The 144,179-nt window shown below is 44.0% G+C and overlaps 1 protein-coding gene and 1 pseudogene across 5 annotated transcripts; both read right to left on the reverse strand.

Annotated features, from left to right (window-relative positions):
* Nucleotides 1–2,317: 2,317 nt before the first annotated feature.
* Nucleotides 2,318–116,971, reverse strand: LOC112642937 (T-cell surface glycoprotein CD1a-like). Of its 5 annotated transcripts, none has more exons than XM_025420687.3 (6): nt 116,806–116,971; nt 4,844–5,110; nt 3,882–4,160; nt 3,409–3,687; nt 3,010–3,100; nt 2,318–2,866 (listed from the first exon to the last, which is right to left on the reverse strand). In XM_025420687.3, the coding sequence occupies exons 1-6, from the start codon at nt 116,864–116,866 to the stop codon at nt 2,770–2,772; spliced, it is 1,074 nt and encodes a 357-aa protein (XP_025276472.1). In that variant the 5' UTR covers nt 116,867–116,971; the 3' UTR covers nt 2,318–2,769. The 5 variants fall into 5 exon arrangements, with proteins under 5 accessions (XP_025276472.1, XP_048962910.1, XP_025276474.1 ...); XM_049106953.1 differs by lacking the exons at nt 3,409–3,687; nt 3,882–4,160; nt 4,844–5,110; nt 116,806–116,971 and adding exons at nt 59,235–59,513; nt 59,681–59,959; nt 60,625–60,891; nt 61,481–61,760; XM_025420689.3 differs by lacking the exon at nt 116,806–116,971 and adding an exon at nt 5,694–5,929.
* LOC125754560 (T-cell surface glycoprotein CD1a-like) lies at nt 100,982–103,983 on the reverse strand (annotated as a pseudogene).
* Nucleotides 116,972–144,179: the final 27,208 nt, after the last annotated feature.

A 144,179-nucleotide genomic window follows, 5' to 3' on the forward strand; every position in this document is an offset into this window, starting at 1 on the left:
ACGTGTCCCTCTGGGAGTTCTCCTACCCTGGCCTCCTCTCTCAGCCCCTAAACAAATTAGAACTAAGTCTCTGTCTCCTAGTTCAATGCAAATAAGTCGCTGACTAACAAACTGGTTTAGAAACAACAATGAAAACCATAATGAGATCAGGAAAAGCAAAAATTTCAAGCTCAGAAACAGGGAAGACCTTTTCCTCCCCACGACTTGACACTCAGAATATCCCCGCTGCCTGGCCAGGACTTGAGAATGGTTTGTTGAGTTAATTAATGAAACCTAAAGTAACTGAAGGCAGGCTGTGGATGTCTCCACTTGCACTGCCGTGGGGTCACCAGTCACAAAGGGTCCATCTTCATTATTCATGGACTCTGTGCTGATGGACCTACCTGCTGACGTTGATTTGTAGCCCCAGACATGCACTCGGCGCCATTCACAGATACCTAGAGGAGCCTAACAGGTGTCCCCCACCTTGGGTGATCCCAGCTGAGGCAGGACCAGGCACCCCTCTGCCTTCCCGTGCTAATTCCTACACTGTTAACACATGTCCTAGTCATGGTCCATTTGGTGCCACAGTTTCTGCATTGATGAGCTCTTTCTAGGTGATTTCACAGTTTAAAACCGTTCTGAAGCCCAGAGCCGCAGGGCTAACGGGTGTTCCTAAGTGTAAGAAGGGGGGAATGTGCCTCGCAGACACAAACCCTGTAAGTGAGTAAGGCTCACTGAGGTCCCGATGCAGACTCGTGGGTCATGAGGTACCATGGTAATGAGTAATGAGTAATGACTCACCAATGCCGTAAATCCAGGAAAAGGAATAGACATTCACAACGACTATGTGGAGCCACTACAGAAAGTGCTGAAGTATCATCTGGGACGCTATGGTGACCCCAAGGGAAAAGGGGGGAAAGGGGTTATGCTCATGGATCCATGAGACGGTGACCGTTTCTTGTTTGTTTTTTTTTTTCTAAAACCATCCTGGGTAGCACGGTTGTGGGGCTGCAAGACGCTGGTGGTCACAGTACCCAAGCCGAGAAATGTTAGACACTTCTGAGCTGGAATTTCAATATATAGTTTACAAGTATATATGTATTAAAGACGCTGTCTTTATTTGTTAAAAAGATTTTTTATTTATTTAAGTGGCAGAGCACAAACAGGGGAAGGAGCAGAGGGAGAGGGACAATCGGATCTCCTGCTCAGCAGGAACCTGGATTATTATTATTATTATTCCATCCCAGGACCCCTGAGATTATCACCTGAGCCAAAGGCAGCCGCTCAACCGCTCAAACGAGGTGCCCCCAAGAGGCTGTCTTCATACAGGCACACCTGAAACCAAGCTGCGTAGTCAGCAGGTGGCAGGTGCTGTGAGCAGAGGTCCCAGGACCCGAACCCTGCATTGCCCCAGGAGCACTGGCTCAGTGCCGCTGACTCCAGGTCCTCAGCGGCTGTGACACAGCGCCCAGGAATGCGAGAAGGCGCTGTGTGCTTTCACCTTGCTGGGTCCCCTCTCATCCCTGACCACAGCATTCCTGTTCTCTTTCCTGGAGCATCTCCTTTCCCTTCAGGACATACTTGCCCTGCTCCTTCTCAGGCATCATCATGTTTATGCACCTGCGAATCAACTGCTGATTTTGCTAAAATGCAAATTGTCATTCAGGAAGTCAGCTGACCTTTTATTTTTAAAATACCCAGAGTGGTAGGTCTTCTGGTGCCTTGAGCCCAACAAACATTAAAAACCTGAATCCTCATTTTCCCCACTCATTTTCTCTCAGGATTCAGGTTTTTGATGTTTTTTGGGAAATATCAGAGAGGGAGGCCGAACATGAGAGACTCCTAACTCTGGGAAAGGAACAAGGGGTGGTGGAAGGGGCAGAAGGTGGGGGGGGATGGGGTGACTGGGTGACGGGCACCAAGGGGGGCACTGGACGAGATGAGCACTGGGTGTTATGTTATATGTAGGCAAATCGAACTCCAATAAAAAAAAATCATACAAAAAATAAAATAAATAAATAAAATGGTTAAAAGAAAAAAAAAAGAACCTGAATCCTACCGTTCTACTTGATTCAGAATACTTGGAAAAACAATCCATCCAAAAGGTTTATGTAGTTAAATAATACAAATCTTAATAGAAAAATTGTTTCTACATAGAGACCTGGAGGTGTCAACAGGAACAGGGAAAGTGTGAGTCCCCTGGCCAGGTGACAAGACTTCTAACAAGAAGAGGATCAAACCACCCCCCCCCCCAAAAAAAGAAGAGGATCAAACATCTCAGTTACTACAAACATGGTAGGAAGAAAAAGAATAAGAAAAATCTAAGAATTTAACATGAATTTAACGCAGGTTTTTATTACTGAGGACATTTTCCCTGTAGCTGAGGCTCCTTGCCAAGGATGCAAATATTAAAAAGACATGGACTTTGCTCTCAAGAATCCTAAGAATTAGAAGGGAAAAGGGCCTGATGGGGGCAACAAGTGATGGGGGTCAGGAATAGAATTGTCAAAGTGAGGGAAAAGGTGGTGGCAATTGTCGCCAGGCAGACACGGCCTCACTTCTGACTCAGGGATGGCTCACTGGTGGAAAGGATGACTCACTGGAGGATATGATGTCTGTGACCCATGAGGTTGCTGGGGCAACAGGTTATGCTGAGTTAAATTTTGAAATTTAAGTTCCAGAACCAAGTCAGAACAATAAATCCCCCTGAATCATGCTGAGCTGACACTGAGAACCGGTCAATAGGGAGGACTAAGGAAGAGTTGGCCACAGGGAGTTGCCAGGACGTCAGTGCTGAGCTGGGTTTAGGTAAGTGCTGGAGGCTGGGCTGCTGGGTTCCTGCTCCGAAGGGAAGTCCGTACACTGAGGTCTCCAGTGGGCTTTCCTGGAGGAACAAGGAGGAGGCCCCCTGCAGCAGGTGGAGGGGAGGCTGCAGGGGGGAGGGCACGGGCGGCAGGAGGGCTGAGGACACACGGAAAAGTGGGGAGACACTTGGGAAAGAGCAGGAAGGGGGCTCCAGGGACTCACCAGCGCTTCCAGAGCCACCACGCCAGGCCTGCCAGGAGCACCAGGGGCACGATCACCACCAGGAAGACCAAGCCCATGGAGTGGGGCTGCTCTGTGGGGTTGGGCACAGAGGGTGAACTGCACCTCCCACGACCTTTCTGCCCCTGTCACCCTCTTCCTGACTGACCGCCCTTCCTCCTTTCACTTCTCCCATCCCTCCTCAGAGATGGACACTCCACCTAACCCTCCGCATCCTCCCACATTTGCAGGACCCTCATCCTCAGCTCTTCCATTTCTTGGGATACAGATATTTTAATTTTGGGGACTAGAATCACTAGCAACCTAAATTTTTCATCAGGCTCCCCAACTCTGCTGAAAGACCCCGTGCCCCTTTCCCAGCCGGACCCAACTCTTCCTCACCCCAGTGGAGGACCATGTCCTGTCCTCCTAGACTGCTGTGTCTCACACGGCAGGACAGGCCAGCTGCCTCCTTGGATTTCACATCCAAGGACACCTGAAGGTACCACGTCCCATCGGTATTGGGCAAAATATCGCTATACAATGTGCCCTGCTGCTCCTGCTCGCCCCGCATCCACGACACCCACACAGGCTTGGGGTAGAAGCCGGAGACGTGGCACACCAGCCGCAGATGGCCAGGCCCGGGGCTGGAGCCAGCAGACAGCCAGGCCTCGGGCCTCACTGCGGAAACAGGACAGGGATTCACAGACTGAGGGGAGGTGCTCACATCACCTTACAGACACAACTTTCCGCCTCTTGAAGCCCATCACCATCACCCCTCTCCCTCCTGACTCCATCTCACTCTGAATTTGAGAGACTGGTACAAATTTCTGAGTGCAGGATGCAGAATCTTGGAGGGAGGGTGAAGGACTGACCTTTACGCTGGAGATATGCTTTCCCTGCATCGAGAAGACCCAACAGGAACCGGGGGCAGGAGTCAAAGAGGAGCTTGTGGACTATTTCACTGAAAACATGGTATTCAATGAAAAGACTGCAGATCTTCTGAGCCCTACTTCCTCCCTCTGGAGATGGCCTCCATGACGTGTTCTGGAAGCTCAGGAGATCAGATCCCTGATAAGCCAACTGCAGGAAGCCTGCTGATGCTTCTCCAAAGTGGGAATCACAACCTAATACCAGCTGAATCTGAAAGGGATCTGGGGAAGACAGATGTGAGTGATACGACAGCGGGAGTGAAAGAGATGACATGAGACGAGTGGAAGCCATGGATGGTGGAAGCAGAGGGAAAGTTCAGGGGATTGAAAGGAATGGAGCACAGTTTGGTTTGAGGGGAGCCTCACACCAAGGGGAAGTGGTGGTCACCAGAAGCAGAGGAAGAGCTGATTGATAGAGGAAGGAGCAAAAGTTGGAGGAGAAACATGAAGGATGTGGGCATAAAAAAAGGAAGGGCTCGGCGGGAGAACTGGGCTAGAAACAACCGAGGGTGAAGGGAGCACAGGGGGTGACAGGGTCGCATAGACAGACATCGCTGCTGGGATAGGATGGGGAGAAAAGCACACAGATCAAGGAGTCAGTCACAGAGCGAGGACCAGAGCTGCCTGGTTGGAGGCCAGGGAAAGGGGTGGTCGTGGGAGAACTAGTGGGACGGGAGAGCCCAGCCTGTGGCCAATGAGAGGAGCGAGATGGAGCAGAAGATGTGGATCTTTTCAACAATCGGGGTCTGGCTCCATCCTCTGCCCAGATGAGTGTGAACCTTTATACGGCAGAGAAACAAGAGGTTCAGAGTCCGGTGGAGCTCATTTCCTAGAGGAAGAAGGAACTCAGGGAGACACACACGCACCTGCCACCTGCCACCCAAGCCCGAGGGAACAGAACTCACATTCAAGGTGCCAGTCACGGATGTGGTTATGAAATGTGGAAGGGGATCGGATGGTGTATGTGTAGAATAAGTTCTGCACTTCCAGGAGCTCCTCGTTGCTGAAGTTGCCCTTGGACCAAGACTGCAGGTAACGGAAAGCTCCTGTCTTGTTGTTCCAGCCGTGAGTCTGCAGCTCATCCAGCCAAGCTGAGCCTTGATTCTGCGTCGAGGAACTGCTGTAAAAGGATGTGGTCAGGATGATCCGGAAGGAGATCGGCTCCTGGGAATCTGTGGGGAAGGACATAAGCTTTGAGAGTGCAAGGCCTGGAGAAGGAAAGGGAGTGGAGACTAAGGTGCCGGGGACGGGACCCTAAATCTGCAGGACAGAGAAACCGTAGTCGACTCAGGAGACACGTGCTGCCCCTGAGCCCGAGCCTCGCACCCATCCTTCAGGAGAGCACAGGGCTCTGGGGCCGGGGATGCTTGGGAAGGACCCAGCTGACTCTCTGCCTGCCCAGGTCTGTGCCGGGAACCCACACCACCCGAGCACACACACAGAGACAATTGCACACACACAACCACACAGGGATCACACATGCGCACCCACATATGCACATCTACACTAGAGACACCCAGACACTTACCCACACATGTGCACGGACACCAGACAGGCACCGGTACACACGTACATATACACGTACTCGAATGCACACAAGCACATGGACACACATCACAGACACACAGACTTACAGACACACAGACTGAGGGAAATGCACAGAGACACACAGGAACAGGTAGACTCAAAAGCACATGTACACACACACACACACACACACGTGCGCCCTCTGGGCAGGACCCGAGCTCTCACCACCTTCGCTGTCACCCCCCAGTAAGAGAACCGCCAACAGCACAAGTTGCAGGAAGAGCATCGTGTTTGCAGATGTTCTTTCTCTTGCAAAGTCGCTCTTTGACGTCTGTCCTCATACACAGACCCCCTCCCAGCCCCTCTCCTCTGACTTCCTCTTCACACACAACCCTTCCCTGAGTCTCTGCCACAATGCAAATGTGCTCCTCCCTCAGCCCTGGACACCTACTCAGTCTCACTTCCCCTCCTGCTCTGCCTCCCCTCTGGCCTCCAGCTTCTCCCTGTCACCAGCGTCCATCCTGCCCCTGCCCCCGCCCCCTGATTCAGATGCTACAGAACAAGTCCTGTGTGGCCTGGAATAGTGGCCCCACCTCTCAGGCCCTTTCTTCTCACCCAGACAGTAACCCAGGAAAACACCCAGCTCCCAGCACCAGCCCTGGACCTGCTGTCCCTCTGTCCCTCCTGCCCTGTGACACTACCCCCCCCAGGTATTTCTGTCCCCGTCCCACCCCCACCCAGCTCCTTCACATCTCTGACTTCTCACTGCTTGTGCCAAAAAACCAACCAAAGAATTCAATTCAGAGATCCACCTGGTTTTATTAAGTGATTCAAGAATGGGGCAGCCTCCCACCTGGCAGGTAAGGGGAGCTCTGAGCTGTGGTGCAAATGGAGGGTTTTCATAGGAAGGAAGTTGGTGAAAGAAGAGAAAGGAGTGTTCCAGGGAAGGTCCCTTACCCTTAACGGGGAGAGCAGGGGGTCTAACCACGCGGATGACCTCCCCTCCGTGGGGATGGAGAGAGCCCATGTGACAGAGAACCTCCCTGGGCCAAACCAGAGAGTCCCTCACTGATGGTGAAGACTTCCCTCTCTGGGGGAGGTGGGAACTGCAGTTGGTTAGGGATTAAACCAGATCTGGGGACTTGGTCCGGACCAAGGTGCCATTTGGGCCCAAGGGAAGGGTCTTCTTTTCAACAGATGCTCTATTTGCTTGTCCAGATTCCCCATGATTGTAGCAGCCTCAGCAACCTCCAGTCCTTAAAACATCAGAAGAATACCCCCTCCGTTTGACCTGCATTAATATATATTCTCTTGCCACCAGTCACTTAGCACCTGCCTGGACCCAAGCACTCTGCCGTCCTCATGAAAGTACAGTGTGCGCAGGGCAGGCACGGTATTCAAGGAGCATTGAGTCTACCTGGGAAGAAAAACGCATAAACTAAGAATATACATTTTAGAATGCTGGGTTAGGTTTTCTTTGTTTGGTTATTTTTTTAATTCCACTCTAGTTAACAATGTTATTTGAGTTTCCGGTGTAGAATAGAGTGATTGAGCAATTCTATACCTTATCAGTGCTCATCAATGTTAATGGAATCCTAACCCCCTTCACCTGTTTCCCCCACCTTCTCCACTCACCTCCCTTTGGGAACCAGCAGTGCGTTCTCTGTAGATAAGAGTCTGTTTTTGTCACTTGTTTCTTTGTTCTTTTGTTTTGTTCTTTAAATTCCACATGTGAATGAGACCATTTGGTATTTGTCTTGATCTCATGGACTTACATCACTTCCCATCATGTTCTCTAGCTCGATTCATGTGGCTAGTGGAGAGATCAGTTATTTTTATGTCTGAGTGATATTCCATTGTGTGTACATACCACACCTTTTCTTTTTATTCATCTATCTATGGATGCTTGGGTTGCTTCCGTATGTTGCCCACTTAGTACATAAGGCTGCAGTATACATCAGGAGGCATGATTCTTTTCAATGAACTGTTTTCACATTCTTTGGGTAAATATTCAATAACACACAAAAAAATCCAGTAGTAAAATTGCCGTATCTAATAGTAATTCTGTTTTTAATTTTTTTGAGGAGCCTCCGTAGTGCTTTCCATGGTGGACATACTAGTTTACACTCCTCCCAACAGTGGGCAAGTGTTCTTCTTTCTCGACAGACTCATCAACATTTGTTTCTTTCATGGTTTTTGTCTTGTTTGCTTTTAATTTATCCAGTGTGACAGGTGTGAGATGACATCTCATTGTGGTTTTCAATTTCTATATCTCTGATGATGAGTGACGCTGAGCATTTTTTCATCTGTGTGTTGGACATCTGCATGTTTTCTTTGGAGAAATGGCTATTCATGTACTCTGTCCATTTCTAATTGGATTATTTGCTCTCTTAGGTGTTGAGATGTACAAGTTCATTATATATTTTGCATCCTATTCACTTACCACATATGTTATTAAAATGCCTACTCATATTCAGGAGATTGTCTTTTAGTTTTGTTGATTATTTCCATTGCTGTACAGAAGCTTTTTATTTGGATGTGCTCCCAACAGTTTTGTGTTTGTCTATTTTGTTTTCTATTTTAATTTTGTTTCCTTATCCTGAGGAGACATATCTAGAAAAATGCTTCTACTGCTAATGACAAAGACCTTATTGCTTCTGCTGCATTCTAAGATTTTTATGATTTCAGGTCTCACACTTAGGTCCTTAATCTACTTTGACTTTACTTTTCTATGGCGTAAAAAAGAGGTCCAATTTCCTTCCTTTACATGTAGCTGCCTGGTTTTCCCAACACCATTTGTTGAAGAGACTTTCTTTTTTTTAAAATTTGTTTTTATTGGACTTTGATTTGCCAACAGATGCTATAACACCCAGTGCTCATACAATCAAGTGCCTTCCGCAGCACCCATCACCAGTTACCCCAACCCCACCACCACCTACCTCCCTTTCTGCAACCCTTTCTTCATTTCCCAGAGTTAGGAGTCTCCCAAGGTTTGTCTCCCTCTCTAATTTTTACCCACTCGGTTCTCCTCCTTTCCTCTTTAATCCCCTTCACTATTTCTTATATTCCCTGTATGAGTGAAACCATATAATTGTTGTCCTCCTCCAATTGACTTACTTCACTCAGCATAATACCCTCCAGTTCCATCCATGTCAAAGCAAATGGTGGGTATTTGTCATTTCTAGTGGCTGAGGAATATTCCACTGTATACATAGACCACATCTTCTCTATCCATCATCTTTCGATGGACAACGAGGCTCCCACCACAGTTTGCCTATCGTAGACATTGCTGCTATAAACGTCGGGGTGCAGGGGTCCCGGCGTTTCACTGCATCTGTATCTTTGGGTAAATCCCCAGCAGTGCAATTGCTGGATTGTAAGGCAGATCCATTTTTAACTCTTTGAGGACCCTCCACACAGTTTTCCAGAGTGGCTGCACCAGGTCACATTCCCACCAACAGTGCAGAGGGTTCTCCATTCTCCACATCCTCTCCAACATGTGTTGTCACCTGTCTTATTAATTTTCCCCATTCTCACTGGTGTGAGGTGGGATCTCATTGTGGTTTTGATTTGTATTTCCCTGGTGGCCAGTGATGCGGAGCATTTTCTCATGTGCTTGTTGGCCATGTGCATGTCTTCTTCGGTGAGATGTCTGTTCATGTCTTCTGCCCATCTCATGATTAGATTTTTCCTGCTTTGCTGTTGAGTCAAATAAGTTCTTTATAGATCTTGGATACTAGCCGTTTATCTGATACATCATTTGCAAATATCTTCTCCCATTCTGTAGGTTGTCTTGTAGTTTTGTTGACTGTTTCTTTTGCTGTGCAAAAGCTTCTTATCTTGATGAAGTCCCAATAGTTCGTTCTTGCTTTTGTTTTTCTTGCCTTCGTGGATGTATCTTGCAAGAAGTTGCTGTGGCCAAGTTCAGAAAGGGTGTTGCCTGTGTTCTCCTCTAGGATTTTGATGGATTCTTGTCTCACATTTAGATCTTTTATTCATTTGAGTTTATCTTTGTGTATGGTGTAAGAGAATGGTCTAGTTTCATTCTTCTGCATGTGAATGTCCAATTTTCCCAGCACCATTTATTGAAGAGACTGCCTTTTTTCCAATGGATGGTCTTTCCTGCTTTGTTGAATATTAGTTGACCATAGAGTTGAGGGTCCACTTCCTGATTCTCTATTCTGTTCCATTGATCTGTGTCTGTTTTTGTGCCAGGACCACGCTGTCTCGATGACCACAGCTTTGTAGTAGAACTTGAAATCCAGCATTTTGATGCCCCCAGCTCTGATTTGTTTTTTCAATATTCCCCTGGCTATTCGGGGAATATTCTGATTCCACACAAATCTTAAGATGATTTGTTCCAATTCTCTGAAGAAAGTCCATGGTATTTTGGTAGCGATTCCATTTAACGTGTACATTGCCCTGGGTAGCATTGACATTTTCACAATATTAATTCTGCCAATCCATGAGCATGGAATGTTTTTCCCTCTCTTTGCATCTTCCTCAATTTCTTGCAGAAGTGTTCTGTAGGGCTTAGGGTATAGATCCTTTACCTCTTTGGTTAGGTTTATTCCTAGGTATCTTATGCTTGCGGTGCAATTGTAAATGGGATTGACTCCTTCCTTTCTCTTTCTTCAGTCTCATTGTTAGTGTATAGAAATGCCACTGATTTCTGGGCATTGATTTTGTATCCTGCCACACTGCCGAATTGCTGTATGAGTTCCAGCAATCTTAGGGTGGAGTCTTTTGGGTTTTCTATGTACAGTATCATGTCATCTGAGAAGAAGGAGAGTTTGACGTCTTCTTTGCCAATTTGAATGCCTTTTATTTCTTTTGGTTGCCTGACTGCTGAGGCTAGGACTTCTAGTACTATGTTGAATAGCAGTGGTGAGAGTGGACATCCCTGTCTTGTTCCTGATCTTAGGGGAAAGGCTCCCAGTATTTCCCCATTGAGAAGGATATTTTCTGTGGGCTTTTTGTAGATGGTTTTTAAGATTCTGAGGAATGTTCCCTCTATCCCTACACTCTGAGGAGTTTTGATCAGGAATGGATGCTGTATTTTGTCAAATGCTTTCTCTGCATCTATTGAAAGGATACTATGCTTCTTGTTTTTTCTCTTGCTGATGTGATCTATTACATTGATTGTTTTACTAGTGTTGAACCAGCCTTGCATCCCAGGGGTAAATCCCACTTGGTTATCCTGAATAATCTTAATATACTGTTGAATCCTATTGGCTAGTATCTTGTTGAGAATTTTTGCATCTGTGTTTGTCAGGGATATTAGTCTATAATTTTCCTTTTTGGTGGGGTCGTTGTCTGATTTTGGAATTAAGGTGATGCTGGCCTCATAAAACGAGTTTGGAAGTATTCCATCTCTTTCTAACCTTCAGAACAGCTTTAGTAGAATAGGTATGTTTTCCTTTTTTTGTATTATTTCCTCCTTAAATGTTTGATAGAATCCCCCTGGGAAGCCATCGGGACCTGGACTTTTGTTTCTTGGGAAGTTTTTGATGACTGTTTCAGTCTCCTCGGTGGTAATTGGCTTGATCTGCTTTTTATTTCTCCCTATTCCAGTTTTGGTAATTTGTGGTTTTCCAGATATGCACTCATTTCTTTTAGATTGCCTAATTTTTTGACATAGAGCTGCTCATAATACATTTTTAAAAACGTTTGTACTTCCTTGGTATTGGTTGTGATCTCTCCTCTTTCATGATTTATTAATTTGAGTCTTTTTTCTTTTCTTTTTAAGAAGGCTGGCTAGAGATGTAGCTATGTTATTAATTCTTTCAAAGAACCGACTCCTGGTTTTGTTGATCTGTTCTACAGCTCTTCTGGTCTCTATTTCATTGAGTTCTTCTCGAATCTTTATTATGTCTCTTCTTCTGCTTGGTGTAAGTTTTACTTCCTGTTCTTTCTCCAATTCCTTTAGGTACGAGTTTAGCTTGTGTATTTGAGTTTTTTCCAATTTTTTGAGGGAAGCTTGTATTGCAATGTACTTCCCTTTTAGAACTGCTTTTGCTGTATCTCAAAGATTTTGAATGGTTGTATCTTCATTTCATTAGTTTCCATGAATCTTTTTAAGTCTTCTCTAATTTCCCAGGGGTTTTTCTAAAGATTTTATTTATTTATTAATGAAAGACATAGAGAGAGAGGCAGAGACACAGGATGAGAGAGAAGTAGACTCCCTGCAAGAAGCCTGATGTGGGACTCGATCCTGAACCCCAGGATCATGCCCTGAGCCAAGGGCAGATGTTCTATCACTGAGTCACACAGGCATCCCTCTAATATTCTGGTTGACCCTTTCATCTTTCAGTAGGATGCTCTTTAACCTCCTTGTGTTTGAGTTTCTTCCAAATTTATTCTGGTGATTGAGTTCTAGTTTCAAAAAATTGTGGTCTGAAAATATACAGAGGACAATCCTAATCTTTTGGTATCGGTTGAGACCTGATTTGTGACCCAGTATGTGGCCTATTCTGGAGAAAGTTCCATGCGCACTTGAGAAGAATATGTATTCAGTTGTGTTTGGATGGAAAGTTCTGTAAAAATCTGTGAAATCCATCTGGTCCAGTGTATCATTTAAGGCCCTTATTTCTTTGGTGATGTTCTGCTTAGAAAATCTATCATTCGCTGAAAGTGCCATGTTCAAGTCTCCTACTATTAGTGTATTGTTATCTAAGTGTCTCTTTACTTTAGTTATTAATTGATTGATATACTTGGCAGCTCCCACATTAGGGGCATAAATATTCATGATTGTTAGGTCTTCCTGATGGATAGACCCTTTAAGTATGACATAGTGTCCCTCTTCATCTTTTACTATAGTCTTTGGGATAAACTTTAATGTACCTGATATGAGGATTGCTACCCCTGCTTTCTTTGGATGACCATTTGAGAGGTAAATGGTTCTCTACCTCTTCATTTTCAGGATGGAGGTGTCCTTAATTCTAAAATGAGTCTCTTGTAGATGGTATATAGATGGGTCTTGCTTTTTTTATTCAGTTCAAAACCCTGCATCTTTTGATGAGCTCATTTAGCCCATTCACATTCAGAGTTACTATTGAAAGAAATGAATTTAGTGTCATTGTTCCTATTCAGTCCCTGTTTTTGTGGATTATTTCTTTGAGCTGCCTCTTTCTTTTACAGGGTCCCCCTCAATATGTCTTACAGAGCTGGTTTAGTGGTCACATATTTTTTCAGTTTCTGCCTATCTTGGAAGCTCTTGATCTCTCCTTCTATTCTGAATGAGACCCTTGCTGGGTAACGTATTCTTGGCTGCATGTTCTTCTCATTTAGGACCCTGAATATATCCTACCAGCCCTTTCTGGCCTGCCAGGTCTCTGTGGAGAGGTCTGCTGATAATCTACTATTTCTCCTCAAATAAGTTAAGGATTGCTTGTCTCTTGCTGCTTTAATGATTTTCTCTTTATCTTTGGAATTTGCAAGTTTCACTATTACATGTTGGGGTGTTGAACAGTTTTTTTTTTTTTTATTTTGGGGGTCATCCTATCTCCTGGATCTGAATGCCTGTTTCCTTCACCAGATTAGGGAAGTTCTCAGCTATGATTTGTTCCAATATACTTTGTGGTGCTCTTTCTCTCAGCCTCTTCTGGAATCCCAATTATATGTATATTCCTCCTTCTCAAACTATCATTTTTTCCCCAAGCCTTTCCTCATGGGCTCTTAATTGTTTTTCTCTTTTTTCCTCAATTTTTTTCCTTAGCATCATGTTGTCTTCTATTTCACTCACTCTCTCTTCCACCTCACTAACCCTAGCAGTTAGGACCTCCAGTTTGGATTGCATCTCTTTTAATTGATTTTTTATTTCAGCCTGATTAGATCTCAATTCTGCAGTAATAAAGTCTCTAGAGTCCTTCATGCTTTTTTCCAGAGCCACCAGTAGCTTTATAATTGTGCTTCTGAATTGACTTTATGACATTGTATTGAAATCCAAATTCTGTAACTCTGTGGCAGAAAGTACTGTTTCTGATTCTTTCTTTTGAGGTGACCTCTTACTTCTACTCATTTTGTCCAGTGCAGAGTGGCTGTATGAGCAGGCTGAGTCAAGAATATCAAACACAACCTAAGTAAAATACACCCTAGATGATTCTGAAGAGGTCAGAGACGAGAAAATAAAAGAAAAGGAACAGAACAAAATAAAACAAAAGAACCACTAAAGTGAAAAACAAAATTTAAAACAAAGCAGTAAAAATACAAGGCCAAAAATCACAAAGGAGGAGAAAAAAGAAAAAGGTAAAGAAAAGAGGAAAAAAGTGGGGGTGGAGGATGGTGGTGGTGAGGAAGTGGTAGTGGAGAGAAAACCTAGTCTACGTGAGGGGTCCTAGAGAGTGATACTCTTGGCTCTGAGTATATTTTGTTCTGTATGTTAGAAGATGCTCAATCCCAAATTTACATAAATCAGCAATACTTATATAAAGCCCAAATATTTACCACAAAAACATAAACAAGATAAAAGAAAGGGGCAGAATGGGGAGGAAGAAAGAATATAATCTCACAGAATAAACCAGAAAGCATTCCACTTGGTTCTGGGTGCATGCTGGTCATGTTTTAGAAGGCACTAACTTCCACTATTGTAGAACAAAACAAGGCAGAAAAAAACAAAAAACAAAAACCTATATTTCATATATCTACCAAGATTAAATTGAATACGTTGAAGGGAATCCAGAAGTGAAAAATATATCTAAGACGTGTAATTGTAGAGATATGAAAGTCAAAAGGAAAAAAAAACTTTAAAATGAAGAACTGGTAAAATACTCTAGCCAATGTGGGAAAGGAAAAAATATTGGAAATTTTTAGTCTGATATAAAAATGAGTCATAATGGGAAAGGGGAGGGGAAGAAAAAGAAAAGGGGACCCTCTAGTTCTACATACTATTTTCCTTTGGTCCTGGAGCTTTCCAGCACTGCCTAGTCAATAAACTTGCTCTTCCCTTGTTCTTCCAGCTGATCTTCTGGGAGAGAGTCCACTGTGTGGATTCTCAGGTGTCTGTGCTGGTGAGAGCTGCCCCGCCCCCTGCCAGGTGCCAGCTCAGTGTGAGCGCTTTCTCCTGTGAGGCCTGTGTTCCCTGGAGGCCCCGCCTCTCCCAGACACAAGGTGAAACAAGGAAGAAAAACAACAATGGTGGCGGCCAGAATTCCAGCTCTGGAGGCAGCTCCCTGTGAGTAACTAACCGCAGTCTCCCCATCCACGCTGGCCTAGATGCTCCCGGGGCAAGGGCAGGTGCACTGATCTGGACAGCTTGCAGGGTGCCCAGGGGCAGAGAGTTCTCACTGTCCTGTGCCCTCCCTGCTTCTGCCAGTCCCAGGGGAATGCAGGATCGCTGGCTTTGTCTGCTTTGGCACACTGGGATCCAGGGCCCTGTGCCACTAGACTAGCGCTCCTGGGGACCACCTCTCCCAAAGGGAATGGAGGACAGCCACCTCCACCCAGAGGTGGTCCGCCTAACCAACTGGCTTCTTCCAAATGCCCCAGAGAGTTTGTGGCCCTCCAGCCTTTTACCAATAATGGACCGCAGTTTTCTGTGATATTTCCCCAGGGCACCCCTCCTCTTATAGTGACTCCTGGAATCTTGAGGCTTCACTACCCCTCCTGAGATTTTCCCTGATTTCCCTACTAAGCACTTTTCCATCAGGGAAAACTCTGGTGAGGATTTTTAAAGTTCCCGCTTCGCAGTGGTTGAGCTTTCCTGCCCAGGACGCTTTCACTGCTCTGCTTTAGCCTGGCTACTCAGTTACCCTCCCCCACTTTTTTTTTCATCTTCCTGACTTGTTAAAAGCAGAAACTTTTCTCTCTGTAGCATTTCACCTGTTCTCTCTTTAAATCTCAGGTCGAATTCATAGGTGTTCAGGATGTTTTGAAGGTTATCTAGGTAAGTTTGTGGGACCAGGTGAGTGAGGACCCTATTCCTCCACCCTCTTGCCCCCTTCCAGATACTTTCTTTAAAAAAGAAGAAAATAAAGAAAGAAAACCAACAAGGAAACACTGGGTTTGAGTGATACACTGGGCCAGATGAACTTAATAGATATATTCAGAACATTTCATCCTAAAGCAATAGAATACACATTCTTCTCAAATGCAGATGGGACATTCTCCAGAGTAGATAATGTACCTGATCAAAATGAGCCCTCAACAAGTACAAAAGGATTGAGATCATATGATGCATATTTTCAGACCACAACACTATGAAACTTGAAGTCAACCACAAGAAAAAATTTGGAAAGACCACAAATATATAGAGGTTAAAGGGCATCCTATTAAGTAATGAATGGGTTAAGCAGGAAATAGAGAGCAAATAAAAAATTTCATGGAAGCAAATGAAAATGGAAACTGGTAACCAAACCTTTGGGATGCAACAAAGACAGTTCTAAGAGGGAATATATTCTACTACAGGCCTACCTCAAGAAGCAAGAAAAGCCTCAAAGACACAACCTAAATTTATGCCTAAAAGAGCTACAAAAGGGACAGTAATGATAGGCTAGTGAAAGCAGAAGAAGGGAAATAATAACGATTATGGCAGAAATAAATGACATAGAAAAAAAAGAAAGGAAAGCAAAACATTAGAGCCTATCAACAAAACTAAAGACTGGTCCTTCAAAAGAATTAATAACATTGATAAACCCCCTTAGAGAGACTTAGCAAAAAAAAAAAAAAAAAGGAGAAACGATCCAAATAGATAAAGTTACAAATGAAAGATGAGAGATCACAAATAATAGCTCAGAAATACAATTACAATAGAAAACTATGAAAAGCTGCACTCCAGCAAACTGCAAAATCTGGAAGAAATGGACAAATTCCTAGAAACTTGCAAACTACTAAAAGTGAAAAAATAAGAAATAGAAAATTTGAAAAGACCTACAACAAGCAAAAAAATTGAAACAGTAATCAAAAAATTTGCAATGAACAAAATACTGGGCCTGTTGACTTCCAAAGGGAATTCTACCAAACATTTAAAAAAGAGTCAATACCTATTCTTTCCAAACTGTTCCAAAAAGTAGAAATGGAAGGAAAACTTCCAGACTCATTCTATGAAGCTAGCATTGCCTTGATTCCTAAACCAAACAAATACCCTACTTAAAAAAAATTGCATGCAAATATTCCTGGTGTACATGGATGCAAAAATTTTCATTATCATTTTCACCAGTACATTAAAAGAATTATTCACCATGATCAACTGAGATTTATTCCTGGGCTGCAAGAGTGGTTCAATGTCTACAAATTAATCAGTAGGATACACCATGTTAATAAAAGAAAGGATATGAATGATACGATCCTCTCAATAGCTGCAGAAAACGCATTTGATAAAGCACAGCATCCATTCTTGATAAAAATTCTCAACAGGGCACCTGGGTGGCGCTCAGTGGTTGAGCACCTGCCTTTGGTTCAGAGTGTGATTCCAGGGGCCCGGGATCGAGTCCCACATCAGACTCTCTGCAGGGAGTATGCTTCTCCCTCTGCCTATGTCTCTGCCTCTGTGTGTGTGTGTGTCTCAAATAAATAAATAAATAAATAAATAAATAAATAAATAAAATATTTTTTAAAACACTCTCAAGAAAGTAGGGATGGATGGAACATAGTTCAACATCATAGGGGCCACATATGAAAGACAAATAGTTAATATCATCATCAGTGTGGAAAAACAGAGATCCTTTCCCCTAAGGTCAGGAACAAGACAGAAATGTCCACCCTCACCATTCCTATTTAACACAATACTGGAAATCTTAGCCTCAGCAATCAGACAACAAAAATAATTAAAAGGCATTCAAATTGACCAGGAAGAAGTCAAACTATCACTATTTGGAGGTGACATGATACTCTGTGTAGAAAACCTAAAAGATTCCACCAAAAAAAAAAAAAATGATAACTGATAGAAGAATTCAGCAAAGTTGCAGGATATATAATCAACATGCAGAAATCTGTTGCATTTCTAGGAGGGAAGATGATGGAAGAGTAGAGGACCTCATTTCATCTGGTCCCTTGAATTCAGCTAGCTAGCTATCAAATCACTCTAAACACCTGTCAATTCGACCTGAGATCTAAGAAAAGGGTTGCGGCAATTCTACAAATAGAAAAGTGACCACTTTGTGCAAGGTGGAAGGTGCAGATACGTGAAGGTGAGTGGATATATCAGAAGGTAAACTGCGGGGGGTGGCGGAGGAGGGAGACTGTTAAGGCAGCTAGGGGAGGTGATATAGCAGCGAGTGCAAAATTAGAACTTTCAGAAGTCTGCTCTGTGGAGGGACAGCACTCTGCCTGAAAGGTGCTCAGGTGGAAAAGCAGGGCAAAATCCTAAGTGGGACAATGTAGTCTCAGGATCCCTGGGGTCACAGAAAGAGCAGGGATGCCTGAGTGCAGCACAGTTCCTAAGCATTGGAGCAGAGAAGCTGGCTACCATCAATGAGCCAGGGGAGGGCTCTCAGCTTTCTGTTGCCATAAACCACAAACTGTGGCACCATCAGGCAACTGCTGTCCAAGCAGGGGCCCAGCAAGTGATAGAAATGCAGCAAGACCCTCCTGTCCCCAGAAGAAACAGCAGGGCTGTGTGCATGATGCAGTGATCATTCTAAGAACAGGGGCCCAGAAAGTGGTAGAACCACAATGAGACCCATCTCCCAAAGAGGACTGGTGTGGCTGTGCAATCTAGGAGTCTGCAGTTTGGCACACACAAAAGTGATTGCCTGCTTATCCCTGAGGGTGCAGTGGAGAGCGGAGGCCACGATCTTTCAACTCCAGGCTGGAGATTGGGGTGCCACCATTGTTATTTTAATTTTTTCTTCGTCCAAGGCAGCTTGGAAAGCCTTCAGGGAATGAAAGCCACATAGAGCAACCCAAAGCACGTTACCCTGCCCCAGCCCCCTGGCAAGAGGTGGTGCAACTTTGCCCAGGCAGACACCTGAGAATCAGTGCAAGAGGCCCCTCCCCAGGAGACCAACAGGAACATCAGGCTAATACCAAATTTACAGATCACCCAGAACTGAAAAACTCTTGTACTAGGAGAAAATAGTATATAGAATTCGAGATTTTTTCTTACGATTCTTTAGTCTTTCGGTTTGAATTTTTTTCTCTTTTCCTTTTTATCTTTATCAACTAGTTTCTTGTTTCATCAACTCTTTTAAAGCCATTTTTAAATTTTCATTTTTATTTACATTTTCTAGGAATATTCTTCATTTTTGGCTTCCTTTCACTATATTCGAATTTATTTTTGTATAAATATAAGTTTTTTCTTTCCTTACAATTTTGGGACTAGTGTCTTCTAACAAACAGACCAAAATATACCCAAGACCAAGTGTATCACCCTATTTTTCCACATATTAGATTATATTCTTTTTTCCCCTCTTTTTGGTTTCTGATTTCTTCAGATTTGTCTAATGTATATTTTGCTGAGGAAGCGGTTGATATTTTTTATTTTTTACTCCCATTCATCTATTCTTCTCTGGACAAAATGACTAGAAGGAGAAATTCACAACAGAAGAAAGAACCAGAGGTAATACTCTGTCATAGATTTAATCTATGGATATAATTAAGATGTCAGACCTGGAATTCAGAATAACAATTATAAAGATACTAGCTGGGCTTTAGAAAGCATAAAAGACACTAGAGAATTCCTTAGTGCAGAAATAAAAGAACTAAAATTTAATCAGGCTGAAATTAAAAATACTTTAACTGAGATGCAATATAAAATGGATGCTCTAATGGCTTGCGTAAATGAGGCAGAAAAAGAGTCAGTGACATAGAAAACAAAATGATGGAAAGTAAGGAAGTTGAGGAAAAGAGAGAAAAGTAACTACTGGATCATAAAGGAATGCTTCAAGAAATCAGTGGTACCATAAAGCAAAACTATTAGAATAATTGGGGTCCCAGAGGAATAAGAAAGAGAGAAAGAGGGACAGAAGATACATTTGAGCAAATTATAGCTTAGAACTTCACTAATCTGGGGAAGGAAACAGGTATTCAAGTCCAAAAGGCACAGAGAACTCCCTTCAATATCAATAAAAATATGTCAACACCTTGCCATATAGTAGTGAAGCTGGCAAATTTCAGAGATAAAGAGAAATCCTGAAAGCAGCTTGAGACAAGAGGTCCTTAACCTATATGGGAAGAAACATTAGACTGGAAGCAGATTTATCGACAGAAACCTGCATGGCAAGAGAGGACTGGGGTGATATATTTAAGATACTAAATGAGAAAAACATGCAGCCAAAAATACTTTATCTACAAGGCTGTCAATCAGCATGGAAGGAGAGATGAAGAGTTCCAGGAAAAACAGAAACTAAAACTAATTTGTGATCATTAAACCAGCCCTGCAACAAACATTAAAGGGGATCCTGTAAGCAAAGAGAGAGCCCAAAAGTAACATAGACCAGAAAGAAACAGAGACAATTTACAGAAATAGTGACTTTACAGGGAATACAATGGCACTAAAATCATATATTTTAATAGTTACTCTGAATGTAAATGGACTACATGCTACACTCAAAAGACACAGGGTATCAGATTGGGTTTAAAAAGCAAGATCCATCTGTATGCTGTCCACAAGAGATTCATTTTAGACCCAAAGACACCTCCAGATTTGTATGCTAATGGACAACAAAAGAAAGCTGGAGTAACAATCCTTATATCAGGCAAACTAGATTCTAAACCAACAACTATAAAAAGAGATGAAGAGGAACACTATATCATAATTAAAAGGTCTAACAAGAAGATCTAACAATTATAAATATTCATGCTCCTAACTTGGGAGCAACTAATTATATAAACCAATTAATAACAAAATTAAAGAAACACATTGATCCTAATATAATAGTACAGGGACTTTAATTTCCTGAATGATTACTATGTGCCAGGGCCTGGCTATGTACTTTAGATGTGTTTTCTTTTTTTAAGATTTTATTTATTTATCCATGAGAGACAGAGAGAGAGAGAGAGAGAGAGAGAGAGAGAGAGAGAGAGAGGCAGAGACACAGGAAGAGGGAGAAGCAGGGATCCCTGGGTGGCGCAGCGGTTTGGCGCCTGCCTTTGGCCCAGGGCGCGATCCTGGAGACCCGGGATCGAATCCCACATCAGGCTCCCAGTGCATGGAGCCTGCTTCTCTCTCTGCCTGTGTCTCTGCCTCTCTCTCTCTCTCTCTCTCTCTCTGTATGACTATCATAAATAAATAAAAATTAAAAAAAAAAAAAGAAGAGGGAGAAGCAGGCTCCATACAGGGAGCCCGACATGGAATTTGATCCCGGGTCTCCAGGATCAGGCCGTCAGCTGAAGGCAGCGCTAAACCACTGAGCCACTGGGCTGCCATAGTAGAGGGACTTTAACATCCCACTCACAGCAATGGACGGAACATCTAAGCAGATCAACAAGGAAACAAGGGCTTTGAATGACACACTGGACCAGATAGACTTCACAGATATAGTCAGAGCATTTCATCCTAAAACAACAGAATACACATTCTTCTCAAGTGCACATGGAACATTCTCCAGACTAGATCACATACTGGGTCACAAATCAGGTCTCAACTAGTACCAAAGGACTGGGGTCATTCCCTACATATTTTCATACAACAATACTTTGAAACAATATATGAAAAGCCCACAGCAAATATCATTCTCAGTGGAGAAAAACTGAGACCTTTTCCCCTAAGATCAGGAACAAGACAGGGATGTCCACTCTCACCATCGCTATTCAACATAGTACTAGAAGTCCTAGCCTCAGCAATCGGGCAACAAAAGAAATAAAAGGCATTCAAATTGTCAAAAAAGACGTCAAACTCTCCCTCTTCACAGATGACATGATACTGTACATAGAAAACCCCAAAGCCTCCACCCTAAGATTGCTGGAACTCATGCAGCAATTCGGCAGTGTGGCAGGATACAAAATCAATGCCCAGAAGTCAGTGGCATTTCTATACACTAACAATGAGACAGAAGAAAGAGAAATTAAGGACTGGATCCCATTTATAGTTGTGCCAAAAACCATAAGATACCTAGAAATCAACCTAACCAAAGAGATAAAGGATCTATACTCTAAAAACTACAGGACATTTCTGAAAGCAATTGAGGAAGACACAAAGAGATAGAAAAACATTCATGCTCATGGATTGGAAGAACAAATATTGCTAAAATGTCTATGCTACCCAGAGCAATTTACACACCCAGTGCAATCCCTATCAAAATCCCATTGACATTTTTCACAGAGCTAGAACAAATAATCCTAAAATTTGTATGAAACAAGAAAATGCCCCAAATAGCCAGAGGAATGTTGAAAAAGAAAACCAAAGCGGGGGCATCACAATGCCAGACTTCAAGCGCTATTACAAAGCTGTGATCATCAAGACAGTAGGTGTTGTTACAAAAACCAACACATAGATCAATAGAACAGAATAGAGAACACAGAAATGTACGCTCAACTCTATGGTCGACCAATATTTGACAAGGGAGGAAAGACTATCCAATGGAAAAAGACAATCTCTTCAATAAATGGTGTTGGGAAAATTGGGCAGCCACATGTAGAAACATGAAACTGGACCATTTTCTTATACCATACACAGATAAACTCAAAATGGTGAAAGACCTCAATGTGAGAGAGGAATCCATCAAAATCCTAGAGGACAACATATGCAACAATGTCTTTGACCTCAGGAACAGCAACTTCTTGCTAGACACATCTCCAAAGGCAAGGAAAACAAAATCAAAAATGAACTTTTGGGAATCATCAAGATTAAAATTTTTGCACAACAAAGGAAATAGTCAACAAAACTAAGAGGCAACCTATTTAACAGGAGAAAATATCTGCAAATGACATCATATAAAGGGCTAGTATCCAAGGTCGACAAAGAACATATCAAATTCAACACCCCCAAAACAAATAATTCAGTTAAGAAATAGGCAGAAGATATGAACAGACAATTCTTCAAGAAGACCTAAAAATGGTCAACAGACACCTGAAAAAATGTTCCACATTCCTTGGTATCAGGGAAACTCAAATCAAAACCACAATGAGATATCACCTCACACTGGTCAGAATGGCTAGAATTAACAAATCAGGAAATACCAGGTAGTGGTGAGGGTGTGGAGAATGGGGAACCTTCTTACATTGTTGGTGGGAATGCAAGTTGGTGCATCCACTCTGGAAAACAATATAGAGGCCCATCAAGAAGCTAAAAATAGAGCTACACTATGACCCAGCAATTGCACTACGGTGTATTTACTCCAAAGATACAAGTGGAGTGATCTGAAGGGGCACCTTCAGATGTTCACAGCAGTAATGTCCACAATAGCCAAACTGCGGAAGAAGCCATGATGTCCTTTGACAGATGATGTGGTGTATATACAATGGAATATTACTCAGCCATCAGAAAGGATGAAATCTTACCATTTACATCAACATGGATGGAACTGGAGGATATTATGCTGAGTGGAGTAAGTCAATCCCAGAAAGAAAATTATCATTCAGTTTCACCCATATAAGGAATATAAGAAACAGTGCAGAGGATCATACAGGACGGGAGGGACAAACAGAATGGGAAGAAATCAGAGAGGTAAAGAAACAATGACAGACTCTTAAACTATAGGAAAGAAACTGATGGTTTCTGGAGGGGTGTGGGTGAACGGATAGGGTAACTGGATTATGGACATTAAGGAGAGCATGTGATGTGTCGGGCACTGGGTGTTAAATGTGATTGAAGAATTGCTGAACTCTACTGGGTCTGAAATTAATGATGCTCTATGTGTTCATTAATTGAATTTAAATATAAAAAAGAAACCTTTTGCATTCCTATACAGCAATAATGAAGCAGCAGAAAAAGAAATCATGGAGTAAATCCCATTTACAATTGTACCAAAAGCATAAGATATACCTAGGAATAAACATAACTGAAGGAGTAGAGGATCTGTACTCTGACAACTACAGATCACTTCCGAATGAAATTAAAGAGAGCACAAAGAAATAGAAAAACATTGCATGCTCATGGATTGGAATAACAAAAATTATTAAAATGTCTACACCACCCAAAGTAATCTTCACATTTAATGCAATCCCTTTCTAAATACCACCAGCATTTTTCATAAAGCAAAAACAAATATTTTTGAAATCACAAAAGACAAAATTTTTGAAATCACAAAAGACTTAAAATAGCCAAAGTAATCCTGAAAAAGAAATAACAAAAATGGAGACATCTCAATTCCAGATTTCAAGCTTTATTACAATGCTATAGTGATCAAGACAGTATGGTACTGGCACAAAAACAGACACATGGGTCAAAGGAACAGAACCAGGAACCCAGAAATGGAACCACAGTTATGTGGTCAACTAATATTTGACAAAGGAGGAAAGAATATCCAATGGGAAAATAGTCTCTTTAACAAATGATGCTGGGAAAATCGGACAGCCACATGCAGAACTGTCCATCTAGGTGACTTTCTTATGCATAGATGACAATAAATTTAAAATGGATGAAATAACTGAATGTAGATCAGAAATCATCAAAATCTTAGAGGATAACACAGGTGGCAATCTCGGTGATCTGGACCACAGCAACTTCTTACTACACACATCACTGAAGGCAAAAGAAAACTGAAAATGAACTACTGGGATTTCATAAAGATAAAAAGCTTCTGCACAGTGAAGGAAACCACAAAACTACAAGACAACCCTCAGAATGGAATATATTTGCAAATGACATATCTAATTAAGGGTCACTATCCAAAATCTATAAAAAAAATCTACAAGTACCTACCATTTGCTTCGACGTGGATAGAACTGGAGGGTATGATGCTGAGTGAAGTAAGTCAATCGGAAAAGGACAAGCATTGTATGGTTTCATTCATTTGGGGAATATAAAAATTAGTGAGAAGGAATAAAGGGAAAGGAGAGAAAATGAGTGAAAATATCAGTGAGGGTGACAAAACATGAGAGACACCTAACTCTGGGAAATGAACAAGGGGTGATGGAAAGGGAGGTGGGCAGGGGGTTGGGGTGACTGGGTGACGGGCACTGAGGGGGGCACTGGATGGGATGAGCACTGGGTGTTATGCTAAATGTTGGCAAATTGAACTCCAATAAATAAATAAATAAATAAATCTATAAAGAACTTATTAATGCAACATCCAAAAAAAACTAATAATCCAGTTATGGAACAGGTGAAAGACCTAAGTAGACACTTTTCCAAAGAAGAACCCCAGATGGCTAACAGACACATAGAAAGATGCTCAACGTCAGGGAAATACACATCAAAACCATGATGAGAACCACCTTGCACCTGTCAGAATGGCTAAAGTCAACAACACAAGGAACCCTGCTTTTGGTAAGGATGTGGAGAAAGGGGAGCCCTCCAGCCCTGTTGGTGTGAATGCAAACTAGTAGGGACGCTCTGGAGATCGCTCACGAAGTTCAAAATAGAGCTGCCCTGTGATCCAGCAGTTTCACTACGAGGTACTTACCCAAAGGGTGCAAAAACACAGAATCAAAGGAGTACAGGCACCCCAAAGCTTACTGCAGCATTACCAACTCTGGAGAGAGCCCAGATGTCCATCAATGATCAATGGATAAAGAAGATGTGCTGTAGATACCAGGGACTTTACTCAGCCATCAAAATAATGGAATCTTGCCATTTGCAGCAAGGTAGATGGAGCTGGAGGGTGTCATACTAAGTGGAACAAGTCCATCAGAGAAAGACAAACACCATATGATCTCGGTCAGGCGTGAAATTTAAGAGACAAAACAGATGAACATATGATAAGGGGGGAAATGAAGGGAAAGAGGAAAACAGACCATCAGAGACTGGAATGTGGATGGTGGGGCAAGCTGGCGCAGGAGCAGGGTCCTCACCACACCTGGCCCCCAGCTCACCTGGATGACTTTCACACCATCCTGAGCACCTGCAAATCCGACCTAAGATGTAGAGAGAACAGACAGATGCTACAGAGAGAAGGGTTTTCGCTTCTAACAAGGTGGGAAGGTGGAAAAGAATAAGACAAAAAAGAATCAAGTGAGGGTGGGGCATGAAGAACCGGGCCGAGGGGGCGGGGCCTCGGGGACAGGAGAGCCCCGCCCCGGAGAGGTGGGAACTTTAACTTTGCACTGGATTCTTCCGGGAGGGAAAGGTTCTCATCAGAGAACTCGGGCGGGACTGCAGGGGGGGCGGGGTCACCTCCAGTCCCCAGGGTACCTGTTAGAGGAGGGGCGCCCAGAGGGAGCGCACCCACACACCGCAGCTGGTCTGGGTAAGGGCTGGAGCGCACACCAGGGGGGCCTCGGGGAGAAGCTGCGGCGGCGGGGGGGGGGGGGGGGGGGGTCCGGGGGAAGAGGCTGCGCCCTGCTGCCTTCGGGAGCATGATTCCAGCAGTACAGGTCCCGGATCCCAGGGCGCCGGGGGACACAGCCCAGGATCCTGCCCTCCCACCGGGTTGGGGGACCCTCCTGCCACCAGGTGCCCCCAGGGGATGGGGGAGGGCACAGGACAGTGAGGATGCTCCTGCCCCCAGGCACCCCCCATTTGTGCAGGTCAGCGCCCCCCGCCACCCCGGGAGCATCCAGGCCAGTGTCCACTGGGAGCTGAGGGAGTTACTGCGGGAGCTGACTCTAGGGCTGGAGAGCTGGCCGCCCAGCTGGAGAGCTGGCCAACCACCGTGTGGTTGTTCATCCTGGTGTCACCCTGTGCCTGGGAGGGGGCGGCCCCAGGGAACAGAAGTCTCCCGGGATACACAGCTCTCACTGAGCCCGGCACCTGGCAGGGGGGGCGGGCAGCTCACCCAGGTGCACGCACCTGAGAATCAGACAGCAGCCCATCCCACAGAAGACCAGCTGGAAGGACAGAGGAAGAGCAAGTTCTTGACCAAACAGCCCTGGGAAGCTCCAGAAGTCCAGCGATTTACAGCATATAGAACCAGAGGGTGCCCTTCCGACTTTTTCCCCTTTTTCCAGTACAACTCGTTTTTATATCAGACTATAAATTTCCAATTTTTTTCTCTTTTCCCACCTTAACTACAATATTTTACCACCTCTTCATTTTTAAGTTTCTTCCTTTTTGACTTTCACATATCTACAATTACGGGTCCTAGATATATTTTCCACTTCTAGATTGCCTTCAACATACTCAATTCAGTTTTGGAGATACACAAGATATACTTTTTTGTTTTGTATTTTTTGTTCTCTGTGTCTCATTTTGTTCTCCAATGGCAGAAGGTAATACCTTCTAAAACATGACCAGCATGCACCCAGACCAAGTACAACACTGTGCTGGTTCATTCTGTGAGATTATATTCTCTCTTCATTCCCATACTGCTCCCCTCTTTTATCTCATTTATGTTTTTGTGGTCAATGTTGGGGCTCTCTACAAGTATTTCTGGTTTATATAAATTTGAGCATATTCTAACATACAGAGCTTAATAAACTCAGAACCAAGAGGATCACCCTCTAGGACCCCTCAGGTAGACTACATTCTTCCTCCACTACAAATTCTTCACCACCACCATCTCCCAGCCCCCCCCCCCCACTTTTTCTACTCTTTCTTTTTTCTTTTTTCTTCTTAACTTTTGCTTTTTCTCTCTTCTTGTATCTTTTTTTCTTTTTTTTATTCTTCTTTGGGATTCGTGGCCTTTTATTACTACTTTGTTTTAAAATGTGTTTTTCAGTTTAGTGGTACTTTTGTTTTATTTCATTCTGATCTTTGTTTTCAATTTCAGGTCTCTGACCTAGTCAGAATCATCTAGGGTAAAATTTACTTAGGTCGTGGTTGATATTCTTGACTCAGCTCGGTCATACAACCACTCTGCACTGAGCAAAATGAGTAGAAAGAAGAACTCACCACAAAAGAAAGAAGCAGAAACAGTACTCTCTGCCACAGAGTTACAGAATATGGATTTCAATTTGATGTCAGAAAGCCAATTCAGAAGCACAATTATAAAGCTACTGGTGGCTCTGGAAAAAAAGCATAAAGGAATCAAGAGATATCATGACTGCAGAATTTAGATCTAATCAGGCAAAAATTAAAAATCAATTAAATGAGATGCAATCCAAATTGGAGGTCCTAATGGTGAGGGTTAATGAGGTGGAAGAAAGAGTGACATAGAAGACAAGTTGATGGCAAGGAAGGAAGCTGAGGAAAAAAAAAGAAAATTTATTAAAAGACCATGAGGAAAGATAGAGGGAAGTAAATGATAGCCTCAAAAGGAAAAATCTACGTATAATTCGGGTTCCAGAAAGCTCCAACAGGGACAGAGGACCAGAAAGTGTATTTGAACAAATCATAGCTGAGAACTTCCTTAATTTGGGGAGGTAAATTCAGATCCAGGCAATCAGATCCAGGAGATAGAGAATATGACCCCCCAAATCAATAAAAACCGTTCAACACCTCAACATATAATAGTGAATCTTGCAAATTCCAAAGATAAAGAGAAAATCATTAAAGCAGCAAGAGACAAGCGATCCCTAACTTATATGGGAAGAAATATTAGATTAACAGAAGACCTCTTCACAGAGACCTGGCAGGCCAGAAAGGGCTGGCAGGATATAGTCAGGGTCCTAAACGAGAAGAACATGCAGCCAAGAATACGTTACCCAGCAAGGCTCTCATTCAGAATAGAAGGAGAGATCAAGACCTTCCAAGATAGGCAGAAACTGAAATAATATGTGACCACCAAACAAGCTCTGCAAGACATATTAAGGGGGACCCTGTAAAAGAAAGAGGCAGCCCAAAGAAATAATCCACAAAAACAGGGACTGAATAGGTATTACGAGGACACTAAATTCATTTCTTTCAATAGTTACTCTGAACATGAATGGGCTTAATGATCCCATCAAAAGGCACAGGGTTTCAGACTAGATAAAAAAGCAAGACCCATCTATTTGCTGTCTACAAGAGGCTCATTTTAGACCTAAGGACACCTCCAGCCTGAAAATGAAAGGTTGGAAAACCATTTACCTCTCAAATGGTCCTCCAAAGAAAGCAAGGGTAGCCATCCTCATATCAGATAAATTAAGATTTATCCCAAAGACTATAGTAAAAGATGAAGAGGGACACTATATCATACTTAAAGTGTCTATCCAAAAATATGACCCAACAATCATGAATATTTATGCCCCTAATGTGGGAGCTGCCAAGTATATCAATCAATTAACCAAAGTAAAGACATACTTAGATAATAATACACTAATAGTAGGAGACTCTAACAGAGCTCTTTCTGAAAATGACAGATCTTCTAAGCACAACATCACCAGAGAAACAAGAGCTTTAAATGATACACTGGACCAGATGGATTTCACAGACATTTACAGAACTTTACGTCCAAACGCAACTGAATACACATTCTTCTCAAGTGCACACGGAACTTTCTCCAGAATAGACCACATACTGGGTCACAAATCAGGTCTCAACCAACCAAAAGATTTGGATCATCCTCTGCATATTTTCCGACCACAATGCCTTGAAACTAGAACTAAACCACAAGAAGAAATTTGGAAGAAACCTCTAGTGGAAGTTAAAGAGAATCCTACTATAAGATGAAAGGGTCAACCAGGAAATTAGAGAAGAGTTAAAAAGATTCATGGAAACTAATGAAAATGAAGATACAACTGTTCAAAATCTTTGGGATACAGCAAAAGCAGTCCTACGAGGGAAATATATCACAATACAAGCCTCCCTCAAACAACTGGAAAAAATTCAAATACACAAGCTAATCTTACACCTAAAGGACTGGAGAAAGAACACCAAATAAAACCTACACCCAGCAGAAGAAGAAGAGAGTTAATAAAGATTTTAGCAGAACTCAATGAAATAGAGACCAAAAGAACTGTAGAACAGATCAACAAAACCAGGAGTTGGTTCTTTGAAAGAATTAATAAGATAGATAAACCATTAGCAGTCTTATTAAAAAGAAAAAAGACTCAAATTAATAAAATCATGAATGAAAGAGGAGAGATCACAACCAAGGAAGTACAAATAATTTTAAAAACGTATTATGAGCAGCTATAGGCAATTAATTAGGCAGTCTAGAGGAAATGGATGCATTTTTGGAAAACCACAAATTACCAAAACTGGAACAGGAAGAAATAGAAAACATGAACAGGCCAATAACCAGGGAGGAAATTGAAGCAGTCATCAAACACCTCCCAAGACACAAAAGTCCAGGTCCAGATGGCTTCCCAGGGGGATTCTATCAAATGTTTAAAGAAATAATACATATTCTACTAAAGCTGTTCCAAAGTATAGAAAGGGACGGAATACTTCCAAACTCGTTCTATGAGGCCAGCATCACCTTGATTCCAAAACCAGACAAAGACCCCACCAAAAAGGAGAATTATAGACCAACATCCCTGATGGACACAGATGCAAAAATTCTCAACAAGATACTATCCAATAGGATCCAACAATACATTAAGAAGATTATTCACCATGATCAAGTGGGATTTATCCCCGGGATGCATGGCTCCTTCAACAGTCATAAAACAATCAACATGATAGATCACATCAACAAGAGAAAAAACAAGAACCATATGATCCCCTCAATAGATGCAGAGAAAGCATTTGACAAAATACAGCATCCATTCCTGATCACAACTCTTCAGAGTGTAGGGATAGAGGGAACATTCCTCAGAATCTTAAAAACCATCTATGAAAAGCCCATAGCAAATATCCTTCTCAATGGGGAAACACTGGGAGCCTTTCCCCTAAGATCAGGAACAAGACAGGGATGTCCACTCTCCCCACTGCTATTCACCATAATACTAGAAGTCCAAGCCTCAGCAATCAGACAACAAAAAGAAATAAAAGGCATTCAAATTGGCAAAAAAGAAGTCAAACCCTCCGTCTTCACAGATGACATGAAAACATAGAAAACCCAAAGACTCCACCCCAAGACCACTAGAAGTCATCCAGCAATTCAGCAGTGTGGCAGGATACAAAATCAATGCCCAGAAGTCAGTGGCATTTCTATACACTAACAATGAGACTGAAGAAAGAGAAATTAAAGAGTCAATCCCATTTACAATTGCACCCAAAAGCATAAGATAACTAGGAATAAGCCTAACCAAAAAGGTAAAGGATCTATACCCTAAAAATCACAGAACACTTCTGCAAGAAATTGAGGAAGACACAAAGAGAGGGAAAAATATTCCATGCTCATGGATTGGAAGAATTAATATTGTGAAAATGTCAATGCTACTCAGGGCAATGTACACATTCAATGCAATCCATATCAAAATACCATGGAGGGCAGCCAGGTGGCTCAGCAGTTTAGCGCTACCTTTGGCCTGGAGCATGATCCTGGAGATCTGGGACCGAGTCCCACATCAAGCTCCCTGCATGGAGCCTGCTTCTCCCTCTGCCTGTGTCTCTGCCTCTCTCTCTCTCTCTCTCTCTGTCTCTGTGTCTCTCATGAATAAATAAATAAAATCTTTTAAAAAATACCATGGACTTTCTTCAGAGAGTTGTAACAAATGATCTTAAGATTTGTGTGGAGTCAGAAAAGACCCCGAATAGCCAGCGGAATATTGAAAAAGAAAACCAGAGCCGAGGACATCACAATGCCGGATTTCAAGTTGTACTACAAAGGTGTTCTCATGAAGACAGTGTGGTACTGGCACAAAAACAGACACATAGATCAATGGAACAGAATAGAGAATCCAGATATGGGCCCTCATCTCTATGGTCAACTAATATTTAACAAAGCAGGAAAGACTATCTACTGGAAAAAGGACAGTCTCTTCAATAAAGGGTGCTGGGAAAATTGGACATCCACATGCAGAAGAATGAAAGTGGACCATTCTCTTACACCAGACACAAAGATAAACTCAAATGGATGAAAGATCTAAATGTGAGACAAGAATCCATTAAAATCCTAGAGGAGAACATGGGCAACACCCTTTTTGTACTTGGCCACAGTGACTTCTTGCAAGATACATCCATGAAGGGGAGGGAAACAAAAGCAAAAATGAACTATTGGGACTTCACCAAGATAAAATCTTCTGCACAGCAAAAGAAACAGTCAACAAAACTACAAGACACCTACAGAATGGGAGAGGATATTTGCAGTGATGTATCAGATAAAAGGCTAGTATCCAAGATCTATAAAGAACTTCTCAAACTCAACAGTAAAGAAAGGAAAAATCCAATCATGAAATGGGCAAAAGACATGAACAGAAATCTCACCAAGGAAGACATAGACATGGCCAACACACACATGAGAAAATGCTCCGCATCACTGGCCATCAGGGAAATACAAATCAAAACCACAATGAGATCCCACCTCATACCAGTGAGAATGGCACTTCAGGGGGCACTTGATGGGATGAGCACTGGGTGTTATATTATGTTGGCAAATCGAACTGCAACAAAAAAGTATACCAAAAAAAAAGAGGCTCTAATGTTGGAGAGCACCTGAGAGTTAATGAAGGCAGTGGTTGGGGGATGGGCTAGGTGGGGGGGATGGGTATTAAAGCAGGCATTTGTCATGAGCACTGCGTGTTGTATCTAAGTGATAAATCACTGCATTCTATGCCTGAAACCAATAGTACAGTATGTGCTAAATAAAATTCAAATAAAAATTTAATAATAGCTAAGTATATATTTAGTAGAATTCCTATGGGAAGCCATCTGAGCCCAGACTTTTTTTGTTGGGAGATTTTTTATTAGTGATTCAATTACTTTGCTGGTTTTCCATATGTTCAAGTTTTGTATTTCTTCCTGTTTCAGATTTGGTGATTTATATGTTTCTAGAATTAGTAGTAGTAGTAGTAGTAGTAGTAGTAGTAGTTTCAAGAGTAGTAGTCTGTGGTTCATCAGTTACATACAACACCCAGTTCCCACTATAACAAGCGCCCTCCTTAATACCCACCGCCCATTTAACCCATCCCCGCGCACCTCCCCTCCAGCAACCTTCAGTTTAACTGCTGTAGTGAAAAGCGTCCTTTATGACCGCCTTCTGTTTCTTTCTTTTCCCCACTATGTTCACCTGTTTCATTCTTAAATTCCACATATGAGTGAAGTCCTATGGTATTTGTCTTTCCCTGACTGACTTACTTAGCTTAGCACAATACCCTCTAGCTCCACTCCCAACATGACAAATGCCAAGATTTCATTCGTTCTTATGCCGGAGTAAATCTTCCCTTGTGTGAATACACCATATCTTCCGTACCCTTTATGTGTAAGATCCATTGCATATTTGAGATTTTTCTTGCTTCTTGAGGTGGGCCTGTATTGCAACATATTTTCCTCTTATGACTACTTTGCTGCATCCCAAAAGTTTGGGATTGTCATGTTTTCGTTTCCAATTGCTTCCTTTTTAAAGATTTCTTCCTTGTTTGACCCACTCATTCTTTACTAGGATGTTCTTTAACCTCCATGTATTTGTGGTCTTTCCATTTTTTTTCTTGTGATTGTCATCAACTTTCCCAGCATTGTGATTGAAAAATATGCATCATATGATCTCAACCTTCTTGTACTTCTCAAGGCCTGATTTGTGACCTGGTTTATGATCTATTCTGGAGGTTGTCCCGTGTGCAGCCCAAAGGAATGTGTCTTCCACTGCTTTAGGATGAAATTTTCTGAATATATATGTTAAGTCCATCTTGGCCAGTGTGTCAATCAAAGCCATTATTTCCTTCTTGATTTCTGCTTAGATGATCTGTCCATTGCTGTAAGTGAGGTGTTGAAGCCCCCTACTATTATTGTATTATTATAAATCTGTTCCTGTAATTTTGTTATTAATTCTTTTGCATATTTTGTGCTCCCAATTTGGGGGCATAAATATTTACAATTGTTAGATCTTCTTGTTAGATAGACCCCTTTGCTATGTTATAGTGCCCTTCTTCATCTCTTGTTATAGGCCTTGTTTTAAATTTTAGTTTAGACGGGCACTGAGGGGGGCACTTGATGGGATGAGCACTGGGTGTTATTCTATATGTTGGCAAATTGAACACCAATAAAAAATAAATTAAAAAAATAAAATAAAATAAATATTAGTTTATCTGATAAACTGATATATGGCTACTCCTGCTCTCTTTTGATGTTCATTAGTATAATAGATGGTTCTCCATCCCCTCCCTGTCAATCTGCAGGTGTATTTAGGTCTAAAATGAATCTCTCTTTCTCAGCATATAGATAGGTCCTGTTTTTTCATCCATTCCGACACCCTATGTCTTTTGATTGAAGCATTTAGTCCATTTACATTCAGAGAGATTGTTAATAGATATGAATCTAGTGCCATTTTATTACTAGTTTTGTCATTGTTTCTGGAGATTTTCTCTGCTTCTTTCTAGTATTTGTCACTTTTGGTCTTTCTTTCTCAGTCAAGGAGTTCCCTTTAATATTTCTTGCAGGGCTGCCTTTGTGGTCACAGATTCCTTTACTTTTTGTTTGTCTGGGAAACATTTTTTAACATATTTATCAATACAATTTATTATAAAACATTGGCTCAAATCTCACTATCAAACAGTTTACTGCCTAAATGTGAAAAGGCTGTATTCAGGCAAGTTGGTGGATTTCACAACTAAATGACAAGTACCCATCCACGTTTAAGTTTGGAATCCAATATAAAACTATACCATTATGGTCAAATATTTGAAGAATTTTCCCATCCTTTTTTTTTTATTGGAGTTCAATTTGCCAACATATAGCATAACACCCAGTGCTCATCCCATCAAGTGCCCCCCTCAGTGCCCATCACCCAGTCATCCCACCCCCCACCAACCTCCCCTTCCACTATCCCTTGTTCATTTCCCAGAGTTAGGAGTCTCTCATGTTCTGTCTCCCTCTCTGATATTTCCCATTCATTTTCTCTCCTTTCTGTCTGGGAAACTCTTCATCTCTCCTTCTATTCTGAAGGACAGCCTTGCTGGATCGAGTATTCTTGGCTGCAGATTTTTCCCATTCAGGATGTTGAATATTTAATGCCACCCTCTTCCAGTGTGCTATGTTTCCATGGAAAGATCTGTTGCTAACCTTATTTGTCTTCCCTCGTAAGTTAGGGACTTCTTTTTCTTGTTGCTGTTAGGATTTTTTCTTTACCTCTATGTTTTTCAAATTTAACTATGATATATCTTGGTGTTATCCTGCTTTGGGTGATTTTGATGGGGGTTCCCTGTGCCTCCTGGATTTGGATATCTGTCTCCTTCCCCAGATTAGGGAAATTTTCAGCTTTAATTTGCTCAAATAAATCTTCTGCCCCCCCCCTTTCCCTCTCTTTTTCTGGGACTGCTATGATGTGAATGTTACTGTGCTTTAAGGAGCCACTGAGTTCCCTAAGTTTATGTTTCTGAACCATTGTTTTTCTTTCCCTTTGTTTTTCAGCTTCAATATTTTCCATAACTTTATCTTCTTTATCACTTTGTCATCCCTCTGCTTCTTCCATCCCTGTGATCATTACATCCAGTCAGGTTTAAATCTCAGTTATAGCATTTTTATTTCAGCCCAACCAGTTTTCAAGTCTTTTATCTCTAATGTAAGAGACTTCCTGGTGTCTTCTGTGTTTTTCTCAAGCCCACCTAGTATCCTTAAGATTGTTACTTTAAATTCTGGATCAGACATATTATTTATCTGTTTCAGTTATTCCCTAGCTGTGACTTTTTTGTTGTTGTTCTTCTTTTTGGGATGAATTCCTCCATTTTGACAATTTGTCTAGGTCTCTGTCTTTTTCTCTGTGTTATGAAAGCCTGTTGTGTTTCCTATTCCTGAGAGTAATGGCATTATTATTAATAGATCTTATACTGTCCAGGGCCTGGAGCTTCAGGAAGTATCTCTTGTGCTGTGTGCACTCTGCTGCTGTGTTTTGGCTGCCCTTTCCCTCAGATCAGTCATCTACAGAAGATCTCCTAGGCTGCAGCGAGGAGTGTTTGCAGCTTGTCAGAGTGTGGTGGGTTTTAACTAGGTGTGCCCTTGTCTGCTTGTTAAATGAGACCTGATGTAACTTTCACCAGAAATGAAGCTTTGCAGAAGTCTGTGGTTGGTAGATGTGATGCATGTTGTGGTTACTGCTGGTCTTTTAGGGAGGGCTCCCTACCCTGGTTCTTGGGCACACTTGTCTGAAAATAGGCACCTGCAGAGCTCAGGGGGAGGGATTGATGAAGTGGTTTAGGCTACCACTGTTATCATTGTCTGCTTACTGAATTTAGCTTATGCTGAAGGGCAAGAGAGGGAAGCGGTGCCAGCCTACTTCCTCATCCATAGACAGGAGATCCTGTACTATTTCCCTGAAGAAAGCATACCCAGAAGAGTGAACAATCTTCCCTCATGTGTCCCAGGTGTCCCTCAGATCCCTTCCTTCACCCTGTCTGTGTCCAAACCATCTTTTACCCAACAGGACAGTGCCCCCTGTGTCCTAACTCAACAAGTCTGGCTGAGTTTTAAAGCTCCAAACTTTAGGGTGGCATGGTGCAGGCTCCCACTGGTCCTTGGGGAAGGTCTCATCGGGATGCAACTGGTGCAGATTTGTTCCAGAACAGCAGTCACACCAAAGCACAGGGGCTTATGGTTTGGACTAAAGGGCAGCAAATAGCTGGTGTCCAGGTAGGGCACCCTCTGCAAGTGTCTGTACCATGCTCTGATGTGGTGAAAGGTAATGGTGATCTCCCCTGGCTTTTGCGTCCATGGTGATTCAGTACCACCTCTCCCAGATATGCTCCAAGAAGGACTAAGCATCTCTCCTGTGTATCCCAGGGCATCCTCAGATCATGCTGTCTGCCCCCAGGCTTCTGCCTTCCTTTTTCATAGGAGCATTGTAGTGCCCACCAACTCTACCCTGGCCAGTAGTAGGAATCTAAGACTCTACTCTTTAAGCCCCACTGGTTGTAGCAACTCATGAAAATCAGCCCCACTCCTTTTCCCAGACAATGGAGGCGGGGAAGAGTTCTCTTTCTGTGATCCCCTGAAGGCTCTGCACTCTCTCTTCTCTCTTTCCCTCTCCTCTGTTTGTGACCACGGCTTCCTCCCATCCACCACACCTGTGATCTGTTTCTTCCCCAAACCACAATTCCACCCCTCCTAACTTTCATGATGTGGCATCTTCTCTCCCTCTAGTTGTGCAGTTTGTTTGATCATCAGATTGAGTTCATGGGTATTCAGAATGATATGATATTTATACAGCTATGTTCAAAGGATGAAGCAAGCCCTAGACCATTCTATTACTCTGCCATCTTAGCTCTTCCATCACAACCTTCTTCTTTCTTTTCATTTCTTTATCTTTCTTGTGGTGAGAACACTTGGGATCTACCTTCTTGGTAAATTTCACATATATAACTTCTCTGCCTTCTTGCAGGCAGACTTCATCCTCAGACTTGCTTCTCTGGTGCTGAAAAATGGACAGTAGATGTTTCATGTTTTATACATCAAACCTTAATATCCAGGCAAAGAGAGAGCATCTCATTTTTCTCCATTTGTGACAAAAATCAGGCTTTGTATGATCTGTGCCAGCTGGAGCAGGTGACTTGATCTGAACCATCACTCCGGGTCAGGACAAGTGACACCTGTCTGATTATTGGCCTGAACTGGAGGTTACCTCTTGTCCATCCTTCAGCCTGTTTCATTGTCAAGGATGCTTTCTCCTGATGGCTTCAGGCTGATGAGAGCCCAGGGATACCCATGAGGTTGGAGTAAACTAACCAAAAACCACGTGATAGTCATGCAAGGATGATAAGGAGGCCTGGAACATAGAGAAGCAGCCGCACAGTCTGATCCAGGTGAGAAGATTGTGGAAATCCCATGATTTGCTCTCCCCCCTTCCTGTCTTTTCACTTTTGCCACCTCTCCCATCTCAATGTCATTTTCCAGAAATATCCTCATGTGCAGAAGTGGCTGTTTACACTTGGCCCCTCTGGATGCTCCCCTCCTCGACCCCTAAACAAAGTAGAACAAAGTGCTTTTTCCCTTGTTCAATTAAAATAAGAAGCTGTACTAACTGGATAGAAACAATGAAAACTATAATCAAGGCAGGAAAGCAAAACTTTCAAGCTCCAAAAACAGTGATGACTTCTTCCTCCCCTACTCCTTGACACTCAAAGTATCCCTGCTGCATGGTCAGGGCTTGAGAATGGTTTGAGTTAATTAGTGAAACCTAAAATAACTGAAGTCTAGCCATGGATGTCTCCACTCGCACTGCCATGAGGGTCATTACTCACAAAGGATCTATCTTCATTATTCAGAGTCTGTGCTGATTGACATACCTGCAGACATTGATTTGTAGTCCCAGACACACATGCTCACCATGTTCATGGTATACTTAGATTGGCCCAACATATGTCACCCATCACACATGTTCCCAGTTGAGGCAGAACCAGGGGCCTCTCTGCCTTCCTGTTTTAATTCCTACACTGTAAGCATGCGTCTTATTCATGGCCCAATTTCTGGTTGGGCCATTCTGCTGCAATTTCTGCATTTACATGTTCCTTCTTGGTTATTTCATTGTTCAAAATGGCCCTGAAACTAGAGCTACAGGGATGACTAGTGTTCTTAAGCACAAGAGGGTAGGATGCTCCTCACAAACAAAACACCAGTGTACATAAGGCCCTCTCAGGCTTGGGATGCAGAGTTGCAGGCCATGAGTTCAGTGGTAATGATTCAACAATGCAGTAAATCCAGGAGAAAGAACAGGAAATTTGTGAGGTCTATGTGGAGCATGTCACTAACCAAAAGGAAAGAAAAACCTATAAATTTGGCATAAATCACCAATATTTTTTAAAGATTTATTTATTTATTCATGAGAGACACAGAGAGAGAGAGGAGAGGCAGAGACACAGGCAGAGGGAGAAGTAGGCTCCCTACAGGGAGCCCAATGCAGGACTCGATCCCAGATCCTGGAGTCACGATCTGAACCAAAGGCAGCTGCCCAACCACTGAGCCACCCAGGCATCCTGAATCACCCATATTTTTATTGAGAACTTATTCCATGCAAATGAGACACTTTGCAAAGGTAGAAATATTTAAAAGACATGGACTTTGCCCTGAAGAGGCTTAAGAGTTAGAAGGGAAAAGAAACTATAGGAGGGATCAAGGGCTGCAGGACAGCAATAAATTAGACAGAGTGCACATCAAGGTGGTGGAATTTCTTACAAAATACACTGATTCTGGAGACAGAACATGAGGGACTCCTAACTCTGGGAAACAAACGTGGGGTAGTAGAAAGGGAGGTGGGAGGGGGGTGGGGGTGACTGGGTGACGGGCACTGAGGGGGGCACTTGATGGGATGAGCACTGGGTGTTATTCTATATGTCGGCAAATTGAACACCAATAAAAAATAAATTTAAAAAAATACACTGATTCTATTTGTGAAACAGGGAATTGTCACTGGAGGAAATGATATTTGATGCTTGCAAACCATGGAAGTTGCTGAGAATTCATTTTACCCTAAGTTCAATTTTGAGATTTAAGCTGCAAATGAAGTTGAACAACAAATCCAGCTAAATTACACTTAGTTTTTATTGTCGACTAATCATTAAGCACAAATGAAAGATAAAGTTACACACAGAAGATTGCGAGGACATCACCACTGAGCTGAGTTTAGGTATATTTTGGTCCATGGGCTCCTGGATTCTCACTCTAAATGGAAGCCAGTGCACTAAGGTCTCCAGTGGGCTTTCCTGGGAGGAAGAGAGGAGGAATCTCTCTGCAGCAGGTGGAGGGGAGGGCTTCAGGGGGGAAGGGCACAGGTGGCAGGAGGGCTGAGGACACACTGAAAGGTGGGGAGACACGTGGGAAAGAGCAGGAAGGGGGCCCCAGAGACTCACAGCGCTTCCAGAGCCACCACGCCAGGCCTGCCAGGAACACCAGGAGCACAATAACTGCCAGGAAGACCAAGCCCACCGAGGGGGGCTGCTCTGTGGGGTTGGGCACAGAGGGTGTCATTTCCCATCCACCCCGGCTTGAACTGCACCACCCTGGTCCTCTATGTTCCTGAAAACCTCTGCCTCACCTGCCACCCTTCCAACTCTCTCTTCTCCCATCCCTCCTCAGAGATGGACACTTCACCTAACCCTATGCATCCTCCCACATTTACAGGGCCTTCACCCTCAGATCTTTCATTTCATGGATTACTCATATTTTGTCCTTTTGGTGTAGATTTCCTAGATTCCCAAATTTTTCATCAGGCTCCTGCTCTGCTATAGCACCACTCACCCCCTTTCCCAGCCGGGCCCAGCTCTTTCTCACCCCAGCGGAGGACCATGGCCTCCTAGACTGCTGTGTGTCACCCAGCAGGACAGGCCAGCTGTCTCTTTGACTTTCACATCCAAGGACACCTGACGGTACCACATCCCATCAGCATGGGGCAGCTGGGTGCCCTGTTGCTCCTGCTCACTCCGCATCCAAGTCACCCACACAGGCTTGGGGTAGAACCCGGAGACGTGGCACACCAGCTGCAGCCGGCCAGGCCCGGGGCTGGGGCCAGCGGACAGCCAGGCCTCGGGCCTCACTGTGGAGACAAGACAGGAATTCACAGAGTGAGGGAAGGTCCTCCTATCACTTTAGACAGACATACCTTTCTGCCTCTAGAAATCTGCCACCATCATTGTCTCTCTCCCCCAACTCTCTTCTTACCTTGACTTTGAGGGAATGATGCAAATTTATGATTGTAGAGTTCTTGGGGGAGGAAGCAGGACTGACCTTGTCGCTGCAGATGTGTCTTCCCTGCATCAAGAAGACCCAACAGGAACGGGGGGCAGGAGTCACTGATGTGTGTTTGCAGTCTTACATTGATCACATGGTATTGATTGAATAGTCTGGACACCTGCTAAGCCCTCCTTCCTCCGTTTGGAGATGGCCACCCTGACTTGTTCTGGAAACTCACAAGATCTTCCCCTTGATAGGCAATTCACATAAATCCTACTGCTGTTTCTCCAATGTGCAGCTCACAGCCTTTTGCTGCTTGTACCTGAAAGGGATCTGGGGAAAAGAGACTGTGAGTTTCAGCACAGCGGGATTGAAAGAGATGAATTGAATGAGTGGAAGCCAAGGATGATGGGAGCAGAGAGAGAAGTTCAGGGGATTTTAGAGAATGGAACAAAGCTTGGTTTTAGTAGAGGCTCACACAAAGGGGAAGTGGTAGTCACTGGAAGCAGAGGAAGAGGTCAATAATTGAGGAAGGAGTTAATGCTGGAGGAGGGGCATGAAAGGTATGGGCAGAAAATATGGAAGGGCTCATCAACAAATTGGGGTAAAACAATCTACGGTCAAGGAACAATGGGGTATAGGGAACACATAGGTAGACATGCTGGTGGGATAGAATGGGGAGAAAAGTACAGTTCAAGGAGTCAGTCACAGAGTGAGGACCAGAGGTGCTTGGTTGGAGGCCAGGGAAAGGAGTGTTCATGGGAGACACTAGTGGGACAGGAGAGCCCAGCCTGTGGTCAATGAGAGGAGTGGGATGGAGCAGAAGATGTGAAGCTTTTCAAGAATCGGGGTCTGGCTTCCACCTCCTCCCCTAAAAGGTGTAACTCAGTTTCAAAATGGAGAGATATGAGGTTCAGAAGGCAGTGGAGGCTCTTTCCTTCAAGAAGACAGGACACAAAAGACATATAACCAGCCTCTTCCATCTCACCCTGGAGGGAACTGAACTCACATTCAAGCTGCCATTCACTGAAATGATCCTGAAATATCAGAGGAAATCTAATGGAGAATGTATGGAATGATCTTTGTTCTTCCATCAGTTCCTTGTTGCTGAAATTGCCCCTGGACCAAGGCCACATGCATGTGAAAGTGCCAGAGTCACTGTCCCATCCGTAAGTCTGCAGTTCATCCAGCCAAGCTGAGCCTACGTTTTGTGTCCAGGAACGGCTGTAAAAGGATGTGGTCAGGATGATCTGGAAGGAGATTGGCTCCTGGAAGTATGTGGGAAAGGACAGATAGACTGAGGAAGAGGAGGACATTGGGAAGGAGAGGGAATGGGTAGGTGCTGGGGACGGGACCCAGAATCTGGAGGACAGAGAAGCCATAGTCATCTCAGGAGACACGTGCTGCCCCAGAGCCTGAGCCTCGCACCCATCCTTCAGGAGAGCACAGGGCCCTGGGGCAGGGGATGCTCGGGGAGGAAGCAGGATGACTCTCTCATCCTCAAGTATGTGTGGAAACACATGCCACAAGCACACACACCCACACACAGACATACACACCCATATGCATATACAAACACAGATATACAAACATGAATACTCCCAGTTCCTCACATGCACAAACACACAGATGCACAAAAGCACTTAAACACACACACACACACACACACGCACACGTGTGCCCACTGGGCCGGACCCAAGCTCTCACCATCTTCTCTGTCACCCCCCGGGAGGAGAACCACCAACAGCACAAGTTGCAGGAACAGCATCGTGTTTGCAGATGTTCTTTCTCTTGCAAAGTCGCTCTTTGACGTCTGTCCTCACACACCGACCCCCTCCCAGCCCCTCTCCTCTGACTTCCTCTCCACACACAACCCTTCCCTGAGTCTCTGCGACAACGCAAATGTGCTCCTCCCTTGGCCTTGGGCACCTACTCAGTCTCACTTCCCCTCCTGCTCTGACTCCCCTCTGGCCTCCAGCTTCTCCCTTCCAGCTTCTTCCAGCGTCTATCCCGCCCCACCCCCTGATTCAGATGCTACAGAACAAGTCCTGTGTGGCCTGGAAAAGTGGCCCCACCTCTCAGCCCTTTCTTCTCACCCAGACAGTAACCCAGGAAAACACCCAGCTCCCAGCACCAGCCATGGACCTGCTGTCCCTCTGTCCCTCCTGCCTTGTGATCCCCCAACCCCGGTATTTCCTTCCCTGTCCCACCCCCACCCCAGCTCCTTCACATCTCTGACTTCTCACTGCTTGTGCCAAAAAACTAATCAGCCAGGAAAATCTGAAGATCTATCTGGTTTTATTAAGTGATTCAAGAATGGGGCAGCCTCCCACCTGGCAGGTAAGGGGAGCTCTGAGCTGTGGCGCAAATGGAGGGTTTCATAGGAAGGAAGTTGGTGAGAGAAGAGAAAGGAGTGTTTCAGGGAAGGTCCCTTACCCTCAACTGGGAGAGCAGGGGGTCTAACCATGCAGATGACCTCCCCTCCGTGTTGATGGAGAGGGCCCATGTGACAGAGAACCTCCCTGGGCCAAACCAGAGAATCCCTCACTGATGGTGAAGACTTCCCTCTCTGGGGGAGGTGGGAACTGCAGTTGGTTAGGGATTAAGCCAGATCTGGGGACTTGGTCTGGACCAAAGTGCCATTTGGGCCCAAGGGAAGGGTTTCTTTTCAACAGATGCTCTATTTGCTTGTCCAGATTCCCGATGATTATAGCAGCCTCAGCAACCCCCAGTCCTCCATTATTCTTTGGGAGGAACCAGCAGGTATCACAGAGACCACAGGACATGGAAACATCTGAAGAGTCCCCCCTCCATCTGACTGGCATTAGTACATATTCACTCACCACCAGTCCCTTAGCACCTGCTTGGACCCAAGCACTCATGAAAGTACAGTGTGCGCAGGGCAAGCACTGTATTCAAGGAGCATTGAGTCTATCTGGGAAGAAAAACGCATAAACCAAAAACTATACAGTTTTGTGTGCTCGGTTAGTTCTTCTTTGTTTGGTTGGTTTTTCTGCTATAGTTAGCATGCCACATTAAATTAGTTTCTGGTGTACAATATAGTGATTCAGTAATTCCCCACATTACTTAGTGCTCATGAATCTAAGTGTAATGCTAATCCCATCACCTGCTTACCTTCCCCCACCAACCTCCCGTCTGAGAACCAGCCATGTGTTCTCTATACACAAGAGCCTGTTTTATCCTTTGTTTCTTTTTTCTTTCTTCATTTTGTTTATGAATTCCACATATGAGTGAGACCATATGGGATTTATCTTTCTCTGGCTGTCTTACTTCACTTCCCATCATACTCTCTAGCTCCATCCAGGTTGTTGCACTTGACAGGATTTCATCCATTTTTATGGCTAACAGTCCATTGTGCATACACACCACACCTTTTTCTCTTGGTTCGTCTGTCTATGGACATTGGGCTGTCGAATGTAATGCTGCTGTGAACATCAGAATGCACATATCTTTTCATTTTAGTGTTTTCACATTCTTTGGGTAAATAGCAAGTAGTACAAACACTGGATCATAAAGTAACTCTGTTTTTAACGTTTTGAGGAAACTCCATGCTCTTTTCCACAGTAGCTGCGCCAGTGTGCATTCCCACCAACAGCGTGCAACGGTTCTTTTTTTCTCTCCATCGTCTCCAACACTTGTTTCTTGTATGTGTTTCTTTATATATATATAATATATATATATATTATATATATATATATCACCAATCTGACAGATGTGAGGTGATATCTCATTGAGATTTGATTTGCATTTCCCTGATGAGTGATGTTGAGCACCTTTTCATGTGTCTGTTGGCCATCTAGGTGTCTTCTTTGGAGAAATGTCTGTTCATGTCTTCTGTCTATTGTTTAATTGGATTATTTGATTTTTGACATGTTGAATTGTCCACATTCCTTTTATATTTTGGATACTAACCCCGTATGGAATATGTTACTTGCAAATTAATATTCCCGTTCCATAGGTTGTCTTTTACCTTTCTTGACTGGTTCCTTCATTGTCCAAAAGCTTTTCATTTTCATGTAGTCCCAACAGTTTGATTTTCCTTTTGTTTCCGTTACCTGTGGATACATATCTGGAAAAAATGTTACTGGGGCCAACATCAGAGACCTTACTGTCTTTGCTCTCTTTTAGGATTTTTATTATTTCAAGCCTTACATTTAGGTCTTTTATAGACTTTGAGTTTACTTTTGTCTGTGGTATAAGAAAGTGGTCAACTCACTGGGTGTTATTCTGTATGTTGACAAATTGAACACCAATAAAAAATAAATTTATTTAAAAAAATAAAATAAAATAAAAAGTAAGTGGTCAACTTTCTTTCTTTCACATGTAGTGGTCCAGTTTTCACAGTACCATTTATTGAAAAGACTATTTCCCATTGCGTATTCTTGCCTCCTTCGTCAAAGATTAATTGAACAGGAAATCGTGGTTTATTTTTCCCTCGTCTCTGAACTCTGTTCCATTGATGTATGTGTCTACTTTGTGCCAGTTCCGTAGTCTTTTGATTACTGCAGTTTTGTAGGGTAACTTGAAATCCGTAATTATGATACATCCAGCTTTGTTTTTCTTTTTCAAGTTCGCTTTGGCCATTCAATCATCTGTGGTTAAGATTACTTACTCTCAATCTGTGAAAAAAGCTTTTGTATTTTGAAGGAATTGAATTAAATCTGCAGATTGCTTTGGGTAGTATGGATATGTTAACAGTATTAATTCTTCCCATCAAGGAGCATGGGATATCTTTCCATTTCTTTGTGTTACCTTCAACATTTTTCATCAGTGTTTTCATAGATTCCAAGTATAGGCCTTTAACCTATTTGGTTAAGTGTATTCCTAGGTATTTTATTATTTTTAGTGCAATTGTAAATGGAATGGTTTTCTTAATTTCTCTTTCTGCTGCTTAATTATTAGTGTATAGAAATATAAAGGGTTTCTCTATATTAATTTTGTACCCTTAGACTTACTGAATTCATTTATCAGTTGTAGTAGTTTGGGGAGAGTCTTTAGGGTTTTCTGCAAATATTTTTTGCAGAAGAATATTTTGCTTCTTCCTTACCAGTTTTGCTTCTTTCCTTATCTTCCTTACCAAAGATGACTTTTATTCTCTTTTCTTGTCTGATTGCTGTGTCTGGGACTTCAATACTATGTTGACTGGGGCCAAAGTGGTGAGAGTGGACATCCGTGTTTTATTGCTAACCTTCGGGGGAAAGTTCACTGTTCTTTTTTTAAGATTTGATTTGTTTGTTTGTTTGTTTACTTATTTATTTATGAGAGAGAGATAGTGTGAGAATGAATGGGAAAGAGAGGGAGAGAGAAACTGAAGCAGCCTGCATGCTGAGCACAGAGCCTGATACAGGGCTCAGGCCCATGACCACAATATCACAACGTGAGCCAAAACCAAAAGTCAGGCAATTAATCAACTAAGCCACCCAAGAACCCCAAAACTTCTCTGTTTTTAGCCATTAAATATGATGATAGCTGTGGGGTTTTTATATGTGACCTTTATTATATTGAGTATGTTACCTCTAAATATATTTGGTTGAGAGATTTTATCATAATGGATGTTGTATTTTGTCAGATGATTTTTCTGCATCTATTGAAATAATCATACAGTTTTTATCCTTCCTCTTGGTGATGTCATATATCATGTTGATTGATTTGTGAATATTGAACCACACTTGTGTCTCAGGAGCAAATTTCATTTGATTGTGAGGAATGATTTTTTTTTAATGAATTGTTGGATTTGGTTTGCTAATATTTTGTTATGGAGTTTTGCATCCTTTTATCAGCAGTATTAGCCTATAGTTTCTCTTTTTATAGTGTTCTTATTTGATTTTGGTATTAGGGTAATACTGGCCTCATTGCATGAATCTGAAAGCATTCCTCCTCTTCTAATTTTAATAGTTTGAGAAGAATAGGTATTAACTCTTCTTTAACTATTTGATAAAATCCACTTTTGAAGTTATCTAGTCCTGATTTTTAGTTTGTTGGGAGTTTTTTCATTATTGACTCCATTTGATTGCTGGTAATTAGTCTGTTCAAATTTTCAATTTCTTCCCACTTCATTTTTGGGAGGCTATATGTTTCTAGGAATCTACTCATTTCTTGTAGGTAGTCCAATTTCTTGGAATATAATTTGCCATAATATTCTCTTACAATCCTTTGTATTTCTGTGATGCCAGAAATTTCTCCTCTTCTATTTCTGCTTTTGTTTATTTGAATTCTCTCTCTCTCTCTCTCTCTCTCTCTCTCTCTCTCTTCTCTCTCTCTCTCAATGAGTCTGGTTAAATATCAATTTTTTTATCTTGCCTAAGAAATTGCTCCTCGTTTCATTGATCTGCTGTGTTATTTTTGTGGTTATTGTTTTTGTTTCTATATCATTTATTTCAGCTCTAATCTTTATTATTTCCTTCCTTCTACTGCCTTTGGGTTTTATTTGCTTTTTTCTATCTATTTTAGTTGTAAAGTTTGGCTGTTTGTTTGAGATTTTTCTTCTGTCTTGAGTTGTGCCTGTTTTGTTATAAAATTACTTCTTACGTATCAGATAAAGGGCTAGTATCCAAGATCTATAAAGAACTTATTAAACTCAACACCAAAGAAACAAACAATCCAATCATGAAATGGGCAAAAGACATGAACAGAAATCTCACAGACGAAGACATAGACATGGCCAAGAAGCACATGAGAAAATGCTCTGCATCACTTGCCATCAGGGAAATACAAATCAAAACCACAATGAGATACCACCTCACACCAGTGAGAATGGAGAAAATTAACAAGGCAGGAAACCACAAATGTTGGAGAGGATGTAGAGAAAGGGGAACCCTCTTGCACTGTTGGTGGGAATGTGAACTGATGCAACCACTCAGGGAAACTGTGTGGAGGTTCCTCAAAGAGTTAAAAATAGACCTGCCCTATGACCCAGCAATTGCACTGCTGGGGATTTACCCCAAAGATACAGATGCAGTGAAACACCGGGACACCTGCACCTGGATGTTTCTAGCAGCAATGCCCACGATAGCTAAACTGTGGAAGGAGCCTCGGTGTCCATCGAAAGATGAATGGATAAAGAAGATGTGGTCTATGTATACAATGTAATATTCCTCAGCCATTAGGAACAACAAATACCCACCATTTGCTTCGACATGGATGGAACTGGAGGGTATGATGCTGACTGAAATAAGTCAATCAGAGAAGGACAAACATTATATGGTCTCATTCATTGGGGGAGTATAAAAAATAGTGAAAAGGAAAGGAGAAAAAATGAGTGGGAAATATAAGAAAGGGAGACAGAACATGAGAGACTCCTAACTCTAAGAAATGAACAAGGGGGGGTAGAAGGGGAGTTGGGCAGGGGGTGGGGTGACTGGGTAACGGGCACTAAGGGGGGCACTTGATGGGATGAGGACTGAGTGTTATTCTGTATGTTGGCAAATTGAACACCAATAAAAAATAAATTTATTTAAAAAATAAAAATAAAAATAAACAAAATAAAACAAAATAAAATTACTTCTTAGAACAACTTTGGCTCCATCCCCAAAATTTTGGACAATTGTGTTTCCATTTTCATTTGTCTCTACGTATTTTTTTATTTCCTCTGATTTCTTGGTTGATCCATTCATTATTTAACAGTATGTTAGTTAACCACTTTGTAGTTGTCCTCTTTCTATCTTTTGCTTGTGGTTAATTTCTGCTTTCATATTGTCATGGTCAGAAAAGATGAGTGGTATCATGGTGATCTTTTTGGATTTGTTGAGACTTGTGTTGTGGCCTAATATGGGATTTTTTATTGGAAATGTTCCACCTGCACCTGAAATGAATGTGTATTTTGCTGTCTTCAGATGGAATGTTCTGAAATATTCAGATCTATCTGGTCCAATGTGTCATTAAAGGCAATTTCCTTGTTGATTTTCTGCTTGGATGGTCTGTTCATCCACATAAGTGGGATGTTTAAGTCCCTCACTATTGTCGTATTGCTATTCATTATCTTTTTGGTGGTTACTAGCAGCTTTATGTATTTGGGTGCTTCCATGTTGGGTGCATAATATTTATAACTGTTATATTTTCTTGTTGGATTGCTCCCTTTATTGTTATATATTATCCTTTTTCCCTTTTTAAAGTTTTTCTTTTAAGGCCTATTTTCTCCAATACAAGTATTCTACTCTGGCTTCCATTCCCAACTATTTGCTTGATAAATGATTTTCCATCCCTTCACTCTGAATCTGCATGTGTCTTTAGGTCTGTAATGAGTCTCTTCTAGGCAGCATAGAAATGTGTCTTATTTATTTATCCATCCAATCTCTCTATGATTTATGATTGGAAAATTTAGTCCACTTACGTTCAATGTAATTATTTTTTTAATTTTATTATTTATTTTTTAATTGATTTTTATAATTTTATTTATTTATTCATGAGAGAGAGAGAGAGGCACAGACACAGGCAGAGGGAGAAGCAGACTCCATGCAGGGAGCCTGAAGTAGGACTCGATCCCGGGTCTCCAGGATCACACCTTGGGCTGAAGGTGATGCTAAACCACTGAGCCACCTGGGCTGCCCAATGTAATTATTGGTTGGTATATAATTATTGCCATTTTGCTACTTGTTTTATGACTGTTTTTGAAGTTTTCTATTCTTTCTCTTCTCCCTCTCTTTCCCTTGGTTAATTGGCTTTCTTTAGTGATATACTGGGATACTTTCTCTTTATTTTTTACATATCTATTATTAATTTTTGATTTGAGGTTATAATTTGGTTTGTATATAACAGCTTCTTTATGTAGCAGTCAACATTAAGTTACTGTTACTTAAGTTTGAAGCCATTCTCTATCCCTCTCCCTTCCCTACTCTCACATTTTTGAAATACAGTGTCCTACTTTGCAGTCTTTTATTTTGTGAGTTCCTTGACTGATTTTTATGGATATCTTTATTTTTACTGGTTTTCTGCTTTCTTTCCTGTGGTATTTCCTTTCCTTCCCACTCAGAGTCCCCTTTAACATATTTTGTAGTGCTAGGTTATGGTCACGAATTCCTTTCACATCTGTTTGTCTGAGAAACTCTTTATCTCTCTCTTTCTCTGTTCTGAATGATAGTCTTGCTGGATAGAGTATGCTTGCCTGGAGATTTTTTTTTCCTTTCAGTATTTTGAATATACCATGCCACTCTCTTCTAGCCTGCAAAATTTCTGATTGAAACTCAGCTGATATGGGTTATGAGTTTCCCTTGCATGTAACTTTCTCTTGCTGGTTTTAAAATTCACCTTCATTACTACTTTTTGACATTTTAATTAATATGTATCATGGTGTGGACCTCTTTGCATTGATTTTCTTGGGAGCTTTCTGTGCCTCCTGATTCTTGATTTCTGTTTCCTTCACCAGATTTGGGAAGTTTTCAGCCATTATTTCTTCAAATAAACTTTTGCCCTTTTTCTCGTTCTTCTCCTTCTGTGATGTATAATGCTTTTATGCTTGATGGTATCACTGAGTTCCCTAAGTCTATTTTCCTTTTGTATTTCTCTCTCTCTCTCTCTCTCTCTCTCTCTCTCTATCTCTATCTCTCTCTCCCTCTCTCTCTCTCTCTTTCTTTCTCTCTCACCTATTCAACTTGATTGCTTTCTATATCCTGTCTTCCTGGTCACTGATCTATTCTGCTTCCTCAATTCTCCTGTTCATTCCATATAGTGTATTTTTAATTTCATTTTTTGAGTTCTTCATCACTGGTTGGTTCCTTTTTATGTTATCTATCTCTCTGTTTTGGGTCTCACTGAGGTCCTCTATTTGTCTCTCAAGACTAGGGAGTAACTTTATTATCATTACTTGAAGTTCTCTATCAGACATATTACTTATCTCTTTTTCTCTTCTTTCTCTTACTGTGATTTTGTCCTATTCTTTCACTTGGGACATATTCCCCTGTGTCCTCTTTTTGTTTAAGTCTCTTTTCTTTTTTCTCCATGTTAGAAAAGTTAGTTACATCTTCTGCTCTTAAAAGTGATGTCCTTATGAATAAGAGTTTCTGTGGTGCTCTGCAGGGCAGAGTCTCCTGTTTACCAGAGCCTGACACTTTAGGGGTGTCTCCTATGTATATCATGTATGCCCTGTGGAGGCTCTCTTCATTGCATCTCCACCCATCCTGCCAGGTCCATGTGGCCTTTCTTCTACACTTAGCTGTGGAGAGTTAGTTCCGGCAGTCTTTGGGTCATTTTCTAGATTATTTACACAGATACAGGTGTCGTCTCATTGGGAAGAGGTGATTGTAGGGCCCTTCTCAGTACCTTCTTCCCCAGAACTTCATGTACTGAGTTTTATGATAATGTATAGGCTGTACCCAACAATATAACTGCTTGAAATAATATTTTCTAAAAATGACCCTTAACTGATGTTTGCTCACTTAAAATCATGACTTAATTTGTTGGTTTGGGGCATTAGATATACATACATCCCTCTTAAAATGAACCCCCAAAATCTAAAAGAGGGCCCAGTAAGTAAGTGCTCAATGATCCCAAAACTGAGAAACAAAGCGCATAGTTGAGGATGAGACTGGATCAGAAACAGAGCTAGTGCCCCACTCTCTGCCCCAAGCAGGGTAGCCAGCAAGGTACCCAGAGCTTCTCTGCTAGTGGAGGGACAAGACTCTGAAGATACGTCCCCATGAGGCACATCTTACTAGAAAAAGAAAGTCACAGGTCCACATGGTGTCATTTAGACCCGGTTCCCACACTGGAGCTTCCTACCGATCTAATTACAGTTTCAATCACTACCACCCCAACCCCCACCCTCACCCAGAAATGTAGCCTTAACAGGTCAGGCAAGAAATTTTTCTTTCCATCAGAGCCAATGAATCTGTCTACTGAGACCCCTCTGTCCCCTGAAGGCGGATGAAGTCATGTGCATGATAAAAAAAAAAAAAAAAAAAAAAAAAAAAAAAAAAACTATTTTTCTCCCAAGAAAACGGACCTGTCCCTGAAACAATCTTTCTCTTTTGCTACTAACTCCCTGGCCCCACACCCCCTCTATAAAAACCTTCCATTCTGTACAACTCCTCTGAGTACTGCCCTGTGGGTCAGATGGGGTATTGTGTGAGTCATGCACCATTTAATGAAGCCAATTAGTTCTTCAAATATATGTAGTTGATTTTTCTTATTGAACAGTTCTGAAGTTTGTCTCAGGGTGATTAAAAGTAAACATCAAAAAATGAACAAGCTTGGAGGAAGAGATTATTCATTTGCCTTAAATATCTGGACACAGAGCTTCCTCTCATTCATGTTGGAACCACTCTTAGAGAATATGTTTACCATACAAATAGGAAATGCTGAATAAGTGAGGAACGAGTGAATTAATGAATGGATGATCCAAGGCATCAGTGGATTTCCTCTGCAGAAAATCCTGCATTTTGAGTATTTCGCTGTCACTGTCAGAACACTTCTTAGTTTATTACATGCTGGTGTATCTTGTTCTTCCAACTCTAGGAAGACCCTGAAAGATGAATTTCTACCAGTCACTTAATCAGCAGCAGCAACCTTGATTCCTGACCTGTGATCCGTCAGAAATCCATGAAAACACCCAGGACAGGGATTGCTCAAGATGTCATGTTTAATAAGCAAGACAGGATAAGAGTGTTACAAGACAAGGACACATGAAGAAAACACAAATAGGCAAGAAAAGGGATAGAGGAATATTTTCAAGCATCGAGAGAAAGGAAGAGAGAAGTGAGGAGGAACGCTGCAAGGAAGAGAGACCTTAACCCAGCGTCCCCAAGGGCGTTGTCCACGTCCATCAGAGGGGAGCTTCCGGTCACTAAGGATAGAAACCCACCTTGTTGGGCTGAAATCACACAGGAAAGGTATTGGCTGATGGAACTGGAGAGCCCGGGGACTGTAAATGGGACTGATTCCTTGATTTCTTTCTCTTTCTACTGCTTTATTATTGGTGTCTAGAAATGCAACTGACTTCTGTACAATGATTTTGTATCCTGGGACTTTACTGAATTCAGGTGTCAGTCTAACAATTTTTCTGGTGAAGGCTTTTGGGTTTTCTATATAGAGTGTCATGTCCTCTGAGAATAATGGAAGTTTGACTTCTTCCTTTCCAATTAGGATGCTTTTTGTTTCATTTTCTTTTCTTTTTTTTTACTAATAAATTTATTTTTTATTAGTGTTCATTTTGCCAACATACAGAATAACACCCAGTGCTCATCCCGTCAAGTGCCCCCCTCAGTGCCCGCCATCCAGTCACCCCCACCCCCTGCCCTCCTCCCCTTCCACCACCCCTATTGCTGAGGCCAGCACCTCCAGTACTATGTTAAATAATAATAGTGAAAGTGGACATCCCTGCCTTAATTTTGACTGTAGAGGTAAAGCTCTCAGTTTTCCCCCACTGAGCATGATATTAGCTGTGTCTTTCATGTATGGCCTTTATGATGTTGAGGTATCTTCCCTCTGTTGCTACGTGGTTGAAGATTGCTATCATGAATGGACGTTGTACTTTCTCAAATGCTTTTTCTGCTTCAAAGACAGATCTAAAAGACAGGATCATATGGTTCTTATCATTTCTTTTATTAATGTGGTGCATCGTGTTCATTGATATGTAAATATAGAACAGGAATAAATCCCACTCGATTGTGGTGAATGACTTTTATTTTTTATTTTTTTATTTTTTTATTTTTTTAATAATAAATTAATTTTTTATTGGTGTTCAATTTGCCAACATACAGAATAACACCCAGTGCTCATCCCATCAAGTGCCCCCGCTCAGTGCCTGTCACCCATTCACCCCCACCCCCCGCCCTCCTCCCCTTCCACCACCCCTAGTCTGTTTCCCAGAGTTAGGAGTCTTTATGTTCTGTCTCCCTTTCTGATATTTCCTACCAATTTCTTCTCCCTTCCCTTCTATTCCCTTTCACTATTATTTATATTCCCCAAATGAATGAGACCCTATAATGTTTGTCCTTCTCCGATTGACTCATTTCACTCAGCATAATACCCTTCAGTTCCATCCACATTGAAGCAAATGGTGGGTATTTGTCATTTCTAATGGCTGAGGAATATTCCATTGTATACATAAACCACATCTTCTTCATCCATTCATCTTTCAATGGACACCAAGGCTCCTTCCACAGTTTGGCTATTGTGGACATTGCTGCTAGAAACATCGGGGTGCAGGTATTGTTAGATTTGATTTGATAGTATTTTGTTGAGAATTTTTGCATTTGTGTTCATCCGGGATGTTGATGTAAGCCAGCATCAATCCTCAATCTCTTTTTTCAGTGGGGTCTTTGTGTAGTTTTGGAATCAAAGTAACGCTGGCTTCATGGAAGGAGTTTGGAAGTTTTCCTTCCATTTCTATAACTTGGAACATGTTGAGAAGAATAGCTGTTAATTCTTCTTTAAACGTCTGGTAAAATTCCCCTGCAAAGACATCCAGCCACGGACTTTTGTTTCTTGGGAGATTTTTTATTACTAATTAATTGTTTTGCTGCTTATGAGTGTGTTCAAGTTTCCTCTTTTTTCTTTCAGTTTTGGTAGCTTATTTGTTACTAGGTATTTATCCACTTCTTCTAGATTGTCCAATTTGTTGACATATAATTTTTCATAATATTCTCTTATTATGTTTCTGTGTTTATGTTATTGTGTTTCTGTGGTGTGGCTATGATCTCTCTTCTCTCTTCATGATTTTATTTAGTTGGGTACTAGTCGTTTATTTTTTATAAGTCTGGCTAGGGGTTTATCGATTTTATTAATTATTTTAAAGACTAAACACCTGGTTTCATCTGTTCTATTGTTTCTCAGTCTTTTTTGTTTCTATATCATTTACTTATGCTCTAATGTTTATTATTTCCCTTCTTCTGCTGGCATTAGGCTTCATTTGTTGTTCTTTTTCTAGTTCCTCTTTGTGTAAGATTAGGTTGTGTATTTGAGATTTTTCTTGCTTCTTGAGGTAGGCCTGTATTTCAATATACTTCCCTCTTAAAATTGCCTTTGTTGTACCCCAAACATTTCAGACTGTTATGTTTTCATTTTCATTTGCTTCCAAAATTTTTTAAATTTTTAAAATTTCTTCTTTAATTTCCTAGTTGGCCCACTCATTCTATGGTAGGATGTACTTTAACCTCCATGTATTTGTGGTCATTCCAAATTTTTTTCTTTTGATTCACTTCAAGTTTCATAGCATTGTGGTTGAACAATATGTCATATAATCTCAATCTTTTGTGCTTATTGAGATCTGATTTGTGACCTGGTATGTGATTTGTTCTGAAGAATGCCCCGTGTGTACTCCAAAGGAATGTGTGTTCTGCTGCTTTAGGATGAAATTTTCTGAATGTATCTGTTAGGTCCATCTGGCCCAGTGTGTCATTCAAAGCCTTCACTTCCTGGTTGACTTTCTCTTAGATGATCTGTCCATTGCTGCAAGTGAGGGTTTATTTTTCTAATTTTATTTATTTATTCATGAGAGACACACAGAGAGAGACAGAGATATAGACAGAGGGAGAAGCAGGCTTCCTGCAGGGAGCCTGATGTGGGACTCAATCCCAGGACCCCGGGGTCATGCCCTGAGCCAAAGGCAGACACTCAACTGCTAAGCCACCCAGGCGTCCCTGTAAGTGGGGTTTTAAAGTCCCCTACTATTATTATCAATGAGTCCCTTTATGTTTGTTATTAATTACTTTACACATTTGAGCGCTCCCAAGGTGGGAGCATAAATATTTACATTGGTTAGGTCTTTTTGTTGGATAGACCCCTTTATTATGATATAGTGCTCTTCTTATTTCTCTTGTTACAGTCTTTGCTCTATAATCTAGTTTGTCTGAGGTAAGTATGGATACTCTGGTTCTCTTTTGACCTCTATTTACATGATAAATGGTCTCCATCCCCTCACTTTCAGTCTGCAGGTGTCTTTAGGTCTGAAATGGGCCTCTTGTAGGCAGCATGTAGATGGCCTTGATTTTTCATCCTTTGTGACACCCTATGTCTTTTGATTGGAGCATTTAGTCCATTTAGATTCAGAGTGTTTATTGATACATAAGAATTTAGTAACATTTTATTACTTGTTTTGTTGTTGGTTCTGGAGATTTTCTCTGTTACTTTCCAGTCTTTGTTGCATTTGGTCTTTCTTTCCCACTCAGAGTCCTTTAATATTTCTTTCAGGGCTGGCTTACTGACCACAAACTCCTTTAGTTTTTGTTTGGGAAACTCTCTATCTTTCCTTCTATTCTGAATGACAGCCTTTCTGGATGTAGTATTCTTGGCTGCATATTTTCCCCATTCAACGTGGTGAATATATCTTGCTACTCTCTTCTGGCCTGTCAAGTTTCTGTGGACAGATCTGCTCCTAACCTTATTTGCCTTCCCTTGTAAGTTAGGAGCTTCTTTTTTCTTGTTGCTGTTAGGATTTTTTCCTTATCTCTATATTTTGCAAATTTAACTATGATATGCCTTGATGGTGGCCTGCTTTTGATGGTTTTGATAGGAGTTCTCTGGGCCTTCTGGATTTAGATGTCTGTTTCCTTCCCCAGATTAGGAAAGAGGGTGTTTTCACCTATAATTTTCTCAAATAAACCTTCTACCCCCTTTCCCTCTCTTCTTCTTCTGGGACTCCTAAGATATGAATGTTTTTATGCTGTATGAAGTCACCGAGTTTCCTAAGTCTACATTCATAACCCAATATTTTTCTTTCCCTCTTCTTTTCAGCTTCATTATTTCCATAATTTTATCTTCTTTTAAAAATTTATTTATGTATTTATTTATCTATCTATCTATTTATGGGGGAGGGGCAAAGGGAGAGATATAAGCAGTTTCCCCACTAAGCAGTATGCCTGTTGCAGGGCTCAAATCCAGGACCCCAGAATCATGACCCAAGCCTAAGGCAGACACTTAACTGACTGAGCCATCCAGGTGCTCCCATAATTTTATCTTCTATGTCACTTCTTCATTCCTCTGCTTTGTCCACCCTTGTTGTTATTACATCTAGTCAGTTTCAAATCTCAGTTATAGCATTATTAATTTTGTCCTGACTGGTATCTAGTTATTTTATCTCTGTGGTAAGGGACTTCCTGCTGTCCTCTATGCTTTTCTCAAGCCCAGTTAGTATCCTCATGATTGTTGTTATAACTTATTGATCAGTCATATTACTTATATCTGTTTTCATTAGATCCTTGGCTTTGACCTTTTCTTGTTCTTTCTTTTGGAATGAATTCCTCTATCGTGGCATTTTATCTAAATCTCTGTCTTCTCTGTGTTAGAAAGGCCCGTTATGTTTCTGTTCCTGAGAGTAATAACTCTTTAAAGAAGAGGTCATATGCCATCCAGTGTCTATTGCTTCATGAAGTGTCTCTGGTGTATGATGTACACACCCTGCTTCTGTGTTTTGTCTACTCTTTCCCTTAGGTCATTCCTCTGAAGAGTTTCTCCCTGCCTGCAGTGGATATTTTTGGACCTTGCCCAAAGTATGGTGAGTTTTAACTATGTGTGCCCTGATCTGCTTCTTAAAAGAGCCAGATCCTATTTCCACTAGAAATAGATTTACAGAATTCCTGTGGTCAGTAGCTGTGCTGCATGTGGAGGATCTGCTGGTCTTCTGGAGGAGATGCCTGCTGCTCTGTTTCTCAAGTACACTTGCCTAAGAAAAGTTGCACCTGCAAAGCACAGGGGGGGTGGGTCTTTGTACAAGAGGCTCAAGCCTCCACTGTGGGTGTTGTAATGTTTACTGATGTTAGTTTAGGCTGAAGGGTGGGGTAAGAGAAAGGCACCAGCCCCCTTTGTCATCCTCAGAGAGGGGAGTTCATGTCCACCACTCTCCAATTCCCAGAAGAGCAAACAATCTCCCCTCATGTGTCCCCAGATGCCTCTCAGATCAATGCCTTAACTCTACTTGTGTGTAGACTGTCTGCCCACCAGGCAGCACAGTACCCTTGTGTTCTATCCCAGGCAGGTTAGCTGAGATGTAAAGCTCCAAACTTTAGGGAGCTGGCATGGCAGGGCCTCACACTGGTCATCTCAGAGAGGGTCTTGCTGCACTGAGAGGGGTGCAGGTTTGTTCCAGATGGGCAGTTGCACCAAAGCACAGGAGCATGGAGTTTGTCGTAAAGCATAGCAAATAGCTAGTGTCCGGGCTATCTGCCTTCTGCCAGTGTTGCTGCACTTACACTAAAGGGTGCAGGAGGCTAATGGCACCTGCTGTCCCTTATGTACCCAGAGAGGCAACGGCATCTCTCCCAGGTGCACTACGAGAAGGATCAACATCGCTCCCAGTGCATCCTAACAGACCTCAGATCACGCTGTGTGCCCCTGGGCTTCTCCACAGGATCATTGCAATCCCTTCAAGGCTCCACACCAGCCATAATGTGGACCTCCAAAATTCCAGTCTTTGAGCCCTGTTGGCTACAAAATCTCAGAAAAATAAGGGCCTCTTATTTTCCCAGTCATTGGCTTTCTGGAAATTTTTCCTTGTGTGGTCCCATGTTCACTTCTCTCTCTCTCTCCTCTCTCCATGACCATGGCTCCTACCCCTAGCAGAAACCACAATCCATTTCTCCCCCAAATCATGTCTCTGCACCTCCTACCTTCCATGATGTGGCCTCTTCTCTCTCTCTCTAGCTGTGTAGTTTGTTCCGTCAGCCATCAGATAGATTTCTTGGGTATTCAGAATACTTTGATATTTATCTAGCGGAGTTTAAGGGATGAGGCAAGCCTGTAATCTGCTTACTACTCCGTCATCCTAGCTCCTCCCGCCGACCCTCTGGTTTCTTTTTCCATTCTTCTAATTACCTTTCTTTTGGTGAGAACACTTCAGATCTACCCCCTTGGAAAATTTCATGTATACAATTTCCCTGTCTTCTTGAGTAGCAAATTCTCCTCAGACTTGCTTCTGTGGTGCAAAAATGATTGTGGTTTTTCAAGCTTATACCTCACATCGTATCCTTCAGGACAAGAGAGAGCCTCAAACATTGGCCACAAAAAATCAACTTTGTGTGACTGTGCCACCTGGACCAGATGCCTGGACCCAAACCATCGCACTGGGTGAGGTCACATGGAATCTATACAATGATTGGCCTGAAGTGGGGGATATCTGTCCATCCTTCAAGCATCAAACATCTCAACTACTACAAACATTTCAGGAAGTAATAGAAAAAGAAAAGCCTATGGACTTAGCATTTATTCACCGGGATTTTTATTTCATGCATGTGAGACACCTTACCAAATTACAAATATCATAAAGACATGGACATTGCTCTTCAGAGGCCTAAGAATTAGAAAGGGGAAAGGAACCTAACAGTGGCAAAAAGCCATGGGTATCTGGAATAGAACTGCCAAATTGTGAGTTAAAATTCTCACCAGGCAGAGACTGATTCCAATTATAAATCAGGGAGGGCTCACTGGAGGAAGTGACATCTGATGCCAGGGACTTGGGGAGGTTATAAGGATTTCATTTTGCTCTGAATTCAATTTTGAGACTGAAGCTCCAGAATCAAGTTAGAACAACAAATCCCAGTAAATTACACTTAGCTTATATTGACAATTGATCATTAAGCAGGAATCAAAGGCAAAGTTGCACACAGAGAGTTGCCAGGGCATCCCTGCTGAGCTGCCTTGAGGTCAGTCCAGGGGCCTGGGCTGCTGGGATCTCACTTCAAAGGGAAGTCCGTGCACTGAGGTCTGTTGTGTGTTTTCCTAGGAGGAATAAAAAGGAATCCCTCTGCAGCAGGTGGAGGGGAGCCTGCAGGGGGGAAGGGCACGGGTGGCAGGAGGGCTGAGGACACACTGAAAGGTGGGGAGACACGTGGGAAAGAGCAGGAAGGGGGCTCCAGAGACTCACCAGCGCTTCCAGAGACACCACGCCAGGCCTGCCAGGAGCACCAGGGGCACGATCACCACCAGGAAGACCAAGCCCATGGAGTGGGGCCGCTCTGTGGGGTTGGGCACAGAGGGTGTCATTTCCCGTCCACCCCGGGTTGAACTGCACCTCTCAGGTCCTCTCCACTCCTGTCACCATCCGTCTCACCAGCCGCCCTTCCGCCTTTCCCTTCTCCCATCCCTCCTCAGAGATGGACACTTCACCTCACCCTCCGCATCCTCCCACATCTGCAGGACCCTCACCCTCAGCTCTTCCATCTCTTGGGTTACTGATTTTTTGTTCTTCTTGGCCTGGAGTTCCTAGAATCCCTAATTTTTCTTCTGACTCTCCTGCTCTGGTGAAGGACCCCCTGCCCCTTTCCCAGCTGGGCCCAGTTCTTCCTCACCCCAGTGGAGGACCATGTCCTGGCCTCCTAGACTGCTGTGTCTCACACGGCAGGACAGGCCGGCCACCTCCTTGGCTTTCACATCCAAGGACACCTGAAGGTACCACGTGCCATCAGCATGGGGCAGGACGTCACCTCGCCAGCTGCCCTGTTGCTCCTGCTCGCCCCGCATCCACGTCACCCACACAGGCTTGGGGTAGAAGCCGGAGACATGGCACACCAGCTGCAGATGGTCAGAACTGGGGCTGGGGCCAGCGGACAGCCAGGCCTCAGGCCTCACTGTGAAACAGGACAGGGATTCACAGACTGAGGGGAGGTCTTCGCCCTTAGACTTATCACCATCATCCCTTCTCCCTCTTGATTCCTTCCTACCCTGAATGTGAGGGAATAATGCAAATTTATGAGTGCAGAATAGAGAATTCTTGGGGCGAGGGAGCAGGACTGACCTTGTCGCTGGAGATCTGCCTTCCCTGCATCAAGAAGACCCAACAGGTAATGGGGACAGAAGTCATTGATGTGTGAATGTATTCTTAAATTGACCACATGGTACTGATTTAACAGTTTGCAGACTTGCTGAGCTCTCCTTCCTCCCTTTGGAGATGGCCACCATGACTTGTTCTGGAAACTCACAAGATCTGATCCTTGATAAGCAATCTGCATGAATCCTACAGATGGTTTCCCAAAGTACAGGCCACAGCCTTCTGCCATCTGTACCTGAAAGGGATCTGGGAAGAGAGACTGTGAATTACAGGACAGGGGGAGTGAAAAAACTAAAATGAGATAAGGCAAAGCCTAGGATAGTGGAAGTAGAGAAGTTCAGGGGATTGGAGGGAATTGCATAGAATTTGATTTGATGGGAGGCTCAGATAAAGGGGAAGCGGTGGTAGCTGGAGGTGGAAAGAGAGAGGTGAATGATGGAGGAAGGAATGAATGTTAGAGGAGAGACATGAAGGATGTGGGCAGAGGAAAGAGAAAGGCTCAGCAGAGAAGTTCATGTAAAAACAATTTAAAATGAAGGGAGAGCAGTGGGGTACAGGGAACACATAGATAGACATTGCTGATAGGACTGAATGAGGAGAAAAGCAGATTAAGGAGTCAGTCACAGAGAGAGGACCAGAGGTGCCTGGTTGGAGGCCAGGGAAAGGGGTGGTCGTGGGAGAACTAGTGGGACAGGAGGGCCCTGTGGTCAATGAGAGGAGCGGGACGGAGCAGAAGATGTGAAGCTTTTCAAGAATCACAGTCTGGCTCCACGCTCTGCCCACAGTGGTGGGATTCAGCTTCGTGATGGGGACACATGAGGTTCAATGGAGCCTCTTTCCTGGAGAAAGAAGGATCCCAGGACACACACAGACCAGCCTCCTCCATCCCACTCAGAGGGAACTGAACTCACATTCAAGCTGCCAGTCACTGACACTGTCCTGAAATATCAGAGGAAATCTAATGGAGAACGTATGGAATGTCCTTTCCCGTTCAATCAGCTCCTCTTTGCTCAATTTGCCTTTGGCCCAAGGCCACAGGAACAAGAAAGTGCCAGAGTCACTGTCCCAGCTGTGAGTCTGCAGCTCATCCAGCCAAGCTGAGGCAAGATTTTGTGTCCAGGAGCTGTTGTAAAAGGATGTGGTCAGGATGACTTGGAAGGAGACTGGCTCCTGGAAGGCTGTGGGAAAAGGACAGATAGACTGAGAAAGAGGAGGGCATTGGGAAGGAGAGGGAATGGAGACTAAGGGGCCGGGGACGGGACCCAAAATCTGGAGGACAGAGAAGCCATAGGCATCTCAGGAGACACGTGCTGCCCCAGAGCCCGGGCCTCGCACCCATCCTTCAGGAGAGCACAGGACCCTGGGGCTGGGGATGCTCGGGGAGGAAGCAGGCTGACTGTCTCCCTGCCCAGGTCTCTGCTGGGAACCGAGACAACAAGTGCACACATGCACATCCACACAAAAACACACACATAGAAACGTACACACATTCTTACACAAACAAATATATACAAACACACAAGTATACAGACACAGAGACACATACACACACACAAACACATATTAAAACACTTGCATAAAGACACACAAGACATAAATTCATCACAAATACACAGACTGCCAGACACACTCATGCCCTCACACATGTATACACATAATCAAATGTGCACTTAGAGGCACACAAGGACATTTACACACATCACACACATGCACGCACACACACACACGCACACACGTGCACAGATTGGACAGGACCCGAGCTCTCACCATCTTCGCTGTCACCCTCCGGGAGGAGAACCACCAACAGCACAAGTTGCAGGAACAGCATCGTGTTTGCAGATGTTCTTTCTCTTGCAAAGTGGCTCTTTGACGTCTGTCCTCACACACCGACCCCCTCCCAGCCCCTCTCCTCTGACTTCCTCTCCACACACAACCCTTCCCTGAGTCTCTGCCACAATGCAAATGTGCTCCTCCCTCAGCCCTGGACACCTACTCAGTCTCACTTCCCCTCGTGCTCTGCCTCCCCTCTGGCCTCCAGCTTCTCCCTGTCACCAGCGTCCATCCCGCCCCCGCCCCCTGATTCGGATGCTACAGAACAAGTCCTGTGTGGCCTGGAATAGTGGCCCCACCTCTCAGCCCTTTCTTCTCACCCAGACAGTAACCCAGGAAAACACCCAGCTCCCAGCACCAGCCCTGGACCTGCTGTCCCTCTGTCCCTCCTGCCCTGTGACACCCCCCCCCCCAGGTATTTCCTTCCCTGTCCCACCCCCACGCCAGCTCCTTCACATCTCTGACTTCTCACTGCTAGTGGCAAAAAAACAACCAAAGAGTTACATTCAGAAATCCACCTGGTTTTATTAAGTGATTCAAGAATGGGGCAGCCTCCCACCTGGCAGGTAAGGGGAGCTCTGAGCAGTGGTGCAAATGGAGGGTTTCATAGGAAGGAAGTTGGTGAGAGAAGAGAAAGGAGTGTTCCAGGGAAGGTCCCTTACCCTTAACGGGGAGAGCAGGGGGTCTAACCATGCGGATGACCTCCCCTTGGTGTTGATGGAGAGGGCCCATGTGACAGAGAACCTCCCTGGGCCAAACCAGAGAGTCCCTCACTGATGGTGAAGACTTTATTTCTCGGGGAGGTGGGAACTGCAGTTGGTTAGGGATTAAACCAGATCTGGGGACTTGGTCTGGACCAAGGTGCCATTAGGGCCCAAGGGTTTCTTTTCAACAGATGCTCTATTTGCTTGTCCAGATTCCCCATGATTGTAGCAGCCTCAGCAACCCCCAGTCCTCCATTATTCTTCGGGAGGAACCAGCAGGCATCACAGAGACCACAGGACATGGAAACATCTAAAGAGTTCCCCCTCCATCTGACTGGCATTAGTACATATTCACTCACCACCAGCCCCTTAGCACCTGCCTGGACCCAAGCACTCATGAAAGTACAGTGTGCACAGGGGAGTGATGAGGCACTGTATTCAAGGAGCATTGAGTCTACCTGGGAAGAAAAACCAAGAAACACCAAGAACTACACCTTTTTGTTTTGCAGAGTTATTTTTTCTTTGGGATTTTTTTCAATTCCACTATAGTTAACATACCATGTGAGTTAGTTTCAGGTATAAAATCAGTGATTCAGCAATTCTATACATTAGTCAACATTCATGAACATAAATGTAATCCTAATCCCCTTCCCCTGTTTTCCCGTCTCCTCCACCCACCTCCCCTCTGGGAATCAATAGTCTGTTCTCTATAGATAAATAAGAGTCTGGTTTTTCCTTTGTCTCTTTTCTCTTTGTTCCTTTTTTGTGTGTGTCTTAAAATCCACATGTGAGTGAATTTGAGACCATACGGCATTAACCTTTCTCTGAATGACTTTTTTCACTCACTATCATACTGTCTAGCTCCATGTTTTGCAAATGGCAAGATTCTAGTCATTTTCATGACTGAGTAATATTTCATCATGTGCGCCTATCATATCTTTTTTCTCTGTTTATCCATAAATGGACACTTGGGCTGTTTTCATAATTTGGTTGTTGTAAATAATGCTAGAGGAAACATCAGGGAGCTTATATCTTTTCATTTTAGTGTTTTTACATTCGTTGGGTAAATATCAAGTAGCACAATAACTGGGTCCTCTGGTAATTCTATTTTTAATGCTTTGAGGAACCGCCATGCTCTTTTCCATAGTGGCTGCACCAGTTTGAATTTCCGTCAACAATGTACAAGGGTTCCTTTTTCTTCGCATCATCCCCAAGACTTGTTTCCTTTTTTTTTTTTAAGATTTTATTGATTTATTCATGAGAGACATAGAGAGAGAGGCAGAGACACAGGCAGAGGGAGAAGCAGGCTCCCTGCGGGGAGCCTGAAGCGGGACTCAATCCCAGGACCTCAGGGTCACTCCTTGAGCCAAAGGCAGATGCTCAACGCCTGAACCACTTAGGAGTCTCCAACACTTATATCTTGTGTATTTTCTTTTTTTTTTTTTTGTATTTAATCAATGTGACAGGTGTGAGGTGATATTTCATTGTGGTTTTGATTTGCATTTCCCTGATGATGAGTGATGTTGAGCATCTTATGTCTGTTGACCATCTGGGTGTCTTCTTTGGAGAAACGTCTATTCATGTGTTCCATCCTTTTAAAAATCGGATTATTTGTTTTATTAGGTGTTGACTTGTACAAGTTCTTTATATATATTGGATAGTAGCCCTTTATGAAATATATTATTTGCAAACAGATCCTCCCATCCCTTAGGTTGTCTTTTTGTTTTATTGATTGTTTCATTGGCTTCTCAGAAGCTTTTTAATTTGATGTAGTTAATAGGTTCTTTTGCTTTTGTTTCCCTTGCTCTGGAGACATATCTAGAATGATGTTCTATGGCCAATATCTGAGACCTTAATGCCTATGCTCTGTCCTAAGATGTTTATGGAATTTCAGCCCCTCATTTAGGTCTTTATTCCACCTTGAGCTTCTTTTGTCTATGGTGTAAGAAAGTGATCAACCTTCTTTCTTTTGCATGTAGCTGTCTAGTTTTCCCAACTGCACTTGTTGAAGAGACTTTCTATTTCCCGTTGCACATTCTTGCCCCCTTGGCAACGTTTAATTGACCATAAAATCATGGGTTTATTTCTGGGCTCTTTCCTCTGTTCCGTTGATGTATGTGTCTATTTGGTGCCAGTTTCATACCGTTTTGATTGCTACAGCTTTGTAGGATACCTTGAAATCTGTAATTGTGACACCTCTAGCTTTGTTTTCGGCCATTCAGTGTGTTTTGTGGTTCCATACAAATTTTAGGATTGTTTGCTCTAGTTGTGTGAAAAATACTTGATGGGATGAGCACTGGGTGATATGTTGGCAAATTGAACTCCAATAAAAAAAAATGCTGTTGGTATTTTTATAGGCACTGCATTAAATCTATAGATTGCTTAGGATAATATGGACATGTTAACAATATTTGTTCTTCCAAACCATGAACATGGAACATTTTTCCATTTCTTTGTGTCACTTTCAATTTTCTCCGCCAGTGTTTTATAGTTTTCAGAGTACAGGTCTTTCACCTCTTTGGTTAAGTGTATTTCTAGGTATTTTATTAGTTTTGGTGCAATTTTAAATGGAATTGTTTTTCTCTTAGTTTCTCTTCTGCTTCTTTATTAGTGTATACAAATGCAAGGTATTTCTCTACATTGATTCTATATTCTGTGACCATACTGAATTCATTTATCAGTCTAGGAGTTTTTTGGAGAAGTCCTTAGGGTTTTTTATATGTAGTATCGGGTCATCTGAAAATAGTGAAAGTTTTACTTCTTCCTTGCCAATTTGGATGCCTTTTTATCCCCCTTTTTCTTGTCATATTTCTGTGGCTGGGCCTTCCAGTACTATGTTTAATAAAAGTAGTGATAGTGAACATCCTTGTCTTATTCCTGACCTAAGGGAAAAATGTTTTCATTATTTGTATGATGTTAGCTCGGGTTTTTTATATATCACCTTTATTATGTTGAGTTATGTTACCTCTAAATCTATTTTGTTGTGGGATTTTATCATCACTGGAAGTTGTACTTTGTCAGATGATTTTTCTGAACCTATTTAAATGATCATACAGTTTTTATCCTTTCTCTTGTTGATGGCATAAATCATGTTGATTGATTTGTGAATATTGAACATCATTTGAATCTCATGAGTAAATTCCACTCGATCATAAGTGACTTTTTAAATGTATCTTTGGATTCAATTTGCTAATATTTAATCCATTGTTGGATTCAGTTTGCCTGTTTCCCTGTTGATTTTCTGCTTTGATGGTCTGTCCATTGATGTAAGTGGGTATTAAAGTCCCCCCCATTATTGTATTACTGTGGATTATATCCATTACGTTATTAGATGTTTTATACATTTGGGTGCTCCAATGTTGGGTGCATAAATATTTAAAAGTATTATATATTTTGCTCATTATTCTCATTGTTATTTTATAATGTCATTCTTTGCCTCTTGTTACAGTATTTCTGTAAGTCTATTTTTTTCTGATACAATAGTGCTACCTTGGCTTTCATTTCACATCTTTTGCTTGATAAACAATTCTCCATCCCTTCTCTTTCAATCTGCATGTGTTTTTAGGTCTGAAATGAATCTCTTGTAGGCAGCAGAGAGGTAGGACTTGCTTTTTTATCCACCCATCACACTTTTGACTGGAGAATTTAGTACATTTGTATTCAATGCATTTATTGATAGGTATGTAGTTATCAACATTTTTTATGTGTTTATGGTTATTTTAGCAGTTCTCTGTTCCTTTCTCCTCTCGCTCTCTTTTCTCATGGTTAGCTGGCTTTCTTCAGTGATACACTTGAATTCTTATCTCTTAAATTTTCCATGTCTATTAGTAGTTTTTGATTCATGGATATCATTTAACTTGTATATAACAGCTTCTGCCCTTAGCAGTCGATATTAACTTATTGGTCACTTAACACTGAATCCATACCTTATTTCTCTTTCCCTCCAAACGCACATTTTAGGTATGTGGTGACTTCTTTTACATCTTTTCATTTTGTGAGTCCTTTGACTGATTTTATAGATATCTTTATTTTTACTGCTTTCATGCTTCCTTTCATTTTGGTCTTGCCATTCCTTTCCACTTACAGTCCCCTTTAATATTTCTTATAGTGCTGGTTTAGTGGTCATGAAGTCCTTCAACTTTTGTTTGTCTGGGAAACTCTTTATCTCTTCTTCTGAATTATAGCCTTACTGGATAGAATATTCTTGGCTCTAATGGTTCTTTGTTTAGTTTTGTTTTCCTTTCAGTACTTTTTTAAATTATTTATTTATTTGTTTATTTATTCATGAGACACAGAGAAAGAGAGAGAGAGAGAGAGAGGCAGAGACACAGGCAGAGGGAGAAGCAGGCTCCACGCAGGGAGCCTAATGTGGGACTCGATCCCCGGACCCCGGGATCATGACCCAAGCTGAAGGCAGACACTCAACCACTGAGCCACCCAGGCGTCCATCCTTTCAGTACTTGGAGTGCATCATACCAGCCTCTTCTGGCCTATAGTTTCTGCTGAAAACTCTGCTGATAACCTTATAGGGCTTATCTTGTATGTAACTGCCTTCTTTTCCTTTGCTGCTTTTAAATTATCTCTTTATCACTTTTTTTTTTTTGCCATTTTAATTACTATGTGTCTTGCTGAGGACCTCCTTAGGTTGATTTTGTTGGGGGTTCTCTCTGTGCTTCCTGATTCTTGATTTCTATTTCCTTCACCAGATTTGGGAAATTTTTAGGTATTATTTCATCAAATAAATTTTCTGCCCCATTTCTCTTTCTTCTCCTTCTGTAATCCTGATAGTATAAATGTTATTATGCTTGATGATGTCTCTGAGTTCTCTAAGTCTGTGTTTCTTTTGTATTATTTTTCCTCTCCTGTGCAGCTTGATTACTTTCCATTATCTGTCCTATAGCTCATTGATCAATTCTGCTTCCCCTAGCTTGCTATTCATTCTATCTAGCATATTTTAATTTTATTTATTGAGTTCTTCATCTCTGATTTTTTTTCTTTTTTTTTATGTTTTCTACCCCTTTGTTGAGGGTCTTACTAAAATTCTTCACTGTTTTCCCAAGTCCAGTTGCTATCTTTAAGACAATTACTTTAAATTTTCTATCAGGGAAGAATTAAGATAACTGGGGAGCGGGGGGGGGGGGGTCTGAATTTGGCTCTTCCCTTGAATGCAGTCTGATGAGTAACAAATCACCGTGAACATACAAGAAATCAATTTGAGGACAGAAAGAGCAAAAGTACACAATTAGAACTAGGAAAGCAGCCATATTGTGAAGGTAAGAGCTGTAAAGAGTCAATTTGGTGGGAGTGGGGGAAGAACTGTAGGTGCTGAGAAGGGGAGGGAGCCCTGATCAGGGAGAGAAGGAGAGAGGGAGAGAAAAAGAGTGAAGGTGTCCACAGGGGATCTCACATGAAGAACTCTTCCCCAAAACCACTGACTGGGAAAAGAAGACGGACTGACCACCACAAGTTTCTATAAGCACTGGAGTGGAAAGTTTGAGATTTTGGAGTTCTGCACCCTCACCAGAGTCATGACCAATGGGCTTGGTAGTGTGCCAGCAGGAAAGGAAGGCAGAGGCCCAGAATGGACAGCATATTCTGAGAATCCACTGCATCACACAGGAAGAAAGACTTTCCTTGCTTAGGGTGCATTTGAGCGAGGTGGTATGACCTATCTGTGGACAAAAGACCCAGTGGATGCCTGTCATTAGCATAGAAATAGAGATGCTGTCTGAGGGCAGCAAACCTGGTGCCATGTTTGGGGTACATTTTACCATAAACTCTGAAACACTGTGTCAGACAACCAATTTCTAAGAGAAATTGGAAAATGGACATGGTCAAAAGCTCAGTGAGACCCTTCCTCACAGGATCAGCGAGGGTCTACACAGCACAGATCTCTAAAATTTGGAGTTTTGAAACTCAGCCATGCACTTGAGATAAAACACTGGAGTGTTGTGCCTCCACCTGCGAAGGGGGCAGTTCGGATGCAGGAACAGTGAAGTCAAGAATCTGGGAGAAGCCAGGGACAAAAGAGAAGTCATTGCTTTCCTGTGAGGGCTTCTTAAAGAGTGGCCAGTGTAGAGGCACCTGGGTAGCTCAGTTGGTTAAGTGTCTGTGTTTGGCTCAGGTAATTCTCTCAGAGTCCTGTGAGAGAGCCCCATGTCAGGTTCCTTGTTCAGCAGGGTACCCGCTTCTCCCTCTCCCTCTACCCCTACCCACCCCCAATCATGATTTCTCCCTCTCTCTCTCTCTCTCTCTCTGTCTCTCAAATAAATAATATTTTTAAGAGTGACCAGCATGGGGCAGCCTGGGTGGCTCAGAGGTTTAATGCCACCTTCATCCCAGGGCATCATCCTAGAGACCCAAGATCGAGTCCCACATTGGGTTCCCTGCATGGAGCCTACTTCTCCCTCTGCTTGTGTCTCTGCCTCTGTGTGTGTGTGTGTGTGTGTGTGTGTGTGTGTGTGTGTCTCATGAATAAATAAATAAAATCTTTAAAAAAAAAAAAAAAAAAAGAGTGACCAGCATAAACTTCCCGCTCTGGAGACGAGAAAGCAGGGCAACACCATTTCCACCACTAACACCACCACCTATCAGCACTGACCCACAACTCACCTATCAGCACTAACCCACAACTCAATGAGTAAAACAGTGCCACCCAGTGGAAGCTGTTGCCTCTTTGACCAAAATCCACCCTCCTACGGCTTGTAGGTACATCTGCACTAAGATAAGTCTGCCAGAGAAGCAGCACAGCAGGCCGCACACCCCTGAACACCAACAAAAACCCTTCACACACACCAAATCTACTGATCATAGTGTTGCAAATCATCATATCTAGAGGAAATAGAATCTAGCTTCCTTTTTTAAAAATTTATTTAATTTCATTTTTATTTTTATCCTTTCTTTTTAAAAATTTTATCTAGATTATTTTAACAAGCATACCTAAATGTACATAACATCCTCCTTCCCTTTTTTAAAAATTATTTTTGTTTTCATTTTTTAAATTTTTATTACTATTATTATTATTTTGTCTGCCTTCCTTTGACAAAGAGATCAAAGTATACCTAGGATCTAGCTTACTTTTGGGGGGTGACCTCTTCTTAATATAGCCATTACTTTCAGAAGCAAGAATACAACAGGCTTTACAAATACAACAGGCTTTATTAAGGAAAAAAGTGTGTCCCAGAGAAAATGACAAAATGAAAGAATTCATTCCAAAAGAAAGTATAGGAACAATAAGATGTCTGAACCGGAATTTAAATCAGTAATAATAAGGAAACTAACTGGCCTTAAGAAAAGCATAGAAGACACTAGAGAATCCCAGAATGCAGAAATAAAAGAACTAAAACTAGTCAGGCCAAAATAAGAAATGTTATAACAGAGGTGCAAAAATGAATGGATGCAATGACAACAAGGATGGAAAAAGCAGAGGAGTGAACCAGTGAAATATACAGAAGATAAAATTATGGGAATTTTAAAAAGCTACAATAAAGAGGGAAAGAAAGGTATTAAGTCATGAATGTAGACATGGGGAACTTATCAGCTCCTTAAAGTGTAGTAACATTCATATCATAGAAGTCCCAGAAGAAGAAAAGAAAGAAAAAAGGGCATACATTTTTTTTAACAAATTATAGCTAAAAACTTCGCTAATCTGGAAAATGAAACAAATATCAAAATCCTAGAAGCACAAAGAATTCCCATTAAATTCAACAAAAGCCTGCCATCACCAAGACAAATAATAATCAAAATCACAGAATACACAGACAAGGAAAGAATTCTGAAAGCATCAAAGGGGGTGGAAAGTTCTTAAACTACAAAGGAAGACAGATCAGGTAAACAGTAGATCTGTCCAAAGAAATTTGGCACCCTAGAAGAAAATGGAAGGATATATTCAACATGCAAATGGAAAAAATATGCAGCCAAGAATATTTTATCTAGCAAGACTATTATTCAAAATAGAAGGAGAGATAGTTTCCCTGACATAAAGAAAAACTAAAGGAGTTTATGACCACCAAACAAGCCCTGTGTGAAATATTAAAGGGGACTCTTTGATTGGGTGAAAAAAGACTAAAAGCAACAAAGACTACAAAGGGAAAGAGAATATCATCAGAAACACCAAGGTAACAGAATGGCACTAAATTCATATCTATCTGTAATCACTCTGAATGTAAATGGACTAAAAACTCCAATAAAAATCATAGAGCATTAGAATAGATTTTAAAAAAAAAAGATCCATCTATATGCTGCCCACAAGAGACTCGTTTTAGACCTAAAGACACCTGCAGATTGAAAGTGAAGGGATGGAGAACGAGCTATCATTCTAATGGACACAGAAAGAAAGCCCCAGAATTGCCATACTTTTATCAGATGAACTAGATTTTAAACCAAAGATTGTAACAAGAGATGAAGAAGGGAATTATATCATACTTAAGGGGATTACCCATCAAGAAGTTCTAACAATTGTAAATATTTATGCCCTCAAATTGGGAGCACCCAAATATATAAATCAGTTAATAAGAAACATAAGGAAATTCATTGATAATACTATAATAATAGTAGAGGAATTTAACATCTCACAGCAGTGAACAGATTATCTAAGCAGAAAATCTAGAAGGAAACAGTGGCTTTGAATGACACACTGGACCAGATGGACCTAACAGATACAGAAAGATCAAGATCATACCATGCATATTTGCAGACCACAACACTATGAAAGTCAGAGTCAACCACAAGAAAAAAATTGGAAAGACCTCAAATACATGGAGACTAAAGACCATCCTACTAAAGTTGAATGGTTAACCAGGAAATTAAAGAAGAAATTAAAATATACATGGAAGCAAATGAAAATGAAAACACAATAGTATAAAACCATTGAGATGCAGTAAAGGCAGTCCTAAGAGGGAAGTATATTGCAATACAGACCTACCTCAAGAAGCAGGAAAAGCTTCAAATACATAGCCTAACCTTACACTTAAAAGAGTTAGAAAGGAACAATAAAGAATGTATAATGCCAGCAGAAGAAGGACATAATAAAGATTAGAGCAGAAATAAATGGTATAGAAACAAACAAAAACAGATCAACAAAACTAAGAGCTGATACCTTGAAAGAACTAGTAAAACAAATAAACCCCTAGCTAGCCTTATCAAAAACAAAAAAGAAAGGAACCAAATAAGTAACATCATGAAAGAAAGAGGAGTGATACCAACCAACATCGCAGAAATACAATTATAAGAGAATATTATGAAAAATTATATGCCAAGAAAATGGGCAATCTGGAACAAATGGACAAATTCCCAGAAAAGTACACACTACCAAAAGTGAAACAAGAGGAAATAGAAAAACTGAACAGACCCATAATCAGCAAAGAAATTGAATCAGTAATCAGAAATCTCCCAACAAACAAATGTCCAGGGGCAGATGGCTTCCCAGGAGAATTCTACTATTAAAAGAGAGTTAGTACCTATTCTTCTCAAAATGTTTCAAAAAAAAGAGAAATGGAAGGAAAACTTCCACACTCATTCTAGGAGGCCAGCATTACCTTTGGTTTCAAAACCAAACACCTCACTAAAAAGGAGAATTACAGGCCAAAGTCCCTGATGACCATGCATGCAAAATTTTCAACAAGATACTAGTAAATTGGGATCCTAGAGTGCATTAAAAGAATTATTCACCAGGATCAAGTGGCATTTATTCCTGGACTGCAGAGATGGTTCAAAATCTGCAAATCAATCAACATGATACGCCACATCAATAAAAGAAAGTGTAAGAACCATATGATCCCCTCAATAGATGCAGAAATACCATTTGACAAAATACAGCATACTTTCTTGCAAAAAAACAAAACAATACAAAACCCAAAACCCTCAATAATGTAGAGATATATGGAACATACCACAACATCACAAAAGCCATATTCAAAAGACCCACAGCTAATATAATTCTCAATGAGGAACAACTGAAAGCTTTTCCTCTATGGTCAGAATCAAGACAGGGACGTCCACTCTCACCAGTACTACTTAATATAATACTGGAAGTCTTAGGCTCAGTATTCAGGCAACAAAACAAAATAAAAGGAATACAAATGGGCAATAAGTCAAACTTTCACTATTTGTGGAGAACATGCTCAATGTAGAAAGCCTGAAAGACTCCACCAAAATATTGCTAGAACTAATATATTAATTCAGCAAAGTCACAGGATATAAAATCAATGTACAGAAATCTGTTGCATTTCTACACACCAACAATGAAGCAGTAGAAAAAGAAATCAGGTAATTGATTCCATTACTTCCATTAAAACTATACCAAAAACCGTAAGATATCTAAGAATAGACCTAGCCAAAGAAGTAAAATATCTGTACACTGAAACCATAGAACACTTATGAAAGAAATTGAAGATTACACAAATAAATGGGGAAATTCCATAGTCACAGATTGGATAAACAAATACTGTTAAAGTGCCCATACTACCCAAATCGATCTACACACTTAATGCAACCATCAGCATTTTTCACAGACCTGAGAGAGTCCTAAAATTTGTATGAAAATCATAAAAGAACCTGAATAGCCAACACAACCCTGAAAAAGAAAAACTAAAGCTGGAGACATCATGATTCTGGACTTCAAACTATATTACAATGGTGTGATCATCAAGACAGTGTGGTGCTAGCAGAAAAACAGACATGTAAATCAATGGAACAGAATGAAAACCCAAAAATGGACACAGAACTCTATGATCAACTAATCTTTGACTAAGCAGGAAAGAATATTCATTGGGAAAAAGACAGTCTATTCCCAAATGGTGTTGGGAAAACTGGCAGCAACATACAGAAGAATGAGAGTGGACCACTGTCTTACACTGTGCACAAAAATAAATTCAAAATGAATAAAAAAAACCTAAATGCAAGATAGGAAACCATCAAAATTCTAGAGGAGAACACAGGCACTAACCACGTGGACCTCAGCCTGTAGCAACTTCTTGCTATCTACGTTGCCAGAGGCAAGGGAAACAAAGGAACAAAGGAACTATTGTAACTTCATCAAGATAAAAAGCTTCTGGGCCGCCAGGGTGGTTCAGGGGTTTAGCCCAGGTTTAGCCTTCAGCCCAGGGCCTGATCCTGGAGACCTGGGATCGAGTCCCATGACGGGCTCCCTGCATGGAGCCTGCTTCTCCCTCTGCCTGTGTCTCTGCCTCTCTCTCTCTCTCTCTCTCTCTCTGTGTCTCTCATGAATAAATAAATATTAAATTTTTTTTATTTTTTTATTTATTTATGATAGTAACAGAGAGAGAGAGAGAGAGAGGCAGAGACACAGGCAGAGGGAGAAGCAGGCTCCATGCACCAGGAGCCCGACGTGGGATTTGATCCCGGGTCTCCAGGATCGCGCCCTGGGCCAAAGGCAGGCGCGAAACCGCTGCGCCACCCAGGGATCCCTAAAATATTAATTTTTAAAAAAAAGATAAAAAGCTTCTGTAAAGTGAAGGAAACAAGCAACAAAACTAAAAGGCAACCTACAGAAGGAAGAAGGTATCTGCAAATGACATATCTGATAAAAGGTTAGTATCCAAAATCTATAAAGAACTTAATCAAACTCCACACCAAAAAAAAAGTATTAGTTGACCATAGAGTTGAGGGCCCATTTCTGGGTTCTCTATCCTGTTCCATTGATCTATGTGTCTGTTTTTGTGCCAGTACCACACTGTCTTGATGACCACAGCTTTGTAGTACAACTTGAAATCCGGCATTGTGATGCCCCTGACTCTGGTTTTCTTTTTCAATATTCCCCTGGCTATTCGAGGTCTTTTCTGATTCCATACAAATATTAAGATGATTTGTTTCAACTCTCTAAAGAAAGTCCATAGTATTTTGATAGGGATTCCACTGAGCATGTACATTGCCCTGGGAGGCATAGACATCTTCACAATATTAATTCTTCCAATCCATGAGCATGGAATAGTTTTCCCTCTCTTTGTGTCTTCTTCAATTTCTTTCAGAAGTGTTCTGTAGTTTTTAGGGTATAGATCCTTTATCTTGTTGTTTAGGTTTATTCCTAGGTATCTTATGCTTTTGGGTACAATTGTAAATGGGATTGACTCCTTAATTTCTCTTTCTTCAGTCTCATTGTTAGTGTATAGAAATGCCACTGACTTCTGGGCATTGATTTTGTATCCTGCCACACTGCCAAATTGCTGTATGAGTTCTAGCAATCTTGGGGTAGAGTCTTTGGGTTTTCTATGTACAGTATCATTCATTCATATGGGGAATATAAAAAATAGTGAAAGGGATCATAAGAGAAAGGAGAGAAAATGAGTGGGAAAAATCAGAGAAGGAGACAAAACATGAGAGACTCCTAACTCTGGGAAAATAACAAGGAGTGGTGGAAGGGGCGGGGGTGGGGGGATCCGGTGACTGGGTGATGGGAACTGAGGGGAGCACTTGACAGGATGAGCACTGAGTGTTATACTATATGTTGGCAAATCGAACTCCAATAAAAGAATATACAAAAAAAATCTTTCATAGAAAAAAGAAAAAACACCAAAAATCCCCAAATAATCCAGTTAAGAAATGGGCACAAGACATGAATAGACACTTTTCCAAAAAAGGCATGTGAAAATATGCTCAACATCACTCATCATCAGGGAAATACACATCAAAACCATGATGACAGACCACCTCACAAATGTCAGAATGGTTAAAATTAACAACACAGGAAACAGATGTTGGTGAGGCTGCAGAGAAAGGGGAACATTCTTACAGTTGGTAGGAATGCAAGCTGGTGCAGCCACTCTGGGAAACAGGATGGAGGTTCCTCAAAAAGTTAAAAATAAAGCTACCCTATGAGCCAGCAATTGCACTATTAGGTATTTACTCAAAGGATACAAAAACACAGATTGAAAGGGGCACATGCACCCCAATGTTTATAGCAACATTATCAACAATAGCCAAACTATGTAAAGCACCTGGATATCCAATGACGGATGAATGGGTAAAGAAGATGTGGCATATATAGACAATGGAATATTATTCGGCCATTAAAAAGGATGAAATGCTGCCATTTGCAATGACATGGGTAGAACTTGAGGGTATTATGCTAAGTGACATAGGGCAGTCAGAAAAAGACAAATACTATTTCACTTGTGTGTAGAATTTAAGAAACAAAACAGATGAACATTTGGGAAGGGGGAAAAAGAGAGGGAGGCACCGTAAGAGACTCTTAACAATAGAGAATAAATTGAGGGATGATGAAGAAGGTGGAAAGGGGATGGGTGTTAAGGAGACCACCTGTGATGAGCACTGGCTGTTATTTGTAAGTGATGAATCACTGAGGTCTAATCCTGAAACCAGTATTACACTATATATTAACTAACTAGAATTTAGGTAAAAATTTGAAAAAAAATCCTAATAAATAAGTTAATTGTCAGGCATACTATTTATCTCCTTCCCACTCCGTCTTGCTGTGATTTGGTTGTGTTCATTCATTTGGAACATATTCCTCTGTCTCCTCACGTTGTCTAACTCTGTTTCTGTGTGTCAGGAAAGTTAGCTACGTCTCCATCCCTTGACTGTACTGACCTTATGAAGAAGAGGTCCTATGGTGACCTTCAGTGCAGTGTCCCCTGTTCATCAGAACGTGGCCCGTTGGGGTGTCTCATATGTGGCCTGCATGTGCCCTCCTGTGGTGACTGAGCTGCTTGGCCTTCAGTCCCCTCATCTGCAATGACTCCCACTGCCTGTTGTGGGCAGGCTTTGTTCCCTGTGGCATCAGTGGGCCAGTCTGGGGCCTCCTTGGGCTTCAGTTGTGTCAGACCAAGCATTTGCCAGAGATGAAGCAGCACCAACCTAGGGCACATTCCCTGTGTTGCCCCCTGAGAAGCTTTCCTTGGTGGGAGGGCCCTGCAATCAGACCAGCTTTCAGCCACCAGCCCACATCTGGGGCCACAGTAAGAATGTTCTGTGAGGTTATCTTTCCCACGCCCAAGGCAGGACTCCCTTTGGAGTGGTGTGGCCCCTGTCAGAGCTGCTTGCACACCCCAGCCTTGTGGCACCTCTTTGGGTGGGCTCCCAACAAGAGCGTGATGGAGGGCAGATGCTCGGAGGAGCATGGGGCTGGGAGCTGCGGTGTTAGCAGGGTTCACACAGGCATGCTCTCAGAGGGGACTGCAGCCGATGGGGTGCAGGCAGCTTGTCCTCTTGTGTCTGTGAAAACCCAAGTGTAAATTTCTGCCGGTCACTGATCAGCAGCAGAACAGGCACCTCAACTCCTGACTAGTGGCTTGTTAGAAATCCATGTAGACACCTAGGACAAGGATTGACCCCTATGTCAGGTGAGCATGCGAGACGGGGTCAGGGTGTCACAAGACAAGGACACATGAAGACAAAAGCACACAAGCAAAGAAAGGAATAGAGGAATATTTTGAAAAATTGAGAGAAAGGAGGAGGGCAGTGAGAAGAATGTTGCAAGGAAGAGAGACATTAGCCCAGCATCCCCAGAAGCCACACCCACATCCATCAGAGGGGAGCTTCCAGTCACTAAGGATAGAAATCCACCTTATTGGGCTGAAACCACACAGGGAAGGTATTACCTGATGGAACTGGAGAGCCCAGGGTCGTGGGGGCTCCAGGACCTTCTGTGAGTCTGTGTGTCTGCCTTTGCTTTTCTGGTGCTTTGGTTTTGCTGTTACTTCTGTTTCAGTTTCAGTGAAGGATGATGACAAATGAAAATTTTAATTGTGGACAGCATGCAGCTTTCCAGCCGCCCAGGGAGGAAGGCGGGGGCCATCACGGGCCGTCGGGGCTCTCGCCAGCTCTAACAGGTGCAGCAGAGCCTGTGACACCACATGAACGAAGGTCCTCCTGAGAAAGTCTTCCAACGACTTCTCAGAGAGGCTGGCCTGAAGATCCCAGGAGCCTGGTGCACATGGAGCATCCAGGGAGTCGCGTCTGAACGCTCACGTCCATACCTGCCCTGCCTCCCGTGAGGCGTGCAGCATTTCAGAAGGAAATGGTTAAGAAACTTGATTTGAAGCAAATCATGAAAATTAATCTTTTTTGTAGCATTCTTCACAAGTTTGACTACTTTGTCATTTTCTCTTAAAAACATATAATGAAGTAACCACTTGAGGTTTTGATGTATGCATACATGGTGACATGATGGCCACAACCAAGCCAATTAACATGGCCAACATTTCATATCAGGAACTTCTCCTTCTCTTTCTTTTCTTTTCTTTTTCTTTCTTCTGGTAAGAACACTCGGGGTCTAACCTCTGGGCAAATGTCATGTGTATAATTTCTCTGCCTTCTTGCAGGCAGGCTTCATCCTCGGGCTTGCTTCTCTGGTGCTGAGAAATGGATTGTACTTGTTTCAGGCTTTAAACCCTGACTTATCATCCAGGACAAGAGAGAGCATCTCTTTCCCCTCCATTGACCACAGCAATCAGGCTCCATGTGACCTGTGCCACTTGGACCAGTGCCTGACCTGGAACCATCACTCTGTGTGGTATAAATGGCATCTGTCTGGTGATTGGTCTGACCTCGAGGTTACCTATCCATCCTTCAGCCTGTCTCATTGTCAAGGATGCTTTCTCCTGATGGCCTCCGGGTGATCAGAGCCCAGGGATACCCATAATTTAGAGCCAACCAACCAAAATCCACATGGTGACGATACAAGGGTGCCAAGATGGACTTGAAGTTAGAGAAATGGTCAAGTAGTCTGATCGAGGCAGGAAGATTGGAAGATTGCAGAAGTTCTCATAATTTTCTCTCCTAATTCCCATATTTTCATCTTTTCCACCTCTGCTATCTCAACATTATTTTCCAGAAATGTCCACATGTACAGAGCTGCGAGCAAGCATGTGGTCCCTCTGGACATTCTCCAGCCTTGGGCCCTACTCTCAGCCCTAAAAAAAAAAAAAAAAAAAAAAAAGGTAGAACTAAGTCTAATTAGTTCCCTTTCCCCGAGTTCAATCCAAATAAGTTGCTGCATTAACTGGATAGAAACAATAATGGAAACCATTATCAGATCAGAGAAACAAACTTTCCAAGCTCCTAAAACAGTGATGGCCTTTCCCTCCCCACTACTTGACACTCAGATTGGCCCTGCTGCATGATCAGAGCTTGAGAATGGTTTGTTGAGTTAATTAATGAAACGGACTTCTAGCCAGGGATGTCTCCACTCACACGGTGATGGGAGTCATCAGTCACCAAGGGGCCATTTCATTATTTATGGATTCTGTGCTGATCAGCCTACCTGTGGACATTGATTTGTAACCACCAGATGCATGTTCTTACTGCTATTCATGGGCACTTGGTGTGTCTGACATGTGTCACCCACCATACCTACTCCCAGGTGAGGCTGACCCAGGTGCTACTCTATGTACCTGTGTTAATTCCCACGTGGTAAACACGTGTCTTATTCACAGTTCCTTTGGTGCCACACTTTCTGAATTTATGTGCTCTTCCTAGGTGATACCACTGTTTAGAACAACCCCAAAGCCCAGAGCTGCAGGGCTGACTGGAGTTCCTAAGCGGACGATAGTAGCATGCACCTCATGACAAAATGCCTGTGTAGATAAGGCTCGTTCAGGCTTATTCAGGCCCCTGATGCAGAGCTGTGGGCCATGAGTTCAGTGGCAATGAGACAACAATGCAGCAAATTGAGGAAAAAGGACAGGACAGTCATGACGTCTATGTGGAGACACTCCAGGAAGTGTTAGAGTAACACTAAGACGCTACAATGACTCCACAAGAAAGGGGGAAAGGGACCTATGTTCATGGATTCATGAGATGAACCCCCCAGCTGATTTTGCTAAAATGCAAATTCTGATTCACTGAGCCTCAGCTGAGGGCAAGACCTTACATTTCTAACAAGCCCCAGGGTGACATCTCTGCTGCTGTCCCTGAGACCCACAACCAGCAAGGGCCACCATTCTGCCTTTCTCTTTTAATTCAGAATACTCAAGGAACAAGCCCAGTCCAGTAGATTTGCATAGTTAAATAATAGAAATCTTCACAGGAAATCCGATTTCTTCTAGGGGCCTGGAGGTGTCAACAGGAACAGGGAAAGTGTGAAATTCATCGGCCAAGTGAGATTTCTACATGAAGAGCATCAAACATCTCAACTACTACAAATATGCCAGGAAGCAAAAGAAAAGAAAAACCCATGAATTTGTCATGAATTCAACACATATTTTTATTGAGCACATATTCCATGCAGGTGAGACTCCTTGCTAAGAATATAAATATCTAAAAGACATGGACTTTGCTTTCAAGAATCCTTAGAAGAGAAAGGGGACCAAGTGAGAGTAAAAAAGGCTGGGGGTCAGGAATAGATAAACCAGTGGAAGTTCTCACCAGGCAGAGGCTGCTTTCACATCTGAATCAGGAGGGCTCACTGGAAGAAGTGACATTTCATGCCGGTACACCTGGAGGTGGCTGGGACCTCATTTTGTTTTTTTTTTTTGTTGTTTTTTTTTTTTTTAAACATTTTAATTTTTTTTAACTTTTTTTATTTATTTATGATAGTCACAGAGAGAGAGAGAGAGAGGCAGAGACACAGGCAGAGGGAGAAGCAGGCTCCATGCACTGGGAGCCTGATGTGGGATTCGATCCCGAGTCTCCAGGATCACGCCCTGGGCCAAAGGCAGGCGCCAAACCGCTGCGCCACCCAGGGATCCCTGGGACCTCATTTTGTACTGAGTTAAATTTTGATATTTAAGTTCCAGAACCAAGTCAGAACACAAATCGCACTAAACTACATTTAGCTTACATGGATAATATATCATTAAGCATCACAGAAACACAAAGTTGCACACAGGGAGTTGCCAGGACATCAGTGCTGAGCTGGGTTTAGGTAAGTGCTGGAGCTTGGGCTGCTGGGTTCCTGCTCCGAAGGGAAGTCCGTGCACTGAGGTCTCCAGTGGGCTTTCCTGGAGGAACAAGGAGGAGGCCCCCTGCAGCAGGTGGAGGGGAGGCGGCAGGGGGGAGGGCACGGGCCGCAGGAGGGCTGAGGACACACGGAAAGGTGGGGAGACACGTGGCAAAGAGCAGGAAGGGGGCTCCAGAGACTCACCAGCGCTTCCAGAGCCACCACGCCAGGCCTGCCAGGAGCACCAGGGGCACGATCACCACCAGGAAGACTAAGCCCACGGAGTGGGGCTGCTCTGTGGGGTTGGGCACAAAGGGTGTCATTTCCTGTCCACCCCGGGTTGAGCTGTACTCCTTGGTCCTCTTTACTTGTGTCACCTTTGCTGAACCAACCTCTCTTCCACTTTTTTCTCCCATCCCACTTCTGAAATACATCATTCATCCAAACCTCCCCATCCTCCCACATCAGCAGGACCCTCACCCTCAGTTCTTCCGTTTCTTGAATTATTAATTTTAAGTCCTTTTTGGTCTGCAGTGCTTAGATTCCCAAATATTTCATCAGGCTCCCCAACTCTGCTGAAGGACCACCTGCCCCCTTTTCCCACTTGGGCCCCAGCCCTTCCTCACCCCAGTGGAGGACCATGTCCTGGCCTCCTAGACTGCTGTGTCTCACACGGCAGGACAGGCCAGCTGCCTCCTTGGATTTCACATCCAAGGACACCTGAAGGTACCACGTCCCATCGGTATTGGGCAAAATATCGCTATACAATGTGCCCTGCTGCTCCTGCTCACACCGCATCCACGTCACCCACACAGGCTTGGGGTAGAAGCCAGAGACGTGGCACGCCAGCCACAGATGGCCAGACCGGGGCCGGGGGCCAGCGGACAGCCAGGCCTCGGGCCGCACTGTGGAGACAGGACAGGGATTCACAGAGTGAGGGGAGGTGCTCACATCACATTAGACAGACACACCTTTCCACCTTTTGAAGCCCATCACCATGACCCCCTCTCCCTCTTGACTCTCTCTTACCCTGAATTTGAAGGCATCATGCAGATTTCTGAGCTCAGGATGCAGAAAGCTTGGAGGGAGGGAACAGGACTGACCTTGTCGCTGGAGATCCGCCTTCCCTGCATCAAGAAGACTCAACAGGATCCAGGGGCAGATCTCATTGAGGAGCTTGCGTACTATTTCATGGGAAACATGGTCCTGGTTGAATAGACTGCAGACCTTCTGAGCCCTACGTCCTCCCTCTGGAGATGGCCTCCATTCATGTTCTGGAAGCTCAGGAGATCAGATCCCTGATAAGCCAACTGCAGGAAGCCTGCTGATGCTTCTCCAAAGTGGGAATCACAGCCTAATACCAGCTGAATCTGAAAGGGATCTGGGGAAGACAGATGTGAGTGATAGGACAGCGGGAGTGAAAGAGATGACATGAGACGAGTGGAAGCCATGGATGGTGGAAGCAGAGGGAGAAGTTTGGGGGATTGAAAAGAATGGAGCACTGTTTGGCTTGAGGGGAGCCTCAGACAAAAGGGAAGTGGTGGTCGCTGGAGGAGGAGGGAGATGTGAATGATTGAGGAAGGAGCAAATCTTGGAGAAGAACCACGAAGCTTGTGGGCAAAGAATAGGGAAGGGCTCATGGGGAAAGGTGGGGAAAAACAATCTAGGGTAAAGGGAGTGCAGTGGGCGGGGGGTGGGTAGGGGGAACATGTAGACAAACATTGCTGATAGGACTCAATGGGGAGGAAAGTACAGTTCAAGAAGTCAGTCACAGAGTGAGGGAGCAGAGGTGCCTGGTTGGAGGCCAGGGAAAGGGGTGGTCATGGGAGAACTAGTGGGACAGGAGGGCCCAGCCTGTGGTCAATGAGAGGAGCGGGACGGAGCAGAAGATGTGAAGCTTTTCAAGAATCGGGGTCTGGCTCCATGCTCTGCCCAGATGAGTGTGAACCTTTATTGGCAGAGAGACGTGAGGTTCAGAGTCCAGTGGAGCTCACTTCCTAGAGGAAGAAGGAACTCAGGGAGACACACACGCACCTGCCACTTGCCACCCAATCCCGAGGGAACAGAACTCACATTCGAGTTGCCATCGACTAACATGGTTGTGATGTGTTGAAATAGTTCTAATGGTGTATGTGTAGAATAAGTTCTCACTTTGATCAGCTCCTCATTGCTGAAGTTGCCGTTGGACCAAGCCTGCAGGAAACTGATAGCACCAGTCTTGGGGTCCCCGCCGTGAGTCTGCAGCTCATCCAGCCAAGCTGAGTCTTGATTTTTGTGTTCAGGAACGGCTGTATAAGGATGTGGTCAGGATGATCCGGAAGGAGATTGGCTCCTGGAAGACTGTGGGAAAAGGACAGATAGACTGAGGAAGAGGAGGACATTGGGAAGGAGAGGGAATGGAGACTAAGATTCCAGGGACGGGACCCAAAATCTGGAGGACAGAGAAGCCATAGTCATCTCAGGAGACACGTGCTGCCCCAGAGCCTGAGCCTCGCACCCATCCTTCAGGAGAGCACAGGGCCCTGGGGCCGGGGATGCTCGGGGAGGAAGCAGGCTGACTCTCTCATCCTCAGGTATGTGTGGAAACACATGCCACAAGCACACACACCCACACACAGACATGCACACCCATATGCATATACAAACACAGATATACAAACATGAATACTCCCAGTTCCTCACATGCACAAACACACAGATGCACAAAAGCACTTAAAAACATACACATACACACACACACACTCATATACACAACTGAAGCCACTGGGCCGGACCCGAGCTCTCACCATCTTCTCTGTCACCCCCCCCCCCCCCCCCCCCCCCCCCCCGGGAGGAGAACCGCCAACAGCACAAGTTGCAGGAACAGCATCGTGTTTGCAGATGTTCTTTCTCTTGCAAAGTGGCTCTTTGACGTCTGTCCTCACACACCTACCCCCTCCCAGCCCCTCTCCTCTGACTTCCTCTCCACACACAACCCTTCCCTGAGTCTCTGCCACAATGCAAATGTGCTCCTCCCTCGGCCTTGGACAACTACTCAGTCTCACTTCCCCTCGTGCTCTGCCTCCCCTCTGGCCTCCAGCTTCTCCCTGTCACCAGCGTCCATCCCGTCCCCGCCCCCTGATTCGGATGCTACAGAACAAGTCCTGTGTGGCCTGGAATAGTGGCCCCACCTCTCAGCCCTTTCTTCTCACCCAGACAGTAACCCAGGAAAACACCCAGCTCCCAGCACCAGCCCTGGACCTGCTGTCCCTCTGTCCCTCCTGCCCTGTGACACTACCCCCCCCAGGTATTTCTGTCCCCATCCCACCCCCACCCCAGCTTCTTTACATCTCTGACTTCTTGTGGTAAAAAACAAAATCAACCAGGTAAATTTCAAGATCTATTTGTTTTATTAAGTGATTCAAATACCCACCAATTGCTTCAACGTGGATGGAACTGGAGGTTATTATGCTGAGTGAAATAAGCCAATAGGAGAAGGACAAACATTATATGGTCTCATTCACTTGGGGAATATAAGAAATAGTGAAAGGGAATAAAGGGGAAAGGAGTAAAAATGAGTGGGAAATATCAGAAAGGGAGACAGAACATGAGAGACTCCTAACTCTGGGAAACGAACTAGGGGTGGTGGAAGGGGAGGTGGGCGGGGGGTGGGGGTGACTGGGTGATGGGCACTGAGGGGGGCACTTGATGGGATGAGCGCTGGGTGTCATTCTATATGTTGGCAAATTGAACACCAATAAAAAATAATTTTACAAAAAGAAAAAAGAAAAAAAACACAAATATAGGGCAGCCTCCCACCTGGCAGGTGCAGGGGAGCTCTGAGCAGTGGCGCAAGGGGTTTTCATAGGAAGTTGACAAAAGAAGAGAAAGGAGTGTTTCAGGGAAAGTCACTTTCCTTTAACTGGCAGAGCAGGAGGTCTTATCATACAGATGACCTCCCCTCCTCAAGGGGTGAAGAGCGTCCACGAGACAGAGAACCTCCCTGGTGCAAGCTAGAGAATTCCTGATTGATGGTGAAGAATTAATATCTCTGGATCGGTGGCCATCACAGAGACCACAGGACATTGAATCATCTGAAGAGTTCCCCCTCCATCTGACTCGCATTAATATATATTCACTCATCACCAGCCACTTAGCACCTGCCTGGACCCAAGCACTGTGCTGCCCTTGTGAAGGTACAGTGTGCGCAGGGCAGGCACTGTATTCAAGGAGTTTTTAGTCTACTTGGGAAGAAGAACCAAGAACTCTCCATTTTGGTGTGTTAAGTTAGTTTTTTTTCTGGTTTGGTTGGGTTTTTTTTTTGTTTTTTAATTCCACTATAGTTAACATACTGTATTGTATTAGTATCAGGTGTACAATATACTGATTCAGCAATTCTAGACATTACTCAGTGCTCATCAACCTAAGTGCACTTCTAATCCCCTTCACTTGCTTCCCCCATCTCCCCACTTACCTCCCTCTGGGAACCAGCAGTGTGTTCTCTATGGGTAAGAGTCTGTTTTGTCCTTGTTCATTTTGTTGGTTTCTTGCATTCCACATATGAGTGAAATCATACGGTATTTGTCTTTCTCTGACTATGTCCTTTCCCATGATATTCTATAGCTCCGTCCACGTTGTTGCAAATGGCAAGGTTGTAGTCATATTTATGGCTGAATAATATTCTATTGTGTGTACATAACACATCTTTTTTTTTTTGTATTCATCTATTGTTGGACACTTGACTGCTGAAGTAAACATCAGGGTGAATGTTTCTTTTCATTTTAGTGTTTTCATATTCTTTGGGTAAATATCTAATAATACAAAAAATATATCCATCAGCAAAATTGTGGGATAGTATGGCAATTCTGTTTTTTTTTTTTTTTTTTTGGAGGGGGGACGGTGTTTTTTTGGTTTTTTGGTTTTTTGAGGAATCCCCATAGTGTTTTCCATAGTGGCTGCACCAGTTTGCAATCCCACCAACAGTGTAAGAGGGTTCTTTTTTCTCAACATCATGTCCAAAACTTGTTTCTTGTGTGTGTGGTTGTTTTTTTTTTTTTTGAATTTTTAAACCAGTGTGGCAGGTGTGAGGTGATATCTCATTGTGGTTTTGATTTGCATTTCCTTGATGATGAGTGATGTTGAGCATCTTTTCATCCGTGTGTTGGACACCTGCATGTCTTCTTTGGAGAAATGTCTATTCATGTCTTCTGTCCATTTTTTAAATTAGAATATTTGGTCTCTTAGGTGTTGTGTTGTAGCAGTTCTTTCTGCTACCCAGTCTGGCACTAACTATGAACCTGAGGACCTGACTTCTGTCATGTCCTCTGCCAGGTAGAGAATGGGAATACAGGGACCATTAGGGTCTTTGTCCCCTTTCCAAAGTCCAATCTGTCTCAGATAGAAACAAATCTTGGCTCCTTTAGCCAAGATCCTTCCCACTTCACTAAGGAATTCAAACACCTCACAACTGTTTTTTATCTCACCTGGCAGGACATTCATATCATCCTTACATGTGTTGCCCTCATGAGGGAAAAACCATATCTGGTCTTTGATTCAGAGCTGGGCTGATGGGGCCCACACTCATTCCCACGACTGCCCTGGTGGGGGCATAGGGGACCCAAATGCTGAACTTAGATGGCATTATCAGAAAGATGACCCTTGTAAAATTATTCAGGATTACATGAAAACTTGCCTGGTTGAGAGTATAAAAAGCAGTCACAAAATCTGTAAATTATGTAAAGAAATAACCCAAGGCCAAAGTGAAAATCCCATGTTATTTCATTTTTGCTTAGCAAAGGCCATGAGGAGATACAGAAACCTAGATCCTGAGGTCCAAGATGTAATGGCAATATGAGCAATGCATTTTATTAGCTAGGTCTCCCGTGATGAAAGGCAAACCTTCAGAAACTGGATCAAAGACCTCAGACCCATGTCCCCGTACTTCTGGATATGGCCTTCAAGGTCTTCAATAACTGAAAAGTAGACTCAAGGGCTGAAAGGGAACAGAGACAAGGGCCAGGACCAAAGTATGGCTGCAGCTATCGCCAGCTCCCTGCCTTTCTCTGAGTCCACCCAGAGGCAAAAGCCATTAAAGGTACAAGCCACTAAGTCTCCCCATGTCCCAGGAGGACCTCTAAGGCTCCATTGTTTTTTTGCCAATCAGGGCATCTGACCCAGTAGTGTCTACTGCCCCCTCCATCAGGGCCTTGTCTGGTGTGCAAATAACCAGGGCGCTGGAAATGAAAATGCCCCTTCTTCCCATGTGCAGGAAGGCCATCCCAGGCCCAAAAGATCTAAGTCCAGGCCATCACAAGTTATCAATGAGCTCACACCAAGGCTACTCTGGGCAACCCCATAGCTCTATACCTTGATTATGAGGAGCCCAAAGGAGCAGAGGAGGATGATCTCCTCTCCTTTGACTGACAGGGCCCAATACTGTGCAGGCTCCCATATTCTCCATCACTACAGCGGAGCCTCGGCTAATACTGTGTGTAGCATGAGACAAAATTGAATTTCTACTATATTCGGGAGCCACTTAGTCTGCTCATATAAAATACACATGGTCACCCTCCCATCCTTGGACCTCGTCACCTTCATAGACGAGCACCCAAAGAAGAGACCTTTCATTCCCCTTTCATTTGATCTTAGCTTAACAGTACTTTTACCCACTCCTTTCTTGTTTACCTGATTGCCCAACTCCATTACGTGGAAAGGACATAATGACAAAGGTACAAACTAACCTTTGCATTTCTGAGATTGACCTCCTTCTGCTGGCATTTTTGTCCTCTGAGCCCTCCGGCAAGTAGAGCTGCAAGCCAGATGGAGATCTCTGCTTGTCCCAAAGGAGACTCAGGTGATGCACACCTAGAGGTCTAGAGGCCCATGCATCAGGCCCATTGCCAATTTGCACTCTCTTGCATTCAATCATTCTAAAATATTAAAATTTTCCTAAATATTTTCCTCCTGACATCCTCATGATTTCTCCTTCCCAATTCCAAGACCTCAATCTTGACATTTTCATTCAGGGTGACCTCTCCAAGTTTACCTGGTGAGAAATTGTAACGTACCTGGACCTACACCCTCTTGATATCCTGCTCTCACAATACAATCATGTCTCCTTTGGGGTTATCCTTGTCCTCATCCTAATCTTTTGGCTTCCTCCCTCCAGGATCATGCAACATAAGGATGGTTTTCCTGGGAAGAAACCTGATCATGGCTCTCCTGGCTTCTCCCCTTTTTAGAGCCCCTGGACTCAATACTCATAGTCCTAATTATTGGTCCCCCTCCATTTCATCTCTTTGTTAAATTTACCTCTTCTAAATAGGTAGGAAATATCAGAAAGGGAGACAGAGCATGAAGACTCCCAACTCTGGGAAATGAACTAGGGGGGTGGTGGAAGGGGAGGAGGGCGGGGGGTGGGGGTGAATGAGTGATGGGCACTGAGGGGGGCACTTGATGGGATGAGCACTGGGTGTTATTCTGTATGTTGGCAAATCGAACACCAATAAAAATAAATTTATTATTAAAATAAATAAATAAATAAAAATACATCTACCTTGTCTAAAATCCAACAGTTCCATATACAAATGATGGTTCAACATGGTTTCCAGCCCATACCATGAGAGGATCTCCTCCCCCTAATCCCATAGACCAGCCACTAGGAAATGTCACTCAAATCACGTATAAACACATTAATATAACACCATGCTCCAGTCTATGATTGTAGAGAAGCCCCGATGGACTGAGAAGTTCTGTAGGAACCTCTCTATACCCCCCATTTAGCAAGAAGAAGCATCTGAAGGTGAGACATCCACTCAAATGCCAAAGATTTGTCATTGTTAATGTGTTGGGGGGAAGTGGAGGCTACTTGTAGGAAACCAACTTGATTGTAGAAATGAAACCTGTGTAAGATAGAAGGGTCCACAGTGACCCCACATTAGGCAACTCCCCTAAAAATACGCTTAGGCCATAGCTAACCAACAGGTTACTTACTCCTGGACACAGGTACCAAGAAAGGAAACTCCTTATGCTTCCATACCTGCTCACCTTCCCCCTTCACCACAGCCCCCTCCACTGCCTCCTGGCAGACGGTCTCTCCCTCCCATCCTGTCTGCTACTCCCTGGCTGTGTAATCAATAAACTTGTCTCCTTTGCTCTGCTTTGGGTAAATTCTTTCACCACATGAGCCACCATCCTCCACTTTGTCAGGTCACCACATCGTATGCAAAGCCTTGCTTACTTAGGACAGATGCCAGATGCTCTACACCAGAAAGAATAATTCTGCTGAAATGGTTAACAAATGACTGAAGCCAAGCGTGAGTACTAGGAGCCACGGGAAGTCACAGACCCAAGAAATTCTCTGTATATCTAGGTTTTTCCCCTGACCTCACTGGGGGCCCTGACAGACTGGAATCCAGGATACAGACCAGAGAACGGCTTTCTCCAGGCCGGGTACAAGCCTGAAGCTACAGGGGACCTGCTGCCTGAGAAGGACAGGAAGACCACTATCTCCCAACAGAAAGAAGCCTTAACCAGGTGTGGGAAGGACAGGGAGCCTCATTGCCTCAGGGCACAGGTGAAGCCACACTGCAGCTCAGGGCAGCGGCAGGGGCAAGAGGGGTGGGACAGTGAGCGAGGGACAGTAACCTGTCCCAGAGCTGTCCCACCCTGTCCCAGAGGAGAGGCTCCATCTGCTGAGGGAAAGGCAGGAACCCTTAGGAGGCCCAATCCCAAAACTGAACAGTAAAGCACGTGGTTGAGGATGAGACTGGACCTGAACAGTGCCCCACTCTCTGTCCCAAGTAGGGTACCCAGCAGGGTATCAAGAGCAGCTCTGCTGGTGGAGGGGCAAGAGTCTGAAGACAGGTCTCCATGAGGTTCTTCCTGTTAGAAGAAGAACATCACAGGCCCAAAATGGTGTTTCTTAGACCCAGTTCCTACACTGGGGCTTCACACTGGGACCTCATACCCCATCTAATTATAGTTTCAATCTCCCCCAGAAATTTGCCCTTAACCCATCATGCAGGAAATTATTCTTTCCATCAGCACCAGTCAGTCTATCACCTGGGTCCTTTCTGTCCCCCACAAGCAGATGAAGTCATGTGCATGACAAGACCCTTTGCTTTCTTCCCCCTCCCCCACAAAACAGGCCTGATTCCTGGAACGGGGCTCTTTTGCTACTAACTCCCCAGCCCCACCCTCCTTCTACAAGAACCTTCCATTTTGCACAGCTCCTCTGAGTGCCCACCTGTGTGCCATGTGGGGAGTTGCCTGATTTGTGGATCATTTAATAAGGCCATTTAGATTGTCACATACACATGGTTGAATTTTCTCACTGAAGAGCTCTGAAGTTTGACTCTGGGTGATTAAATGTACAAATCAAAAAAGGAAGGAGCTTGGAAGAAGAGATTATTCATTGTATCTTAAATACCTGGATGCAGAGCTGCTTCTCATATTGTTGGAACCACTTTCAGAGTGGTTACCATCAAATTGGAAGAGCTGAGTAAGTGATGAATGAATGAATTAATTACTGTGTCAGGAATAAATCTATGGAAAACTTCTTGCATTTTGAGTATATAACTGTCATTGCCATAACACTTCCCAGTTTGTTACATGCTGGAGCAGCTCTCCCCTTCGTCTCTAGGAAAATCCTGGAGTATAAATATTTGCCAATCATGTAACCCGCAGCAGACCCTGCACCTCGATTCCTGACCAGTGGTCTGTTAGGAATCCATGAAAACACCCAGGACAGAGATTTATCCAGATGTCAGGGTTAATATGCAAGACGGGTAAGAGTGTCACAAGACACGGACACATGAAGACAAAAGCACACATCCTTTAAGTGTAAGGTTAAGTTGTGTATTTGAGGCTTTTCTTGTTTCTTGAGGTAGGCGTGTATTGCAATATACTGTCCCTCTTAGGACTGCCTTTGCTGCATCCCAAATATTTTTGGATTGTCATGTTTTCAGTCATTTGCATCTATGAAATTTTTTTTTCTTCTTTAATTTCCTGGTTAACCCATTCATTCTTCAGTAGGATGTTCTTTAATCCCCATGTACTTGTGGCCTTTCCAAAAGTTTTCTTGTGGTTGACTTCGAGTTCCATAGAGTTGTGGTCAGAAAATATGCATGGTATGATCTTGATCTTTTGTACATGTTGAGGCCTGAGTTGTGACTCTGTGCGTCATCCATTCTGGAGATTGTCCCGTGTGCGCGCCAAAGGAATGTGTATTCAGCTGCTTTAGGATGAAACGTTCTGAATGTGTCTATTAGGTCCCTTTTGTCCAGTGTGTCACTCTAAGTCATTGTTTCCTTGTTAATTTTCTTCTTAGGTGATCTGTCCACTGCTGTGAGCAGGATGTTAAAGTCTCCTGATATTATTTTCTTATTATCAATGAGTTCCTTTATGATTTTTATTAATTGATTTATATACCTGTGTGCTCTGAATTTGGGGGCATAAATATTTACAATTGTTGGATCTTCTTGATGGATAGACCCCTTTATTATGATGTGATGCCCTTGTTCATCTCTTGTTAAGTCTTTGGCTTAAAAATCTAGTTTATCTGATATAAGTATGGCTACTCGGCTTTTTCTTGATGACCATTAGCACGATAGATGGTTCTCCATCCCCCTAATTTCAATTTGCAGGTGTCTTTAGGTCTAAACTGAGTCTCCCTAACTCTGGGAAACGAGCTATGGGTGGTAGAAAGGGAGGTGGGCGGGGGGTGGGGGTAACTGGGTGACGGGCACTGAGGGGGGCACTTGATGGGATGAGCACTGGGTGTTATTCTATATGTTGGCAAATTGAACACCAATAAAAAATAAATTTATTTAAAAAATTAAAAATAAATAAATAAACTGAGTCTCTCATAGGCAGCAAATAGTTGGATCTTGTTTCTTTATCCATTCTGATATCCTATGCATTTTGATTGCATCATTTAGTCCATTTACATCCAGAGTGATTATTGATAGATATGAGTTTAATGCCACTGTGTTTCCTGTGAATTTAGCGTTTCTGACGATGGTCTCTGTGCCTTTCTAGTCTTTGTCACTTTTGGCCCTTTTTTCCCCAAAGATTCCCCTTTAATATTTCTTCCAATGCTGGTGTAGTGGTCACAGACTCCTTTAGCTTTTGTTTATCTGGGAAACTTTTGATCTCCATCTATTCTGAAAGACAGACTCATGGGATAAAGTATTCTTGGCTGCACATTTTTCCCATTCAGGATGTTGAATATATTATGCTACTCACTTCTGGCCTGTCAGATTTCTGTGGATGGACCTGCTGCAAACCTGATCTGTTTTCTGTTATAGTTTAAGGACTTTTTTACTATGGTATGTCTTGGCGATGGTCAACTTTTGTTGAATTTAATTGGATTTGTCTTGTCTGTGCTTCTTGGATTTTGGTGTCTGTGTCCTTCCCCAGATTTGGGAAGTTTTCATCAATAATTTACTTGAATAAAATTTGTGGCCCCTTTTCTCTCTCTTCATCTTCTAGGACTCCTATGACACGAATGTTATTACAGTTTGATAAGTTGCTGAATTCTCTAAGTCTATGTTTGTGACCTGTTATCATTCTTTCCCTCCTCTCAGCTTCATTATTTTCCATAATTTTATCTTCTATATCACTGGTTCATTACTCTGCTTCATCCAGCCACATTTTTATGGCATTAATTTGGATTTGCATCTTGGTTATAGCATTTTTAATTTTAGTCTGACTAGATTTTAGTTCCTTTATTTCTGCAGTAGTTCTTTTATTTCTGCAGTAAGTGGCTTCAATGCTTTTTTCAAGCCCAGCTGGTAGCTTTATAATTGTTATTTTAAATTCTAGCTCAGACATCTTACTTGTACCTATATTGATTAAATCGCTGACTATCAGTTCTATCTCCTGTTCTTTCCTTTGGGGTGAATATCTCCATCTTGTCATTTTGTCCAGAAAAGGAAAAAGAAGAAGAAGAAAAAAAAAAAAAACTGAGTGTGTTTTAGTCTGCTTGTTAAAAGAAGCTAGATCCAAAAATAAAATTATATATAAATTAAAATTAATAATAAAGGAGAAAAAGAAAAAAAAATAAAGGAGGACGTGGGTGGTTCAGTCAGTTAAACACTGCCTTCAGCTCAGGTCAAAATTCCAGGGTGCTGGGATCGAGCTCTGTGTTGGGCTCCCTACTCTGTGGGGAATCTACTTCTCCCTCTCTCTCTCTGCCCTCTCCCCCTCTTGTGAACTCTCTCTCAAATAAGAAAATAAAGTCAAATAAATAAATAAATAAATTTAATAAGAAATAAGTAATGGAATTTAAAAATGAGAAAGAAATGAGGGGTGCTTATGTGCTCAGTTGGTTAAGTGGCTGCCTAGCATTCAGGTCATGATCCCAGAGTCCTGGGATCAGACCCCATGTTAGGCTCCCTGCTCAGCATGGAGTCTGCTTGTTCCTCTCTCTTGGCGCCTCCACGTACTCTCTCTCAAATAAATAAATAAACTACTTTTTAATGAAAAAATAATAAAAAAGAAAATAAAAAGAAAGCTAGATCTACTTCCCCTAGAGATGAAGCTTTGCAACACTCTGTGATCCATAGACTTGGTGCAAGTGAGTTATTAGTGCTCATCTTCTGGGGTCGGGGCCTACTGCACTGATTCTCAGGTGGACTTGCCCTAGTGGAGATGTACCTCCAGGGCGCCTTCCTGCTCCCTCCCCACCTCCTGTGGGGTAGAGCTTAGTGTAAGTGGCTCAGATCTCCACGAGATGGTGCTGTTTTGCTCCCTAAGAGATTCAGCACTGATGGGTGGGATGAAAATGGCTGCACCTTGCTCTCTAGCTCCAGACCGGAGAGGTTATAGCCTCCACTCTTCAATAAGCCCTCACAAAAAAGCAATCAATCACCCTTCTGTGTCCCTGGTTTCTATCAGAACCCCATATTGATTCTGCCTGTATTTTATCTCAAGCGCTCAACTGAGTTTCAAAACTCCAAATTTTAGGGACTCTGGCAGTGCAAACCCACACTTTTCCTTGGGTGGGGACAGGGAATTGTGTCTCTCACGATTGTGCCATTTTCTGGACTGTCCTTAGGAACAGTGTAGCTCATTGGAACCCTCATTGGAAGTTAATATCTCTGCTAGACCTAATACTTATACTTCTTAAACTCTTCCAAAAAATTGAAATGGAAAGAAAATTTCCAAACTCATTCCATGAGGACAGCATTACCTGCATTTTAAAAACAGACAAAGACCTCACTAAAGGAGAATTACAGGCCAACATCCCTGATAAACATGAATATAAAAACTCTCAACAAGATACTAATGAATCAAATCTAACACCAAAAGAATCATTCACCACAATCAAGTGAGATTTATTCCTGGGCTGAAGGGGTTGTTAAATATGCACAATGGAATCAATGTGATACAGGATATTAATACAAAGAAAGGATAAGAACCATCTCCTCAAGAGATGCAGAAAAAGCATTTGACAAAGTACAACATCCATTCATTATAACAATCTTCAACAAAGTAGTGATAGAGGGAACAACCTCAACATAATAGAGGCCATATATGACATATTCACAGCTATTATAATCATCAGTGGGGGAAAATTGAGAGCTTTCCCTGTACAATCAGTACCAGGGCTATCCACTCTCATCATTGTTATTTAACACTATAGTGGAATTTCTAGCCTCAGCAATCAGACAACAAAAAGAAACAAAAGGCATTCAGATTGGTCTGGAAGAAGTCAAACTTTTACTATTTTCACATGACATGATATTCTATGTAGAAAACCTGAAAAATTCCCCCAAATTATTAGAACTGATATATGATTTCAGTTAATTCATAGGATATAAAATCAATGTACAGGGATCCCTGGGTGGCGCAGTGGGTTAGTGCCTGCCTTTGGCCCAGGGCACGATCCTGGAGACCCGGGATCGAATCCCGTGTCGGGCTCCCAGTGCATGGAGCCTGCTTCTCCCTCTGTCTATGTCTATGCCTCTCTCTCTGTGTGTGTGTGACTATCATAAATAAATAAAAAATTTAAAAAAATCAATGTACAGATATCTGCTGCATTTGTATACACCAATAATGAATCAGCAAAAAAAAGAAATCAAGGATTAATCTCATTTACAATCGCGCCAAAAATCATACTATACCTAGGAATAAACCTAACCAGAGAGGTAAAGGATCTGTTCTCTGAAAACTACAGAACACTTATGAAAGAAATTGAAGAGGACACAAAGAAATGAAGAAGTATTTCATGCTCATGGATTGGAAGGAAATATACTGTTAAGATGTCTACACCACCCAGAGCAATCTACACATTTAATGTAATCCCTATCAAAATACCAACAGCATTTTTCACAGAGCTAGAACAAACAATCCTGGAATTTGTATGGATGCACAAAAGACCCCGAATAGCCAAAGCAATCCTGAAAAAGAAAAAGCAAAGCTGGAGGCATCATGATTCAGGAATTCAAGCTGTACTCCTCCAGGCAGTGTGGTACTGGCACAAAAACAGACACATAGATCAATGGAACAGAATAGAATACCCAGAAATGGACACAGAACTATATGTTCAATAATCTTTGACAAAGCAGGAATGAATATCCAATGGAAAAAAGACAGTCTCTTCAACAAACGGTGTTGGGAAAACTGGACACCAACTTGCAGAGTGAAACTGAATCACTTTCTTACACTGCACACAAAAATGAATTCAAAATGGATGAAAGACCTAAATGTGAGATAGAATGCCATCAAAATCCGAGAGAACACAGGCAGCAACCTCTTTGACCTCAGCCATAGCAACATCTTTATTGTTGTTGTTATTATTTAAATTCAATTTGCCAGGGATCCCTGGGTGGCGCAGCGGTTTGGCGCCTGCCTTTGGCCCAGGGCGCGATCCTGGAGACCCGGGATCGAATCCCATGTCGGGCTCCCCGGGGCATGGAGCCTGCTTCTCCCTCTGCCTGTGTCTCTGCCTCTCTCTCTCTCTCTATGACTATCATAAATAAATAAAAATTAAAAATAAATAAATAAATAAATTCAATTTGCCAGCATATAGTGTAATACCCAGTGCTCATCTTGCATCTTCTAACTAGGCATGTCACGGAGGCAAAGGAAGCAAAAGCAAACTTCATCAAGATAAAATGCTTCTGCACGGAAAAAAAAAAAAAAACCAATAGAACTAAAGGCAACCTTTGGAGGGAAGATATTTTCAAATGATACATCTTATAAAGGTTTTGCATCCAAAATCTGTGAAGAGGGCAACCCCAGTGGCTCAGCAGTTTAGCACCGCCTTCAGCCCGGTGGGATTCTGGAGACCCCGGATCGAGTCCCACGTCAGGCTCCCTGCATGGAACCTGCTTTTCCCTCTGCCTGTGTCTCTGCCTCTCTCTTTCTCTGTGTGTGTCTCTCATGAGTAAATAAATAAAATCTTTAAAAAAAAAATCTGTGAAGAACTTATCAAACTCAATACCCAAAAAACTAATAATTCCGTTAAGAAATGGGTGAAAGACCTGAATAGACATTATTATAAAGAAGACATCCAGATGGCCTACAGGCGCATGGAAAGATGCTCAATATCACTCATCATCAGGGAAATACGCATCAAACCCATGATGAGATACCACCTTACACTTGTCACCATGACTAAAATTAACAACACAAGAACTAGCAGGTGTTGGCAAGGATGCAGAGAAAGAGGAAAGAAACCTCTTACATTGTTGATGGGAATACAAACTGGTTCAGCCATGCTGGAGAACAATATGGAGGTTCCTCAAAATGTTAAAAATAGAGCCACCCTACAACCCAGCAATTGCACTGCTAGGTATTTACCCAGAGGTTACAAAAATACAGATGTTTTGTTCAAATAAGCCTTCTGCCCCCTTTTCCTGCTCTTCTTCTGAGACTTTAAGATACAAAAATTATGTTTTATGGAGTCTCTGACTTTCCTAAGTCTATCTTTGTGGTTAAACATTTTTCTTTTCTTCTTCTTTGCAGCTTCATTATTTTCCATGATGTTATCTTCGATACCACTTCTTCATCCCTCTGCTTCTTCCATCCTTGTGGTCACTACATTCAGTCTCAAATCTCGGTTATACCTGGTTAAACCTGACTAGTTTTTAGGTCCTTTATCTCTGTGGTAAGGGATTTCCTGATGTCTTCTGTGTTTTTCTCAAGCCCAGCTAGTGTTCTTATGATTAAATTCTGCATCAAGTATATCACTTATCTGTTTTAATTAGATCCCTGCCTGACCTTTTCTTGTTCTTTCTTTTGGGATGAATTCCTACATTTTGGCAATTTGTCTGGTCTCTGTCTTCTTCTCTGTGTTATTAAAAGCCTGTGTGTTTCCTGCTAATGAGAGTAATGGCTTTATTAATAATTGATCTTATACTGTCCAGGACCTGGTGCTTCAGGAGAGATCTCTGTTGTGTGCTGTGTGCACTCTGCTGCTGTGTTTTCACTGCTCTTTCCCTCTGGTCAGTTGTCTGCAGAGGATCTCCTAGGCTGCAGTGAGCAATGTTTGGACCTTGTCCAGAGTGTGGTGAGTTTTTACAAGGTGTGCTCTGGTCTGCTTGTTAAATGAGACCTGATGCAATTTCCACTAGAACAGAAGCTGTGCAGAACTCTGTGGTCAGTAGATGTGGTGCATGTGAAGGTTTCTGCTGGTCTTCCAGGGGAATGAGCCTACTGACCTGCTTCTCAGAAATACTTGCCTGAGAAAAGTAGCACTTGCAGAGTGCAGAGGGGCAAGGACTTGGTGCAAGTGGTTTAGGCCACTACTGTTGGCACTGTGCTACTTAATAAAAGTTTATGCTGAGTGGTGGGGGAGGAAAATGGCCCCAGGCCCATCACTCATTCCCAGAGAGGGGAGCCATGCCTGTTGCTATTAGAGAAGCCCTCTCAGAAGAGCAAACAATTTCCTCTTTAATGTCCCTGGTGCCCCTCACATCCTTGCATTTACCCTAACTGTGTCCAGACCATCTCCCACCCAACAGCACAGTGCCTCTATGTTTTATCCCAGGGATGCTGGATTTTGAAATTCCAAACTTCAGGGAACTGGCATGGTGCAGACTCCCACTGATTCTTTGGGGGAGGGTCTCACTGGGCTGGGACTGGTGCAGGTTTATCCCAGAAGGAAGTCACACCAAAACACAGGGGCTGGGAGTTTGGAGTAAAGTACAGCAAATAAGTGGTGTCCAGGTAGGTCCCTCTCTGCGAATGTCTTTGCACCTATGTTCTGGGACAGAGGAGGGTAATGGCGCTAGCCAGTTTCTTTGTCCCTGGGTATGCAAAGCCACCTCCCCCAGATGTACTCCAAGAAAGGGGAACTATTTCTCCTGAATGTTCCAGGAAATCCTTAGATTGTGCCACCTGTCCCTGGGTTACTGTCCTCCTTCTCCAGAGGAGCACAACAGCACCTGCCAGACCCACACCGGCCAAAGTGTCAACTTCTAAAATTCCAGTCTTTCATCCCTACTGGTTGTAATAACTCATGAAAATCAGTCCCTCTCTTTTTCCCAGTAGGTGGCATTGGGGAACTGTTTTCATTGTGTGATCCCCTGTGGGCTCCTCTCTAACCCTCTCTCCCTCTCTTTCTTTTTCTCTCCTCCATCCACAACCAGGACTCCTACCCTTCCATAGCACCTGTGATTTGTATCTACCCAAACCATGATTCTGTGCCCCCTACCTTCCATGATGTGGCCTCTTCTCTCCCTAAGTTGTGCAGTTTGTTCTCTCAATCCTCAGATTAATTTCTGGGTATTCAAAATTATTAGATATTTATCTAGCTGTTTTCAAGCGATAAGCAAGTCTGGGATCCTCTTACAACTCTGCCAATGAAGCTTCTCCCTCCTGACCTGCTTCCTTCTTTATTTTTCTTTTATGTATTTGTAGTGAAACACTTGGGATCTACTCTCTTAACAAATTTCATGTATACGATGTCTCTACCTTCAGGCATACAGATTTCAGCCTCAGGCTTGCTTCTGTTGCTGAAAAATGGATTGTAGTTGTTTCCAGCATTATACTCTGCACAATATAATCTAGGACAAGAGAGAGCATCTCTTTCCCCTGTCATTGACCATAAAAAGCAGGCTTTGTGTGACCTATGCCACCTGGAGCAGATGGCCCCAAACCATCAACCTGGGTGAGGACAAATGGGATCTGTCTGATGACTGGCCTGAACTGGAGGTTACCAGTGCATCCTTCTGTCTGTCTCCTGATGACCTCAGGCTGATTGGAGCCCAGGGCTACACATGAGGGTAGAGTCAACCAACCAAAAACAACATAGTGGCAATGTGAGGATCACTCAGTAGATTGGGACCTAGAGAAGCAACCAGCTGGCCTAATCCAGGAGAGAAAATTGGGGAAGTATCACTGTTTCCACTCCCTCATTCCATAATTTTCACCTTTACCACCCCTCCTATGTCAATGTTATTTTCCAGAAATGTCCACATGTGCCTTCCTGTGCCTGTATTGGGTTCCTTGGGAGGTTCTTCTGCTCTGGGCCCTTCTATCAACACCTAAACATATTAGAACTACATCCCTTTACCCTAGTTCACCCACTTAAGTTGCTGTACTAACGAACTCCATAGAAACAACAATGAAAACCATAATCAAATCAGGAAAGCAAAAAATTTCAAGCTTCTAAAACAGTGATGACCTTTTCCTCCCCACTGCTTTACACTCAAAATGTCCCTGCGGCATGGTCAGAGCTTGAGAATGGTTCCTTGAGTTAATTAATGAAATCTAGAGTAACTGAAGTCTAGCCATGGATGTCTCCACTTGCACTGCCATGGGCGTCACCAGTCACAGGGAGTCCATCTTCATTATCACAGAATCTGTCTGTGCTGATTGGCCTACCTACTAATATTGAATTGTAACCTCCAGACCATTGTGCTGAGTGCTACTCCCGGACACATAGAGTGGCCAAAAGGGGCACCTACCTCAGGTGATCCTAGCTGAGGCTGAACCAGGTGCTCTTGTGCCTCTCTGTTTTAATTCCCACTCTGTAAACACGAGTCCTATTTATGGTCCATTTGATGCCTCATTTTCTGCATTTATGTGCTTTTTCTTGGTGATTTTAGTGTTTAAAATGTCTGAAGCCAAGGCTGCAAGGCTGACTGGTGTTCTTAAGTACAAGAAGGGGGGATGTGCCTCACAGACAAAACACCTTCTTAGCTAAGGCTCACTCAGGCTCCTGATGCAGAGCTGTGAGCCGTGAGTTCAGTGCTAATGAATCAACAATGCAGTAAATCCAGGAAAAAGAATAGGACATTCATGATGTGCATGTGGAGCCAATCCAGAAAGTGCTAAAGTAACATTTGGATGCTATCATGACACCACAGGAAAGAGGAATAGGAGCTATATTCATGGATTCCTGAGATAATGACCATTTCTTATTTGTCTGCTCCTAAAATCATCACGGGCAGCACAGCAACAGGGCTGAAGGCAAAAAAACCGGTGCTCACAGTACCTAAGCTGGAAAAGTTACACACTTCTGAGCTGGTATTTCAGTCCAGGGAAATATTCTATGATAAATTGTTTACAAATATACATATGTATTAAAGAAGCTGTCTTTAAACAGAAACACACATGAAACCAAGATGGGTAGTCATCAGTTGGCAAGCATTGTGAACAGAGTCCCCCAGACACTCAACCTCGATTTTGCCCCAGGAGCACCGGCTCACTGTCACTGACTCCCGGTCTCCAGTGACTAGAATACACCAGCCACAAATGCCAGGATGAACTATATGCATCCTCCTTGATGGATCCCCATTCATTCCTGAGAGGTAAATGTTCCCTTTTCTGGATTTTCTCTTTACCCTTCAGGGACACACTTGCCCTGCTCCCTCTCAGGCATCACATTTAGGTCCCTGAGAATCCTCTGCTGATTTTGCAAAAGTAGAAATTGTGGTTCAGTGATTCTCAGCTGAGCCTAAGACCTTATATCTCTATCAAGCCCCAAGGTGACATCTCTGCTGCTGCCCTTGAGCCCCACACACAGCAAGCATCCTGCCTTCCACTTGTAATTCAGAATACTTGGTGCAACAGGTCCAGTCCAATGGGTGTCTGTGGTTAAGTAATAGACATCCTCCCAGGCAAACTTGTTTCTACTTAAGGACCTGGAGATGTCAACAGGAACAGAGAAAGAGTGAAGACACTAGCTAAGTGAGGGGACTTTTACAAAAAACAAAGCATCAAATGTCTCAACTACAAACATATTGGGAAGCAAAAGAAAAAAAAAAACACTATGAATTTGTCCTACATTCAACATATATTTTTATTGAGTACAAATTCCATATAGGTGAGGTTCGTTGGCAAGGATGCAAATATAGAAAGGACATGATCTTTCTTTCAAGAATTTTAAGAATTACAAAGGAAAAGGGGCAACGAGACCTGGGGTCAGGAATAGTTTAGCCAAAGTGCAGGTTAAAGTGGTGGATATTCTCACCGGGCAGAGATTGTTTCCACTTCTGACTCAGGGAGGGCTCACTGGAGGAAGTGACATCTGATGCCTGTGACCCATAGAGGTTGCTGGGACCTCATTTTATATTGAGTTAAACTTTCAGACTCCAGTTCAAGAACCAACCAGAACAAGAAACCCCACTAAATGACGCTGAGCTTATATTGACAACTGATCAATAAACAGAAGTTCAATAAAGTTGCACACAGGGAGTTGCCAGAACATCAGTGCTGAGCTGGGTTTAGGTCAGTCCTGGGGCCTGGGCTGCTGGGATCCTGCTCCGAAGGGAAGTCCGTGCACTGAGGTCTCCAGGTGTTTTCCTGGAGGAACAAGGAGGAGGCCCCCTGCAGCAGGTGGAGGGGAGGCTGCAGGGGGGAGGGCACGGGCCGCAGGAGGGCTGAGGACACATGGAAAGGTGGGGAGACACGGGAAAAGAGCAGGAAGGGGGCTCCAGAGACTCACCAGCGCTTCCAGAGCCACCACGCCAGGCCTGCCAGGAGCACCAGGGGCACGATCACCACCAGGAAGACCAAGCCCATGGAGTGGGGCTGCTCTGTGGGGTTGGGCACAAAGGGTGTCATTTCCTGTCCACCCCGGGTTGAACTGTACTCCTTGGTCCTCTTTACTTGTGTCATCTTTGCTGAACCAACCTCTCTCTTCCACTTTTTTCTCCCATCCCACTTCTGAAATACACCATTCATCCAAACCTCCCCATGTCCCCACATCTGCAAGACCCTCACCCTCAGTTCTTCTGTTTCTTGAATTATTAATTTTAAGTCCTTTTTGGTCTGCAGTCCTTAGATTCCCAAATATTTCATCAGGCTCCCCAACTCTGCTGAAAGACCACTGCCCCCTTTTCCCACTTGGGCCCCAGCTCTTTCTCACCCCAGTGGAAGACCATGTCCTGGCCCCCTAGACTGCTGTGTCTCACCTGGCAGGACAGGCCGGCCACCTCCCAGGCTGCCACATACAGGTTCACTCAGAGATACCATGTCCCATCAGCATGGGGCAGGACCTCACCTCGCCGGGTGCCCTGCTGCTCCTGCTCACCCCGCATCCACGTCACCCGCACAGGCTTGGGATAGAAGCTGGAGACGTGGCACACCAGCCACAGACGGCCAGGCCCAGGGCTGGGGCCAGCGGACAGCCAGGCCTCGGGCCTTACTGCAGAGACAGGACAGGGATTCACAGACTGAGGGGAGGTGCTCACATCACTTTGGATTGACACACCTTTCCGCCTTTTGAAGCCCATCACCATCACCCCCTCTCCTTCTTGACTCCATCTTACCCTGAATTTGAAGGAAGAGTGCAGATTTCTGAGTGCAGAATGCACAATCTTGGAGGGAGAGAGCAGGACTGACCTTGTCGCTGGAGATCCGCCTTCCCTTTATCAAGAAGACTCAACAGGGGATCCCTGGGTGGCGCAGCGGTTTGGCGCCTGCCTTTGGCCCAGGGCGCGATCCTGGAGACCCCGGATCGAATCCCACGTCAGGCTCCCGGTGCATGGAGCCTGCTTCTCCCTCTGCCTACGTCTCTGCCTCTCTCTCTCTCTCTCTCTCTATGTGACTATCATAAATAAATAAAATTTAAAAAAAATTTAAAAAAAATTTAAAAAAAAAAAAAAAAAAAAGAAGACTCAACAGGATCGGGGGGCAGATCTCATTGAGGAGCTTGCATACTATTTCATGGGAAACATGGCCCTGGTTGAATAGAGACCTACTGATCCCTACTTCCTCCCTTTGGAGATGGCCACCATGACATGTTCTGGAAGCTCAGGAGATCAGATCCTTGATAAGCCATCTTGGTGAATCTACTGATGCTTCTCCAATGTGAGAATCACAGCCTAATACCAGCTGTACCTGAAAGGGATCTGGGGAAGAGAGACTGTGAGTTACAGGACACGGCGAGTGAAGGAGATGAAGTGACATGAGTGGAACCCTTGGATGGTGGAAGCAAAGGGGAAGTTCAGGGGATTAGAGGGAAACGCTTTGGTTTGAGGGGAGGCTCACACAGGAGAAGTGGTGTTTGACAGAGTTGGAGAAAGAGATGAATGACTGAGGAAAGAACAAATGTTGGAGGAGAGACATGATGGGTGTATGGGTGTGGGTAGAGAATAGCAAAGGGCTCAGCGGGAGAGCTGGGGTAAAAACAATGTGGGGTGAAGGGAGCGCTGTGGCTTACAGGGAACACAGAGTTAAACATCATTGATGGGATAAAATGGGGAGAAAAGCACACAGATCAAGGAGTCAGTCACAGAGTGAGAACTAGAGCTGCCTGGTTGGAGGCCAGGGAAAGGGGTGGTCTTGGGAGAACTAGTGGGACGGGAGAGGCCAGCCTGTGGTCAATGGGAGGAGCAGGATGGAGCAGAAGATGTGAAGCTTTTCAACAATCGGGGTCTGGCTCCACCCTCTGCCCACACTGGTGGGATTCAGCTTCGTGATGGGGACACCTGAGGTTCAGAAGCCAATGGAGCCTCTTTCCTGGAGGAAGAAGGATCCCAGGACACACGCAGACCAGCCTCCTCCATCCCACCCAGAGGGAACTGAGCTCACATTTGAGCTGCCAGTCACTGAAATGGTCATGAAAAAGCAGAGGAGATCTAATGGAGAAAGTATGGAATAAGTTTTCTGCTTTCATCAGCTCCTTGTTGCTGAAGTTGCCCTTGGACCAAGGCTGCCGGTAAAAGAAACTGCCAGTCTTGGGGTTCCGGCCGGGAGTCTGCAGCTCATCCAGCCAAGCTGAGCCTTGATTTTGTGTTGAGGAACGGTTGTAGAAGGATGTGGTCAGGATGATCTGGAAGGAGACTGGCCCCTGGAAGCCTGTGGGAAACGACAGAGAGATTGAGGAAGAGGAGGACATTGGGAAGAGAGGGAGTGGAGACTAAGGGGCCAGGGATGGGACCCAAAATCTGGAGGACAGAGAAGCCATAGGCGTCTCAGGAGACACGTGCTGCCCCCGAGCCTGAGCCTCGCACTCATCCTTCAGGAGAGCACAGGGCCCTGGGGCCGGGGATGCCAGGGAGGAACCAGGCGGACTCACTCCCTGCCCAGGTATGTGCTGGGGAACCCACACCACTAGTGCACACATGTACCCCCACCCTCACCATGAGTGCACACATGTACACATGCAGAAACACACCTACACATCAACACAAACACATACATTTATGCACTCTAACACAAAAGAACATTCATACAATCACATGCACACAAGCATACAGGCACGGGGAAACATGTACAGACATGCACACATACACACTCATACACACATGCGCATAATAAAACACACATACAGACACGCCAACACATGTACACACACACACACGTGCGCCCACTGGGCAGGACCGGAGCTCTCACCATCTTCGCTGTCACCCCCCCACCCCCCCCACCCCCCCACCCCTCCCACCCCCCCCACCCCCAGGGAGGAGAACCACCAACAGCACAAGTTGCAGGAACAGCATCGTGTTTGCAGATGTTCTTTCTCTTGCAAAGTGGCTCTTTGACATCTGTCCTCACACACCGACCCCCTCCCAGCCCCTCTCCTCTGACTTCCTCTGCACACACAACCCTTCCCTGAGTCTCTGCAACAACACAAATGTGCTCCTCCTGGACACCTACTCAGTCTCACTTCCCCTCCTGCTCTGCCTCCCCTCTGGCCTCCAGCTTCTCCCTTCCAGCTTCTTCCAGTGCCCATCCCGCCCCCACCCCCTGATTCAGATGATACAGATCAAGTCCTGTGTGGCCTGGAAAAGTGACCCCACCTCTCAGGCCCTTTCTTCTCACCCTTTCCTTGTAACCCAGGAAAACACCCGGCTCCCAGCACCAGCCCTGGACCTGCTGTCTCTCTGTCCCTCCTGCCCTGTGGACCGCCCCCCCCCCCCCCCCCCCCCCCCGCCCAGGTATTTCCTTCCCTGTCTCACCAGCAACCTTCCAACTCATTCACGTATCTGTCCTCTCATTGCTTTAGTTAAAAAACAAAATCAACCAGATAAATCTGAAGACCTACCTGGTTTTCTTAAGTGATTCGAGAGTAGGGCAGCCTCCCATCAGGCCGATAGAGGGGAGCTCTGACGAGTGGTGCAAATGGGGGGTTTTTGTTGGAAGGAAGTTGACAAAAAAGACAGGTGTGTTTCAGGCAAGGTCAACTTCCCTTAAATGGAAAAGCAGGGGGTCTTACCATGCAGATGACCTCCCCTCCTTGTGGGGTGGAGAGGGCACATGTGACAGAGTAACTCACTGGGGCTGACCAGAGAATTCCTCACTGATGGTGAACATTTCTGGGGGAGGTTGGAATTGCAGTTGGGTTAAGGATTAATCAAGGGTTGGGGACTTGGCCTGGCCTGAGATGCCATTTTCAGCTTATGGGTTTCTTTGAAACAATTACTCTATTTACTTGTACAAATCCCCCCATGGTTGCTTATGTAAGAGTCTCACCAACCCCCAGTCCTCCATTTTCTTAGGAAGGAACCAGTAGGCATCACTGAGGCCACAGGACATGGAAATATCTGAAAAATACCCCCTCCATCTGACTGGCATTAATACCTACTCGCACACCAATTTGACATTTAGCATCTGCCTATATCCAAGCACCGTGCTGCCTTCATGAAAATACAGTGTTCACAGTCACTTTCTTCAAGGAGTTCCTAGTTTATTTAGGAAAATAACACTTAAATGAAGACTATTCATTTTGGTGTGCTGAGCTTTATTATAATACACACAATCTAGACAAAAAGAAGCCTGCTGGAAATAATATTTCTAAGGTGGTGACCCTTGCTCATTCATAATCTTGACTCACTGCTTGGCCTCAGGCATTTCTCCCCCTTCACGACCCCAACATAACAGAGGGCCTGGCATGTGGTAGGTGCCCAATGGTTATTTCTGAATGATTGAATAGTTCAGTTCTGGGGTCCAATTACTTTCAAAACCCTGAAGATATTCAACATAAAAATTTTGTAAGCATCACAAAATTATTAGTTGCATTCCTACTTCATGAGATGACAATCTTACCAATTTTTTTTTTCAAAATAAAGTCATATGCAAAAATTATGGAGTTTACACAGAGGGTCTTGCTTGAAACTCTTATTACTTGTTATAAGAAACCATGAGACTGTGAAGCAAGTGAAGTTAGTAGAATGTTCTAGAATCATGTGTCCAGAGTCCCTTCTTACTCTTCCTGCTTACTCTTCCATGCTTGTTTTCTCATGAGCTGACCTCTGCTGGACATGCTGACCTTCCTTTTTCATGATGGTCTTAAGGTTTTATGACAGTTCAATATTTGTTTGTGCTTTATATCACCTGGATAAATGTGTTTGGCTATTTGACTTGTTATTTCTTGGTTAACAGGTAAACAGATGTAATCTCAGGCTAATGCTAAACAGATTTTTTTTAGAAAGTTATGATTGGAATATAGAAAGAACCCACTCCCATAGTTAAGAATTTTAAGAGCTGGATAATCAAAACCTTGTCTCTTGAATCCATCAGAGCCAGAGGATCAGAGCAACGTGGTAATCAAAATATGTGGAAAGACAGACTCTTCAAAAGAAATAGGGGATGCTTGCTTACTGGGGACATATGACAGATGCTCAGAAAAAATAATTAAGTCAGAACAAATAATTCCACTGAAATTGTCAACAGATGACTAAAGACTGGCATGAGTACCTGGAACTCCGAGAATCACAGTATCAGGAAATTATCCTTATCTCTAGACTTCTTCCATTGACCACACCACACCAGGTGCTCCTGAAAGGCTGGCAGCCAAGATACAGACCAGAGAACTGCTTTCTCCAGGTATAAGCCTGAAGCTACGGGAGCCCTGCTGCCTGAGAAGGGCAGGAAGACCATCATCTCCCAACAGAAAGAAGCCTTAACCAGGTGTGGGAAGGACAGGGAGCCCCACCGCCTCAGGGCACAGGTGAAGCCACAGTGCAGCTTGGGGTCCGGGGACACAGGGAGGGAGGGCCAGTAACACACCCTGTCCCAGAGGAGAGGCTCCATCTGCTGAGAGAAAGGCGGGAACCCTTAGGAGGCCCAATCCTGAAACCGAAAAACCAAGCACCTGGCTGAGGATGAGACTGAACCAGAACAGAGTGGGTGCCCCACTCCCTGTCGCAAGCAGGGAGCCAGCCGGGTACCAAGGGCAGCTCTGCTGGTCGGGGGCAAGAATCTGAGACAGTTCTCCATGAGGTTCTTCCTATTAGAAAATTGTTAAGTCCAGAATGATGCCCTGAACGGAGTCTGCACACGGGGGCTTCATACCCATCCTAACTAACTGAACCCCACCGGAAATGTAGCCTTAACCAGTCAGTGTCAGTAAATTTTTCTTTCCATCAGAGCCAATGAGTCCGTCACCTGAGTCCTCTCCACTCAAAAGGTAGATGAGGTCATGTGCATGATAACACCCTTTGCTCCTCCGCCTAGAAAGCAGGCCTGGGTGTTGGAACGCTCCTTCTCTTTTGCTAATAGCTGCCTGGCCTCACCTTGGCCTATAAAATATTTCATATTGTACAACTCCCCCTAGTGCCTCCCTACTTCAGAGGTGGGTCCTGCTGATTCATGAATCATTCAATAGAGCCAATTAGATTTTCAAAAGTACTTGTTTGAATTTTATTATTTAGTCGATTTGGTGGTATCGGTGGGATCCCAAGTGAGCTTCCAGCATCCTTGAGGGACCTGGAGAAACACAGCAGGACCCCAGGCACCCTTGAACCCCACTGCATTTCCCACCTTCCCAAGGACCGCAGGTAAGCTCCTGGCCCGGAGCCCCGTTCGCTGGCATTCCCAATCCTATTGGCTTTCTTTTCCAGGCAGGGTCAGCTGGAGCTTGCAGACGCTTACACCTGGAGCCACCCGGACCTGCAGCCTTCCCTGGAGCACACAGAGCTGCCAGAACGGTCTGCCCAAGGCCACACCCCTAGCCTTTGAGACCAAACTCTTGGGGGCACAGCTTCCACAAGGTCGCAGGGGAGTTGATGGTGCTTGGGGCCTTCTTATGGCCAGATGTAGAACTGATCCTATAGGTAGGTGCATGTTTGTTGTCTTGGTGTGTGTAAATGAAGGCAGTTGCTAGAAGGATCTCAGGGGTCAAACAGCCCCAAAGTTGGGAGCATTGGAGCACTGAAAGGCTGTTAGAGCCCTCGCCACCCCCCAGAAGGTTCCTGAGACAGAAGTTGGTCACCAGATGGGTCGGATTGACACTCGGTCACCTGCCAACCTCAAGAAAACTGAGCAATGAGGTACACCGTAGCCCATGCACAACCCCAACCCCATGGCCCGTCCTTTGTAGCTATTATTGCAGCTCTAGGAAACCCAGAGGCTTCATGAGGTCCTTAAATTCTAAACAGTCAAGCATGTCACCTTCAGGAGCACCTGCTTGTGGAGGCCGAGAAAAATTAAGGCCATTCCACCTCACGTTTAGCATTAGCACCAGTACAGCCATCTTAGGCCCCCATGAATAAGAGCTGAACTTTACAGGAAAAACTACAGAATTGCCCTTGGCAGGGAATCCCATATCAGAAAGACAACAGAGCCCACACCCGTGGCAGAAAGTCCCATATTAGAATGAGAACAGAGCTCAATGCCCATGAAAGCCCCATATCAGAATGTAAACAGAACTTGAAAAATTCCTCCCCCCCCTCCTGAAAATCCCCTAGACCAGCCCATAAAAAACCCAGCTGTAACCCACTTCGGGATCCAAGTCCCTGCTCCGCTGTGTCGGGTATACTTGGACCCAAGCTCGAGCTTGCAAGTAAACCCTCGTGCGCTGGCATGGGTATTGGCTCCTCGGTGGTTTCTCGGATTCGCAGTCTTGGGCACTACACTGCTCAGCTCATGTCTAAGAACCTCAGTCCTGGAAGCTGGAGTCATGGAGCAGGGTAAGTGTACGTATTACAACTGACCTAGACTGACAGTGGGCGCTACGGGGAACCTTCCAATCAGACAGCGTTCATTGAAGAAGTGCACTTGAAAGTGTACTTTTTCCACTCCTTGGTCAAAGACCGAGCAAAGGGCCACAGCAAAATATTTCTTCCAACCGAGGGAGGGTCCTCCAGAGTTGTTTTAAACCGATTACTTCCTGAGCCCAGCAGACAGGGAAATAAATACAAGTTCGCATTAGCCCTTTCTTTCCAAATCCAAACCCATTGACTACTAATCCTTTCTCAAAATAACTATTTCCTTCCCGCTCATCCACTTTGACGTCCTAAGATCACGGTTTGACTTCCTGCTGCCTGGGACACGCGGGGTATTGAGTCTTTCTTTTTTTTTTTTTTTTTTAAGATTTTATTTATTTATTCATGATAAACAGAGAGAGAGAGAGAGGCAGAGACACAGGCAGAGGGAGAAGCAGGCTCCCTGCAGGGAACCTGACATGGGACTCAATCCCGAGACTCCAGGATCAGGCCCTGGGCCAAAGGCAGGCGGCAAACCGCTGAGCCACCCAGGGATCCCCTCCTATTGGGTCTTTCCTTGGTGATCTTTGGGGTGCCTCCAGGCCTGGTAAAGGGAGGATTTCTGCAGATGCCTCTCAGCTCCATAAGGTTGTGCTGCCAGCGCCCTTTACCGCTGTCCCAGCCACGTCCTGCTAGGATACGTTGAAAAATGTCATAAATCCATCATCAGAACTTTGGCCAAAGTAAAAGCTGATGTTCAGAGCTGAGGGAAACTACTTCAGGCCTCCTCTCCTAAGCTAAAGGTCCCCAGAGGAAAAGAGGACTTTCTCACAGGTGGACGGATGTGTCAGTCCTTTGATATTTGTCAGGCAATTTGGAAATTCTTTGGGAAACTAAAAACAGCTCTTCCTCTTTCAACACCTCTAGTCTACGGGGCCAGGAGCGTGGTTCCAAAAGCAAGTCAAAGACCAACAGTCCTTTTTTAACCGGGACATCTTACATGCATTCTAAACATTCTGACCTTAAAAGATCCAAAGTCCTTCTAGAAAGGGCTGCCTGTATTTTCTCCAGGGTCTCCCAATTATAAATACAAGGAGTTCTGCCGGCAGATCTCCAGGAATTCTTTTCAAATGCAAATTCCAGAGAGATAATCCTTGTCAAGTGCAAAGAAGACCGGAAAGCCCATTTAAAACTGGACTTGCCAAGGACAAATACAAATCTTAAGTGTCTTTGCCACAAATACCTTTATTTTATTTTATTTTATTTTATTTTATTTTATTATTTTATTTTATTTTTTATAAATTTATTTTTTATTGGTGTTCAATTTGCCAACTTATAGAATAACACCAACACCCAATGTTCATCCCGTCAAGTGCCCACCTCAGTGCCCGTCACCCAGTCACCCCCTTTTAAAAAAATCTTTGCCGTGTAGACAAATCATGTTCATTTATTTCTTCTACGGAAAATACCCCAAACAAACAAACACCTCAAGTGCAACTTTTATAGGGGTGAATGTTGCACCTGATTGACGGCGGCAGTAATTTTAAAACGGAAGCTGTCCATTCTGTATCTGTCTTGTGTGTTCATGCGTGTCTATACCTGTGTTGGAAATGTGTTTCCATCTTGGGGAGGCTTTGCTAAAATTAATTTGTGAAAGAGCTGTTTAGTGGGTTTGAAGGCCTGCAGGTATGAGGATTGGGCATTCTAAAACTCAAAATAATAGAAATGGACCCCAATGTTGTTCAGGCTCATGTAAATGGAAGAATATTTAATATAAAAGCTACTTTGAGATTGATGGCTTAATTAAAACAAACGCGTTTAGAGTTTTCAACATTATCTATAACACTTCTACCCGTTTCTCCAGCCTAATAAATTGACCTAATCTTGGGTAAGAGTCGTCAATAACAATAACAAAACATAAATGGTGGTTGACTTCCTCTAATGCGTCCTGAAGTTTTGTGGGTAATCTGAACATAATTGTTAAGAACAAGTAAACTAAATAGATGTGAATAAGGTAAAAAGGGTTGTAGGTAGATTTCAAATGGTTCCAAAGTCTTTGGTAATTTAAAAATCTCAAAAGTTTCGCTAAGTTTTGGCTTAACTGAATTAAGTCCAAGCCATTAAATGTCTGCATCTTTTCCAGATAAGACAAAATTCTAGAGCATTTATTACTAAACACAGGCTTCTCTACTTTGGGCTTAGTACAAAAAAAATTAAAATATTTGGGTATGTCAGTGTTGCATTATAAAATTCAGGTGACACATGCTTCTAGAAACTTTAAATGTCTTCATAAATGTAGACGTTTGAGAAATCCAATGTGACACTTCACAATGGCTCACCTCTTAGGTTTCAGTAGAAAAGAAAGTTAATAAGGGTTAATTATTCTAAGTAATATATATATAATGAAAGCTACTAGAAATCACAAAGGGAATATCCTCATACACAGGGAAAATAGGATGTGTTTGTGGTCAGAAGGAGTGTAAGGAAGAGAGATGCATTTTTTTGTTGTTGAAAGAAAAGAAAGCAATTTTGTCTAAAATGAGGCTACTGCTTTAAAGAAAAACATTGGACAAAAATCAAATATAAAAAAGAAAATTGTAGAAGGCTTGTGGGAATGGTAGCTTTAAAAAGAATAATACATGGTCAAGCTGGGTGAAATTAAAATAAATTTGCTAAAAAATAAGTTTTAATATCAAAATTAACCCCATACAAAATTAAAATTCAGTCTTCTTTTGAAAGGACAGTTTCCTTGGATGTTTGGTCTGCTTATGCTAAGATTGCATAATTATTTGACCTTTTAAGCATTTACCTTTTAAAGATTCTTAATTCTATTTAAGCAAGTCTTTTAAACTCCATTTGATATATTTTGCCAAACCATTTTTGGGGTGCGATTTTTTTTTTTTTTACCTTCCATTTTGTTTAATATAATTCTTCAAAGCAGATAAGTCGAATCTCTTCTGTGTGAATGAGTTCTTTTTTTCCTCTTAATTTAAAATTTAAGAAAACATTTGCCAAACCATATTTGGGGTGTGATTTTTTTTAACCTTCCATTTTCTTTAATATATTTCTTCAAAGTAGATAAGTCGAATCTCTTCTGTGTGAATGTTTTTTTTTCCTTTTAATTTAAAACGATATATTTGAGAAACTTCCGAAAATCAAATTCAAGGATAAAACAGAAAAGAAAGAAGGAAGGAATGGGAAGTGAAGGGAGGAAGGAAAAGGAAGGGAGAGAGCAAATGGGGAAAGAAAAGGAGAAGGAAGAAAGGAATGAAGGAGGGAAGGAAGAAGAAACTAGATAGAAACACAATGAAACAGGTAAACACATTAGGAAAGCAAAACTTTTACACTCCAGAGGCAGTGATGACCTTTTCCTCCCCACTACGTGACACTAAATGTCCCTGCTGCAAGGTCAGGGCTTGAGAATGATTATTTTAGCTAATTAACGAGATCTAGAGTAACTGAAGTCAGGCTGTGGATGTCTCCGCTTGCACTGCCATGGAGGTCATTGGTCACAAAGCATCCATTTCCTTATTCGTGGACTCTGGGCTGATGCACCTACCTGGGGACGTTGACTTGCAGCCCCAGACACATGAACCCACCACTGTTCATGGACACAAAGGGTGGCCTGACGTGTCACCCACCTCAGGTGCCCCTGAGATTCCCCTGTTAATTCCCACACTGTAAACATGGATCTTGTTCACGGTCCATTGGTGAACCGCCATGTTTCCTCATTTGCATGGTCCTTCTAGGTGATGTCACTGTTTAAAAAGTGCCGGAAGCCCAGGGCCCCGGAGCTGACTGATGACCTAAGCACAGGAAGGTGAGATGTGCCTCACAGACAATATGCGTGTGTACAGCGGGCTTGCTCAGACCCCGGTGCAGAGCTGTGGCCATGAGCTCAGTGCTAATGAAGCTACAGTGCAGTAAATCCAGGAAAAGGGGCAGGACAATCATGATGTCCATGTGGATCCACCCCAGAAAGTGCTAAAGTAACAACGAGAATCCTGTGATGATGCCACGAGAAAGGGGAAAGGAGCTATGATCATGGATTGGTGAGATGATGACCATATCTTGTTTGTTTCTAAAAACATTGTGGGGGACAGCCCGGGTGGCTCAGCGGGTTTAGCACTGCCTCCACCTCAGGGCGTGACCCCGGGTCCCGGGATCGAGTCCTACATCCGGCTCCCTGCATGGAGCTTGCATCTCCCTCTGCCTGGGTCTCTGCCTCTCTCTCTCTCTCTCTCTCTCTCTCTCTGTGTCTCTATGAATAAAAAAATAAAATGTTTAAAAATAAAATAATAAAATAAAATAAATAAAATAAAAACATTGTGGGAAGCACAGCTGTGGGGCTGATGCCAAAGACACTGGCAGTCAAGTACCCAAACTGGGAAATGTTACACACTTCTGAGCTGGTAATTCAGTATCGGGAAATTCTCCATACGATAAAATGTGTACAAATACACGTATGCATTAGAGGAACTGTCTTAAAACTGAAACACGTGAAACCAGGCTGTGTGGTCATCAGGTGGAAGGTGTTGTGAGCAGAGTCTCCCAGGAGCCCACTGAGCATCTCCCCAGGAACAATGGCTCACCTTTGCTGACCTGAGGACTGCAACTCCACAGCCCGGAATGCCAGGAGGCACTGTGTGCGCCCTCCTTGCTGGGTCCCCATTCATCCCTGACCGCAACGCTCCGGCTCTCTTTCCTGGAGCAACCCCTTTTCCCCAGGGACACACTTGCCCTGCTCCCTCTCAGGCATCACATTTAGGTCCCTGGGAATCCTCTGCTGACTTTGCAAAAGTAGAAATTGTGGTCCCGTGAGTCTCAGCGGAGCCCAAGACACTATAGGTGACATCTCTGCTGCTGCCCCTGAGCCCCCCTCCCGCCCGCCCCCCACAGCATCCTGCCTTCCACTTTTAATTCAGAATACTTGGAGCAAAGGGTCCAATCCAATGGGTGTCTGTGGTTAAATAACAGACACCCTCCCAGCAAACTTGATTCAACTTAGGCCTAGAAGGTCAATGGGAACAGGTCAAGTGTGAACTGCCTCATTCAGGTGAAAGGACCTTTAAAGAAGAGAATGAAGCATTTCAACTACTATAAATATGTCAGGAAGGAAAAGAAAAAACAACAACAACAAAAAAAAACCACTATGGATTTAGCACAAATTCAGTGGATATTTTTATTGGGGACATAATCCATACAGGGGACTCTCCTTGCCAAGGATACAATTATTAAAAAGACATAGACTTTGCCTCAAAATCATAAAAATTAGAAGGGAATAGGGAACCAACGGGGCAATAGGGCTGAGGGGCAGGAATAGAATCCCCAAAGTGGAGTAAAGTGTGGTGGAAATTCTCACCATTGCTTCCACTTCTGACTCAGGGAGGGCTCACTGGAGGAAGTGACATCTGAGGCCTCTGACCCACGGAGGTTGCCGGGGCTTCAATTTACATTGAGTTAAATCTTTGAGAATTAATTCCCGAAACGAATAGGAACAACAAATCCAACTAAATCATGTTGAGCTTATGTTGACAACTGATCAACAAACAGAAGTGAAATAAAGTTGCGCACAGGGAGTGGCCAGGACGTCAGTGATGAGCTGGGTTTAGGTAAGTGCTGGAGCCTGGGCTGCTGGGTTCCTGCTCCGAAGGGAAGTCCGTGCACTGAGGTCTCCAGTGGGCTTTCCTGGAGGAACAAGGAGGAGGCCCCCTGCAGCAGGTGGAGGGGAGGCTGCAGGGGGGAGGGCACGGGCCGCAGGAGGGCTGAGGACACACGGAAAGGTGGGGAGACACGGGAAAAGAGCAGGAAGGGGGCTCCAGAGACTCACCAGCGCTTCCAGAGCCACCACGCCAGGCCTGCCAGGAGCACCAGGGGCACGATCACCACCAGGAAGACCAAGCCCACGGAGTGGGGCTGCTCTGTGGGGTTGGGCCCAGAGGGTGTCATTTCCCGTCCACCCCGGGTTGAACTGCACCTCCCACGACCTCTCCGGCCCTATCACCCTCCACCTCACTGAACGCTGTTCCTCATCTATCCTCTCCCATCCCTCCTCAGAGATGGGCCCTTCTCCAAATCGCCACATCCTCCCACATTTGCAAGACCTTCACCCTCAGCTTTTCTGTTTCTTGAATTACTGATATTGTGTTCTTTTTGGTCCAGAGTCCCTAGATTCCCAAAGGTTTCATCTGGCTGTACTGCTCTGTGGGACAAAACATGCCCCCTTTCCCAGCCAGGCCCCAGCTCTTCCTCACCCCAGTGGAGGACCATGTCCTGGCCTCCTAGACTGCTGTGTCTCACACGGCAGGACAGGCCGGCCGCCTCCTTGGCTTTCACATCCAAGGACACCTGAAGGTACCACGTCCCGTCAGCATGGGGCAGGACGTCACCTCGCCAGGTGCCCTGCTGCTCCTGCTCACCCCGCATCCACGTCACCCGCACAGGCTTGGGGTAGAAGCCAGAGACATGGCACACCAGCCGCAGATGGCCAGACCTGGCTGGGGCCAGCGGACAGCCAGGCCTCGGGCCTCACTGCGGAGACAGGACAGGGATTCACAGACTGAGGGGAGGTGCTCACATCATGTTAGACAGACACACCTTTCTGCCTCTTAAAGCCCATCACCATCATCCCCTCTCCCTCTTGACTCTCTCTTACCCTGAATTTGAAGGAAGAGTACAAATTTCTGAGCACAAAATGCAGAATCTTGGAGGGAGGGAGGAGGACTGACCTTGTCGCTGGAGATCTGCCTTCCCCGCATCAAGAAGACTCAAGACGAAACGCGGACAGTGGCCAGTGATGAGCTCATGTGTGAGTTCAGTGTCATCATGGTCCAATTCGTTGACTTGTCTGCACACCTGCTGGGCCCTACTTCTTCCCTTTGGAGATGGCCACCATGACTTGTTCTGGAAACTTATAAGGTCTTCCCCCTGATAAGCCAACCGCACGAATCCTACTGATGGTTCCCCAAAGTGCAGCTCACAGCCTAATGTCACCTGTACCTGAAAAGGATCTGGGCAAGAGAGACTGTGAATTATAGGAGAGACGGAAAAAAAGAAATGAAATGAGATGAGTGGAAACCAGGACAGTAGATGCAAAAGTTGGAGATGAGGGGATTGCAGGGAATGGATGTAAGTTTGATTTGAAGGGAGGCTCACACAAAGGGGAAGTGGTGGTGGATACAGAGGAGGAAGTAAGTGACTGAGGACTGAATATTGGAGGAGAGACATGAAGGTGGTGGGAAGAGAATAGGGAAGGGCTCGGCGGGAGAGCTGGGCCAGAAACAACCGAGGGTGAAGGGAGCACAGAGGGTGACAGGGTCGCATAGACAGACATCGCTGCTGGGATAGGATGGGGAGAAAAGCACATAGATCAAGGAGTCAGTCACAGAGTGAGAACCAGAGCTGCCTGGTTGGAGGCCAGGGAAAGGGGTGGTCGTGGGAGAACTAGTGGGACGGGAGATCCCAGCCTGTGGTCAATGAGAGGAGCCGGATGGAGCAGAAGATGTGAAGCTTTTCAACAATCGGGATCTGGCTCCACCCTCTGCCCACACTGGTGGGATTCAGCTTCGTGATGGGGACACATGAGGTTTAGAAGCCAATGGAGCCTCTTTCTTGGAGGAAGAAGGATCCCAGGACACACGCAGACCAGCCTCCTCCATCCCACCCAGAGGGAACTGAACTCACATTCGAGCTGCCAGTCACTGGAGTAGTTATGAAAACACAGAGGAAGTTGAATGGTGCTTGAATGGAAGGACTCTTCCGCTATAATGAGCTCCTCGTTGCTTAGGTTGCCCGTGGACCAAGGCCACAGGAAAATGAACGCGCCCATCTTGCTGTCCCAGCCGTGAGTCTGCAGCTCATCCAGCCAAGCTGAGCCTTGATTTTGTGTTGAAGAATGGTTGTAGAGGGATGAGGTCAGGATGACTTGGAAGGAGACTGGCCCCTGGAAGGCTGCGGGAAAAGGACAGATAGACTGAGGAAGAGGAGGGCATTGGGAAGGAGAGGGAATGGAGACTACGGGGCTGGGGACGGGACCCAAAATCTGGAGGACAGAGAAGCCATAGGCGTCTTAGGAGACACGTGCTGCCCCCGAGCCTGAGCCTCGCACCCATCCTTCAGGAGAGCACAGGGCCCTGGGGCCGGGGATGCTCGGGGAGGAAGCAGGCTGACTGTCTCCCTGCCCAGGTCTGTGCTGGGAACCCACACCACCCGAGCACACACACACAGAGATAATTACACAGAAGGACATATGCACAAACACACTAACACAAAAGAACCTACAAAGAAACACATACACACAAGTATACAGACTCAGAATCACACACACACATACACACACACACATACACACTCACACTCTCTGGTCCTGTAGCCACTAGACAGGACCCGAGCTCTCACCATCTTCGCTGTCACCCCCCAGGAGGAGAACCGCCAACAGCACAAGTTGCAGGAACAGCATCGTGTTTGCAGATGTTCTTTCTCTTGCAAAGTGGCTCTTTGACGTCTGTCCTCACACACCGACCCCCTCCCAGCCCCTCTCCTCTGACTTCCTCTCCACACACAACCCTTCCCTGAGTCTCTGCGACAACGCAAATGTGCTCCTGGACACCTACTCAGTCTCACTTCCCCTCGTGCTCTGCCTCCCCTCTGGCCTCCAGCTTCTCCCTGTCACCAGCGTCCATCCCGCCCCCGCCCCCTGATTCAGATGCTACAGACCAAGTCCTGTGTGGCCTGGGAAAGTGGCCCCACCTCTCAGACCCTTTCTTCTCACCCAGACAGTAACCCAGGAAAACACCCAGCTCCTAGCACCGGCCCTGCACCTGTTGTCTCTCTGTCCCTCCTGCCCTGTGACCCACCCCCCATTTCCTTCCCAGTCCCACCCCCACCCCAGCTCTGACTTCTCACCATTGAAGATATAACTGGTTTTATTAAGTGATTCTAGAATCAGGTCGCATCCCTTCTGGTAAGTAGAAAGGAGGTCTGAAAATTGGGAAGATTTTATAGGAAAGAAGTTGGCAAGAAGAGAAAGGAATGTTTCAGGGAAGGTCACCTCTTTATTAGGAGAGCAGGGCTCTCCCCATGCAGATGACCTCTCCTCTTTGGCAGGTGGAGAGGGTCCATGGAACAGAGTAGGGCCGACCAGGGAATTCCTCACCGACAGGTGAACATTTCTGGGGGAGGTGGCAACTGCAGTTGGGTTAGGATTAAGCATGTTTTGGGGACTCAGCCTGGCCTGAAGCACCATTTTGGGCCTATGACTGTCTTTTTAACAATAGATTTATTGGCTTGTCCTGATTCTCCCATGATTGCCTGTGTAGCAGCCTCAGCAACCCCCAGTCCTCCATTATTCTTCGGGAGGAACCAGCAGGCATCACAGAGACCACAGGACATGGAAACATCTGAAGAGTCCCCCCTCCATCTGACTGGCATTAATACATATTCACTCACCACCAGCCACTTAGCACCTGCCTGGACCCAAACGCTGTGCTGCCCTCGTGAAGGTACAGTGTGCACAGGGCAGGCTGTATTCAAGGAGCTTTTATTCTACTTGGGAAGAATAAAACATGAACTGAATAATATTCATTTTGGTGCGCTGAGTTTTATCATAATATACACACTCTAGACAAAAACAAGCCTGCTGACAACAGTATTATGTAAAGCAGTGACCCTTGCTCATGTAGGCCCTTCATAATCTTGCCTCATGCTTGGCCTCAGGTGTTTCTATCCCCTCATGACCCCCACATAACAGAGGGCCTGGCAGGTGGTAAGTGCCCGATAATTATTTCCGAATGATTAAATAGTTCAGTTCTGAGATCCAGTTACGCTTAAATATTATGGCAGCATTCAACATAAAATTTTTTTAAGCATCCCAATGTTATTAGCTGTATTCTTACTTGGTGAGATGACAGTCTTATACAGTTGTGTTTAGGATAAATTCATATATTAATAATCAGCAAGTTTCCACAGAGGGTCCTAATGTGAATCTCTCCTATTCCTTGTTATAAGAAACCATGAGAATTTTTAGCAAGTGAAGTCATTAGACTGTCCTGGAATCATATACCCAGATTCCCTTCTTACTGTTCCTGCTGGAATACTCCATGCTTGTCTTACCATGAGCTGATCTCTGCTGGACATGCCCACCTTCGTCTTTCATGGTGTTCTGAAGTGTTCAAAGGCTCTTCGATATTTGTTTGTGCTTTCCCTCACTTGGTATAAATGTGTTTGAACTATTTTTCTTGTTATTTCTTGGTTTACAAGTCAACAGAAACAATCTCAGCCTAATATTATCATGATTTTTGGAAAGTTAAGATTGGAACATAGAAATCTAGAAAGAGCTCACTCCCACATTCAACCTTATGAGACCTTGATGATCAAAATCATGTCTCTTGAATCCATCAGAGCTGAAGGATCAGAGCAACTTGTTAACCCAAAATGTAGGGAAAGACAGACTGCTCCAAGGAAAAAGGGGATGCAAACCCTTACTTCCTTGAGACAGACGCCAGATGCTAAGACAGAAAAAGTAATTCAGCTAAAATTGCTCACTGAGAGCCTGAGATTCAAAGATCTGGGAAAACTGTTGTATCTCCAGGCTTCGTCCACACTCCTAGACCTTTCCAGGTGCTCCTGACACCAGGTGGAAATCAAGGATACAGACCAGAGAACTGCTTTCTCCAGGCCGGGTATAAGCCTGAAGCTACGGGAGCCCTGCTGCCTGAGAAGGGCAGGAAGACCATCATCTCCCAACAGAAAGAAGCCTTAACCAGGTGTGGGAAGGACAGGGAGCCCCACCGCCTCAGGGCACAGGTGAAGCCACAGTGCAGCTTGGGGTCCGGGGACACAGGGAGGGAGGGCCAGTAACACACCCTGTCCCAGAGGAGAGGCTCCATCTGCTGAGAGAAAGGTGGGAACCCTTAGGAGGCCCAATCCTGAAACCGAAAAACCAAGCACCTGGCTGAGGATGAGACTGAACCAGAACAGAGCGGGTGCCCCACTCCCTATCGCAAGCAGGGAGCCAGCCGGGTACCAAGGGCAGCTCTGCTGGTCGGGGGCAAGAGTCTGAGACAGTTCTCCATGAGGTTCTTCCTATTAGAAAATTGTTAAGTCCAGAATGATGACCTAGAATTACAGTGGGCATTAGGGGAACCTTCCAATCAGAGCGTGTTGTTCACTTAGTAACTGCACTTGAACATCAGAGTCCTCAAATTCAATAAACAGAAACGGATGCCATGGCATGCGGGGAATTCCAGGAAAAGGCAGGATTCCAAAAATGGTCTCATCAAAAGATTCCTTACAAAAAGCTGATAAAAAGTCTAAAACAAGGAAGCCTTGTTATAGCTCCTACTGCCCCTCCACCCTTCCTCACCTGAGGACTCCCAGCCCAATTTTTCATCTCAATCACCCTCCACTCCGCAGAGGCCCCACCCTTTCAAACAAAACCTCCTGCGGTTACAGGTGTTGCTCCTCAGACTCTTTGGTCAAAGACTGAGCGAAGGGAGTCCCTTCACCCGAGGGAGGGTCCTCCAGAGTTGTTTTAAACCGATTACTTCCTGAGCCCAGCAGACAGGGAAATAAATACAAGTTCGCATTAGCCCTTTCTTTCCAAATCCAAACCCATTGACTACTAATCCTTTCTCAAAATAACTATTTCCTTCCCGCTCATCCACTTTGACGTCCTAAGATCACGGTTTGACTTCCTGCTGCCTGGGACACGCGGGGTATTGAGTCTTTCTTTTTTTTTTTTTTTTTTTTTTAAGATTTTATTTATTTATTCATGATAAACAGAGAGAGAGAGAGAGAGAGAGGCAGAGACACAGGCAGAGGGAGAAGCAGGCTCCCTGCAGGGAGCCCGACATGGGACTCAATCCCGAGACTCCAGGATCAGGCCCTGGGCCAAAGGCAGGCGGCAAACCGCTGAGCCACCCAGGGATCCCCTCCTATTGGGTCTTTCCTTGGTGATCTTTGGGGTGCCTCCAGGCCTGGTAAAGGGAGGATTTCTGCAGATGCCTCTCAGCTCCATAAGGTTGCGCTGCCAGCGCCCTTTACCGCTGTCCCAGCCACGTCCTGCTAGGATACGTTGAAAAATGTCATAAATCCATCATCAGAACTTTGGCCAAAGTAAAAGCTGATGTTCAGAGCTGAGGGAAACTACTTCAGGCCTCCTCTCCTAAGCTAAAGGTCCCCAGAGGAAAAGAGGACTTTCTCACAGGTGGACGGATGTGTCAGTCCTTTGATATTTGTCAGGCAATTTGGAAATTCTTTGGGAAACTAAAAACAGCTCTTCCTCTTTCAACACCTCTAGTCTACGGGGCCAGGAGCGTGGTTCCAAAAGCAAGTCAAAGACCAACAGTCCTTTTTTAACCGGGACATCTTACATGCATTCTAAACATTCTGACCTTAAAAGATCCAAAGTCCTTCTAGAAAGGGCTGCCTGTATTTTCTCCAGGGTCTCCCAATTATAAATACAAGGAGTTCTGCCGGGAGATCTCCAGGAATTCTTTTCAAATGCAAATTCCAGAGAGATAATCCTTGTCAAGTACAAAGAAGACCGGAAAGCCCTGGGAGAAAGGGCTTCCCTGGTGCCCTGGAGGCTCAATGGGCTAAGCTTCCGACTCCTGACTTTGGCTCAAGTCTCAGGGTCAAGATCGCAGGGTCAGGAGGTTGAGCCCTGCCTCTGCCTCTGTGCTCTGTGTGGATTCTGCCCAGATTCTCCTTCTGCCCTTTCCCGGCTTGTGCTCATTCTCTAAGTAAATAAATACAATATTTTTTAAAGTTAAAAAATAAACAAATAAGTAAAAACTGATATGACAAAGATAAATATTAATCTTGTGTCTTTCAAAAAAAATACTTAAAAAAAATCTTTGCCATGTAGACAAATCAAGTTTGTTCATTCCATCTGCCCCTCCCCCAAAAAAAGAAATAAGAGAAAAAGAAAAACCCAAATCAACAAACAAAAAATACCTCAAGTGAAACTTATAGAGGTGGTGAATGTTGCTCCTCCATGATGGCAGTTATTTTATTTTATTTTATTTTATTTTATTTTATTTTATTTTATTTTATTTTATTTTACTTTTTTATTTTTTGATGGCAGTGATTTTAAAACAGAAGCTGTCAATTCTGTATCTGTCTTGTATGTTCATATCTGAGTTGGAAATGTGTTTCCGTCTCAGGGAGACTTTGCTAAAATTAATTTGTTAAAGAGCTATTTAGTGGGTTTGAAGGCCTGCAGGTATGAGGATTGGGCATTCTAAAACTCAAAATAATAGAAATGGACCCAAATGTTATTCATGTGAATGTAAAAATATTTAACATGAAAGCTAGTTTGAGATTAACGGATTAATTAAATCAAACACGTGTTTAGAATTCTCAGCGTTAAATATTACCCTTTTGCCTGTTTGACTAACCGAATAAGTTTACCTTAACTTGTGTAAGATCCATCAACAACTACAACAAAACGTACATGAATGTTGACTTCCTCTGATGCCTCATGAAGTTTAGTGGGTAATCTGAACATAACTGTTAAAGATAAGTAAAATAAATAGATGTGAATAAGATTAAAAGCTTTATATATATTCAATTAATTAACATATAGCGTAGTATTAGTTTCAGAGGTAGATTTCAGTGACTCATCAGTGGATATAACACCCAGTGCTCATCCCATCACCGGCCCTCCTTCATGCCCACCACCCAGGTACCCTGTCCCCCCACCTCCCTCCCCTCCACCGACTCTCAGTTTTATTTATTAAATTAAATTAAATTATAAATTTAATTTATGGTTATGGTTTGTCTCTGTCTCTGATTTTGTCTTGTTTTATTTTTACCTCCCTTCCCCTGTGCTCTAAATAGCTCCAAGGGCAGCTAAACCGGGTGGCTCGGTGGTTTAGCGCCGCCTTCATCCCAGGGCGTGATGCTGGAGACCCCGGATTGAGTCCCACGTCGGGCTCCCTGCATGGAGCCTGCTTCTCCCTCTACCTATGTCTCTGCCTCTCTTTCTACCTGTGTCTTTCATGAATAAATAAATAAAATAAAATAAAAATAACTAAATAGTTCCAAAATCCTTGGTAACTTAAAGATCTTTAAAAAGTTTTGCTAAGTCATGGGACACCTGGATGGCTCAGTGGTGGAGTGTCTGCCTTTTGCTTGGGTCATGATACCAGGGTCCTGGGATGAGGCTCCCTGCTGGGAGCTTGCTTCTCCCTCTGCCTGCGTCTCTGCCTCTCTGTGTGTCTCTCTCATGAATAAATAAATAAATCTTTAAAAAAAAAGTTTTGCTAAGTCAAATAATTAAGTTCAGACCATTAAATATCGAGATCATTTCCAGATAAGACAAAATCCTAGAACATTCATAATTAAACACAGGCTTCTCTACATTGGGCTTACTACAAAAAAAAAAAAAAAAAAAAAAAAAAACTAGAGTATGTGGGTATGCCAATGCTGCACTGCAAAATTCGGGTGAGACATGCTTCCAGAAATTTTAAATGTCTTCATAAATCAGCAAATTTTTTTTAAAAATGTTGATATAACAGACAGTTCACAATGGCTCTCCTCTTAGTTTTTGGCAGAAATGAAATTTCAGAAAGGTAAAAAATTCTAAGTAATATATGTAATGAAAGCTACTAGAAATCGTGAGGGAAATATCCTCATATACCAGGAAAATAGGGTGTGTTTGCAGTCAGAAGGGGTGTAAGGAATGGAAATGCATGTTTTGGTTGAGGGAAAAGAAAATTATTTTGTCCTAAAATGGGGCTAATTCTCTGAAGGGAAACACAGGACAAAAATAGAGTATAAAAAAGGAAATTGTAGAAGGTTTGTGGGAAAGGTAGTGTTACAGGATTTCTTCCCCTTTAGTGCCTACGGGTTTGGGCCATGTTGCTTGGAAGAATGAGAGGTAGACCGGACCAATAGGGGTGGGCAGCAAAGCAAGGATTATTGAGAGATAGATAGAAAGTGAAGTGATAGAAGCTGTGGTCTATGAATACGATGGAACATTCCTCAGCCATTAGAAACGACAAATACCCACCATTTGCTTCGACGTGGATGGAACTGGAGGGTATTATGCTGAGTGAAATAAGTCAATCAGAGAAGGACAAGCATTATATGGTTTCATTCATTTGGGGAATATAAAAAATAGTGAAAGGGAATAAAGGGGAAAGGAGAGAAAATGAGTGGGAAATATCAGAAAGGGAGACAGAACATGAGAGACTCCTAACTCTGGGAAACGAACTAGGGGTGGTGGAAGGGGAGGTGGGCAGGGGGTGAGGGTGACTGGGTGACGGGCACTGAAGGGGACACTTGGCAGGATGAGCACTGGGTGATATGCTAAATGTTGGCAAATTGAACTCCAATTAAAAAAAAAAAAGAAAAAAGAAAAAAGAAAAAGAGAAAGAAAGTAAAGTGATACTACAAAGCTCCCAAAGAGGGAAGAGAGCAGAGAAGGATGCCCCCGGACTTTATCTAGGGGTTTTTATGGGCTTCTTGGAGTGGCTGTTTTAATCTGATTAACCGTCCTTGAGCCTGTCAACCAATCAGGTTGTCATCTGTCCTGTGGGAAAGGGTGGAGGGCTCCTTCAAGGATGGTGTAAAATCCTTTTAAGGGTGGTTTCTGCTTTGGTGGGGGGCTTGGCCTTGCCTGCTTTTTTTCCCCAACAATCCTTCATCGGTAGCTTTAAAAAGAAGTAATAGTATGCAATCAAGCTGGGTAGAATTAAAATAAATTTATTTAAAAATAAGTTTTAGGGTAGCCCCAGTGGCCTAGCAGTTTGGTGCCACCTTTGGCCCGGGATGTGATCCTGGAGTCCCAGGATCAAGTCCCACATCAGGGTGGCTTCCTGCATGGAGCCTGCTTCTCCCTCTGCCTATGTCTCTGCCTCTCTCTCCGTGTCTCTCATGAATAAATAAAATCTTTAAAAAATAGAAAATAAAAATAAGTTTTAATTTAAAAATTAAGCCCCTACAAAATTAAAATTTGGTCTTCTCTCTGTTTCCTTGGCTTTCTTGGGCTTTCAGCTTGCTTGTGCTAAGATTGTATAACTTTTTTACCTTTTAAATATTTACCTCTTAAAGATTCTTGATTCTATTTACGTAAGTGCTTTAAAATCTTTTTGATATATTTAACAAACTTCCAAAAATCAGGGGTATCCCTGTTAGCGCCTGCCTTTGGCCGAAGGCGTGATCCTGGGGTCTCAGGATCAAGTCCCACATCAGGCTCCCTGCTTGGAGCCTGCTTCTCCCTCTGCCTGTGTCTCTGCCTCTCTCTCTCTCTCTCTCTGTGTCTCTCATGAATAAATAAATAACATCTTTAAAAACAAAACAAAAACTTCCAAAAATCAAATTCAAGGGAAAGGGAGGGAAGGGAAGGGAAGGGAAGGGAAGGGAAGGGAAGGGAAGGGAAGGGAAGGGAAGGGAAGGGAAGGGAAGGGAAGGGAAGGGAAAGGAAGGGAAGGGTAGGGTCTTTTGGGGTCATGATATTTGAAAAGATTTGTTAAACTAATTAGGACTATTTAGTATGTAGTTTACGTGGAAAGTATTGTCAAATCAATAATACCAGAGCCTTTCAAGACTCTGTCTGTACAAATATAGCACGTACGCTCTGCTTCTGGAAAGATTGACCCTCATTGCCAGACTTCTGACATCCTCATGCCCTTGTGACATGGCAACCATACTTCTGAAAAAAAAATTACTATGATGAAATAATGGTTTCAAATTCAATCTATTCAGGGTTCTGGGTTCTGGGAAGCCCCATGAAGGTCATTGGTTCATCCTGGCTCCCTGCCTACCCCTAGTTTTGGTGTTTGCATTCCTTCACCCACACTGATACACTTAAGATGCCTCCAATTATGAATAGACATTGGTGTAGAGACTTCTATGTAATTTTCACACCTGCAACTGGACGCCTTTAAACTGCCCCTCAGTACAGCTTATCGACATGTTCGTATCGCTGTGTGTGTGTGTGTGTGTGTGTGTGTGTGTGTGTGTGTGTTTTCTGGATGCAGTAAAGCCTCTCGCTGCTGCTTGGATGAGGCAATCTTGGGAAAAGAAACCAGAACAACTACAACAAACTGTTGAAATGTGTTTTCCATGTGGGGTGTACTTTCCACCCTCTCCAGTGACCAAGGCACTCACTTTGCTGGACAACCACAGGATCCTCAACAAAGACCTTACAAATTCTAGAAATTCCATTGGTGCACGACCTCTTGCTGGTCTCCTGTTGTCTCACGCAGGTGGTACAATGATATGTGATGTTAGACCTAAGTGTCTAATGACTGATGCTCAAGCCTGTCCTCTGCAGGTTAAAGAAGGCTTCCTCAGTCCTGGGGCATCTGAGTGACTCGGTCCATGAAGCCTCCCACTCTTGGTTTCAGCTCAGGTCACGATCTCCGGCTCATGATATTGAGCTCTGCATGGGGCTCCGTGCTGAGCCTGGAGCCTCCTCAAGATTCTCTTTCTCCTTCTCCCTATGCCCCGCACCCTGCTTGCACACTCTCTCTAAAAACAAATAAAGAAACAAACAGAAGATAATTTTTTTAAAAAGAAGAAGCTTTCCCCAGTCCTAACTCCAAGGAACGTGTGGGTCACAATCTAGGGCCTGGTGAGTTGTATTCTAAAATATCAGCAGAGGAAGGCAGCCCTTGTCCCAATGACAGGGACTCACCCAAGTGCTCCTGACCACTGACACTCCCATAAAACTGTAGAATGCTCGGCCTTTGGATGCAATTGACTGGGAAGGGGGGGCGGTAGCTGACCTCCAAGTAGACTCCCTCTACTCTGGCACTGTCATCCTGGTCTACATCTCCCAGGTCATTGCTGGGAGCAGAGACCTCATTTATTTCAGGCCAGGAAATAATCTAACATGCCCCTAACTTCTTACCAGCAAAATAAACCATCTCATTGGTCGCTCCCCTAAATGCATACTGTTGAGTTGAATAGGATCCTCCTTGACTCCATGTAGCAGATCCCTATTTCCCTGGTTAAGGATAAACAGAAATGAGACTGTGATCAAACACTGCTCCTTAATTGTTTAAATTACTGCAAAATCTGCTGCGAAAGCAATAGCAGTGCAGCAAAGTTCCCTAAAATCTCTAGCCAAAGTCTATTTGTACTAATTCTGACATCACCTGCTAGGCCAGGAAGGACACTTCTGGCGAGGCTGAAGCTCAGTTGCTTAAGAACAAGACAGTGGCTTTAGAAGGGTGACACTTTCTTCGGGATCTTTCTTTTGACTTATCTGATTTTTATTGGTTTAGGTCTTGGGGACCAGGAATAAAAGTAAACTCCAAATATTGCGATTTATAATGCTTGTAGCAATCTTCAACTCTCCGGTGCATTGTATTCTCTCCAAAGCTTCAATGTGTGTTCACAGCTGCTAACCACCAGGCAATTGACCTCCCTTAGCCTGGAACATCTAGCAATGAGGAAAATAACAACCTAAAGAACATGACCCCGAAACCATGCTCTGTTATCACAGAGGCTAAATGAAAACGTCATGACCTACAGCTACTACACAAGCAGCAGCCAAAACTGAGCTGCAAGCAGGAGCTGAGAGTAGCACTTAATGCATGAAAATTAGATCACATGTCTCAGGTAAGGTGAGAGGCTAATTGTTACAAAAAAGAAAATCAGAGACCCAAAATGGTGACACAAGGCCAAGTTCCCACATTGGGACTTCAAACCCAATCGAATTACAGTTTCAACCTCCCCCAGAAATGTGGCCTTAACCAGTCAGGCAGGAAATTTTTCTTTCCAGCAGAACTGTTCAGTCTGTCACCTGGGTCCTCTCCACCCCCACGGGCAGATGAGGTCATATGCATGATAAGACCTCTTGCTTTTCCCCAAGAAAACAAGCCTGAATCCTGGACCAGAGCTGTTGTACTATTAATTCCCTGGCCACCCCCACCTTTCTACAAAAATTTTCCATTTTTCACAGCTCCTCTGAGTGCCCACCCGCATGCCAGATGGAGGACTGCCCGATTCATGCAGCATTTAATAAAGTCAATTAGATCTTCACATAGACATAGTTGAATTTGCATATTTAACAGTTCTGAAGTTTGACTTTGGGTGATTACATGTAGACATTGGGGGGGGGGAAGAGAAAGCTCGGAGGAAGAGATTATTTTTATATCTTTATTTTTAAAAAGATTTATTTATTTATTTATTTATTTAAGAGAGAGAGAGAGAGAAAGAAAGAAAGCAAATGTCAAGGGAGGGGCAGAGGGAGAGAGAGAATTACAGACTCTCCGCTGAGCTGGGAACCCGACATGTTTCCTGATCTGAGACCCTGAGATCTTGACCAGAGCCAAAATCAAGAGTCAGATGCTGAACCAACTGAGCCACCCAGACGCCGCTCTTTATATCTTAAATATCTGCACACAGAGCTGCTTCCTGTAAATGGTGGAACTTCTCTGAAAGAATATGTTTACCACATAAATAGTAAAAGCTGAGAGACGAATGAATGAACTGATGCATTGGATCTGAAGGAAATCTATGAAAACTCTTTGCATGTTGAGTGTTTAACTGCCAAGCCATGATACTTGCTGGCTTATTTCATGGTGGTCCGGCTTGCCCCTTCGTCTCTAGGAAACCCTAGAGTATAAGTATTCACTGATCATGTAACCCGCAGCAGACCCTGCACCTTGATTCCCGACCGGTAGTCTGTTAGAAATCCATGAAAACACCCAGGACATGGATTTATCCAGATGTCAGGATAATATGCAAGACGGGTAAGAGTGTCACAAGACAAGGTCACATGAAGAAAAAAACAAACAGGCAAAAAAAGGATTAAGAAATATCTTCAACTTGACGGGATGAGCACTGGGTGTTATTCTGTATGTTGGCAAATTGAACACGAATAAAAAATATATTTATTATTAAAAAAAGTAAAAAAGAAAAGAAGAAAGAAATATTTGCAAGAAACATTGGCTGATGGAACTGGGGAGCCCAGGGTCGTGGGGGTTCCAACACTTTCTGCGGGTCTGTGTGTCTGCCTTTGCTTTTCTGATGCTTTGGTTTCATTATTGCTGCTGTTTTCAGACTCACTGGAGGATGATGACACCTGAAAACTGTATCTGTGGACAGCGTGCAGCTTTCCAGCCGCCCAGGGAAGAAGGTGGGGGCCACCACGGGCCATGGGGGCCCTCACCAGCTCTAACAGGTGCAGCAGAGCCTGTGACACCACATGAACGAAGGTCCTCCTGAGAAAGTCTTCCAACGACTTCTCAGAGAGGCTGGCCTGAAGATCCCAGGAGCCTGGTGCACATGGAGCATCCAGGGAGCCGCACCTGCATGCTCACGTCCGTACCTGCCCTGCCTCCCATGAGGCGTGCAGCATTTCAGAAGGAAAATGCAGGATTGGTCCAGAAAACCTCCACTGAAGCAAATCACAAAAACTTAATGTTTAATGTAGCATTATCACATCTTTGAATACTTTTTTTTTTTTTTTGCTGGGCAATAACTACTTTCTTTTTAAAAACATAAAATGAAGTAACCAACTGAGGTATAACCAACCCAGTTACCTTGGCCACCCTTTACATCTTAACCCTCTTCTTTCTATTTCTTTTCTTTTATTTTTCTTTCTTCCAGTAAGAACACTCGGGGTCTAACCTCTGGGCAAATGTCATCTGTATAATTTCTCTGCCTTCTTGCAGGCAGGCTTCATCCTCGAGCTTGCTTCTCTGGTGCTGAAAAATGGATTGTACTTGTTTCAGGCTTCAAACGCTGACCTTATCATCCAGGCCAAGAGAGAGCATCTCTTTCCCCTCCACTGACCACAGCAATCAGGCTCCTGCAGCAGGTACGCCACCTGGAGCGGGTGCCTGGCCCTGAATCATCACTCTGTGTGATACAAGTGGCATCTGTCTGGTGATTGGCCTGACCTGGAGGCTACCTGTCCATCCTCCAGCCTGTCTCATTGTCAAGGATGCTTTCCCCTGATGGCCTCCAGGTGATCAGAGCCCAGGGATACCCATGAGGGTGGAGCCAACCAAGCAAAATCCACATGGTGGCCATACAAGGGAGACAAGGTAGATTGCAAGTTAGAGAAACAGCCAAGCATTCTTTTTAAAAAATATTTATTTATTTATTCATGAGACACAGAGAGAGGCAGAGACACAGGAAGGCAGAGAAGCAGGCTCCCCCCTGGGAGCCCGATGTGGGACTCAATCCCAGGACTCCAAGATCATGCCCAAAAGCAGACACTCAATCTCTAAGCCACCCAGGGTCCCACAGACAAGCATTGTGATCCATGTGAAAAGATTCCAAAAGCCCCATGATTTTCTCTCCCAATTCCCAGATTTTCATCTTTCCCACCTCTCCTCTGTGCGTTATTCTCCAGAAAAGCCCACATTTGTAGGGCTGGGAGCAGGCACATGGTCCCTCTGGACATTCTCTGACCTTGGATCACCATCCCTCAGCCCCTAAACAAACTAGAACTAAGTCCCTTTCCCCTAGCTCAACCCGCATAAGTTGCTGCGGTAACAAACTTGTGAGGAACAAAAATGAAAACCAGGATCAAATCAGGAAAGCAAATATTCAAGCTCCTAAAACAATGATGACCTTTCCTGTCCACTACTTGACACTCAAAGATTCCTGCTGCATGGACAGGAATTGAGAAAGTTTTGTTGAGTTAATTAATGAAATCTAGAGATACTGAAGTGTAGCCATGGATGTCTCCACTTGCACCGCCATGAGGGTCATGGGTCACAAAGCATCCATTTCATTATTCGTGGACTCTGTTTGTGCTGATGGACCTACCTGGGGACATCGATTTGCAGCCCCAGACACATGAACCCACCACTGTTCATGGACACAAAGAGTAGCCTGACGTGTCATCCACCTCAGGTGCCGCTCTGATTCCCCTGTTAATTCCCACACTGTAAACATGGGTCTTGATCATGGTCCCTTGGGTGCCAATTTTCTGCATTTATGTGCTCTTTCTAGGTGATATCAGTGCTTAAAACAGCCCAGAGCTACAGGGCTGGCTGACTGGGGTTCCCAAGCAGAAGATGGGATGTGTCTCATGACAAAATACTTGAGTATGTAAAGCTCGCTCAGACTCCTGATGCAGAGTTGTGGGACGAGAGTCAACAATGCAGTAAATCCAGGAAGAGGAACAGGACATACTTGAAGTCTATGTGGATCCATCCCAAAAGGCTAAAGTAACCACTATGATGCTGTGATGATGCCACGAGAAAGGGGGGGAAAGAGCTATATTCATGGATTCATGGGACCATGACTACTTCTTGTTTGTTTGTGTCTAAAACCATTGTGGAGAGTACAGCTGTGGGTCTGAAGCCAAAGATCACGGTACTCACAGCACCCCAACTTGGAAATGTGACACACTTCTGAGCTGGTTATTCAGTACAGGGAAATACTCCATACAATTAACTATTTACAAATATATACACGTATTAGAGAAGCTGGCCTGAAACAGAAACAGGTGACTACAAGAAATAGTCCAAGACTACCCAGGCTGTGTGGTCTTCAGATGGCAGGCGCTGTGGACAGAGGATCCAGGAACCCAACCTCTCATTTCCCCCCCAGAGCAATGGCTCACTGTCACTCCGTCTCTGTCTTCAGGACTGGAACTCCGCAGCCGGGAATGCCAGGAGGCACTGTGTGCGCCCTCCTTGCTGGGTCCCCATTCATCCCTGACCGCAACGCTCCGGCTCTCTTTCCTGGAGCAACCCCTTTTCCCCAGGGACACACTTGCCCTGCTCCGTCTCAGGCATCACATTTAGGTCCCTGGAAATCCTCTGCTGATTTTGCAAAAGCAGAAATTGTGGTCCAGTGAGTCTCAGCTGAGCCCAAGACCCTATAGGTAACATCTCTGCTGCTGCCCCTGAGCACCCCCCCACAGCAAGCATCCTGCCTTCCAGTTTTAATTCAGAATACTTGGAGCAAAGGGTCCAGTCCAATGGGTGTCTGTGGTTAAATAATAGACACCCTCCCGGGCAAACTTGATTCAGCCTAAGGCCCTGGAGAAGTCAATGGGTACAGAGAAAGTATGAACTCCCTTGGCCAGGTGACAAGACGATTAACAAAAAAAGGCATGAAACATTTCCACTACTACGACCATGTCAGGAAGCAAAAGAAAAAGAAAAAAAAACTATGAATTTAGAACAAATTCAACACATAATTTTATTGGGGACATATTCCATACAAGGGACTCTCTTTGCCAAGAATACAAATACTAAAAAGACATGGACTTTGCTGTCAAACATCCAATAATTAGAAGGGAAGGGACACAATGGGGGCAGCAAGGCCTGGGGGTCAGGAATAGAATTGTCAAAATGCAGGTTAAAGTGGTGGAAATTATCACCATGTAGACTGCCTCCACTTCTGACTGAGGGAGGGCCCACTGGAGGGAGGGACATACGATGCCTGTAATGGATAGAGGTTGTTGGGACGTCATTTACACGGAGTTAAATTTTCAGACTTAAGATACTGAACCAATCAGCACAGGAAATTCCATTAAATCACACTGAGCTGACACTGAGAACAGGTCAATAAGGAGGACTAAGGAAGAGTTGGCCACAGGGAGTGGCCAGGACGTCAGTGCTGAGCTGGGTTTAGGTAAGTGCTGGAGCTTGGGCTGCTGGGTTCCCGCTCCGAAGGGAAGTCCATGCACTGAGGTCTCCAGTGGGCTTTCCTGGAGGAACAAGGAGGAGGCCCCCTGCAGCAGGTGGAGGGGAGGCTGCAGGGGGGAGGGCACGGGCCGCAGGAGGGCTGAGGACACACGGAAAGGTGGGGAGACACGTGGCGAAGAGCAGGAAGGGGGCTCCAGAGACTCACCAGCGCTTCCAGAGCCACCACGCCAGGCCTGCCAGGAGCACCAGGGGCACGATCACCACCAGGAAGACCAAGCCCACGGAGTGGGGCTGCTCTGTGGGGTTGGGCACAGAGGGTGTCATTTCCCGTCCACCCCGGGTTGAACTGCACCTCCCACGACCTTTCTGCCCCTGTCACCCTCTCCCTGACTGACCGCCCTTCCTCCTTTCACTTCTCCCATCCCTCCTCAGAGACGGACACTCCACCTAACCCTCTGCATCCTCCCACATCTGCAGGACCCTCCCCACAGCTCTTCCATTTTTTCGGTTACTAATATTGTCTTCTTTTTGCTCTAGAGTCCCTAGATTCCCAAAAGTTTCATCAGGCTCCCAGCTCTGATGGATGACCATTTACCATGTTGCCCAACCAGGCCCCAGCTCTTCCTCACCCCAGTGGAGGACCATGTCCTGGCCTCCTAGACTGCTGTGTCTCACACGGCAGGACAGGCCAGCTGCCTCCTTGGCTTTCACATCCAAGGACACCTGAAGGTACCATGTCCCATCAGCATGGGGCAGGACGTCACCTCGCTGGGTGCCCTGTTGCTCCTGCTCGCCCCGCATCCACATCACCTGCACAGGCTTGGGGTAGAAGCCGGAGACGTGGCACACCAGCTGCAGACGGCCAGGCCCAGGGCTGGGTCCAGCGGACAGCCAGGCCTCGGGCCTCACTGCGGAGACATGACAGGGATTCACAGACTGAGGGGAGGTGCTCACATCACCTTAGACAGACACACCTTTCCGCCTCTTGAAGCCCATCACCATCACCCCTCTCCCTCCTGACTCTCTCTTACCCTGAATTTGAGGGCATCGTGCAGATTTCTGAGCGCAGGATGCAGAAAGCTTGGAGGGAGGGAGCAGGACTGACCTTGTCGCTGGAGATCCGCCTTCCCCACATCAAGAAGACTCAAGACGTAACGCGGACAGTAGCCAGTGATGAGCTCATGTGTGAATTCATTGTCTTCATGGTATTGATTGAATACGCTGGAGGCCTGTTGAGCCCTACTTCCTCCCTTTGGAGATGGCCTCCATGACGTGTTCTGGAAACGTATAAGGTCTGTACCTTGATAAGCATACCTCATGAATCCTGAGAAAGGTTCTCCAATGCGCAGCTCACAGCCTATTTCCATCTGTACCTGAAAGGGATCTGGGGAGAAATGACTGAGTTACAGGAGAGGGGGAAATAAAGAGATGAAATGACATGAGTGGAAGTCATGGACGGCGGAAGTAGAGGGAGAAGTTAAGGGGATTGAATGGAATGGAGCACAGTTTGGCTTGAGGGGAGCCTCACACCAAGGGGAAGTGGTGGTCGCTGGAAGCAGAGGAAGAGCTGATTGATAGAGGAAGGAGCAAAAGTTGGAGGAGAAACATGAAGGATGTGGGCATAAAAAAAGGAAGGGCTTGGCGGGAGAGCTGGGCTAGAGACAACCGAGGGTGAAGGGAGCACAGGGGGTGACAGGGTCACATAGACAGACATCGCTGCTGGGGTAGGATGGGGAGAAAAGCACACAGATCAAGGAGTCAGTCACAGAGCGAGGACCAGAGCTGCCTGGTTGGAGGCCAGGGAAAGGGGTGGTCGTGGGAGAACCAGTGGGACGGGAGAGCCCAGCCTGTGGCCAATGAGAGGAGCGGGACGGAGCAGAAGATGTGAAGCTTTTCAACAATCGGGGTCTGGCTCCACCCTCTGCCCACACTGGTGGGATTCAGCTTCGTGATGGGGACACATGAGGTTTAGAAGCCAATGGAGCCTCTTTCCTGGAGGAAGAAGGATCCAAGGACAGACACACATACATCTGCCACCTCCTTCCCACCTTCTCTTAGGTACCTGAACTCACATTCAAGCTGCCATTGGCTGACATGGTCATGGTAAACCAGATTATAAAAAATATAGTTTGAATAGAATAACTGATCTGCTTCCATCCGCTCCTCGTTGCTTAAGTCTCCCTGGGCCCAAGGCCACCGGAAAACGAAAGTTCGATTCTTGTTGTCCCAGGCATGAATCTGCACATCATCCAGCCAAACTGAGCCTTGATTTTGTGTCCAGGAACGGTTGTAGAGGGATGAGGTTCTAATGACTCGGAAGGAGACTGGTTCTTGGGAATCTGTGGGAAAAGGACAGATAGAATGAGGAAGAGGACATTGGGAAGAGAGGGAGTGGAGACTACGGGGCCGGGACCGGACCCAGAATCTGGAGGACAGAGAAGCCATAGGCGTCTCAGGAGACACGTGCTGCCCCAGAGCCTGAGCCTCGCACCCATCCTTCAGGAGAGCACAGGGCCCTGGGGCCGGGGATGCTCGGGAAGGAAGCAGGCTGACTCTCTCCCTGCTCAGGTATGTGCTGGGGAACCCACACACCCATACCACCCGTGCACACACACAGGGACAATTGCACAGAAGGACATATGCACAAACACACTAACACAAAAGAACCTACAAAGAAACACATACACACAAGTATACAGACTCAGAATCACACACACACACACACACACACACACACACACACACACTCACACTCTCTGGTCCTGTAGCCATTAGACAGGACCGGAGCTCTCACCATCTTCGCTGTCACCCTCCGGGAGGAGAACCGCCAACAGCACAAGTTGCAGGAAGAGCATCGTGTTTGCAGATGTTCTTTCTCTTGCAAAGTCGCTCTTTGACGTCTGTCCTCACACACCGACCCCCTCCCAGCCCCTCTCCTCTGACTTCCTCTCCACACACAACCCTTCCCTGAGTCTCTGCCACAATGCAAATGTGCTCCTCCCTCAGCCCTGGACACCTACTCAGTCTCACTTCCCCTCCTGCTCTGCCTCCCCTCTGGCCTCCAGCTTCTCCCTGTCACCAGCGTCCATCCCGCCCCCGCCCCCTGATTCAGATGCTACAGAACAAGTTCTGCATGGCATGGAAAAGTGGGCCCACCTCTCAGCCCTTTCTTCTCACCCAGACAGTAACCCAGGAAAACACCTGGCTCCCAGCACCAGCCCTGGACCTGCTGTCCCTCTGTCCCTCCTGCCCTGTGACACCCCCCCGCCAGGTATTTCCTTTCCCGTCCCACCCCCACCCCAGTTCCTTCACATCTTTGTCTTCTCACTGCTTGTAGTAAAAAACTAATCAGCCAGGAAAATCTGAATATCCACCTGGTTTTATTAAGTGATTCAAGAATGGGGCAGCCTCCCACCTGGCAGGTAAGGGGAGCTCTGAGCAGTGGTGCAAATGGAGGGTTTCATAGGAAGGAAGTTGGCAAATGAAGAGAAATGAAGAGAAAGTGTTTCAGGGAAGGTCCCTTACCCTTAACGGGGAGAGCAGGGGGTCTAACCATGCGGATGACCTCCCCTCTGAGGGGATGGAGAGGGCGCATGTGACAGAGAACCTCCCTGGGCCAAACCAGAGAATCCCTCACTAATGGATGGGGCCGGTGGGAACTTATTTCTGGGGGAGGTGGGAACTGCAGTTGGTTAGGGAATAAGCAAAGTTTGGGGGCTTGGTCTGACCAGACACTGTCACCCATCTGAGGCTGGGATTTCTTCTTAACAGTCGCTCTGTTTGCTTGTCCAGATTCCCCCATGATTGCCTGTGTAAGAGTCTCAGCAACCCCCAGTCCTCCATTATTCTTAGTGAGGAACCAATAGGCATCATAGAGACCACAGGACTTTGCGCACGTGAGAGAAACAGAGCATGAGCAAGGTGGGGGGAGGGGAGAAGCCTGCTCCCTGCTGAGCAGGGCTCAATTCTGGGACTCAGGATCATGACCTGAACCAAAGGTAGACGCCTAACCCACTGAGCCACCCAGGCACTCTTGATCGTCCCTGAACCGTCTCATAGTGCCCTTCTTTGTCTCTTGCTAAAGTCTTTCTTTAAAGTCCATTTTGTCCAATACAAGTATTGCTGCCCCGGCTTTTGTTTCACAACCATTTGCTTGATAAATGCTTCTCCATCCGTTCACTTTCTATCTGCACGTGTCTTTAGGTCTGAGATGAATCTTTTCTAGGTTTTGCATGTAGATGGGTCTTGTTTTTTTACCCATCCCATCACCCTGCGTCTTCTGATTGGAGCATTTAGTCCACTTTCATTCAATGTGATTATTGACGGGTTGGACTTATTGCTGTCTATCACTGGTTTTGTGGTTCTCTGCTCCTTTGCCTTCTTGCTATATTTTCCCTTGGTTAACTCACTTTCTTTTGTGATATACTTGGATTATTTTCTCTTTATTTTTTTGCATATCTATTATTAATTTTTATTTTTGGTTTGTGTTTATCATTTGCTTTGTATATAACAGCTTCCGTAGAGAACTATCAATATTAAGTTAAAGTCACTTAAATTTGAAACCATTCCTTACTCCTTTCCCTCCTCGACCCAAATTTTTAAATATGCTGTCGTACTTTGCATCTTTTTATTTCGTGAGTCCCTTGACTAATAATTATGGATATTTTTACTCTTATCATCTTATTTTCCTTGGTCTTTGCTTTCCTTTCCACTCAGACTCCCCTTTAACATTTCTTCCAGGGCTGGGTTAGTGGTCATGAATTCCTTTCACATTTGTTTGTCTGGAAAACTCTGTATCGGTCCTATTCTAAATGATAGCCTTGCTGGATAGATATTCTTGGCTGCAGGGTTTGTTTTTTGTTTGTTTGTTTTTCCTTTCACTATTTTGAATATATCATGCCACTCTCTTCTAGCCTACAAAGTTTCTAATGAAAAATCAGTTGATGCTTTTATGGGTTTCCTTTGCATGTAACTTTCTTCTTTTCTTTCTTTTTTTTTTTTTTTTAAACAACAGTAAGATATCTCATTTCCTTTTTTTTTTAAAGATTTTATTTATTCATAGATATATAGAGAGAGGGGCAGAGACACAGGCAGAGGGAGAAGCAGGCTCCATACAGGAAGTCCGACATAGGACTCGATTCCAGGTCTCCAGGATCACACCCCAGGCTGCAGGCGGCACTAAACCGCTGCACCACAGGGGCTGCCCAACTTTCTTCTCTTCTTTTGCTTGTTTTAAAATTCTCCTTTATCACTAATTTTTGCCATTTGAATTAATGGTGTAGACTCCTTGAGTTGATTTTACTAGAGGCTCTTTATACCTCTGAACTCTTGATTTCTGTTTCCTTCATCAGTTTTGCGAAGTTTTCAGCTATTATTTTCTCAAATAATTATTTGACCCCTTTCTCTCTCCTCTCCCTCTGTGATCTATAATGCAAATATTTTTATGGTTGATCAGGTTGCTGAGTTTCCTAAGCCTATTTTTACTTTGTTTTTCCCCTCTCCCTTCTTCAACTTAATTGCTTTTTATACCCTGTTTTTCAGATCACTGATCTGTTCTGGTTCCTCTATTCTGTTGTTTTCATCCATGTATTTTTAATTTCACTTATTGAGTTCTTCAGGAATGATTGGATACTTTTTATGCTCTCCATCTCTTGGCTGAAGATCTCGCTTAGGTCATTTCCTCTTTTCTAAGGTCTAGCAAGTATCTTTATGACCACTACTTTAAATTTTTTATCAGGTGTATTACTTTTCTCCTTTTTACTTAGCTCTCTTGTTGTGAATTTGGCCTGTTCTTTCATTTAGGACATATTCCTCTGCCTCCTCATTTTGTCCAACTCTGTTTCTGTGTGTCAGGAAAGTTAGCTATGTCTCTTGCTATTGAAAGTAGTGACCTCTGGATGCCTGGGTGGCTCAGTGGTTGAGCATTTGCCTTTGACTCAGGTCATGATCCCAGGGTCCTGGGATTGAGTCCCACATCGGACTCTCCGCAGGGAGCCTGCTTCTTCCTCTGCCTGTGTCTCTGCCTCTCTCTGTGTGTTACTCATGAATAATTTTTTTTTTAAAGCAGTACCCTACTGAAGAGGAGGTTCTGTAGTGACCTTCAGTTCAGTGGCCCCTCTTTTTCAGAATCTGGCACTTCAAGTGTGTCTGAAATGTGAGCTGTATGTGCCCTCCTATGGTGACTAAGCCACTTTACTTTGAGTCCTTTCATCTGCAATGAGAGAGTCTCACCTGAGGCCAAGATCCTATATTGCCAGAAATCCCCAGGGTGACAGCTCTGCTGCTGTCTCTGAGCCATACAAATAGCAAGCATCCTGCCTTCCTCCTTTAATTCAGGATACTTGGAGCAGCAGGTCCAGTCCAGTAGGTGTCTGTAGTTACAGAAACCTGTAGAACAGAAACCTTCACAGAAAAGCTTGTTTCTACTAAAAGACCTGGAGATGTCAACCGGAACAGGGAAAGCATGAAGACCTTGGCCACATGAGAACATCTATAACATGAACATCACCAAATATTTCCACTACTACAAACATGTCAGGAAGCAAAAGCAAAAGAAAACCTATGAATTTCATTAACATGAATTCAACATGAGGGGAGAGTTGCAAGCTTTTATTAGTTTATTTGAGAGAAAGAGAAATAAAGCACAAGCAAATGAGGGGCACAGAGAGAGAGAGAGAGAGAGAGACAGAGACAGAGAGAGAGAGAGAGAGAGAGAATATCCAGCAGATTCCTCACTGAGCACAGAGCCTGGCACAGCCCTTGATCCCAGGTTCTTAAGATCATAATCTGAGCTGAAGTCAGATGCTTAATCAACTGAGTCAACCAGGCACCCTTCAACACAGATTTTTATTAAGGACATGTTTCATGCAGGTGAGATTCCTTCATTTTTTTATTTATTTATTTTTTTCCTTCATTTTTTTAAAGATTTTATTTATTTATTAATGAGAGACACAGAGAGAGACAGAGACAGAGACAGAGACACAGACAGGAGAAGCAGGCTCCCTGCAGGAAGGCTGATGTGGAACTCGATACTGGGACTCCAGGATCACACCCTGGGCTGAAGGCAGGTCACTGAGCCACCCAGGGATCCCCACAAGTGAGACTCCTTGCTAAGGATACAAATAATAAAAAGACATAGACTTTGCTTCAAAATCATAAAAATTAGAGGGATAAAGAGACCTATGAGGGGCAATAAGGGCTGAGGGGCAGGAATAGAATTGCCAAAGTTCAAATAAAGGTGGTGGAAATTCTTATAATGTAAACTGATTCAACTTGTGAAACAGGGAGGGCTCACTGGAGGAAGTGACATCTGATGCCTGTGACTCATGGAGGTTGCTGGGACTTCATTTTACATTGAGTTACATTTTGAGATTTAAGTTCCAGAACCATGTTAGAACAACAAACCACGCTAAATCACACTGCGCTTACATTGAGAACTGGTCAATAAGCGGAATTGAAAGAAATTTACATGCAGAGTTACCAGGACATGACCAATGAGCTGGGTTTAGGTAAATCCCGGGGCCTGGGCTGCTGAGATCTCTCTCCAGAAGGAAGTCCGTGCACTGAGGTCTCAAGTGTGTTTTCCTGGAGGAACAAGGAGGAGGCCCCCTGCAGCAGGTGGAGGGGAGGATGCAGGGGGGAAAGGCATGGCCGCAGGAGGGCTGAGGACACACTGAAAGGTGGGGAGACATGTGGGAAAGAGCAGGAAGGGGGCTCCAGAGACTCACCAGCGCTTCCAGAGCCACCACGCCAGGCCTGCCAGGAGCACCAGAAGCACGATCACCACCAAGAAGACCAAATCCAAGGAGGGGGGCTGCTCTGTGGGGTTGGGCACAGAGGGTGTCATTTCCCGTCCACCCTGGGTTGAGCTGTACCTCCCAGGACCTCTCCGCCCCATCACCCTCTCCCTGACCAACCACCCATCCTCCTTTTACTTGTCCCATCCCTCCTCAGAGATGGGCCTTTTTTTCTTTAATGTCTTTTTATTATTATTATTATTATTATTATTTTTATTGGTGTTCAATTTGCCAACATATAGAATAGCACAACACCCAGTGCTCATCCAATCAAGTGCCCCCCTCAGTGCCCGTCACCCAGTCACCCCCACCCCCCCACCTCCCCTTCCACCACCCCTAGTTCGTTTCCCAGAGTTAGTCTCTCATGTTCTGTCTCCCTTTTTGATATTTCCCACTCATTTTTTTCTCCTTTCCCCTTTATTCACTTTCGCTATTTTTTATATTCCCCAAGTGAATGAGACCATATAATGTTTGTCCTCCTTCGATTGACTTACTTCACTCAGCACAATACCCTTCAGTTCCATCCACGTCAAAACAAATGGTGGGTATTTGTCATTTCTAATGGCTGAGGAATATCCCATTGTATACACAGACCATAGCTTCTTTATCCATCATCTTTCGATGGACACCGAGGCTCCTTCCACAGTTGGGCTATTGTGGCCATTGCTGCTAGAAACATCAGGGTGCAGGTGTCCTGGTGTTTCCCTGCGTCTGTATCTTTGGGGTAAATCCCCAGCAGGGCAATTGCTGGGTCGTAAGGCAGGTCTATTTTTAACTCTTTGAGGAACCTCCACACAGTTTTCCAGAGTGGCTGCACCAGTTCACATTCCCATGAACAGTGTAGGAGGGCTCCCCTTTCTCCACATCCTCTCCAACATTTGTAGTTTCCTGCCTTGTTAATTTTCCCCATTCTCACTGGTGTGAGGTGGTATCTCATTGTGGTTTTGATTTGTATTTCCCTGATGGCAAGTGATGCGGAGCATTTTCTCATGTGCTTGTTGGTCATGTCTATGTCTTCCTCTGTGAGATTTCTGTTCATGTCTTTTGCCCATTTCATGACTGGATTGTTTGTTTCTCTGCTCTTCAGTTTAATAAGTTCTTTATAGATCTTGGACACTAGCCCTTTATCTGATACATCATTTGCAAATATCTTCTTCCATTCTGTAGGTTGTCTTTGAGTTTTGTTGATGGTATCTTTTGCTGTGCAGAAGCTTCTTATCTTGATGAAGTCCCAATAGTTCATTTTTGCTTTTGTTTCTCTTGCCTTCATGGATGTATCTTGCAAGAAGTTACTGTGGCCGAATTCAAAAAGGGTGTTGCCTGTGTTCTCCTCTAGGATTTTGATGGGATCTTGTCTCACATTTAGATCTTTCATCCATTTTGAGTTTATCTTTGTGTATGGTGAAAGAGAGTGGTCTAGTTTCATTCTTCTGCATGTGGATGTCCAATTTTCCCAGCACCATTTATTGAAGAGACTGTTTTTCTTCCAATAGATAGTCTTTCCTCCTTTATCGAATATTAGTTGACCATAAAGCTGAGGGTCCACTTCTGGATTCTCTATTCTGTTCCATTGATCTATGTGTCTGTTTTTGTGCCAGTACCACACTGTCTTGATGACCACAGCTTTGTAGTACAACCTGAAATCTGGCATTGTGATGCCCCCAGCTATGGTTTTCGTTTTTAAAATTCCCCTGGCTATTCGGGGTCTTTTCTGATTCCACACAAATCTTAAAATAATTTGTTCCAACTCTCTGAAGAAAATCCATGGTATTTTGATAGGGATTGCATTAAACGTGTCAATTGCCCTGGGTAACATTGACATTTTCACAATATTAATTCTGCCAATCCATGAGCATGGAATATTTTTCCATCTCTTTGTGTCTTCCTCAATTTCTTTCAGAAGTGTTCTGTAGTTTTTAGGGTATAGATCCATTACCTCTTTGGTTAGGTTTATTCCTGGGTATCTTATGCTTTTGGGTGCAATTGTAAATGGGATTGACTCCTTCCTTTCTCTTTCTTCAGTCTCATTGTTAGTGTATAGAAATGCCACTGATTTCTGGGCATTGATTTTGTATCCTGCCACACTGCTGAATTGCTGGATGAGTTCTAGCAATCTTGGGGAGGAGTCTTTTGAGTTTTCTATGTACAGTATCATGTCATCTGAGAAGAAGAGAGTTTGACTTCTTTGCCATTTTGAATGCCTTTTATGTCCATCACTTTGGATAGACACACCTTTCCACCTCTAGAACTGTCACCATCATCCTCTCTCTCTCATGGCTCTTTCTTACCCTGAATTTGAGGGCATGGTGCAGATTTCTGAGTGTAGAATGCAGAATACTTGGAGGGAGGGAGCAGGACTGACCTTGTAGCTGGAGTTTCACCTTCCCTGCTTCAGAGAGACTCAGCAGGAACCCGGGGCAAGTGTCATAGAGGAGTGTGTGTACTAATTTGTGAATGATATAGAACTGAGTCAATTGTTTGCAGACCTGTTGAGCCCTACTTCCTCCATTTGGAGATGGGATCATGACATGTTCTAGAAGCTCAGGAAATCTGATCCTTGGTAAACAATCTGGGCAAAGCCTACTGATGGTTCCCCAACATATAGCTCACAGCTTCTGCCATTGTACTTGGAAGGGATCTGGGCAAGAAAGACAGTGTTACAGAACAGGGAGGGTGAAGGGGATGAAATGAGATGAGCAGAAGCCATGGATGGTGGAAGCAGAGGGAGAAATTCAGGGAATTGGAGGGAATGGAGCAAATTTGGTTTGAGGGGAGACTCAGACAAAATGGTGGTTGCTGGAGGTGAAGGAAGAGTTGAATACTTGAGGAAAGAATGTTGAAAGAGGGGCATGAAGGGTGTGGACAGAGAATAGGGAAGGGCTCAGTGGGAGAGCTACGTGAGAAATAATCTAGGGTGAAGGTAGAGCAGTGGGGCATAGGGTCACATAGACAGACATTGATGATGGGACACAATGGGGAGAAAAGCAGTGTCAAGGAGTCAGTCACAGAGTGAGGACCAGAGGTGCCTGGTTGGAGGCCAGGGAAACGGGTGGTCATAGGAGAACTAGTGGGACAGGAGAGCCCAGCCTGTGGTCAATGAGAGGAGCAGAAGATGTGAAGCTTTTCAGGAATCAGGGTCTGGCTCCACGCTCTGCCCATAGTGGTGTGATTCAGCTTCATGATGAGGTTAAGAAGCCAGTGGAGGCTCTTTCCTTGATGAGGAAGGATCCAAGGACACACACAGACCTGCCTCTTCTATCCCACCCTCGAGGGTGGTGAATTCACATTCAAGCTGCCCATCACTGACACTGTCATGAATTATCTGAAGAAATCTCATGGAGTTTGTATGGAGTATCCTTTCCAGCTCTGTGAGCTGCTCCTTGCTGAAGTGACCAGTGGACCAAGGCCACATGAAAATGGAAGCACCATTCTTGCTATCCCAGAATGAGTCTGAACTTCACCAAGCCAAGAAGAGCCCAGATCTTGCGTCCAGCAATGGTTATAAAAGGATGAGGTCAGGATGATTTGGAAGGAGATTGGCTCTTGGAAGTCTGTGGGAAAAGAATAGATTCACTTTGGAAGAGGAGGACAATGGGAAAGAGAAAATGGAGAACAAGGTGCCGGGGATGGAAACCAAAATATGGGGAGCAGGGAAGCCATAGTTGTCTCAGGAGACACGTGCTGCCCAAGAGCCTGAGCCTCGTACCCATCTTTCAGGAGAGCACAGGGCCCTGGGGCCCAAGTTGCTAAGGAAGGAACCAGGCTGACACTCCCATCCCTTGGTAAATGGTAGCACCCACTCCACCAGGGTACACAGGCACATGAATACACAAATACACACACACAATATATATGCACATTTACACTATCCCACACAAACATACCTGCAGATACTCATGCGCACTCTAACAAAAATAAGCTTGCTTGAAACAATATTTCTAAAGTGATGACTCTTGCTCATGTTTGCCCTTCATAATCTTGACTTGCTGGTTGGCCTCAAGTGTTTCTCCCCCCCTCATGACCACATAACAGAGGGCCTGGCAAGTGGTAGGTGCTCAATGATTATTTATGAATGATTGAATAATTCGGTTCTGAGATCCAGTTACTATGGAGATGTTCAACACAAAAATGTTTTAACCATCACAAAGTATTAGCTATAATTCTACTTGATGAAATGACAATCTTACCCATTTTTTCTTGAGAATAAAGCCATATGCTAATAACTATGAAATTTAAATAGAGTCCAGCTGTAAATCTCCTATTGTTTATCATTCAATACCACGAGAATTTGAGGCAACTGAAGTTAGTAGAATGTTCTAAAATCATGTATCCAGATTCCCTTCTTACTCTTCCTGGTTTAATGTTCCATGCTTCTTTTATCATGAGCTGACCTCTGCTG

The sequence above is a fragment of the Canis lupus genome, chromosome 38, assembly GCF_003254725.2.
Source record: "Canis lupus dingo isolate Sandy chromosome 38, ASM325472v2, whole genome shotgun sequence".
Lineage (NCBI taxonomy): Eukaryota > Metazoa > Chordata > Mammalia > Carnivora > Canidae > Canis > Canis lupus.

Bases quoted from the DNA above. Each gene is read 5' to 3' on its own strand.
- LOC112642937 (XM_025420687.3), bottom strand. From the start codon at position 116,866: ATGCTGTTCCTGCAACTTGTGCTGTTGGCGGTTCTCCTCCTGGGGGGT. The intron at 5,111-116,805 runs GTGAGAGCTCGG...CCTTCCCCACAG, and splicing joins GGGGGGTGACAGCGAAGATG to ATTCCCAGGAGCCGATCTCC. The intron at 3,101-3,408 runs GTGAGGAAGAGT...CCAACCCCACAG, and splicing joins GGACATGGTCCTCCACTGGG to AGCAGCCCCACTCCATGGGC.